At 38.3% G+C, this 133,990-nt stretch overlaps 25 protein-coding genes, 2 long non-coding RNA genes and 3 pseudogenes across 37 annotated transcripts in view; 19 read left to right on the top strand and 11 right to left on the bottom strand.

Moving 5' to 3' along the window:
* Nucleotides 1-1,382, bottom strand: part of LOC126610995 (probable methyltransferase PMT9) — a 3,567-nt gene extending 2,185 nt beyond the window's left edge. The window contains exons 1-3 of the mRNA XM_050279184.1: nt 990-1,382; nt 364-528; nt 97-279 (exon numbers count right to left, since the gene is read on the bottom strand). Coding sequence (XP_050135141.1) covers nt 97-279; nt 364-528; nt 990-1,250 — 609 coding nt within the window. The 5' untranslated portion in view covers nt 1,251-1,382. The remainder of the gene's footprint in view (nt 1-96; nt 280-363; nt 529-989) is intronic.
* Nucleotides 1,383-8,130: 6,748 nt separating this feature from the next.
* Nucleotides 8,131-12,329, top strand: LOC126610739 (E3 ubiquitin-protein ligase RGLG2). 4 transcript variants are annotated; one of them, XM_050278858.1, is made up of 12 exons: nt 8,131-8,504; nt 9,144-9,517; nt 9,632-9,716; nt 9,808-9,948; nt 10,041-10,151; nt 10,242-10,339; nt 10,783-10,862; nt 10,957-11,062; nt 11,171-11,298; nt 11,396-11,618; nt 11,710-11,766; nt 11,852-12,329. In XM_050278858.1, the coding sequence occupies exons 2-12, from the start codon at nt 9,236-9,238 to the stop codon at nt 11,930-11,932; spliced, it is 1,392 nt and encodes a 463-aa protein (XP_050134815.1). In that variant the 5' UTR covers nt 8,131-8,504; nt 9,144-9,235; the 3' UTR covers nt 11,933-12,329. The 4 variants fall into 4 exon arrangements, with proteins under 4 accessions (XP_050134815.1, XP_050134812.1, XP_050134813.1 ...); XM_050278855.1 differs by having other exon boundaries at nt 9,087-9,517; XM_050278856.1 differs by having other exon boundaries at nt 8,131-8,957; nt 9,087-9,517.
* A 1,225-nt stretch (nt 12,330-13,554) lies between these two features.
* LOC126610741 (uncharacterized) lies at nt 13,555-14,589 on the top strand. Its single transcript, XM_050278859.1, has one exon. The coding sequence runs from the start codon at nt 13,899-13,901 to the stop codon at nt 14,340-14,342; it is 444 nt and encodes a 147-aa protein (XP_050134816.1). The 5' UTR covers nt 13,555-13,898; the 3' UTR covers nt 14,343-14,589.
* Nucleotides 14,590-16,253: 1,664 nt separating this feature from the next.
* On the top strand, nt 16,254-19,942 carry LOC126611033 (pentatricopeptide repeat-containing protein At4g35850, mitochondrial-like). The gene is made up of 12 exons (XM_050279207.1): nt 16,254-16,432; nt 16,503-16,804; nt 16,897-16,962; nt 17,221-17,318; nt 17,420-17,537; nt 17,625-17,831; nt 18,282-18,358; nt 18,499-18,592; nt 18,860-18,925; nt 19,032-19,109; nt 19,245-19,346; nt 19,481-19,942. Exons 1-12 carry the CDS (start codon nt 16,408-16,410, stop codon nt 19,577-19,579), a joined length of 1,332 nt encoding a protein of 443 aa, XP_050135164.1. The 5' UTR covers nt 16,254-16,407; the 3' UTR covers nt 19,580-19,942.
* Nucleotides 19,943-20,596: 654 nt separating this feature from the next.
* LOC126611034 (pre-rRNA-processing protein esf2-like) lies at nt 20,597-22,249 on the top strand. Its single transcript, XM_050279209.1, has 6 exons — nt 20,597-20,974; nt 21,075-21,142; nt 21,271-21,360; nt 21,448-21,578; nt 21,739-21,891; nt 22,039-22,249. The coding sequence occupies exons 1-6, from the start codon at nt 20,739-20,741 to the stop codon at nt 22,054-22,056; spliced, it is 696 nt and encodes a 231-aa protein (XP_050135166.1). The 5' UTR covers nt 20,597-20,738; the 3' UTR covers nt 22,057-22,249.
* Nucleotides 22,250-22,481: 232 nt separating this feature from the next.
* Nucleotides 22,482-24,782, bottom strand: LOC126611035 (ras-related protein RABB1b-like). The gene is made up of 6 exons (XM_050279210.1): nt 24,606-24,782; nt 24,346-24,485; nt 23,723-23,805; nt 23,169-23,373; nt 22,984-23,052; nt 22,482-22,769 (listed from the first exon to the last, which is right to left on the bottom strand). The coding sequence occupies exons 1-6, from the start codon at nt 24,649-24,651 to the stop codon at nt 22,680-22,682; spliced, it is 633 nt and encodes a 210-aa protein (XP_050135167.1). The 5' UTR covers nt 24,652-24,782; the 3' UTR covers nt 22,482-22,679.
* Nucleotides 24,783-26,237: 1,455 nt separating this feature from the next.
* Nucleotides 26,238-26,879, bottom strand: LOC126610402 (uncharacterized). Its single transcript, XM_050278457.1, has one exon. It carries the CDS (start codon nt 26,877-26,879, stop codon nt 26,238-26,240), a length of 642 nt encoding a protein of 213 aa, XP_050134414.1.
* Nucleotides 26,880-28,253: 1,374 nt separating this feature from the next.
* LOC126612174 (proteasome subunit beta type-7-B) lies at nt 28,254-31,273 on the bottom strand. Its single transcript, XM_050280510.1, has 9 exons — nt 31,107-31,273; nt 29,990-30,161; nt 29,769-29,910; nt 29,583-29,679; nt 29,414-29,483; nt 29,207-29,311; nt 28,916-29,014; nt 28,726-28,813; nt 28,254-28,520 (listed from the first exon to the last, which is right to left on the bottom strand). Exons 2-9 carry the CDS (start codon nt 30,128-30,130, stop codon nt 28,444-28,446), a joined length of 819 nt encoding a protein of 272 aa, XP_050136467.1. The 5' UTR covers nt 30,131-30,161; nt 31,107-31,273; the 3' UTR covers nt 28,254-28,443.
* Nucleotides 31,274-31,455: 182 nt separating this feature from the next.
* LOC126612155 (28 kDa ribonucleoprotein, chloroplastic-like) lies at nt 31,456-33,322 on the top strand. The gene is made up of 4 exons (XM_050280485.1): nt 31,456-32,025; nt 32,116-32,217; nt 32,528-32,809; nt 33,064-33,322. Exons 1-4 carry the CDS (start codon nt 31,576-31,578, stop codon nt 33,127-33,129), a joined length of 900 nt encoding a protein of 299 aa, XP_050136442.1. The 5' UTR covers nt 31,456-31,575; the 3' UTR covers nt 33,130-33,322.
* Nucleotides 33,323-33,573: 251 nt separating this feature from the next.
* LOC126612156 (uncharacterized) lies at nt 33,574-35,444 on the bottom strand (annotated as a pseudogene).
* A 7,191-nt stretch (nt 35,445-42,635) lies between these two features.
* On the top strand, nt 42,636-45,642 carry LOC126610795 (uncharacterized). Its single transcript, XM_050278925.1, has 5 exons — nt 42,636-43,273; nt 44,064-44,100; nt 44,187-44,423; nt 44,525-44,572; nt 44,977-45,642. The coding sequence occupies exons 1-5, from the start codon at nt 42,972-42,974 to the stop codon at nt 45,457-45,459; spliced, it is 1,107 nt and encodes a 368-aa protein (XP_050134882.1). The 5' UTR covers nt 42,636-42,971; the 3' UTR covers nt 45,460-45,642.
* Nucleotides 45,643-45,799: 157 nt separating this feature from the next.
* On the bottom strand, nt 45,800-48,694 carry LOC126610792 (glycerol-3-phosphate dehydrogenase [NAD(+)]-like). Its single transcript, XM_050278923.1, has 10 exons — nt 48,362-48,694; nt 47,954-48,030; nt 47,794-47,866; nt 47,461-47,678; nt 47,264-47,371; nt 46,924-47,025; nt 46,717-46,837; nt 46,587-46,641; nt 46,454-46,502; nt 45,800-46,289 (listed from the first exon to the last, which is right to left on the bottom strand). Exons 1-10 carry the CDS (start codon nt 48,666-48,668, stop codon nt 46,137-46,139), a joined length of 1,263 nt encoding a protein of 420 aa, XP_050134880.1. The 5' UTR covers nt 48,669-48,694; the 3' UTR covers nt 45,800-46,136.
* On the top strand, nt 48,688-49,657 carry LOC126610401 (uncharacterized; annotated as a pseudogene).
* Nucleotides 49,658-50,305: 648 nt separating this feature from the next.
* On the bottom strand, nt 50,306-53,267 carry LOC126610794 (glycerol-3-phosphate dehydrogenase [NAD(+)]-like). The gene is made up of 10 exons (XM_050278924.1): nt 52,949-53,267; nt 52,550-52,626; nt 52,390-52,462; nt 52,057-52,274; nt 51,860-51,967; nt 51,520-51,621; nt 51,313-51,433; nt 51,183-51,237; nt 51,050-51,098; nt 50,306-50,894 (listed from the first exon to the last, which is right to left on the bottom strand). Exons 1-10 carry the CDS (start codon nt 53,097-53,099, stop codon nt 50,742-50,744), a joined length of 1,107 nt encoding a protein of 368 aa, XP_050134881.1. The 5' UTR covers nt 53,100-53,267; the 3' UTR covers nt 50,306-50,741.
* A 1,655-nt stretch (nt 53,268-54,922) lies between these two features.
* On the top strand, nt 54,923-56,677 carry LOC126610796 (uncharacterized). The gene is made up of 3 exons (XR_007618616.1): nt 54,923-55,128; nt 56,021-56,131; nt 56,386-56,677. It is a non-coding gene; the product is annotated as an uncharacterized LOC126610796 (long non-coding RNA).
* Nucleotides 56,678-58,124: 1,447 nt separating this feature from the next.
* Nucleotides 58,125-58,924, top strand: LOC126611683 (uncharacterized). Its single transcript, XM_050280058.1, has one exon. The coding sequence runs from the start codon at nt 58,316-58,318 to the stop codon at nt 58,694-58,696; it is 381 nt and encodes a 126-aa protein (XP_050136015.1). The 5' UTR covers nt 58,125-58,315; the 3' UTR covers nt 58,697-58,924.
* A 5,328-nt stretch (nt 58,925-64,252) lies between these two features.
* LOC126609935 (uncharacterized) lies at nt 64,253-65,537 on the top strand. The gene has a single exon (XM_050277867.1). The coding sequence runs from the start codon at nt 64,476-64,478 to the stop codon at nt 65,340-65,342; it is 867 nt and encodes a 288-aa protein (XP_050133824.1). The 5' UTR covers nt 64,253-64,475; the 3' UTR covers nt 65,343-65,537.
* Nucleotides 65,538-68,889: 3,352 nt separating this feature from the next.
* Nucleotides 68,890-71,640, top strand: LOC126612420 (zinc finger protein CONSTANS-LIKE 6). 2 transcript variants are annotated; one of them, XR_007619061.1, is made up of 3 exons: nt 68,890-69,950; nt 71,010-71,211; nt 71,313-71,640. XR_007619061.1 is itself a non-coding variant. In XM_050280820.1 (3 exons), the coding sequence occupies exons 1-3, from the start codon at nt 69,075-69,077 to the stop codon at nt 71,334-71,336; spliced, it is 1,077 nt and encodes a 358-aa protein (XP_050136777.1). In that variant the 5' UTR covers nt 68,893-69,074; the 3' UTR covers nt 71,337-71,640. The 2 variants fall into 2 exon arrangements, 1 of the variants encoding a protein (XP_050136777.1); XM_050280820.1 differs by having other exon boundaries at nt 68,893-69,950; nt 71,035-71,211.
* Nucleotides 71,641-72,885: 1,245 nt separating this feature from the next.
* On the top strand, nt 72,886-73,611 carry LOC126609883 (class I heat shock protein-like). The gene has a single exon (XM_050277818.1). The coding sequence runs from the start codon at nt 72,987-72,989 to the stop codon at nt 73,410-73,412; it is 426 nt and encodes a 141-aa protein (XP_050133775.1). The 5' UTR covers nt 72,886-72,986; the 3' UTR covers nt 73,413-73,611.
* Nucleotides 73,612-74,952: 1,341 nt separating this feature from the next.
* On the bottom strand, nt 74,953-76,296 carry LOC126609963 (BAG family molecular chaperone regulator 2-like). The gene is made up of 2 exons (XM_050277889.1): nt 75,901-76,296; nt 74,953-75,658 (listed from the first exon to the last, which is right to left on the bottom strand). Exons 1-2 carry the CDS (start codon nt 76,184-76,186, stop codon nt 75,441-75,443), a joined length of 504 nt encoding a protein of 167 aa, XP_050133846.1. The 5' UTR covers nt 76,187-76,296; the 3' UTR covers nt 74,953-75,440.
* Nucleotides 76,297-85,286: 8,990 nt separating this feature from the next.
* LOC126611369 (protein LOW PHOTOSYNTHETIC EFFICIENCY 1, chloroplastic-like) lies at nt 85,287-95,579 on the top strand. Of its 4 annotated transcripts, none has more exons than XR_007618823.1 (2): nt 85,287-87,815; nt 95,474-95,579. XR_007618823.1 is itself a non-coding variant. In XM_050279602.1 (2 exons), the coding sequence occupies exon 1, from the start codon at nt 85,563-85,565 to the stop codon at nt 87,729-87,731; it is 2,169 nt and encodes a 722-aa protein (XP_050135559.1). In that variant the 5' UTR covers nt 85,287-85,562; the 3' UTR covers nt 87,732-87,733; nt 95,392-95,441. The 4 variants fall into 4 exon arrangements, 2 of the variants coding, with proteins under 2 accessions (XP_050135559.1, XP_050135560.1); XR_007618824.1 differs by lacking the exon at nt 95,474-95,579 and adding an exon at nt 89,114-89,469; XM_050279602.1 differs by lacking the exon at nt 95,474-95,579 and adding an exon at nt 95,392-95,441 and having other exon boundaries at nt 85,287-87,733.
* LOC126611370 (uncharacterized membrane protein At3g27390-like) lies at nt 93,617-102,048 on the top strand. 2 transcript variants are annotated; one of them, XM_050279605.1, is made up of 11 exons: nt 93,617-93,634; nt 98,537-98,712; nt 99,105-99,213; nt 99,374-99,569; nt 99,682-99,818; nt 100,046-100,334; nt 100,655-100,761; nt 100,849-100,987; nt 101,119-101,314; nt 101,423-101,666; nt 101,753-102,048. In XM_050279605.1, the coding sequence occupies exons 2-11, from the start codon at nt 98,619-98,621 to the stop codon at nt 102,012-102,014; spliced, it is 1,773 nt and encodes a 590-aa protein (XP_050135562.1). In that variant the 5' UTR covers nt 93,617-93,634; nt 98,537-98,618; the 3' UTR covers nt 102,015-102,048. The 2 variants fall into 2 exon arrangements, with proteins under 2 accessions (XP_050135562.1, XP_050135561.1); XM_050279604.1 differs by lacking the exon at nt 93,617-93,634 and adding an exon at nt 98,071-98,417.
* Nucleotides 102,049-102,544: 496 nt separating this feature from the next.
* Nucleotides 102,545-103,747, top strand: LOC126612143 (mavicyanin-like). The gene is made up of 2 exons (XM_050280461.1): nt 102,545-103,015; nt 103,313-103,747. Exons 1-2 carry the CDS (start codon nt 102,820-102,822, stop codon nt 103,642-103,644), a joined length of 528 nt encoding a protein of 175 aa, XP_050136418.1. The 5' UTR covers nt 102,545-102,819; the 3' UTR covers nt 103,645-103,747.
* A 267-nt stretch (nt 103,748-104,014) lies between these two features.
* LOC126612372 (uncharacterized) lies at nt 104,015-104,932 on the bottom strand. Its single transcript, XR_007619018.1, has 3 exons — nt 104,792-104,932; nt 104,450-104,632; nt 104,015-104,253 (listed from the first exon to the last, which is right to left on the bottom strand). It is a non-coding gene; the product is annotated as an uncharacterized LOC126612372 (long non-coding RNA).
* A 1,496-nt stretch (nt 104,933-106,428) lies between these two features.
* On the top strand, nt 106,429-108,693 carry LOC126611496 (succinate dehydrogenase [ubiquinone] iron-sulfur subunit 2, mitochondrial-like). The gene is made up of 2 exons (XM_050279792.1): nt 106,429-107,232; nt 108,332-108,693. The coding sequence occupies exons 1-2, from the start codon at nt 106,553-106,555 to the stop codon at nt 108,501-108,503; spliced, it is 852 nt and encodes a 283-aa protein (XP_050135749.1). The 5' UTR covers nt 106,429-106,552; the 3' UTR covers nt 108,504-108,693.
* A 1,796-nt stretch (nt 108,694-110,489) lies between these two features.
* LOC126609643 (uncharacterized) lies at nt 110,490-114,087 on the bottom strand (annotated as a pseudogene).
* A 1,507-nt stretch (nt 114,088-115,594) lies between these two features.
* On the top strand, nt 115,595-118,155 carry LOC126612122 (cystinosin homolog). The gene is made up of 8 exons (XM_050280432.1): nt 115,595-115,827; nt 115,956-116,088; nt 116,723-116,812; nt 116,923-117,047; nt 117,269-117,311; nt 117,425-117,542; nt 117,635-117,684; nt 117,804-118,155. The coding sequence occupies exons 1-8, from the start codon at nt 115,709-115,711 to the stop codon at nt 117,948-117,950; spliced, it is 825 nt and encodes a 274-aa protein (XP_050136389.1). The 5' UTR covers nt 115,595-115,708; the 3' UTR covers nt 117,951-118,155.
* A 1,162-nt stretch (nt 118,156-119,317) lies between these two features.
* Nucleotides 119,318-122,192, top strand: LOC126612121 (cystinosin homolog). The gene is made up of 8 exons (XM_050280431.1): nt 119,318-119,596; nt 119,722-119,854; nt 120,437-120,526; nt 120,659-120,783; nt 121,169-121,211; nt 121,468-121,585; nt 121,678-121,727; nt 121,828-122,192. The coding sequence occupies exons 1-8, from the start codon at nt 119,478-119,480 to the stop codon at nt 121,975-121,977; spliced, it is 828 nt and encodes a 275-aa protein (XP_050136388.1). The 5' UTR covers nt 119,318-119,477; the 3' UTR covers nt 121,978-122,192.
* A 1,020-nt stretch (nt 122,193-123,212) lies between these two features.
* Nucleotides 123,213-123,984, top strand: LOC126611292 (uncharacterized). The gene has a single exon (XM_050279504.1). The coding sequence runs from the start codon at nt 123,256-123,258 to the stop codon at nt 123,850-123,852; it is 597 nt and encodes a 198-aa protein (XP_050135461.1). The 5' UTR covers nt 123,213-123,255; the 3' UTR covers nt 123,853-123,984.
* A 167-nt stretch (nt 123,985-124,151) lies between these two features.
* On the bottom strand, nt 124,152-133,061 carry LOC126611291 (protein WVD2-like 7). Of its 3 annotated transcripts, none has more exons than XM_050279501.1 (9): nt 132,720-133,061; nt 131,982-132,572; nt 131,526-131,900; nt 131,367-131,425; nt 125,890-125,964; nt 125,598-125,700; nt 125,416-125,478; nt 124,872-124,982; nt 124,152-124,780 (listed from the first exon to the last, which is right to left on the bottom strand). In XM_050279501.1, the coding sequence occupies exons 1-9, from the start codon at nt 132,786-132,788 to the stop codon at nt 124,505-124,507; spliced, it is 1,722 nt and encodes a 573-aa protein (XP_050135458.1). In that variant the 5' UTR covers nt 132,789-133,061; the 3' UTR covers nt 124,152-124,504. The 3 variants fall into 3 exon arrangements, with proteins under 3 accessions (XP_050135458.1, XP_050135460.1, XP_050135459.1); XM_050279503.1 differs by having other exon boundaries at nt 125,598-125,673; XM_050279502.1 differs by having other exon boundaries at nt 131,526-131,897.
* Between the last annotated feature and the right edge of the window lie 929 nt (nt 133,062-133,990).

The raw sequence follows: 133,990 nt of genomic DNA, 5'->3' as shown, positions 1-133,990 counted from the left end.
AATCTAAGGTTTCGTTTTTCCTTTCTACTTACTATTCCTTTTATACTATTAGACAAATATAAATAGGAATTGAGAAGTGAGTCAAGGTTTAAGTACCCTGGAAAGAGCAACAATGTACTTATCAGCTCCATCATGGAAATGCGTCCCGCCACCCGGAAAATTGATCTTGTCCCCATTCACAACCATCCAATTCTGATCTGATTTCTCTTGAGCAAGATGGGTGTGGGGAATGTTGGCCTTCCACACTTCATCTCTACTTGCCGGCCATCTTATAGGTATCTGAAATTCTAGAAACGATTTCGTCGGAATCAAAACTATGCGAAGTCAAGCAAAGTAAAACCCACAGAAGCAATGACAACCTACCTTATAACCAAGTGGGGGCGGTATCAAGCAATTATAACGCCGCTCTGGAGGCGGGCAGTGCCGTTCGTAATGCTCCATTAACGTCAAATTCGGCTTTAATCTCAGTTGGTAAATAAGGTTTCTATCCAGACAAGGTATCAACTCCGAAAACCGTAAATCGCATATCTGCAGAAACACGAAAAGCCATCAACATGAGCAAAATGAGCACATTCTACTAATTTTGGAACGAAAAGTTTAACATTTATGAATTAAAAATAAATGCATTCGACAAGATCCAGATAAAACAATCGGTTATACAAAAGGGCAATTTCTTCTTCCCAAATAAAGGGCGACCCCAAGCCAACAAGGCTCACCACTTTGCGAGGATCAAGGAGGAACGTCTATCATCCGCTGCCTTGCTTTTGCCTTACAAAGAGACTGTTTTCACGACTCGAACCGTGACTATTTGGTCACGAATTGGTCACAAAGGAGCAACTTTCCGTTACCCCAAATTAACAAGTAATTCAGTTTTAATTTAATTGCTACAAAGAGTCAACTGGATTGAAATATGCATTAATCTTTGATTAATTAGCAACAATTACACTAATCACCAAAACAAATAAACCATTAATTGCTGCGTTACTTACAGGCAAGCTTTTGGGGACCTCAGAGTTGTGCTCCTGGTCGTCATGCAAATCATCCAAATCGTGATGGAGAACGAACCCGCCGAAAAGCGGGTCGACTCCATCGGACCCAGAAGCCTCCTCGTCGGATCTCCGGGAGCCCGGCCCGAAAGACCACCCGTAGTACAAACAGAGCAAGCCCAGGCACCCAATGAGACCGATCAGAGCGAACTTCAGCAGCTTGTTCGCCGTGGGGAAAGAACTGAGCTCGCTCTTGAGCTTCATCTCCGGACGCTATTCGGGTTCGGGCTCGCCGTCAAGGCCTATGGGTCCGACCCGAGTTTTTCTGGAGAGAGAGAGAGTGAGAGCAGCGGCGTAGACGTAGCGGAGATTCACGCGGCCCTCTTTTCGCGGGAGAGAGAAAGGGATGGAGATGCTAAAGTGCGGTCGAGACTACGTGAGCATCAAGTACATGACTTTGATATACCTAAAGTACCCTTCTATTTGTTTATTTTAAAAAATTAGTATATGTCTGTGAAAATTTTTATTTTTATTTTTTAATTGAAGTTGAGAGGAAGCGAATGAGAGATAACGTAAGGGTGAGGAGGGAGTGAGAGAGGTTTTTTCTTTTTATTTTTAAATTAGAGATGTTAAAATCACGTGAGACTTAAACAAAAAAATACAGCAAAAGTTTGTTATGTAAAATTATGTTATTGTTCTTAACTTTTTTGTTGTGCTGAAAGACTAAATAGTTTTTTTATCTTATTTTGGTTGATAAAGATGGTTATATTAATATGTAGTTTAAATTAGTAATATTGCCTAAACTTTTAAACTTATTTTACTTTGCATTCCCAACTTTTAATTCAATTATGCCCATAAAGTTTGAGTTCGTGATGCTAAAGAAAAAACTGGAGGTATTCAATTTCGTTACTTTGTAATTTGTGATCTTGTTTGATTGTAGTCATAAATAAAGTGCAATTTTCAATTAGTCCAAAAAAAATAAATAAATGTGAAATAAAATCAAAACAAATACCGGCACAAATAAAAAGTTAAGGAACTCATAACTAAATTAAAAATCTAGAATTTCACTGAAGAAAACTTAAAATAATCTAGAAGGCAAATACAGCAAAACCAATAATTCAGGGGTATGTTATAACTTTTCCTGTTTGGATGGGAATCTTTGGGGTTAATAAGGTCATTTGATAGAGGGGAGAATCATGTGTGACTTGGGTGTAATTGAATTTTGGGTTTATAGGGTCCACTGAGGTGAATTGCGGGTGCAGCGAGAGATTTGTCAGCATCTTTGTAATACCGATACATATGTTATATACAATTATATGAGTGGAGATATTTTTAAAAAAATATTCAATTACGTAATAACATGTGTCGTATCACTCTGTATTCTATAAACATTAGAAAATATCTTGTGTGCAGCTGATAAGACGGGCCTGCTTCAGAATTCCATTGGTTTTTTGGGCCATATTTGGAGACGTTGTGTTGTGTGAGGCCCATTCTGTGGCCCCAAAGCCCACAGGAGATTGTTCACAACGTATGTGGATCCTCTGAGGATTATCTTTGTGAGTATCTCGAGGATCCTCCAATCACGTTCATTCATCGTGTATGATGCGGCCAGTTTTTTGTCAATTTTAAATTAAAAAAATTTACAATAATTTATGATCGCACGATGTACGATGAATGTACGAGATTAGAGGATATGGAGTGGATCCTCATTCATCTACGACAATAAACTCGGTTTATACAACAATGTAAAATATACTCTCTTAATTTTAAACTGTCGGATCAATGCAAGTGGTCATCTACCATAATGTTGGATAAGAGTATTGCTCTTGTACCACGGTGTGCGTTCGAACCCTGACGACGTTCAAATCTAACATTTAATTTAACAAAGATCATTTGATAACAAATTTTAAAAAAAATTGGCGGATCAAAGAAATTTTTGAAGAAAATTGTTTCATGTTTTAATGTTTTATTTATTTATTTTTTAACTTAAATTTTATGAGCCACTAGATGTGATTTTGAATGCATTGTTAAAAGATAGATAGTTATCCATAAAAGTCAACTATAATTTTATTCAGTGTTACAAGTTGTGTTATTTATTTATTTATTTTTTTTTTTTTTTTATAAGAACAATTAGTGGTAAACCACATTTATTCATCCCCTCATGTCAGCACCCTATGATGTCTTCTTATAAGTTATTTCCGATCAACATCGATTCTTATACGACAATACAAGTCATTACAATTAAAATTATTAATATTGCAAAAGTCTTTTTCCTGTAAAATAAAATATTATCATAAAAAATAAAAGAAAATGGTTAAAGTCCTTTTAAATGCCTAACACAAAAATATTAAAGTCTTTTTCAATTTGCCCTGGCCGTCCGTCTTTGACAATTCGCCGTGACTGTGTCCGTCCTTGACGCACAAAAATCTGATGGAAGGATTTTCCGTTTGGGTTCCAAAGGAAAAAGACGGTGTTGACGGAATGATACAAATTTAAGAAAATACTTGTGTCCACATCGTGAGTGCGTTTATTTGAAAATATTTGCATTTATTTTATGAAGTTTTAACGAAACACTTCCGGTACTGTTTATTTAAATTAAAAAATCATATTTTTACTTTAAAAAGTCAATATTGGTACCATTCACTTACGCCACCTTTTTTGTCATATTCATTAAAACTCACAGTTTTCAAACTTAAAACTCAAAAATTTTAAATCATTTTCATTACTTTTCCTTTTATTTTAAGGGCTTATGAGAGAGACTTTTATGAAATAGGCTATCGTCACAACTTGGGTTTATAAATACTTGATTATTTAGAGAAAATTATAAACATGATATCGTCTTAATGAACTAGAATTCTTTAGTAACAATGAACTTGTTCCATGTTAGTCTTTCTCGTGACTGGACCACCTTGTCCACCAACTTGCAATTAATGTATGTTTCTCACACAAATTTTGTAATTGCAATCGTTCATTTTATTACCGTATTTCTTAATCATCATTTCCTATTTAATTGCATAAAAATTCAATTAAGTTAGATTTCGTTTATTTTGGTAGCAACTAACATTTACATGATAAGCATGACAAGCGTCCACTTATTTTGTACACACAGATAACTAAATTATATTTATCTGATTTGTTTTTTCGCACATAGAATCTTTAAAGAACGATTAAGAACATAAACAATTTTGATTATAAATTTTGTATATTAAAAATACGTATAGTTCTATCTACTAATCCAGACACCCATGATCAACGTATTCGAAAGGTATAAATGCAGAATTTAGTTGGTTTATATTCTCATTCAATTGAGTCAATTTATTAAAGGGTTTTATCATAAATGGTATTTGAAATTGTACCTTACCATTAAGATGATCTTTGAAATTAAAAATCAATAAATACAGTTTCTAAAAATATGCGTCGCAAATCAATCTAGTCATTCCGTCACAATTATGTTAAAAATTTTGTTTAAGAGCTGATGTGGCACATAAATAGGCCTTACAAGATTTACAAATTTTTATTACAAATGGTTATTGAAATTGACCCACATCATCAAGATAGTCCCTGAAATTCACCCACACCATTAATATGGTCTCTGAAATTGAAAATCAATCAATGTAGTAATTGAAAATACATGTCACAAATCATTATGATCATTCCACCATAATTCTAAAAAAAAAGTTGTTATGTGTTAATGCGTGGTTTAATAATTAATTAAAAAGTTATCTGAATACCTTTTTGTACAATGGAGTATTTTTTTTCTTATAGTACAGCCTGCTCCGAAGAGAGATCCTTTCCATAAATTCTCAAAGGCACAAGATTTAACCAAGGCCTAAGAGGGTGTGTGTGACACACCCCGACCTAAATCATGGCATGATGGCCGTCACGTGAGGGTGACGTAGCCATATGCATAGTGTGGAAACAATAGATATATAAGGGAATTACGAATAAACGAAAACCAAATCAACTAGAGTACTAGCTAAGATAGAGTGCTAGTGCAAGATTGAGTGTGAAATACACCACCAGAGCATAAATATTTTAGATGCGGTCAAACAGGACAAATGCTAATTATACAACACTCAACGGTGATCCTACATTTATGATGTTCTGTCAGAACCACTGTCGAAGTCCTCGTGATCCACTAAAACACTTCTATCTAAAACCTGGAAGGGCGCAAAACAGAAAGTGTGAATGGGCAAAAAAAAAAGTTTTTCAAAATCATTTCATTTCATTTCTCAAAAGTTCTAACCCCTCGCCGTAAAACCTGTATAATTTCCTAGAAAATAATTATTATTATTATAAGCTGTATCATAAATCATACTCAAGATGAAATTCCATAGAAGTATATCATGCCAAAGTATCTCAGTGGAATGCTATAAGTAATCCAAACAAAATATATCAATATCAAATATCGCATCAGCCAAATCCCTCTAACTCAATCTGCACTGCTAAGTATATAGCTCATAACCAATCTTAATCATATCAAATCAAATCATGCACACGAGTCGGAACCACCTAAAGTGTTATGTACGACAAGATTAGGTGTAAAGTAAATATGATCTAGTGCTATGATCACGTAAAGGCTGTACGAATGATCGCGGGTCACCTACAAGTCAGAACCACCTAAAGTGGTATATGACAAGTCTGTGCACCTAACTTGGATCCAAGGTGAGCATATGGTGCAGGAGGTGAACATCACGTGAAGGACTGTGCCCTAACTCTGGGCGGGAGCACTAACACCAAGGTGCAGGTTTATGAGCTCTCAATACATCACATCATATCTCACATAACTGAAGCAACCTCATATCTTTAATTTATGAACTTACCTGTGCATCTGCAACACCAATCATAAATATATGCAACTACCAATGCATAATTAAAATAGGTATATACTTTGTATGGCAATGCAAAACGTAATTTCATTCAAATTTATTTTATGGTAAAAATCAAGTATATAGGTATATACTGAAAACCAAAAGCCCACTCATTGATATGTCGAAGGGTAGTAACCCCCGAACCTCGATTGATGGCGCTCGTCCTCAGGATAGGTCTCACCTATATGCGAAATAACTGACGGCGTCAGAATATTCCGTCAACTTTGACGGAATATTATTCTCATTCTTCCTTGGTTCGTCGGAGTTCGGCGCTGACCACCGCTGCGATCGCCGAAAACACTTTCAAGCCCTAAAATCCACGGAATCTCACCGGAGAACCCTCAATAATCTGGCCAAAATTTGAAACTCATGAACTGGGACTTCTTGACGTCCAAAACACTCCAACTTTATTCCCCGAGTTTCGTGAAGATGTTTTAAGGCTTCCTATAACCTTAAAACTCCATGAAAACTTCAAAATCACGAGTGCATAAACAATACACAAAATCGGGGTTCTTGGGTTCTCGGGTTTTCGAGGGTTTCACGTCCAACCAAAGGTATAGATGAGTGCCTGGACTTACAAGAAACACAAAGATAGCTTCCAAAACCTCGATCCGTGACTAGAAGTGAAGGTTTGAAGGTTGTCTGTACGGTTGTACGGAAATGGAAGGAAATCCGAGAGAGGGAAGAGAGAGAAGGTCAACGGGAGTTTGGATGTGTGAGTGTGAATGTGTGGTCCAGTTTTGGGTCACTAATCACAACCAAAACCAACAACTTTAAGTTCCAAAAAAACTTAGGAACTAACTAAATTAGTTTAAAACCCAAACTCAAGCCACAACACCACTAACGTACTCAACGTCCAAGGGCAAATTAAACATTTCACGCCATCGATAACAATAATTCGGGACGGGCTTTCACAGTGTGGAAATAGTTTTCAACCAACAATGGACGCATCTCGATTATAATCTCATTATCTCGAGGTAGACCTCATTGTTCTTTGCGTCACCAGACCATCAGAGAAGTGCCGAACAAGCTCTACAAAATTAAGGTTGTGAGGATGTTGATTGCCTAAATGTTAACAGTGATGTCCCAGTAGTCGTTGCCAATGGACCAAGCTATCACCAAAGGTGATCTTGATCTAGGTTCAATTCGGTGAAGGGTGTTGAAGTGTGTAAAAATGGATGTATTGAGATTTTTTAGAGAATATAGAGCGAATGAGGTAGAGAAATAGAGCGAATGAGGTAAAGAAATGTAGACTGGGATCGGTCGGAGGTGATTGCAGGATTGAATTTTTGGATTGACAATTTTTTTTATTAACTATTAAATTATTAAGCCTATTTGTAATTTTTTTTAAAATTTAATTAGACTTGTGTGACCCATTTATGTGTCACATAATTATATAACAGAATTTTTGACAGAATCGTGACAGAATAACTATATTGATTTGAGACACTTACTTGTGGGACTACATTGATCAATTTTCAATTTCAGGAACCATTTTAATGTCACGGGTCAATTTCAGGGATCATTTTGATGTCGTGGGCCAATTTCAAGAACCATTTGTGAGAAAAAAAAACTTATGGGGCCCATTTATGTGCCACATCAGCACTTAACATAAATTTTAACAGAATTGTAATATAATGACTACATTGATTTACCACACTTATTTACAAGAACTACATTGATTGATTTTCAATTTCATAGATTATCTTGATGATAAGAGTTAATTTCAGAAATTATTTGTGATAAAATCCTATTTATTAAAGTATGTTAATTGTTGTCACAATCATTCATTTTTTCTAACAAACATACGATATAAAATGATTTCAATTTTGACATGATAGGCAGAACGATACACGTTAATCACAACTGAATAGACAAGACGGCACGCACCAAAACGAAAACATTATCCTTTTTGAGGATGTGAGGTCACAGTCACAGCCACAAACAAAACCACGCAATTCATCATCATCCACATCCTTTCCGTGGACTGTGCGTTTGGTACGCAGACGGGACGGGACGGGACGGAACGGGACGGGACGGGACGGAACGAAGGTGTAATTTTTGAAAAAAACATGGGGTATATTTGTCTTAAAATGGTAAAACATTGTGTTCCACAGACGTGGAACAAACCCGTTCCAGGGGGGGGAGGTGGAACGCAAAAACACCCAAAATCTGTCCCGTGGAACAGCCCGTTCCACCCATTTTTGGCGCACCAAACGCGGGACGGAACGCCTCGTCCCGTTCTGTCCCGTCCCGTCCCACGTACCAAACGCACTCTCAAATCACAGGTTTTTTCAAAAACAGAACCCGAAAAGCTTTCCATTTTCCGTTTTCAAAAAACCGAATCCAAAAACAGTAACGGCCATTATTGCGGTACCCACTTCGGCGAAACTTCCATGTGCCCAGCCCCCGATTTTCCTCTGGTTCCGATTTCTCGAATATTCAAATATTCAAAAGAGAACCCAGAAAAGTAGAGATAAAGCTTCCCACTTTTCTAATCATATTTTATAATCCAATAATTAGATCCACCAACACCCCATTAATCTACTAATTAAACCAACTCAGTCTCTCTCTCTCTCTCTCTCACCACTGCAAGTCTTCCATTGGCGACTGCTCGCCATGTTTCAGAGCCCTCCATCTTCTTCAGGTACGTACGATCGAGATCTCTAAGTGTGTTCGACAATGTCGCTCTGATTCTCCTGAGGACGGTTCGGTATTTCCCTCTTGTTCTTGTATTTTAGATTTAAATTTTGAGAATTTATGAATTTCTGTTTTTGGATTGTGATAAGTGATTGAAGTCGATACGTTTTGATTTGGGGAGTTTTTGGGTTGGTGGGTGAGAAATTAAAAATGTTTCCTTTTTGACATTATTGTGGCTTGCGGTGGAAGCCGACACTAGGCGCCTAATTTCGGCAAACGTAGAAAACTTAGCAGAGTAGGGCTCTTTCGTTTGAGTCGGTTGTGAATTCGATTTTGCACGACCGAGTCGTGTCCAACTTCGTTTCCTGGAGCCTTCCAGAACCCCTTCAGATTTGCAAAACTGGATACGAACTTTCTTAGAGACTTCCCAATCCTTACCTATTCCGCATTCTGTTTCTTGGTATATATATACGCCCGCCGGGATTGATTTCAAAGTTTTCGTTTTCTGGGTTTTGTTTTGGCTGCCTTGTAAGTGCGGATTTTGAATCCAAAGTTTTCGTTTTTCTGGGTTTTTTTGGCTGCTTTGTAGGTGCTGATTGGAGTTCCAAGTTTTTGTTTTCTGGGTTTTGTTGTGGCTGCTTTGTAGGTGTGGATTTCGAGTCGTTTGGTTGATTGCATTGTGAAGGAAGGGAAAGAGGATTCCTTTTAGATTTTGGGGTTTTCTTCCGACTTGAGTTAATGGGTGGGAGAAGTTCAAAAGAGGGGAGCTATAGGCAGAATTCATCTTCTCGTTCGAGCTCCTCATGGGGCGGGTATCCTGGAGGTCAATCAACGTCATATGCTCAACCGCCATATGGTCAAGGAAGTCAGAGTTATCCACCACCACCCCAGGAATCCTATCAATCAGCACAGCCTTACTATGCTCCCGTGTATAGTGCTCCTGCGGCCCCTCGGGCTCAGGAGAAGACGTTTGATAGGAGATATTCCAGAATTGCTGATAATTACCATTCCCTGGAGGAAGTAAGATTGTCGCTGCAGCGGCAGAAACTTCTGCAAGCTTCCCTGTTTTTGGTTGAAGTTTTGTTAATTGCCTACGATTTTTAATTACGTTGACTCAACTGTACTTGTATTCAGGTGACAGAGGCTCTTGCGCGTGCTGGTCTCGAGTCTTCCAATCTTATCGTTGGTATTGATTTCACAAAGAGCAATGAATGGACAGGTTAAGCGCTTTAATATCTAATCTCATATATTAATTTAGTGTAAGTTGTAGTTGTTGATGTGGAAGATACAGAAATTGGTTGTGTAAACAGGTGCGAGGTCATTTAACCGAAAAAGCTTGCATCACATTGGGAATGGGCCAAATCCCTACGAACATGCGATATCCATTATTGGAAAAACCTTGGCTGCTTTTGATGAGGATAATCTCATTCCCTGTTTCGGCTTTGGGGATGGTAAGGTTTTATTCATAATAATGTCGATTTGTTTGTCTAAGATTTTGTTCTTTCAAACATGGAATATTAATCATTACTTTTTCATTTTGCAGCGACAACTCATGATCAAGATGTGTTTAGTTTCTATGATGATAGATATTGCAATGGATTTGAGGAAGTATTGACTCGCTACAAGGAAATTGTTCCCAAGCTACGGCTTGCAGGTTTAACTCTTGCTTCCCAAGTACTTATTTCTTGACGTGGTCATTTATATCATCTAATCAGTCATCTTACATTATTATCATGTTTGGCAGGACCGACTTCATTTGCACCTGTAATTGAACAGGCCATGACCATCGTTGAGGAGAGTGCTGGCCAATACCATGTCCTGTTGATAATTGCAGATGGCCAGGTAACTTGCCTTATTCTTGTTGTACTTAGTGAAGTATGCAATTAGAGGGTCAGACATGCGCCCATGCTATAATCTTGTTTCATCTACACAAAATTCTTTGCCTTTTGGTTTTAGAGTCTGGCACAGTTCAGGAGTGGGCTTCGTATTTTTAGTTTCAAAACACACTAATGGTCACTGCTCTAAATGAATCATGAAAAACTTTATCAGTTAAGAGGTCGGTCAGACATGCGGGTTATGCAATAATAATAGCATCTTCTTTAGATCTGTTACTGGTGGCTGCACTAGCTACTTCTTAGATCATAAGTTGTTTAACGAGCTTTCCTTATCTTGCTCTCCTGTGTCCTGTTTTACGATGGCTTGCAAGTGGAAATATTCTATTGTAATCCCAAGTTTCCCTTCTTTTTTCTTTTTTTTTTTGACGTACTGTGATGGTTTTGTCTTAGGTCACTAGAAGCGTTGATACTGAGAATGGCAGGCTGAGCCCTCAGGAACAGAACACGGTTAATGCCATTGTTGCTGCAAGGTGTGATATTCCCCCAACCCCCCTTCCTCTTTCTCTAAATATATGTTGTTTTTTGACCGGCCCTTATTTATCTTCTACGCTTATTTTATCACAGTAAGCTCCCTCTATCAATTATTCTAGTTGGTGTTGGAGATGGGCCCTGGGACATGATGAAGGAATTTGATGACAATATTCCTGCTCGGGCATTTGATAATTTCCAAGTAAGTTCTCAGCATAATAATACAATTTTGTTTATGTGACTCATGATCCTTTGTTTATGACCATTGGAAAATACTTAATCGGAAGCACATTTGTTTTGTTGTTTGTAGTTTGTGAATTTTACGCAAATTATGTCAAAGAATGTGCCACCGTCAAGAAAGGAGACGGAATTTGCTCTAGCAGCCTTGATGGAAATTCCTGCTCAGTATAAAGCAACAATAGAGCTCAATATATTGGGGTAACAATGCAGTCCTTATTTCTCATCTCTAAACCCTTTTTGAAAACCTGTGTTTACGTAATTTTTTTACTAAATTTCTTCTTCTTGAAATGGACAGTGGTCGGAAGGGCGATATTCCCCAGAGGGTTCCTCTCCCCCCTCCTGTGTATGGAGCGTCATCGTTCAGCAGCTCAAAAACTTCCCGTGCTACCAGTTTCAGTTCGCCATCTTTCACGAAACCTTCCCATACCAGTTACGAGCCAAGTGTTCCTCCTTATTATGGAGACAGCAGTTCCGTTGGTACAGCTCCACCTGCTCCCAGTTCTTCCTATGATAACCAGGTATGCAAACTTCTCAGCAGCCACCTCTAAATACTGTTTTGATGGGTTTGTAGCGCTCTCGTGGGTTAAAATTTTATATGGTGTTGAACAGGTTTGCCCCATTTGCCTTACGAATCCGAAAGACATGGCCTTTGGTTGCGGGCATCAGGTACATTTTTGAACTATAGTTTCAAGATGAGTTGAGACGATCATATTTTTAGTACCGTGTTCTTAGTGTTATGTTTTCGGTGCAGACATGTTGCGAATGCGGACAAGATCTTCAGTCGTGCCCAATATGCCGAAGCGCAATCCAAACCCGGATAAAACTGTATTAACGACGACGTGCTTTCATGCCGGAGTTGGCCGACATTGTGTGTATTTGTTTATTTTTTCAATCACATTCTTTGTAATCCATTGCTTTAGGTGGTCAGGAAGTTACTAGGTTTGGTAATTGGTTGAATCCGGCATATGATGATGATGATCCAGATGTGAGTGAATATTCTGGTGATGTTTTTTTGGTTGTTTGAAAAAGAAGTGAAGTGCTGCCGTCTCTACAGTTTTGTAATTTGACTGCTGCTCTGTAGATGCCGGTCTTGTTTTTTTTTCACGTAGGTGGACTTTCTTGTGGATGGATAGAGATTTTCTATGTGTTGGGAACACGGTTTGATACATTAAGTGTGGTAAAACAATTGATTGGAAACTTGAACAAATGGATTCAACTAATTGCATGTACGGGACTGTGTTTCTAACATACTGCAAAATTTCTCTGGATAAGCAAAAATTCAAATAATTGAGTAAGGCTCGCTGTTAAAGTTTCATGTATCGATCGGAACTAATCAGAGAGAGAGAGAGACTTCGGTAGAGTTGTATAACTAGGAGAGTTCTCACACCTATCGGACTACTGTGGAGTTGAGTAGGATCAAAATACAGTTCACCAAGGGGTAGCACGGTCCGCCAAAATCGACATAGGTTGTTGCTATACTTTTGTGAGAAGTTTTCAAACGGCTTGTTGGGCATCTATACCGAAATTTCTCTTGATTAGGTCCGCGGAATCGGCCTGAATAGTACAAATTGAATCAACTTAGACATGGGTCAAAAGGTATATGACTCAAATTCCGATCTTTGCCCCAATACTCAATGTCTAGTCTAATTCTGTTCAGGTCGATCCACCAAGCGAGGATTTATAATTTTACTCACTCGTGGCTCAAGGATTGTATACAATTGTTTGAGGCAAATTTATTATTATTTTTTTCATAAAAGAAAAAGGAAAAAAAATTTTTGCTGGTAGTTGGTAGTTGACACGTATGACTAAGTTGTGGAAATAAGGGGTTCATGTCTTTGGTATGGTCATTTTCTATCTCCATCGGTGGTGGATTGAAGCTTGAAAGAGAAAGAGTAGATGAGGTGTCACGTTTCTTCAAATCGGTGACACGAGTGTTGTTAAAGTTGGGTTGTCTTTATCTGTATATGATGATGCCTTGTGTTATCGTTGTTACTAATTTACGTGTTACAAACTATAATATAAGTATTAACGTTATAACATGAGTGAACGAAATATCAGTTAGGACATAAATTTGATATGATGTGCACCAGAGTACAATGACGACCATTTCTGAGTCGGTCGGCCCTAATAACGTAATTCCGGGACGAGTCAGTTATTGGGCATTGAATCCTTCCAGACGTGGGGAACGTGTGGTGCTAGGTCGAGGTTGAGTGAACCAACTGGTCGCTTCTCTAGTTGAACTGCTAAGCTTCTTCTCACTGATTACACCTGTGGAATAACCCTAGAAGAAAATTTTGTTGTACTTGACGTGTATTATAATTTGAGTGAATTTACACGCTATACCAATACATGAAAGGGTTGGTATTAGTTATAGCATTAACTTCACCTCACCACCTTAAATGCTTTGCTTGTTTGCTACCAAAAAATAATTGGCCAAAGATCCTCCATGGATTTCACTACCTTGCGGTTAAGGAGCAGGAAATCTGACGGTCCCATTAATTTATTCTGCTACCCATCTTACACAAGCCAAGGCCCCGAATCTCTCTTTCTTTTTATTTAACGGTCCAAATTTCTTGGTTCTTAGGCTCTGAACAATGACGTCGGAAGAGGATGCAAATTCAAAATAACTGACCACTTTGTTTTTTCATTGAATGCATTCTTCGAACCACCTATTTCTTTGTCCATCACATTATTATCCCTAACCCAAAGAAAGAAACCAACTACTCAACACAAACACCATTACCTCATATCCCTCACAATTCCTATCCAAATCCAAACAACATTTGAAGTTTTCTCCAATGACCTCATCTTCTTCTTCCACCAAGCTCCCTGCTTACCAAAGACTCATACATGACGACGATCTCGACGAAGACGAGTTCGATTTCGAAAAGAACCGAGTGGTGGTGAGATCAAGGACAAACAAAGCTACTACTAGTTGGTGCAGGTTCAGATCGTTCAGAAGGGCTCACATTCGGAGGAGATCGTTCAAGCTCAAAGTTCCGAGCCTGAGGAGGTTGCTGTTCTTGAGGAGGAAGGTGAAGGTGGTTTCTGCTCTGTATGCAAAGGTGGTGAGGAGATTTAAAGAAGGGCAGTCACACTTTGGTGATCTTTTTGCTGGAAACTATTTGTTCTTGCAGATCAACCCTTCCTCGTTGAAGGCCCTTCACAACAAGGGCACTCCTACTCATCACTCCCTTCAATTCAACAAACCCTATGCCCTCCCAAGCAACAACATTGCCTAATCCATCCGGTCATACATCAAAGAGTACTTGTTATATTATATTTGTGTTCTTTAAATTAAAATTGGGGCGTAGGTTGGGGCTTGTGCGCTAATCCCTTCAGAATCGATAGTGGCACCACCTGCACTCCATTAGGGTCGGCATTGTTTTTAATATTGATAGGTTTTTTTAGCTTTTTTTTTGTCCCAAATATTGGTTGTTTTTATGCATAACGCTCATAAGCACTTAATAATACAACCAAATTCCAACATATTATGCAAATTTGAGTTATGCTAGTTAATAAAAAGAGTGTGCTCGCTCCTTTAATCCTATTTAAATTTGAATCGTATCCTACTTAATTTAGAATATTGTGTTTATCTGATCACTTGGATTATACATATAAGTTAGTATCAATTGAATTTTTGAGGGTCCTCTAAGGGAAATGACTCTCACCAATTTACGAGAAATTTTTATAGGCGATATAGTTATATTTTTAATATCTTTTTCACTTATATTATAACAAGTCGTGTACTGCCTTGTATTCTTGGTATACCAAAAGATTTCTGCCAATTTACATAAACTAATTATTAATGGTTAAATACAAAGATTATCACACGAAAAATTCATTAAACAAGTGATTATGTAAGTTCCTTTAATATTAGGATAATGTTAGCGATATCAAATTTTTAAATCAAATTTGCAAAATAAATGATGTGTTATTAACAAGAAATAAGCACGTTAATCAATACTTAATTAATAATCAAATCATCAACAACCACATTATTTGGTTTACATAAGTTGATTTAAAATTTTGATCTCCCTAATATTACCCTTAATATTATAGGACAAAATGAAGAAATTTGCAATTGGGACATTGGCACTTCACAATTTGCAATTGGGATTTAATCACAACTAACTCTGTTAAATTTCTCGGTGCACTGTTAAATTTCTTGGCACACTCTTAAATTTCTCGGTAAGATGGGACATTGGCACTTCGCAATTTGCAATTGGGATTTAATCACGGAAAAGGATCCTCGCCGGATACTCTTTGTAAGGATTCGGGGGATGCATCAATTACGGCCGTTCATCATAAATCGTGCGATCAATTTTCGTTAGATACTATTTATATTCAATTTTAAATGATTTCTAATCGCACAATATACGATAAACGATCATGATTGATGAATTCTCTAGATCCCAATAAAAGAATCCGGCTAGGATCCTTTTCCTTTAATCACAACCAACTCTTCGATTAAATGAATCAAAACAATCAAGATTTTATTATGCACATGCACTGTTTGTATACTTTGGAGTTTGTACCAAACACAAATAAATATGAAAGGGATTTGGCAGCAGGGAGTTGCATGTTATGGCCTATAAATAAATATATGCTTACTGCTACCTATGTAGGGCAATGAGTAATGACAATGTTGAAGTTCATCAATCAATTCGTAAATAAACCTATATCTATTAAGAATTGAGATCTTCTCTAGATCTCTGCATCCGTAGTCAGCGGATTAAAAAATCTGAACTATTCAAGAGAAAGAAAGATCTGGCCATTCAATGGCTAGGTTTTGATGAGGCGAGCTAATGAGATGAGCGCATGATTCATACTCTGCACTAAAATTCGAATTCTCTTTTAGGTAGTTTAAGATCTAAACCAATGGTATTTGGTTAGTATCAATTTGATAAAATGATTATCAACGGTTTAGTGTAAATATATCGTTGTATAAAAACGTCATTATTGATGATTTAGGCACTGAACGGAACCAAACCCTAATTGTGTCCAGTCCCAACTACCAAACGGGCTTAATTTGAGCTCCGCATTTGGGCTTCATACATAGACCACGACAACATAAGGAGCTCTAATACACAGGCCCATTTCAATGTAGTCCATAAGAATCCCAAGTCGCAAAAGTCGCATGAAAAACGGTGCGTTTAGCTGTTGAAGCCAGCGAACGAAAGAAACGGCGGAGGCGGAAAGGGAAGAGGGTTTGCGCACTTGGGGGGTTTTAGAAACAGAGTAACTCGTCTCGCTCGCTCACTTACTCACTCACCGAGTCACACAGCGAGTCAGAAACAGCAAACGATGAGACTCCTTCAATCCATTACTGGTACAGTCCATCTCCTCCATAGCCAGAGACCTTAAGATTTGAATGTTAATACTAAATCACGCTGCTGCAGGTCAGTGTCGGCCGGCGCTGCGAGCCCTGGGACGGCGGTACTTCGCGGCGGTGAAGACGGAGGAATACGCGAAGAGGAACTACGCCAACAACTTGTCGGAGTATAACAGCGTCTTCAATTCCCTCACCGCTCAGAGGAAGCATTTCCTGCTGAGGGATGCGTACGAGGATATGATGCTCGACGGCGTCCAGCCCGATCAGGACACCTTCCGGTCGCTCATACTGGGCACCCTCAAAGGGTCGAGCTTGCAGGACGCTTTCTTCTTCGCTGACCAGATGAAATCCATGGGCTTGGCCCCTGATGTATGTCATTTGTTTAAATTTGTATCAGCGTTTTCGTTTCGTTATATCGGAAATGCGAGTGTTTGGATGTTGATTCGATTGGGTTGTCGCAGGTTAATATGTACAACATTCTGATCACACTGTGTGGGAAGTGCAAGCACTCTGATCAAGCGATTCAGGTGCGGCTTTTTACTGCCTACTTATAAGATTACTGCTATATTGAACATCGATGCATAGTATACATTGCATTTTAAGCGGCTTAGATCCAACCCGCTAAATTCTGTTGGATTGTTAACCGATATCTGGTCCTCAAATTGATTTCCTTTTGGTTATTGTATGCCATAAAGTGATGTGCTTTAGGATTTTCGCTGTTTATTAGCCCTTCTGATCATTAACAAGGGAATGTGGGTATGTCTTGATGTGATATATTTTAATAGATTCTGGAAGACATGAAGAACTATGAAGTGTCACCCAAGGTACAGACCTACATGTGTCTGCTCAATGCGTGTGCAGCTACTGGCCGATTAGATCGAGTGTATGCTGCTTCTTTTATGCTCTGGCTTTCCGTGCTTGTTTCGTTGTTCCAATGGTTAATTTTTCCTCCTGCGGTTAATGTGCATTGCGTTGTTGATGCAGGTATGCAATTGTCCGTGACATGACTGCTGCTGGTCTTGGACTAAACAGGTTCTGCTACGCTGGACTTGTAACTGCACTTAGGAACAAGACCCCTTTACCAGATGACTTCGGCACCAAAGTAAATATTTAATCGTTTCCCCTCTGCTTAGTATTCTTTCATTTTGTTTCTGTTCAAAGTTCTCTTATATTCTCCTTTTGCACAAAGATTATAGAGTTTGTTGAGCGGTCAAAAGAGTGGTCATCAGTTGAAGGATCAAGTATGACTGCTGAAAATGTGATGATGGGTGTAACGGAAGAAGAGTTGTATAATATGCCAACAGCTGAATATTCTCATAGGGGTGGGTTTCTGAATAGGCAACTAACAGTGTATCATGCTGCGTTCAATGCTTGCGCAGACCTCCGGAATGTAGAGGTAATATCTCACATCTCGATTATCTCAGCTTAACGCCACCAAAAAAACCATGTGTATTTTGTTTGCTTCTGGTTCTTTTCTTGGTTTATTGATATTGTACTTTCACTCTTTTGTTATCGGGCAATACCCATATCCATGCATGACAATATAACACTCTATGCATGGATGTTGCACTAAATGGTTTTTAAGTTTTATGACAAAGCTTGTTGCCTCTCATGATTCATACTCCCTAGCATTATTTAGTTATCTTCTTTTATCATGTAGCAAATCAAAATATGAAGAATTACCGTATGGTTTGAAACTAGCCTCTTTTATCACTTATTGCAAGTATTTTTGAGTTTACAGATAAAAAATACCATCATAAATTAAGTTACTTAATAAGATTCCCTTCTCTTTTCCCTTTGCCATAAAAGTTTATTCTTATGTCTTCACTTCTGTTAATTATGCTAGGTGATGGAAGCTCTTCGGGAGATGCTAGCAAAGGACGGAAAAGTTCCTGATTTATTTATTGTGTTGCAAATAATGAGGTAAGTAACTTTTTATTACAAAATTTTGATCAGAATGCACTACGTGTTTTAGTAAGATGGCATTGTCTTGCTCGTGCATTAATATAACCTCAATTCATTCTGTGTCCGTTTTGTCTTCACTGCTAATTTTTTTTATTCAGGTGTTATCTACACTCAGGGGACATTGACCGTGGTGTTCAAACTTTTGAAGACTATATGAAGTCAGGAAAGCCTCCTGTAGTAGAACTATATACGGTGCGTTAGGCAACAAACACAATTTTCGTGTCATGACTCATGAAACATCACTTTCTTTCCTCATATATAGACACTGTTCCTTTGATTTTGTGTTGTCTGGCTAGCTTCTGTTTGTTCTTAGTCTTTTCTTATCATAACTTATTGTGTTCTGATGCTTTGTTTTAGCATTTCTGACAAACAAAACTAATATATTGTTCACTTAATGTGTTCTTAGTCTTTTTATCATTCAGATGTATACCCTAATTTACGCAAACTATGTTTCTGTAGACGCTTGTGGAGGGGGCCATGATTGGATATACTCCCAAGGGAATGAAAATTGCCGAAGAAACACTGGTATGGTTGGTCTATTGCACGACTTCTAATTCTTAAATCAAGTTTTTGATATTTCAAATCATGGCTTCAGTCAAAATCATTTTATGATTTTCATGTTCCAATGTAGGTGAATATGAACTCCCGGAGCTTTTTCTTGAGTCCGAAAATGGGGAGTGATCTTCTCCTTGCAGCTGCTGGTGACGAGGTGCGCAACTTAAGAGTTATCTCTAGTTGCTATATTGCTATAAAGAATGACAGAATTCTTCACCTGTTCTGGGTCTCTGTATTTTGCATTAGTTTTGGTTGTCTTGCTATAAATCTTTCGTGTTCTTTTTTGCAGACCGGAGGTTATAGCGTTGCCAACTATATATGGGACCTGATGGATGCACGTAAAATAGTTCCGCAATTTCTTTCCGTAGAAGCATATTACAAGGGCTTAAAAGTGAGTCTCTGGCCTTCTGATTTATTAGTTTGTACATCTCTGACTAACAAAAAATCCTAGTAATTGGACTCAATGCGCCATCTTTGTCGTGTTTTTGACAAATTTTTCCTTCGTTTCTGTTTCTGAAATGGCAGAAACGTGAGATTCCTGAAGATGATCCACGACTGCAACATGTTACGAAGACTTACAATGACCTTCGCGACAGAAGGGGGCCTGGACGACCTATTAGGTAAACAATGACGAAAGTTGCTCCGAGGAGCAGTTGTTTCGTGGACTTTCACTGTTTTAGTGACATTAATGTTGTTTCAAAGGAAACGAGGCATCGTTTTGTCCTGGTATCGAACGCTCAGGGTTACCAAACGCCGGGGTACATCGCGTTTTGAAGTTTAATCGTTAATTTTTTTCTGGATGCTTGAAGGGTGGTGTGAATAATGAAATTTTTTCCTCCTGCAATGTTAAGCTCAATTCTCTTTGAAGTTTTGAAACTACGAATTCGAGCTATTTTTCGGTGTGGCGACCACACTACCAGTAGTGATATGTGTTACAATACACATGCATTTATATGTTAATGTTATCCACACTTTAGCTTTGTAACATATCGGGGGTAAAAAAGCATAGCAATTGGACCTGTAAACGGGTCGGGTTTATCGATTTTGGGTCGGGTTTAATCTGATCCGTCAAGTTAACGGGTCATCCGAACCCGATCCATTAAGCTAACGGGTCATCTGAACCCAACCCGTTAAGCTAGCAGGTCATCCGTTTCACTCGTTAACAATTATTATTATTATTATTATTTTTGCATAGAGTCTATTTTTTGTTGTTAAGACTTTACTGAAATTATTAAAACATCCTCAACTAACGGATGCTAACGGTGTTAACAGGTGCTAACAGATTGATCCAAAGTGACCCGTTATTTAACAAGTTGTTAACGGGTTCACCCGTTAGCGACACGATCCGTTAAGCATCCATCAAAATACTAATATTAACATGACAAGTTCAAAATGTCAGATCTAATAGCAACCATCTTTCGTTCATATTATAATACGTAAATTAGTAAAATTGCGTTATAGTTTCCTTAGAAGCACACGGTTTCACTTTCATCCCTTGAGCTAAGCCCCAACCTTATGTTTTGGGCCCCTTGAGCAAAGCCTGACCTTATCGTTTGGGCCCTTCGGGAAAACAGTAAAAGCCCAATCAAATAAATGAGAAACACAAAACGGTGCGTGTCAAGTGTAAGCTCGTAAAGAAGAAGCCGTCTTAGGAAGATAGAGAGAGAGAGTTACAGTCCCAGAGACCGAGCAGCAGAGCAAGAGCTCCACCGCCGTCGAATCGCCGCACTCTTCTTCGGCGTATTAGGATTTAAGGGAACGGAATTAGGGTGGGAAATTGGGAATGGAAATCGAAAGAAAGAACAAGAGGAAGAAATCGATGAAGGAAGGCGGGGAGGATGAGAAGCAGCGAGGGGTTTGCTACTTGGGTCGGATTCCGCCGCGCATGGATCCGTCGACGCTTCGCCAGATGCTCTCTCAGTACGGAGAGATACAGAGGCTTTATCTTGCACCCCAAGATTCTTCTGGTCACGTTCAAATCAAAGCTGGTAAATTTCAGAGGCAAAATTTTTCAGAAGGGTATGTCTTAAAAAGCATTAAACTGCTTTTCTTCATTCGATTAAAAATCTGATTTTTCAGATGGGTATGTCGTAGAATCGCTAATTATTTGCAAATGCAGGTGGGTTGAATTTTCTGACAAAAGGGTTGCTAAGAGAGTTGCCAATATGTTAAATGGTGAACAGATAGGTAATTATGTGAAAATTACAATCTTTTGTTAGAGGATTAAACTTCTTACAGCTTGTTTTATCGACGCGCGTGTTCCCGTTGTTCTTCTCAGAAACATTTCTACTGTGTGGTTGTTTTGTTATGTTTAGGTGGGAAGAAGAGATCATCTTTCTACTATGATCTTTGGAACATCAAGTATTTGAGTAAATTCAAGTGGGATAATCTTACCGAAGAGATTGGTACGGGCTCTTAACGATTGGGTTTTTGTTTGTCATTGTGCTTCGTTATCGTTACTTGGTTCTTGATTCGGCAATGTTTGATTGCAGCTTACAAGAAAGCCACTCGGGAGCAAAAACTAGCTTTAGAAATTTCTGCTGCTAAGAAGGAGCGTGATTTCTATCTCACTAAAGTTGAGAAGTCCCGTGCTTTGAGTGCCATAGATGAAAGATTGATGAAGGTACTTTTCTTATATCCTAAGCAGAGGGTTCATTTGATGGAAAAAGTAGGAGAGGAATATGTTTATTGCAGCTGTCACCAATTTGTATTGACATTTTACCTTCTCTCTAAGTCTCTATAGCTAGTCCGTTGCACATAATCGGTTTCATCTTCTCTAACAGAGGCAAAGGATCGAAGAAGATTCAGGCGGCAATCCCGATCTCCCTAGTAGCCAGCCGGAACATCAGGTAATTCGCCGGTTCCGACAGAAGAAACCTGTAGCAAATAATGATGCAAAAACCAAACCTCGGCTCTCTAAAGATGTACTGTCATCGGTAAGCATCGTGTTTTTGGTTGACTACCGTATGTTATTTATTGATCCGTCGCTTAATACTTGCTCGTATAATACGTATTTTCTTGGTTGACTACCGTATGTTATCTGTTGGTTGACTACTGTATGTTACTTCGTGATCCGTTTGCAGGTATTTGGCGATTCATAGTGCTCAAAATTTTCATGGATTGGCATACCTCAACTGGAGGAGCTGTAAACTTGTAGGACATCATTTGGAGTCGAATCATATAACGGATCTTTTATGGTTGAATCTTGTTCTCTTTGCATTGTTTCTTGGATTGTAAGGTTTCGATTCGAAACTTTTCGAGTTCTACGTGATTAACACATACGATTTATGTTTCCGCTTGAGCCTTGAGTTGGAAAACTCTCCTCAACATTTCAAACATTTTAGGAGCTAATCCTTTCAAGGTCGAAACGACTAATCAACAAGGCAATTTTAAGGTACAAATACCGGCACTGACATGCCTCCGGCCATTCCGGCGACCTCACATTGCGTTACATCGGGGATCATAACGAAAAATAACCACGCCATCACGTTCGTTTATGGAAATTAGACAGACAAACAAAGAACAGTTACACAACCTTAACCGATGTTTCCAACGTGGGATTACCACTGTTAAGAAATATTTCAACATTTAAAACGGTTGAATCCCTGAAAAGAAGATGAAATCTATCCAAGCACTTAGATCTGTACATTCAATGTTTTCACAATGTAGCAGCAGGACAGTTGGGAGATTCTGTCCAACGAACATAATACAGAGCCGGTTCTAATCAGCTGCAACATCCGCCTCTCTGAGCAACCGTTCCACCCGTGCCTGATGGACCTTGGGGCCGTCCGTATCCAACCTTGATGCCAGATGACTGCAAACATCACAAAAACCTTAATTTTCAAGCTTTAGATGGAAGCTACAAGGTCAAATTTATACGATCGGATGATCCAGTAAGTTAGTTATGGTTAACGAGATCAAAGAAAGCAGACTCATCCCTTTTCAGGATGTAATTAAAAGAAAAATTATGCATTACGTCCCAACTCTTATAAGCTACAATTTCCCACGACAAATGAATGGACAGTTACCTCATTAGATACGTCAAATACGCCTTCCTGAATATTCTGAAGAATCTTTGCAGCAGTCTTTATGAAGGCCTGAAAATATGTTACTTAATCAGCTTAAACATTCTAAATTGTGCATGTCAATCACAAGTAACAAATACAATACACTGAATTAGAGTACTGGTTTGAATTGGTTGAGGGTACATCACCTCCTCGACATTTTGTGCCGTTCTTGCAGATGCCTCCAAGAACAAAAGCCCATTCTCCTTTGCAAATTGCTCTCCTTCCTCTTTGCTGACAGCCCTTCTGTGAGACAGATCACACTTGTTCCCTATGAGCATGATTGTCATATTAGGATTTGCATGCTGCCGGGCATCCTCTAACCAGCTTGCAAGATGATTAAATGTCTCTCTCCTGGGGAGCAAAACATCTATTAACACTCCTGTCTTTAGTTGAGTCATATATACAGAATTGTGGAAAACAAACATATGCATCCGCAGGGGTTCCTATCTTTTCAAAAAATGTCACTTCCAATTGCCTTTGCAACAACTTATAAATATGTACCACACAAAGTTTAGAATAGCTTCTTAATTTGCGCAACAGGAAGACTGATATATTACAAATATTGTACGCACAATGTTAAATAGAAAAAGGACGCAAAGCAAAATATTGGGTACCAAGCTGAAACAACTGTAAGTTCGGTATGTGATTCATATGCATTTCTGACATAAGTTACAAACGCACACAATTTACACCCGCCCACCTGGTTATGTCATAGACCAGAAGTGCTCCAGCTGCTCCTCTGTAGTAAGACCTAGTGATTGATCGGAAAGATTCTTGCCCAGCCTGAAATGCAAAATCAAGGATCCTTGCTTCAGAAGTTAAGCATATTCATAGCACTAGTAAGAAACAGCAACAAATACAACAACAATAACCAAGCCTTATCCCATTAATTGGGTTGGCTGTATGAATCCTAGAACGAACTCAGGTTTTCCGCCAAGTCTGGAATTAAATACATTAAGCGCAACTGCTCGAATACATCTTAGAATACACAACTTCACCCGAGAATTACCAACATAATGCAAACAAGAAAACTAAAGCCGAAAACATCAGTTCTATGGCTACCCAACAAGCCAGAATCAACTAAATTTACTTTTGATGTCCAAAGCAGTAAAAAGATGGAACTTTTTCCATTACACAAACACGAATAACACCGGGTCCATCGAAAATTCAAAATCTTCAACATGTTCTCATGTTACAGGCATATACAACTAAAACTTACAAAATGGCAAATTAACAATTAAGAGTAGTGCAAAATCATAAACCCAATTCTCAATTTTCTCACCAACCAAACAGAAAGCAAGACCGGAAGTAAAAGAAACTCACGGTGTCCCAAATCTGGAGCTTGATAGGACGACCGTCGATGGTGACCATCCGAGCTCCGAACTCGACACCAATGGTGAGATCATGCACCGGCTGGAACCTCTTATCCGTGAATTGCAGCAGCAAGCAAGATTTTCCAACACCTGCACAGTCCAAACCAAAAACCCAAAACCCAATTGTCTTAAAACCTCAATTCTCAAAACAAACAAATTCAAAAAATCAAGAAAAAATCAGAAAGCTAGGGATTGGAGAAATTGGGGGACCTGTGTCGCCGATGATGATGTACTTGAAGAGGTAGTCGTAAGACATGGTTAGAGCGACGTCGTATCGGAGGGAGAACGAGGAAGAAGAACGAGAAGTGGAAGAAATGGCCTCGCTGTCCTTGTATTGCTGGTGTCGCCCGCCTGATTACTGTTTTGTACTCTTCTAAATTATTATTTATTTATTTTTATAATTAACATAACTTAATGAGGGCGTGTAACGTATAAATCACCCACACGCCAACGGAAACCCTTTTTCGTTGGATTTATTATGGTGTATAGGTTTAGGGTGTATAGGTTTAGGATAGTTATTGGAGAAGGAAGACTTTGAAGGCGATCTCGATGAATGCATGATGATTTTCACTTTATGGTTGTTTAATTGTATCCGAAGAAGAGAAAACTAATAACAAATCATCTGCATAGACTTTTCGATTAATTAAATTGCGTGGCTCGTAATATAATCGACTTAAGTCCATGATTAGCTTTTTGGCTTCATATGATGCGATGTCATTGAGTTACCATATTAAACCGGTCCATCATCATCATTATCAATGTCACTATCATATTATGGTAAAATTAAATTATTTGAAAGTGAATGATCACCCATTAACAACATAATAGATTGATTTGCCGGCTCTAATATCCACTAGCGAAAAACCCTCACAATAATTGAATTACCAATGTCTTTATTAGAAAGTAAAATACATTACTTTGGCATTTCTTAAACTTGAAGAAAACAATGAGAATGTGTGAATTAGATTTCAGGTTGGAGGCAAATGGATTGAAGCATCAAAAGTTTAAGTAAAAGAAACATGTGAGGTGTATTAGGCAAGTTCGATACAAATTATTATCCATGTTTATTGTATTTCTTAGCTCAAATTCGACGCTCTTTATTGCAAACACACCGTTGTATTCATTAGAAGACAAAAATACATGCTAATGTTTTGGTCCCAATAGGTAAGAACCATACCATATACTTCGAAATATCCAGCAAGTATTACGTTGAAAATAAGCCTAAGCCAAATACTATATCAACAAAGCAAAAGAAGGTATTGAAATTTCTTTGACAATCCGGCAACCTAACAACAAAACAAATCAACGAGTCAATAAATTAAACACGAACTAAACAATCCTCATGAAGATGAGGGTTGTGGAAGAGTTGGATCATCACTTTCCTTAACTATATCAAACAACATATTTTGGTCGTCGCGTTGATCTCCTATGATTGAAACCAAGCTCTCTGAGGAGGGTCGCAATGGTCCGTAAACTCGAAATTGCTGAAATCCCCGACAGATGCAATGACCTTGCAACGCCTTCAATTGTCCCTATCGTAACCAGTTTAGTCCAAGATTCATCGTCACTGTAGTGTTGTAAAATCCATACATCACAAGTCTTGTCAGGGATGTAACTCTTTGGACGAACAACCACAATCCCGTAACTTTGGAAGGGAAATCAGTCGGAATACTTCATCAACCATGTCAAGATAAAGAATTGCATAACGAAGATCATTGTTGGCGAACCTGGAGTGGCCAACCAGTGAGAATTCCCGTTGACATAGGTGCCACTGCCACTAATCAAAGATCCCAATGGCTAATTGCAGCATACGGAAAAGTACGATCTAATTCTCTCCATGAATTAACGCAAGCTATACACAACCTCCTTACGATTATGATTGAATTCGATCCCTGTTTCTCCATCTGCGTAACTGAGAATTAAAACCAACTTGTATTCATTGGTTTTACGACCAAAACCAAATCCCCGTTGATTGACGCGTTGGCGTTGGGCGTGAGGATGCAAGATGCAGAAGTCTGAAACAACCTTGAATTCTCTGAGTGAAACATTTGCCAGTGCAATAAGATCCAAATCGAATTCGTCATCAGGCCTTATGAAGCAGTAGATTCCATTGCAAGGACCCAAAATTTCATAAAAGACCGAGAGATGACCATTGATGGAGACATGACTATTACGTATACCTTCTTTCTGAAGGAGACAATGCTGATTCACGCTTTTGGAGTGATGGAGGTGTTGGGTGGCGAAATTCGGGTCTTCGATGAGATCATACCAGGGTTCAGAGATTTCACAGGCAGCCTGGAAAGAATGTTCGGCAACACGTCGGAGGGTACATATTTGTACTTTTTGGTCCTTGTTCTGCAGACCAAGCGGCAAATTTAGGAGGATGGCCAGCCATCGGTTGAAGATGGCCTTATGTGTTTCATTGATAAATGTGAATATTACAACTCTTGTACAATAAGGAATCAATAATGTTATTCTTAACATATTTTTATACCACAATTATATACCACCTTAATGGTATCTGATATTGACAGCCACATCATCTAAATTAATTAGCATTTAATTTCAAAATGTTAACCAATAATTAATAAAAAGATTGTTAATTAAATGATGATTGTGATATACTAGGAGTCTCCTTCTTCCTTCCCCTTTCTTTTTCACCCCAATTTTTTATTGACTTCTGTTGATTTCCATGATTATGGTCAATCTTTATAGAACTTACTCATATACCACAATCATCATTAATTTCTATCTTCAGACTCATGCCCCGTCGCCTCAATTCTCATTCCCCTTCAAATATTTCTATCTCCAATCTTCAATGGTACTCCATGGTTGTTCATCTCGTGATTATTTTTTTTTGTTTTCTTTTCAAAATATTTTTTTGTGGTTTAAAAGAAGGATTTCCTTTGATTATTTCATTAAGTAACACCTATTAGCTTTCATGTGAATTAGGAGTTAAAATCAAATTTGTCTATCAAATTAGGGTTCATACCCAATTAAGTTACTAACGCCAGAAGGAGATCTTGAAGTTTGCAATTTTCCTTATTTAAGTGTCTTAATTAATAAGAAAATTGAAATTAAACGATGTAGCTTGTCCAACTCATCTGCCACTTAAGATGGTAAAATAATGTGGTATACATTTTCAAATTTGATTCTTCAAAGTTAAAAGTCTTAATTAAAATATCATTTCTAAACGAATTAAATTTCTTAATTGTTAAGAATTTAATTATTAGAATATAAAATCTTTTTAATTAGTTGAAGAATACCTAGTCGAACTTGGATCCTAGCTCTACAAATTTCGACACAACTTGTTTAGGAATCGTGATTTATTTTTTTATTTTTATTTTTGGTAAACTGGAAATAATATTCCAAGGCAAAAGCAATAAAGTACAAAGAGCTAATACATAAGAGGCTTTCACGCCTCTAACCGACAAACGCCTCTCCAATCACATCAACCAGCCGCAAGCAACTTTTCGAACGCAACCACAAAGGAAAAAACAAATCACAAAGTAGAAGAAGCTCGTGGCAATACCTGAGCAACGCTGCCAACAATGCCAGCAACCAGTGAGAAAGTGGTGGTGTTAGGAACACCTGAGCCGGTGAGAACACCGAAGCTCGACACACTCTCTCGAGGAGCCGCAACAGATCGTGGTAAGCAGTGACTGCAAATCGAAGTGGAGATGGTTGAAGATGACGAACGTCATTGTGGTGTGAGGGACAAGCCAATGGCACTCTCTCTCATACCGGCTTTTTAATCAGTTTGGATAATCAAGAAAACTAGTAAGGTCGTAAAAGGAAATGAAAAATGGAATGAGAAAGTCCAAACGAGAAAATTGCTAGCATTCTTCTCGTCAAAGATAAGCTAAAAGCACAAGAACTTAATAACATCTCAGAGTCTGGAAAATGCCAATAATTCTTCATGAGTTCACAACGAATAAAATAGCGGTTGTTGAATCTGTATAACGAGATCAATCCACATATAACAAGTTGGGATACCCTGGAAATTGAATTACATGAACATTCACATGCTCCTTGTGAAGTGGTGGTTTCATTCTTCCATTGCATCGCCTCCTTCTAACACTACCGCCTTCTCGGTCAACGGAGTGATCTTTGTGAAGAGAACCTCTGTCACAGAAGAAAACACAACAGATTCAAAAAACGTTTCACTCACTTTTTTAATGCACCGTTCATGGAGGCATGAAATTTCTCATATATGATAGAAAAATTGAATGATCAAGTTTATGTTATGCAAGACAAGCATTGTGTAACGCTGAGCGACAATGTGTGGTTGAATGATTAGAAAGCCAAGTGAAAGAAGTGTGTTTCTTACCAGTCTTCTTGGTAAACTTATAGCCTTCTGCACTGACATAGGTACGAGGGGTGGGCACCAAGTGGTTCCTCAGGTATTCCTTGTGTCCCTGAGCCAACGAAAATGTACCAAATAATTTGTATTAATACAAAATTAATACTCTCTGCCCTTTTCCATTGAAAATGGTGAATACTGATGAGAAACAGCAAACCTTAGTTATCACACAAACATCAACGTTGCTTCCACTTCCCAAGTCATTGAAAATTCCAGAGCATATTGCTTCAGTTACAAGCTTTATGCCTTCATCCCTCTGCATCAAAGTAAACACATGAACGAGAAATCCAAATGAGGATGTTACTGACTCGATACTACTAATCATATAATAGAATACTAATTAGGAGTGAACAGTAATTAAGGTTGTCCATTATCTGTATCCACTATCCACAGATTCATAGTACCATTCAAAGAAGTTAAATTTTCAATTCCTATAATGCTAACTTACAGTCATGCCTTCCTTGTATTTAGACTCGAACATGGCCATCGCAGCAAGAGAACCAGAACCCATTGTAGCAAATGGCAGCGTGTCGGTCGATCCATGGGGATATATCTACAATTTGAAGCATTGGTGTTGGCATCAAATCACTATGCAAGGCCCAAAAAATGAAAAATACATTGTCACATCCAAAGTCTGAAGCATGAAGGAACTTACAGTGTGCAGATGGGGTCCAGTGACATCGACCCCCCCAAGCACCAAAGCAGCTGACACATGACCTTGGTAACTGGATAAAAATGATGGGAGTTAGAATTAAACTATGCTTATATTTAAGGAATACATGTTATTCCTGCAATTTCTAAACTGAGAAGTGATAACACTTTACTTGAAAAGGTGTTTCTTGAGCAAGGTCAAGGCTGTAACAACCCGGGATTCGCGACCAGTATGGTAGCGATGCAGTTGCAGCTGTGAGCTCACCATATCTAGAGTTCAATAGAGCAACAAATTAGCTACGACAGAGACTGCCACAAGCATTACCAGAGTAATCATTAATCAACAATCCCGACTTTACCTGTTACAGCCTCTGTATCAGCAGCAGTTCCAGCTCCGCAGCAGTAGATATTGGGTGCCATATAATGGATCTTTTCACAGTTCTTGTCGCAAACAATGGGTCCTTCGGTGGCCCTTGTATCAGCTCCAAGAATGACACCATCCTAAAGAATGAATCAAAAAAATTAACCAATATACGAGTGGCGAAACAATTGCTAATTAAACAGTGGAAAGCATTTGTACCTTAAAAATCAAACCAACAATGGTCGTTCCTGTCTTCCTGTAAGATGGTTGCTGAACTCCCTTCTTTGCAAGCATGTCGTTTCTTCGGCAAAGATCAAAACTGAATCCCCCCTTGGGAACATCTACCGCCACCTGAGACATCTTCTGTTTTCTTTTTTAGTTCCAATTAAACCTGAAAAATCAATATCACATCAAAATTCACTCTAAAACTATCCTACAATTTCGGTTTCTATAATTCTCCTTAATATACATGTATCTACCCATAGAAAATAATAAAGTACTGTTCAAATGTTCCACACCCTAAGGCTAGTCATAAACTATTTCATGGAGAAAAGCATATACGATAGAACACGTAACCAGAACTTAGAATTTAAAACCTGTCAATAAAGCAAATTAGGACTCCGATTCCACAAAATCTGTTGCATTAGGTACAGGAAGATGCACCCCAAAGAGAGGGAGAAAAAAAGGTACAGAAACACATCTTATACAACGTTAGGACAATTTTCAGAATCAAATCCTACCCGCAATTGAAGATAAGATAAGAGAAAATCAGTTAATGTGGTTTGTATTTGTGAACCATAGACCTACAGATTCTTCGATTAGAAGATGCGATTATGAGATAGAGGCTCAGTGAAAGAGGGGTAAAGGAAGACCTAGAAGACTTGGAAACAGATTTTAAGAAAAGACATAGAGTGCTTGTAGCTAACGGAAGACTTGGCACAAAAGGCATTCTACGATTCACACAGCCAACCTAGATAGTGAAATAAGACTTTGTTGTTGTTGGTTGTAAATCCTACCCAAATCCAGAATCAAACCAAAAAACCCTCCTTTCGCCTTTACGATTCACAAACTAATCAAATCATAACACTTTCTCTCGCGCATTTAATCAAACACATTGCAGACAGCAATCCAAACAGAACCCCTAAACGTTTTCAACAAAACCTCCCCTTCAAGCATCACACCCACATCAAAACATACCTCAAAGAATCAGATCTTCCTCGTTTGATTAAATAACACATGAAATTCCAAAAAAAGCTCTAATCTTCTACGCTATGTAGGAAAATAGAAGGGCAAAAAATTTACCAAAAAATAACGATAAATTTGAAACTTTGCTTACTTGATGGCGTTCGGATGCTGAATGCTCGATCCGTAGAGAAGCAATTTGGGGAAGAAAATTGGGGGTTCGAATCCGAAGGGTTTATGTGGGAGAAGAACTGGCACTGTGAAATTGTAAATTGGAACGAAGCGAAAGCGAGAAAGTGAGGTGGGTAGTCTTACAGAAGGGGTACCTGAAAACTTGTCCGACAAGTCGTGATTAGTTTTGGGCCTTTTTCGTGATTCGGCCCAACATTTGATACTCGAACGTAGCCCATTGGGCCTTAATTTTGAAGGAGAATAAACCGACATGTCGTTCGCAAGTGAAAGTAACAGTAAATACCTACCGAAACGTTTCGGTCATACAAGCTTTGATTTCGTCGAGAAAATAAAGCAACTGCCTTCACCTGCAAACCAACCCTTCTCTCATTCCTTATCCCCTCCTCCACCTCTCTCTCTCTCTCTCTCTCTCTCTCTCTCTCTCTCTAGCCATGGCTTCTGCAACCGCCGCTCTCCTGAAGCCACTGTCAATCTCCGAAACCTGCCTCGCCGCCGTGCCACCCGCCCGCTTCGCGCAAAAAAACCAATACCCAGTTCTCTCACTCCTCTCAAAACCCACCAAGCTCGCACAAATCTCCTGCTCCTTCACTCCCTCTCTCTCCTCGTTTCTCTCTCTAAAGCACAAGTCTTTGCCTCTCCTCCGCGTGGCTCAGACCTCCGACTGGGCTCAGGAGGAGGAAGTAAAGGAAGAGGCCGAAAGCGCTGAGGGGGAGGGAGCAGAGGAGAGCTCCGGCGACGGAGTTTTGGCGGTCGGCGAAGAGGAATACTATCCCGAGCCGCCGGAGGAGGCCAAGCTCTATGTGGGTAATTTGCCTTATGATGTTGACAGTGAAAAGCTTGCTAATCTTTTCAATGATGCTGGAGTTGTTGAGATTGCTGAGGTAAATTTCGTGTCTCTTTTTCGCTCTCTGCGATTTCGCGGTTGAAATTTCAGCATTGGAGTTACTGTTTTCTTGTGTTGCAATGACCAGGTGATTTACAATAGGGAAACTGATCAGAGCAGAGGATTTGGGTTTGTGACTATGAGCACTGTCGAAGAAGCTGAGAAGGCTGTGGAGTTGTTCCACCGTTACGTAAGTTGCAAATCTTTGTTTCGGTTTTGTGTATCGAAAAAGGAACTATATCATGTTCAAAATGCTCGATTTAGAGAGTAGAAATGTAGCTAAAGCATGTATGTTGATATATTTGGTTCCGATTACAAAGTGGTATTACATTGATTCAATCGCGGTAATCAAACTTGTTTTCGTGCAAATAAAGCCGAGGAATGAGTTTTGAAATAATTCTGGATGAACTTGTTTTCGTGCAAATCCACTTAGGATAAGGTTTGTTAATTTCACTCTTGGATAAACCGAGTGTGTTGATGTTTCATTTGTTCGTACACAGGACATAGGTGGGAGGGCTTTGACTGTAAACAAGGCTGCGCCTAGAGGGTCGCGCCCTGAAAGGCCTATCCGAACGAATGAACCTTCATTCAGAATCTATGTTGGTAATCTGCCATGGCAAGTGGATGATTCTCGTTTGGAGCAGGTTTTCAGTGAACATGGAAAGGTGGTTAGTGCCAGGGTAGTTTATGACCGCGAATCAGGGCGTTCCCGCGGGTTTGGTTTTGTTTCATTCTCTAGCGAGACAGAAGTGGAAGATGCCATTGCTGCCCTTGATGGACAGGTAATAGACCTGCCCTGTTTAATTGAGTATTGAAATTTCCTGCTTATGCCATTGTAGAGTACGCCATGAAACTGAGAACTACATAGACGTTACGATAACAGGCGATTGATTGGGCATTCCGAGTTTACTCAGACCTAGGAATTCATAAAAGAGATTTAAATGAAGTCACCTTGCAACTAATTGCGTATTTGTTATCATGATGCCTCTCGATTAGTTAACAAAGACCCTGATTTCGTTCTCCATTTGCTGTGCAGAGTTTGGATGGCAGATCAATCCGAGTAAACGTTGCAGAAGAGCGACCAAGGCGTGGTTCGTTTTAAATGTAAGATTGGTGCTTAGTTTTGGGAGAGGATCCTGGCAGCTTGTATTTCTTCTTTGACAAGAAATTTTTTTTAGGGAGTTGATGTTTATACAGATAGGTTATCATTCTGTCTTGTATCTCAAGCATGTCGAAAACATTATGGCCTGTATCGTTCTCACGCTTATCAATCCAATGCAATTCTCGTTCTCATCTGATTACGATTACTGGATATCTTTGCCTGGTACATTTCATAACTTTCTCTGGTCAGTATACAGTAAAATACGTACAACGTACGAGCCCTACCTAAGCTCTGCAGAAAATGAAGCCAATTACAATTGTAAAAACCGAAAAAAGGTCACCAAAACTCTCCGTCTCGCGTTTGTCTTAAGTCTTTGAGGTGCTCCGGCAAGAATGCACTTGTGCGCTTTTAACGGTCAAAATCATCAGATTCGCAGGGCAGGTTATATGTGCAAATGCTGCGTATTTTTACCAAAATTTCGTAGTCCAAGTGATGACTGCTATCTTCATTTAGCGAACGAAAAATTCAGCCCTGATACAGTGAACTTCTTCCACTGGATTCGTACTTGGCGAGCTTTCTAGCTTTCTCGACTGCTTCAACATAATAACACTCTCCAAAGTGTTCTCGTAAACCAGATAACTGTGCATCGCGTTACCTGTCTTTCAAGATCCACACGATTTTCATCGGATGATGTATAAGCTGCATTCCTATGTAGGATCATTTCCACAACGTGGTCAAAGATATTTCGGGGGTAACTTCTGAATCAGCTTTCCAAGCTTGTGTTTCTCACCAAGGGTTATAGGCCTGGAAAACAAGTTGACAGTTGCAGTAAATTCGACGGAATTTGGAATTGCATGTAAACATATAACTTCCCCAACCAATTCTCGTTCTTGTTCACAATTTCAAGGAACAAAATCGGAATTTGGGTTGCGTTGTAAAAGCGCCTGCACGAGGACATCACAGTATCAAGAAGTTTTTTGAGCTGCAGCTCCATGTACCCTAGCTGAAAAACAGACATCACTTCAGTTCAGAAAAGGGAGTTCGATCAGGCTTTGCACTGCTGGAAAGAAGAATTTCAGATAGTTACCGTTGCAGAAAATTCATCAGAATATTTCTTCACTGTCTCCTCGACCTGCCCGCTATGCTCTCTATAAGGGTCTGCAGAGCCTTATAGGGAGCATGAAAATATCGCTAAACGACACTCAAAACACTTGTGAATGTGACACAGTAGAATGAATAGAAAGGCAATAAGGAGAATGTTAGTCACCTTTGGCTCCTCGGCACCAACTACAAACCTAGCTGTTTCTGTTGTGTGGCCTTCAGCGCCGTTCTAAACAACATTAGAAAAGTTTAACCATCAATTCCTACACGACATGGACCAGCGCAAACCCAGTGACTGCAAAGCCTGAGTTTTGCAACACAAATGAACACCAGTATGGAAAATCTGTAATTTGATAACAATGATAACCTCTCTGCTAGACTGAAGAGAACGACGAAAAGATTTCTTTAGTCTCTTAGAGGGAGTATTCCTAGCATCAACATCCGGTGATGCACCTCTAGCGGACGATAGATGCTTTTTGCTCTTCAGCTGTGATTTTAACCGGCTAATACCTACAACAGGTCCTAGCATCTGCATTTACACATACTGTTACAACAAAGTACAGATTCCGTTTTCACAGGCTTGGACTAACATATGCATCAAAGGGCAAACCACATGGAATCAAATCAACAGATGTCGAATTTAGCAATGTATATACCTACGAAATGTGAACATGGAAGAACTAGTTAGATTCTAAAGGAACATTTTATAACATCAGTTCACAGTAAAGCAGGCGCGACACAATTTCATGACGTATTTATTGATTTTTAAAAAGTATCAAAGTACAACCAGAGTCATTTCATACAATTCAAAACCATGAATCTATGGTTGACGGGGAGTAGGCGTTCCAACATAGCTCTTCAACTTCTGGTGAAAGAACCTTCACACCCTGCCTGAGCAACGACTTCAATATTTCCTTTTTGAAATCTGAAAGCCCGGTTCCAACGCTGTTACCAAGTACCAAAAACACCATAACTTTGCTCAATCGTATCTTTCCCTCTAACCTTCACACATCTGCTTCGAGATAGACCCAAGGATTGAGAAGCAAAATGCAGAAAATCTTCTTCCTTCGATAACAGGTCTGTCACTAAACGTGTATAGTAACCCTTTTTAGCTTTTGACATAACAAAACTGCAGCTGCACAACACAAAAACTACGTTTATACAACATGTATCAGAACATTGGTCAGTGAAAGAGCTAATGAAACTGTTTCCCTCTCGTTAGTCAAATGAGGACATATTCTGAAACACACACTTAAAATTCAAAAGACAGACATAGTTCCTTACCAGTTATGCCAAACCAACACTTAATAGGTGGATAAGTTGGGACAATATCGGTGATGTTGGTGGTGGAATTGCGTGGGCCTACAAAGTTTATTATGATATCAGAGCAAACTATTCTTTCAACAAGTCCTAGACTGGATTTAATGGGCTCGAATTTGTCTTCTTAAGTTAAACTTTCGAAAAGTTGCGCTAACTCCAACTTAAGGATATTGAATGACTGGCTCTTCAGAAAAGTTACTTTGGATCTAGTCCTTGAATAATGACGGGCTCACAAAAAGTTGCGTTAACTTTGGTATAATGACTTGACTAAGTTTAAGTGAAATGACATGTGTCAATTGATTAGGTGTGATGAACATACACCTTAGTTTATGGTGGTGAGCAAAAATATTCCATTAGACTTTAGGGTTGTGCTATCCATATACCTAGTTTTACCTCTCATACACCCGTCTCAATTTTCAGTTGTTGAATCAAATAATTAAAGAAAATTAATGTACAAAAATTAATAAAAATATGTTAGAGATAAAATAGGGTGTGATAATAGCACAACCCTTTAAAAATCGTCTCGGAGTTCTTAACGTTAGAAGGGTCAAAAAGCAACTGAAACTGAAAGAGGTTAGTGCTCTATCTGTATGTATCACTGCCATCAACAGCTTTTGACCTCTTGGGTTTTATGTCACGTTGCTATTAGTATTCTCTACTGTGACCGATATGGAGAAATTTTTTACTGTTACAGTTACATTGTTACAAAATTTTACTAATCAACGCATTATAATAAAAGTGAATAGCAATGTTGATATCTATGTGGTTGTGTGACGATTCTCATAAATGTGCGGCTTTTTATCAATATTTTTCGTAAAGGGTGGTGCTATCCACAATCTTTTTTATCTCCTACATACTCTTTGTTAATTGCATCCTTTAATTTTCTTCAATCAATTCAATTCAACTGTCAAAAACTAAAAAAAATATGTAAAAAATAAAAAAGTTGCCTGGATAGCACCGCCCTTTGCAACATACACCAAAAGCAAACAAATGCCAACTGAATAGAGACAGATACCACACCAAATGACAGAAAAAGGCTCGTCCCCAATTCAAACCAAGCCAACAATTGATTGGGTTCCATTGGGCTCAGATTTTTACCCAATTGGGCACCCAAAACATGTCACATGGTCCAAAATATTGGTTCCCAACGAGAAATTTTTCAGTGTGATTAGTACATGGGGTGATACATCATGTGTCACTATACAAATGATGGGATATGTGTGCTAAAAAGTTAATAACTTAAAAAATAGAATTTCCCACCACTCCTATTAAAACACATGGTATACCACTTGTGTTCCATTCACAACTAAAAATTTCTCGTTCCCAATCAGTGCAAAAACTGTCACTAATTCTCAATTTGCATGACTGATTTGGTTTATTGAATATTTTATTCGTGTGGAATAATATAATATATGTTTTCTTTTCTGTGGTCTTCATCTGGAATATATGTTTTCCACAAAACAAGGATATTATCATATAATAATATCTAGTATGGTTAAAGACGATTATGTCTTATTAATATGGTCCATTGGCAAAATGTCTTCCAACTGTTGGGGTCCCACTAAGGAGGCAATCTCCATTATTATTGGATTTATATTTACTCCGAATTTCTGCGTTCGAGCTCTGCTGACAAAGAAATATGGATCATTCCATTTCAATTACACTTGAACGATCATGATTTTTCGGTCTACGGGCTTCAGACATAGAGATTCGAAGTTAATCTCATTCCTTTAGTATTGATTGACTAGTATCAGACCTACTTAAAATTAGGGTGGTGCGAATCACAACCCTTTTTTACTTTTCACACATTTCTTATTTTTTATTGTTGGATCAAATAATGGAAAATAATCAAATAACATAAATTAATAATATTTGTGTGGAAGGTAAAAAGAAGCTTCTGAATATTAACACCCTAAGACTATTGGACCACCTTGCCATATGTTATCTCAAATTTGGAGTAGAATTTGAAATTTCGAATTTATTTATTTTATTATATGTTGTATATAATTATGTATGTATCTCTTTCATCATGTAACTAGTTTGAATATAATTTACTTTCATAAAAGTAGAACAAATTGCTCATGAAAAACAGAGAGTTCATATGGCGAATGCTTTCTGCCCAAGACCATATTATCATAAAAATGTTCTTTGTTTTATGAAATAAACATGCAACTAAGTATTAAATGAGGGGATTGTTACTAGTGAAGGATCAAGGAAATATTATTAGGAGTCAGTTAGAATAGTGCACACGTCAACTTTTTTAGACGAAATAGTATGCAAATTGGTATTTCATCGAGCTTTGATAGGCCTAAGGTCATATTGCACAATTGTCGACAGATGCCAACAACTTCCGAACGAGCATGTTGACTGATATCAATAGCTTTTGAGCGAGCATGCCAAGTGAGTTTATCAACAGATGCTCATAGCAATGCACACAAAGACATGAGGCTCATGACCACCCTGCCTAATGCTCATTGAAGCAATTCATTGAACAAATGGAGTCCAGCTTTTAAGGGCATCTCAAATTTTCAAATGACAGCACCCAACTTTTTTGTGAAGGATTTTTGAGTTTTAGGAGTCAGTTGACCCACCTTTCCACAGGATAGATCCGCTACTATTTCTTACAATGCACCGATATATAAAATGCATTGTTGTTTGAACGAGTAGATTGAGACGATTAACATTCAGATTCCAGATATGAAAAATGGGTATTGATGCATTATAAAATCATGGCCAAAGGATAGTATAGAATTTGATTTATTACTGAAAGGCATCTGCGGAATATCTTCAGCTTAAACGAGACAGGTCTCATCATCCCATCACAACAAGAAGAGAGAGATTTAAAGCCAGTGAGACCCACCCCCACCATATTCCTAAAAACGACATAAACATTCACATTTTATCTGCCATTGGCTTCATTCACTGCCATTTTCCATGCTCTGCTGGTCATCTCTTCGATTATGTATTAGTCGTTAGTTAGTCATTTTCCACATATAATTCTAGTGTTTGTCTTCTTACCTTTGTTCGTTATTTTTAACAAAGCGATATTCTAAATTATGTATTATTAATAGAGTTCTAAACCATGAAGCAAAAGGGACATACGTATAAGGTGAACAAAGCTAGTTAGAAGAATGTTAGCAACCTTTTCATTTGCATGATATTCTCTTAATCGTCTATTTTCTACGTCGTTAAATCTTCCATGCAAAAAATTCAAAATTATTTAATCATCTAACATTTATCAAATGAATAAACGAATTATGTTTCTCATTTAAACATTAAGAAATTTAACATCAAGCAATAATGCAGGATAAAAATGAGTGTCAAAAGGATAGAAATAAGATCCTCTCTGAATCTCTTCCATCCGGATCCTTCATATCCTTCAATATTGTCCGTTAAACCAAAAATCGAACGGGAAAAAAAACTTGCGCCTTCGAAATGAGAAAAGGTTGTGATGACAGCATGCCTTGAATCCTCCGTCTTGATATTCGTGACGATGGTGTTGATGATAGGATGGTTGAGAGGGGCGCAGATGTCGGAAGAGATGACAGCGTCGTTGCGATCGTAGTCTTGATTGATGAAGCATAACCGTGGAGGAGAATTAAAGAAGAAGAAGCATAACCGCAGAGAAGAAAGAAGAAGAGGCAGAACCACCCCAAAGAAAGAAGAAGAAGAAATGTGTTGTGGGAGGATTCGGTCGGAAGAGATCCGGAAAGAATCCTATTCCAAAAAGATAAACAAGAAGATTCGAGTGAAATGTTGCTAATATCCATACTGAATACTGAGCTAACCCCCACATTTGAGGAAAAAAAAAAAAATTGTTATTAGGTTTGACCATGACCATTTAGCATGTGATGTTGTTTTCATCAGGAGAGCTGAAGATCCCTAGCTAACATGACGTGCTGGCACTTCATCATATACGAGACCTTAAAAGGAACAACCTTTTTGTTTTCTGGAACTTAAAATAAAGAAATCAACAAGCAACCAAATAATATACATAAATTTTGTTTGGTTGCATGTGTTTAGTGTTTGAGCTATTATTGAACGGACATGTTATTGTGGTGCTAATCATATATTGTTATTCGAGAAAGTTACGCACGTGATTGATTTGAGATGATATTACATTGATATTATCGATGTAAGTAAGTTTTTTTCTCTCGAGTCTCAACTTTGAGCCACAAGGGTAAGAAAACTTCAATTTTCGCTGCCCTTATTCGCTTTTTATCTGTTCACCAACAATAAGGGTGACCCCAAGCCAACAAGATTCACTGTTTCGCGAAGATCAATGGAAGGAAGAAACATTTACTGTACGCAGTTTTACCCTTACTTTGCAAAGAGATTGTTTTCACGACTTGAACGCATGACCTTTTAGTCACAAATAAGCAACTTTTTCATTGGGCGAGTACTCACCCTCATCTGTTCACCAAGTGTATGAAAAATTTATACTGGCATTTTGTGCAAAAGGACCTGGTTAATGGAATAGTGAATGAAAAAGTAGAATCCCTGCTTGGCTCTTATGGGTGGGACAAAAGGGTGTTGAGTATGAAGTTACACTATCTTGGTAACAATTTTACAATTCCGTTTATGGAGATGGGCAAATGCCACTGCTTGGCTCATACTTTTTCTTTTCTCCAAGATATATGATTTATATATCTTGCGAGTTTGATTATCAAGAAACTTACATCCAACTAAGACGCTAACATGACATCGAGTGATTAATTTATGATACCGTCACTTTTATATCTCAATTCCGGGTCAATTATTCTCGTGGCATCGATATTTTCTCCGGATATCTGTGTCTAGAATTAAAGAATTCGGAAATCTGAGCCCTTGAAGAGAGAGAAAGAGAGATCCACACTCTTAATTTGTGTGAGATGAACTAATGAAATTGACTAATGAGAAACTACATGATTTAAAATGAGAGATCCGAATCTTCGGATCCATCGGCTCCATACACAATCAAGAGAGGATGTCAATTCCTTTCCATTGCATTAGGAGACGCTTTCACAATTTTTGAAGTATTTGTGGATTTGGCAATAAAGGAAAAAGGTAAATGCTATTATTCTACTCAACTGTTTTTTCAATTTCTTTCCTTAATTTCTCTTCAAGTTTCTGAAAGTCCTCGTAAACTCATGACCAAGAACAGAAGGGGTACATCCTTACAAAGTTATAATTTGTCTTCAAAGCAGAACTGGTGGACAATGAAACTATACTGAAATTTTGCAAAAAAGCTCGGACGCAATGGATAATTATTTGTTCTCTACCTAACTCATCACATGTTACACAATAAATAAAATAATCTGATAGAGGAACAGAGACAAATCATCAGTTGCATGTAAAAATCGCCCTAGCTATTCGTTTCGATTCCTAAACAAAGCCCTTTTTTTTTACTTATATTCCCTATTAGGTAGAAAGCTAACTAGAATCCTAAGCATTCTTTGTCAACCTGTGTGTGCTTTGATTTTAATTAGTTCTTATTTTTAGGCATGTTTTGGTTTTTAATATCAACTTTAATCATTCATTCATTCTTTTTTTGGGTTGGAATGGCTTCATGGTGAAAATTGAAACGACAAGCAACTTTATCCACATGGGTGCATGGGGTGGTGAGGTGGCTTTGTGGTCAGTGGTACCAAATTCACCACATTTGGCATCCTACACTTCTCCTTCTGTCAATTTCCCATGGCCCTACAAAATGATGCATTCCCATGTCCCATGGTCCCTCCCTATGACTCTGACCCGAGATAAATTTGTCCACAACAAATATGTCACAATAACGTCATACCAACTTAATAACTCAAGGATATATGTTTTAATTATTTTAATAGGTCGCGTTCTGAACTTGTGATTTAATAACATGTGTTTTAACTTTCTTACGTTGCATTGTAGTGTATCATTAGCATGATGCACTACTGTGCATCCCAAGTGCCTAGATAAGTATTTCGTGTGATTGGTTTGAAAACCCGTCAAACCATCCTACATTAGGGAGGAAAGAAGTCACATCATTTATTCAAAATCATACAACGGAATCCTTGTTGCATAAAAACTCACCGACTCATTTTCATTCTACGAAGAAACTTTGCGTAGGACTGCCCAACTATACTAACTAAAAGTGAGACCTATATTACATGTTGCAAACCATACTATACGAATGACATGATCGAGATGTTCATGTACACGTCTCTCGCCACCCTATCACTCAGTGGCGGAGCTAGGATTTCTTGTGAGGAGGGGCCTCACACAAGTACAGAAGAAGAAAAAATGAATAGTGATTATAAAATTACAAATGCAAAACATCATAATATATATCCAAATAATTAAATAGTCAAAATTAACATATCCATAGATAATATAAATTTCATATTTTGAAACCATTGCGCATGATGTCATCTATACTATTGAAAGAATTATTAAACTCAATAGAGAGAATTACTAAAAATTTGCAAACCCTAAAACTCAAAGTAAGAGGTAGGATATAATAGAACCAAATGTTTTATAGAGGATAATAGAGTTTTTCAAACCTTATTGTTCTTTATTCAATAAATTTGGAATTTGAAATGGTTAAATATATGAAATTCAAGAAGAATAGGGAAATAGCTCTGACAGTGCATAAGTGAAAAACAATTTTTGTTAATTAAAAGTGAATGATGAGTTTAATTTGAATGTTATTGATTTGTGATAAATGACGATTCAAAATATTATACTTAATTTTGGGATGAAATTTGTTAGATTAAAAATAGACAATGATTGGATTTGTTTCATGTGTTGAGAAGGGTTGCAAAGTAAGGTGTAATTATTTTTACAAGTGAGGGTAGGCCTAGGACTACTCTAGTCCTAATATGCCTCCGCCAGTGTCACCCCCAAACCTAAGTAAATTGATCGTGCATGTGGTTTAATATCCTAGTGGATAGGATGTTAGGTTTACACCTCTACATCTCAAATTCAAAATTTTTCTAATTTTAAATTATTGTAATAGTTTCGAACTCTTCTATCCAAAAAAAATCCAAGGAAACTGTAAAACAGTAAAATCTCTCTCCCTCCCTTTCTCTCTCTTCTCCATTCTTTCCTTTTTTTCTGGTCTCACGCTATCCCTAATTCTTGATGCTCCAGCTCTCTCAACTGCGCACACGCAGAGACATACATACATACATTTTAGAGTAGCTCATACAGTATATTGCCATAACGAAAGGAACAAGTTCTCTTCTCTCTCTCTCTCTCTCTCTCTCTCCCTTTTTCTTTCGCCATAAAGAATAAAGTCTAATCTTCCGGAGAAAAGGAAAAAAGAAGGAATGTCGATCCGAACTCACTTCCCTCGCTAACAATTCAGAAAAACCCAAATCAAAATTTACCTTCTTTTTCCCATTACAGAGAGAGAGAGGAGAGAGAGTGTGTGTAAGTGGCCTGTTTAGAGAGAGAGAGAGAGTGATATGGGTGGGGTGACGTCGTCCATGGCGGCCAAGTTCGCCTTTTTCCCACCGAACCCACCTTCGTACAAGCTCATCACAGACGAGCACACCGGGCTCTTGCTTCTCAGTCCCTTCCCTCACCGTGAAAACGTGGAGGTTCTGAAACTCCCGACTCGCCGCGGCACTGAGGTAGTGGCCATCTACATTCGCCACCCTTTGGCCACTTCCACTCTGCTCTACTCCCACGGCAACGCTGCCGATCTGGGCCAGATGTACGAGCTCTTCATCGAATTGAGCATCCACCTGCGCGTCAATCTCATGGGGTACTCTGTTTCTCTCTCCTCCTCTCTCTCTCCAAAGTTTCCCACTTTTTGCTACTCTCACTTTTGGAATCTTGGGTTTTTCCAGATTTTGAGCTTATGTTCTTTGTTCTCAATTACTTGCTAGTGTTGGCATCTGGGTTTTTCTAAATTTAGAGCCTTTGTTAGTTTTTGTTGCTGGATTACTATCCCTGGCATCTGGGGTTTTATTAGTCCACTGATCAGCTGCAACTTTTTTGGTATTTTTGAACGTTTTCTTGTATTAATTTATTGGATTTTACTAGAAAGTGGATATTTAGTAGATATTGGTAGTTCTATTGGATTTCTAGTATAATCCTTCAAGTTTTGATTCAAGTTATAGAAGAAATGCGATGTGGGAGTTGTGCTGTGATATACCTTCTTTTAATTTGAGGAAATCCAAATCAGTTATGATGTCGATGTTCGGTCCTTTGATCTACCTTTCCTGCCATCTATTGAGTGAATTCTCCAGCCCCTTTGCCTGCTTAGACAGTCTAGTTTGAGATGATATAGTAGCGATTGGTCATTCAATGTCCACCAGGATTGCAGTTTTGGTGTAGCTTTGTATAATCGTCATACTATATGATGCTTTTGCATTGCCACTGCGTAAGTTTCATCTGGTGCCATAGGGTCACAGGGTTAACTTAGTTGTTTGGTTCATGTTTGCGATAAAATTGTGTTATCCTCGTTGTTTAGAAATAATTTATCGGTTATCTGTTATCCTTCATTGTAATCAATAATATTCTCAACGTTACTTATCTGTAATGTTTTGCAGGTACGACTATTCGGGCTATGGGCAATCAACTGGAAAGGTCTGTTGGATATTTGAACAGTTTGCGTATTAACTAGTTGTTTGAGCACAGTGCATCATGTAAGTCCCATATTTTCTGTGTTCCAGGCAAGTGAGCAGAATACATATGCAGATATTGAAGCTGCATACAAGTGTCTTGAAGAAAGCTATGGTACCAAGCAGGAAGATATCATTCTCTATGGCCAATCTGTTGGAAGTGGCCCCACGTTGGATCTTGCTGCTCGGCTGCCTCAGTTAAGAGCTGTTGTCCTGCATAGTCCCATACTATCTGGTTTAAGGGTCATGTATCCTGTAAAGCGTACATACTGGTTCGACATTTATAAGGTAAGACAACTCTCTTCAGTTTGTGTATCAAATCTTATGCTTGCTGGCCGAGTTTATGACCTTGGTCTAATTGTATGCTTTATTGTGTTAATGGCGCACAGAATATCGACAAAATTCCACTGGTCCATTGTCCTGTTCTCATCATTCACGTAAGTATGCTACGCTAGATTTTTCTACTTTATAATTGCATCTATGATTACAAGAACCAAACCAGACTCCTTTTGATGCACGATCTGCATACGCATTTGACCGGTTCTTGTCTTGTGTGACCTCTTTTATCGGGCAAAATGTGCATATCAAATAAACTTGTCAGCAGTTTTATTAATGCATTAGAGAACATAAACCCTGCAGTTCTTAACATTTTATTTCTGAGACTTAAATTTTCTTAGCTAAAGAATGGAATTTTAAGAAAGAGAGTATTGCTGCTGATGAATAAGGGTTTTGTTTGATCATCATCTGGCATGCCATGTCGAAAGATTATATATATGATGACTATATGAGATGCCAAATCGGCCTACTCTTCACATTTTTTAGCCGTTGCATCGTCTTGTAGGGGACTGCGGATGAAGTAGTCGATTGCTCTCATGGGAAACAACTCTGGGAACTGTGTAAAGAGAAGTATGAACCACTATGGCTTAAAGGAGGGAACCACTGTGATTTAGAGCTCTATCCTGAGTATATCAGGCATCTCAAGAAGTTCATATCAACCGTTGAGAAGTCTCCTTCCCAGAGATACAGTTCTAGGAGAAGCACGGACCAGTTCGAGCAGCCTCGGAAGAGTACTGATGTTTACGAAGTTTCAAGGAAGAGCACAGATCGAAGGGAGAAACCGAGGAAGAGCACTGATAGGCCTGAAAAACTGAAAAATCAGTTCATCAGTGCTGATAAACTAGAAAAATTAAGAGTATCTTTCGACCATATGGAAAGGTCTCGGAGAAGCGTGGACTGCCATGAGAAGTCCAGAAAAAGTATCGACCACCAAATGGACAGAGCGCGGAAGAGTGTGGATCGGTTGGATAGACTACGAACTGGGTAACTGTTGGAATAAAACCATACGCAAAATTCAAGGCCGGGGTTTGATGTTGTGGGAAAATTATTTGGGTCGTTTGTTTTTTTTTCTTTCTAATTTATGGTATTCTTGCTGTGTAATTTGGGTTTGTGGCAGTTTTATAACTTCTATTTCAAGAAATGAGAAAGGGTTTGGTGTTAAATAACGAAACCGCGATACTCGTTCTCAAATTATGACACCAGAAATGTTGAGAATGAGTCCCACATTGATTGGAAGAGGGACCTTGCATGGGCTTATAAGAGATTGAGCTACTTCACATATTGCCAGTTGGTTTTACGGTGGATCCTCAACTTTCTTCAAGAAATGGTTCGTTCTAACTCTTTATTCTATTACTTGTGTATTCTCTAAAGAAGTTTACAACTTGGTGTTGATTACACGTTGTGCATCAAACATGGGTACAATTTGAAAGAACAAAAAAGATGTAACAGAAACCGAAGAGAAACGTTGGACATCATTTGCTGTCAAGGAAAATAGCTTCTGAGCAGGTTACGTACTTTGTCCCTGCAACCGTATATTGTTGCAAAGTGCTGGCTTCTGTGTGAACCAACATTCCAAAGTTTCGCCTCGTCTTCGCTATTGTGTGAAAGACATCGCTTAAGTAAACTACCGCCTATCCATGATAAGCGGGCAGTGGGAAGAGCCGGCTAGATTTTAGGCGTGCGCTCACTGTGTTCAACTATGGCTGATGGAGGAAGAGTGCCAATGCAGATCTCATGAACTGTTGCAAAAAGTGGGAAGAAATCTAGCCACCCGCGGTGGCTTAGAACCTCGTAAACCTCTTTTGCTGTTGAGACACCCTTCAGAAAAGGAACGAGAACATTTATGAATAGATAGTTTCGGGCTGCATCCTTACAGAACTCATTTTCCATTTTAATTGATCAGGCTGCATATTAATGCAATATAAAAATCCGAGTAATAGCAAAGTTCAGTTGCTATAAAGCCTATTGTTTTAAATGCATACCTGTAATTTTTGACCCTGCAGCATTTCTGCTTCAAGCTCATCGAACGATCTGCAGACAACAAACATAATGGCAATAGTAAGAAACTACCCCAGTTTTTTACAAGGTTGTATGCACCAAATTGCGGAGATTTACCTTTTCCCTCCACTCCTTGCAAAAGCTTCCGCAACTTTCCTGTTTCTTCCTCCCACTGCCAAACACACAGAGGTAAGAAAGAAAGAAAAAACAAAAAAAATGAAAATAAGAGATCGTCATGCTTCCATACGGCATGTCGTGATGAGATCAGCAACACCGCAGCTTTCAAAGAAGGTGGTGTCCTTGACAGATGAAAATAACATCTTGGAAAATGCCTTCATCTCTCTTAGACCGATTCTCATAATTGCAGCCTGGTCATTCAAAATAAGCAGTCAAAATGACATAGAAAAAGCAGATGAGATGTGGGTTCAACTTTTACCAAAATTTTTGAGCTTACCTTTGTGTTATTTCCCATCTCCAACCCATCCACAAAACCTGCTGCTATGGCCACAACATTTTTCAGGGTTCCACATAGTTCTACCCCTTCCACATCTTGGATCTATAAATTTCAAACACGGAAAGGTGTCAATGGAGCATTCCAATATAAATTTGATGTCAATCGCTAAATCAAATTATACACAGGGATAAGTATTTAGCGTAGCTAACGTACTACCAAATTTTTACTAAATGTGTGGGAAACTAAAGTAGTTCCTGTCCGTGCCAAACATTCATGATAGTAAAAGACTAAAAGTACACTATTATGACATTCATTGTAACAATGTATTCGATGTACTCACAGGTGTGACTATGAAGTAGGAAGTACTAAAGAGCTCAACCCATTTCTGTGCAATCTCTTTGTTCTCTCTGTATCCAACCGTGGCTTCGCTAAATTTCTCCACAGCAATCTACACAAACAGATTCTAGTTTCAGCCACACCAGACGTGATATGATCTGGGAAACGAAAGTTGTGGAGTGACGAGTCAAGCTAAATTACCTCATTAGCTATGTTTGCTCCCATCAGAACACAACAATTAATACCCAACTGCTGTGAGATGAGTGTCGAGATCATGCACGGGCCTTCCATCTTGACCTCCATTCCTTTGATGAGGGAAATTGCCTCCACATCCGCTTTTACCTTCCCAACAAGCCTCCCGCATATACCCTCCATAAATTGATGTGGAGTAACAAATACCAACATGTTCGCACCGTTCACTGCAAAACTCCCCCAACTATAAAAAATTTGCTCCAAGCACCCAACAAATTGCACAAATTCAAAACATAGTAACTTTAAAAAGTTGACCAAATATTTTGCTGAGAAATTAAGTACCTGCATTCTCAAGGTCTGGGTCTGCAACAACATTTTTCCCCAGCTTAATGCCGGGCAGGTATTTCACATTTTCCTATCGAAAAACATGATACAAACGTTTACAACAGGATAAATTCATGCACATATAAGAAGAGTGCATTAAAGATCGTTGCTTTTTTACATTGTTGCGGTTGATGGCATCTGTGAGCTTCTCACCACTTGGTAATGTTTCCTCAAACACCCACATTCTCACTTCATCTGAATTCCAATGCAGAAAAAAAAAATACTCAAATTGCAAATGGGTTTTCATTAAAAACTTAAATTACAATTGGGTTTCCAGATTTTTCATTCATTAAACACCGAACAGAATAAAATCCCAGAATCAAACAAGAAAATTCAATTAATTTGGCATTATTTAGGAACAAAACGAACAATATGTTCACTTTCTCAGCAACCAAACATAAAATTAGAGAATAATATAAGGGACATAAACAAAAATTCTGACCGTTGGCTGGCACACATAAAGATTCTGTCTTTGCATGCAGAAAGAAAATGGAAATGCAGAAAACAAACAGGAAACAAATAATACCGTGGAAGGAAGAGAGCCCGAGGGTGTTGGAGGCAATGAGTTTGGCGGCAACACTACCCCAGTTGCCACTGCCGACGACGGTGACTCTGGTTTTGTGAGGAGCTTCAGGGCCAGTAGTGTAATCTTCCTCCTGTTGGAGTTCTGGAGCCATGGATGAAGAGGAGAGAGAGAGGAAAGGAGAGAGAAAGAGAGGAGGGCAAAAGGGCAACGCGTAGATGATAGAGGAAAAGGTATAGGAGGAGCGAGAGAGAAGGAGAGGAGACAGAGAATATAAGAGGGAAGACACCCGTCGGGGCGGATATGCCATACACGTTTCGTCACAAACGATGCCTAAATTGTATTGAACTCCAAGACAAATATGGCGATCTCCTCTATGATCTAATAAATTAAAATTACTACCATATACTACACCTTTTATGTTTTTCATCTCTCTCCTGTCCAATCAAAACATCTTACAAAAAAAAGAGTTTTAATAAAACACTTCCGGTACCGTTCATTTTTAACGAAAAATCACTTTTTTACCTTTAACTGTCATTATTCACTATACCTTTAAAAATGACTTTTCGTTAAAAGAGAAGTTTTTTTAGACTTTTCGTTAGTTTTCCTTACAAAATATATGTTGTCCTGCGTAGTCCCATACTATCTGGTTTAAGAGTCATGTATCCTGTAAAGCGTACATACTGGTAAGAATAAGGGTTTTGTTTGATCATCATCTGGCACGCTATGTCGAAAGATTATATATATGATGACTATATGAGATACCAACTCGGCCTACTCCTCACATTTTTTAGCCATTGCATCATCTTGTAGGGGACTGCGGATGAAGTACTAGTCGATTGCTCCCATGGCAAGCAACTCTGGGAACTGTGTAAAGAGAAGTATGAACCACTATGGCTTAAAGGAGGGAACCACTGTGATTTAGAGCTCTATCCTGAGTATATCAGGCGTCTCAAGAAGTTCATATCAACCGTTGAGAAGTCTCCTTCCCAGAGATACAGTTCTAGGAGAAGCACGGACCAGTTCGAGCAGCCTCGGAAGAGTACTGATGTTTACGAAGTTTCAAGGAAGAGCACAGATCGAAGGGAGAAACCGAGGAAGAGCACTGATAGGCCTGAAAAACTGAAAAATCAGTTCATCAGTGCTGATAAACTAGAAAAATTAAGAGTATCTTTCGACCATATGGAAAGGTCTCGGAGAAGCGTGGACTGCCATGAGAAGTCTAGAAAAAGTATCGACCACCAAATGGACAGAGCGCAGAAGAGTGTGGATCGGTTGGATAGACTACGAACTGAGTAACTGTTGGAATAAAACCATACGCAAAATTCAAAGCCGGGGTTTGGTGTTGTGGGAAGATTATTTGGGTCGTTTGTTTTTTTTTTTCCTTCTAATTTATGGTATTCTTGCTGTGTAATTTGGGTTTGTGGCAGTTGTATAACTTCTATTTCAAGAAATGAGAAAGGGTTTGGTGTTAAATAACGAAACCGCGATGGTCTACTTTCTGAACCAGTTCGAGAAACAAAATCAATTGCAATCGAGACTTCGATCTCTCGTTCTCAAACTGTGACACCGGAAGTGGTTCGTTCTAGCTCTTTATTCTATTACGTGTGTATTCTCTAAAGAAGTTTACAACTCGGTGATGATCACACAATAACTGTTCTAAAAATCCCCGCCTAGGCGCTAGGCGGCTGGTCACCGTCCCGATTAATGCCTAGACCGCCTAGGCATCTGCCTAGCCCGCCTAAACCGCCTAGGCATCTGCCTAGCCCGCCTAGACCGCCTAGGCACCCACCTAGACCACCCAAACCCGCCTAGATACCTGCCTAGGTTGCAACTCACTTAGATAAAAAATAGATAACTTTCCTTTTGCATTTTATTGTTTCCAATAAATTGTAAGAAACTTATTGAACACTTAAATAAACACACATTATATGTTTGCTCCCTATGTTTTCATTATGTTTCAATACTTCATAATATATATATGTCATTCTATTTTCTAGTTTATGACAAAATTATGTATATTTTAAGTATAAACAGACACTTATTTACACGAAATAAAATAGATTTACTTAAATCCGCCTAGTCCGCCTAGGCGCTAGGCCCCATCCCGCCGCCCGACTAGCGCCTAACGCCTTTTAGAACCTCACATCACACATTGTGCATCAAACATGGGTACAATTCGAAAGAACGAAAAAGATGTAACAGAAACTAAAGAGAAACGTTGGACTTCATTTGCTGTCAAGGAAAATAGCTTCTGAGCAGGTTACGTACTTTGCCCTGCAACCGTATTCCAAAGTTTCGCCTCGTCTTCGCTATTGTGTGAAAGACATCACTTAAGTAAACTACCCCCTACCCATGATAAGCGGGCCGTGGGAAGAGCCGGCTAGATTTTAGGCGTGCGCTCACTATGTTCAACTATGGCTGATGGAGGAAGAGTGCCAATGCAGATCTCATGAACTGTTGCAAAAAGTGGGAAGAAATCTAGCCACCCGCGGTGGCTTAAAACCTCGTAAACCTCTTTTGCTGTTGAGACACCCTTCAGAAAAGGAAAGAGAACATTTATGAATAGATGGTTTCAGGCTGCATCTTTACGGAACTCATTTTCCATTTTAATTGGTCAGGCTGCATATTAACGCAATATAAAAATCCGAGTAATAGCAAAGTTCAGTTACTATAATTTTAAATGCAAACCTGTAATTTTTGACCCTGCAGCATTTCTGCTTCAAGCTCATCAAACGATCTGCAGACAACAAACATAAGGGCAATATTAAGAAACTACCCCAGTTTTTTACAAGGTTGTATGCACCAAATTGCGGAGATTTACCTTTTCCCTCCACTCCTTGCAAAAGCTTCCGCAACTTTCCTGTTTCTTCCTCCCACTGCCAAACACACAGAGGTAAGAAAGAAAGAAAAAACAAAAAAAATGAAAATAAGAGATCGTCATGCTTCCATACGGCATGTCGTGATGAGATCAGCAACACCGCAGCTTTCAAAGAAGGTGGTGTCCTTGACAGATGAAAATAACATCTTGGAAAATGCCTTCATCTCTCTTAGACCGATTCTCATAATTGCAGCCTGGTCATTCAAAATAAGCAGTCAAAATGACATAGAAAAAGCAGATGATATGTGGGTTCAACTTTTACCAAAATTTTTGAGCTTACCTTTGTGTTATTTCCCATCTCCAACCCATCCACAAAACCTGCTGCTATGGCCACAACATTTTTCAGGGTTCCACATAGTTCTACCCCTTCCACATCTTGGATCTATAAATTTCAAACACGGAAAGGTGTCAATGGAGCATTCCTTCAATATATATTTGATGTCAATCGCTAAATCAAATTATATCCAGGGATAATTAAGTATTTAGTGTATCTAACGTACTACCAAATTTTTACTAAATTGTGTGGGACATTAAAGTAGTTCCCGTCCGTGCCAAACATTCATGATAGTAAAAGTACACTAGTATGACATTCATTGTAACAATGTATTCGATGTACTCACAGGTGTGACCATGAAGTAGGAAGTATTAAAGAGCTGAACCCATTTCTGTGCAATCTCTTTGTTCTCTCTGTATCCAACTGTGGCTTCACTAAATTTCTCCACAGCAATCTACACAAACAGTCTCTAGTTTCAGCCACACCAGATGTGATATGATCTGGGAAACGAAAGTTGTAGAGTGACGGGTCAAGCTAAATTGCCTCATTAGCTATGTTTGCTCCCATCAGAACACAACAATTAATACCCAACTGCTGTGAGATGAGTGTCGAGATCATGCACGGGCCTTCTATCTTGACCTCCATTTCTTTGATGAGGGAAATTGCCGCCACATCCGCTTTTACCTTCCCAACAAGCCTCCTGCATATACCCTCCATAAATTGATGTGGAGTAACAAACACCAACATGTTCGCAACGTTCACTGCAAAACTCCCCCAATTATAAAAAATTTGCTCTAAGCACCCAACAAATTGCACAAATTCAAAACATAGTAACTTTAAAAAGTTCAGCAAAGATTTTGCTGAGAAATTAAGTACCTGCATTCTCAAGGTCTGGATCTGCAACAACATTTTTCCCCAGCTTAATGCCGGGCAGGTATTTCACATTTTCCTATCGAAAAACAGGATACAAACGTTCACAACAGGATAAATTCATGCACATATAAGAAGAATGCATTAAAGATCATTGCTTTTTTACATTGCTGCGGTTGATGGCATCTGTGAGCTTCTCACCACTTGGTAATGTTTCCTCAAACACCCACATTCTCACTTCATCTGAATTCCAGTGCAGAAAAAAAAACTCAAATTGCAAATGGATTTTCATTAAAAACTCAAATTACAATTGGGTTTTCAGAATTTTAATTCATTAAACACCCAACACAACAAAATCCCAGAATCAAACAAGAAAATTCAATTAATTTGAATTATTTAGGAACAAAACATAAAATTGTCTCAGCAACCAAACATAAAATTAGAAAATAATATAATGGACATAAACAAAAATTCTGACCGTTGGCAATTGGCATACATAAAGATTCTGTCTTTGCATGCAGAAAGAAAATGGAAATGCAGAAAACAAACCGGAAAGAAATAATACCGTGGAAAGAAGAGAGCTTGAGGGTGTTGGAGGCAATGAGTTTGGCGGCAACACTACCCCAGTTGCCACTGCCGACGACGGTGACTCTGGTTTTATGAGCAGCTTCAGGGCCAGTAGTGTAATCTTCCTCCTGTTGGAGTTCTGGAGCCATGGATGAAGAGGAGAGAGAGAGGAAAGGAGAGAGAAAGAGAGGAGGGCAAAAGGGCAACGCGTGGATGATAGAGGAATAGGTATAGGAGGAGCGAGAGAGAAGGAGAGGAGACAGACGATGCCTAAATTGTATTGAACTCCCAGTCAAATATGGCGATCTCCTCTATGATCTAACAAATTAAAATATCTACCATATAATATATCTTTTATGTTTTTCATCTCTCTCCTGTCCAATCAAAACATCTTATAAAATTGTAAAAATATATATTGGTTGTGCTGGGATGAATCCAAGATGTTGGTGCATGGTTCTTGATGTTTTGGTCATGTGATTCTTACCGATAAATTCTGTAATTTTCTCAATTTAATTTAAGAGTTGATTTTCACAATTTTTATAGAGTTTTATTACAAAAAATTTCTGAATTTAACTCACCGTATCAATATGGTTATAAATTCAAAATCAAACGATGTAGTTCTTCAAAATGAGTGTCGCAAATCCTGTAATCATTATGTCATAATTTTTTGTCAAAAATTCTGTTTTGTACAGAAATCTCAAAAGTTTAATTAAATATTTTCATGTAAATTAAAAATATTTAAATAAAAGATTTTTTTTTTTAATTTTTAATAAAGCTCCCCATAGGTTCCCAAGAACTTGGATATAAGACTCATGTCTAGTTCTCATTGGAAAGGAATCCGCGAAATATCTGAAAATTCCAATCCTATTTCTTAATTCTACATTATCCAATTGAAATAAAATTTGGTTTGTTTATATTTAAATAAAGGGTAAATTACACTTTCATACCTCAGGTTTTGGGTCTATTTCAATTCTTTACAACATCTTCAAAACCATTTCACTTTCATACCTTAAGTACTATTTTATTTCAAAATAATACCTCAGTTACAATTTTCATCCATTGATCCGTTAAGTGTTGATGTGGCTGCCACAAATATGTCACGTGTCTACCAAATGTTTGCCACGTGGCAAACAAATAAATTTTTTTTTTTCAAACCTGATTATTTTTTTTTTGAGAAAATTCAAGTTTTAACAAAGGTCCGAGTTAATCAGAGATGCCGAAGCTGGATCCAACGCTGTCAGTGGCGGAAGATGATTGAGTTGCTGAGTCTGTTGTTGTTGACATCGATCGTGTGAAATCCCATTCCCAGAATTTCAATATTCTTTACGTATCTTGTAGTTTAGATTCGTATTTCGCGATTACGTTATCTTTATTAGTTAATTTTAATTCCGTTTATTTTAGGAATATTAATGGATTGGTTATCGAGTTTGAAGTTTCATAATCAATCTTTAGCATTCGTCGACCCTTCGAAGTTACAACTAGTGTTTTCAAATAGATCTCGAAACCACGAACGCATAGGTGAAAGCCGTTTGCGAGTCCAGATTATAACGGTATAATTACGGACATTTGAAGTTGTGATACTATAGATTTTATGAATTATTTATCTCCCACTTTGTGGGTAAGAGGCCAGACCGATATTTGGGTTAAGGGACCAATTAGTTAGAAGAAGGAACGGACCAATCAGATTTTAGAAAAGTTTAGGCAGCAGCCAATCAAAAAAGGAAAGAAAAGAAAAGAGAGATGTTTCCCCTTCCATTTATGTTGACCGTACACCCACGACAACACCTTCGACCCGGTTCTAATTCCGACCATTTCCACCATATTTTCAGGTGATCTTCAACCATCCCACACCTGCCACCTCTTCCATTACGTCCCATCTACCATCTCCACCCAATTTTGAAGGAATTTTAAGTCAAAAAACCGTATAAACTATGTGGGTGCCCGGAGGTTTTTCACGGCGATTCCGCCGTTCCAACGAGTTTCACCACTCACCACCACCCTTAATCAACTTCCCTTGGACCCAGGATCAAGACCCAATCAATTGTAGGGGTGTAGGAACACCAAGGAAGTCGAATCGAAGAATTTGGAGCCTTTCTGGCCAAATTGTACTTGGCCACATGAGGTGAGAGAGTGTGACGCCTTGATTCTCGTGTTAGGGTGCATTAGCGCGGACTCCAGGTGATTGACTTTAATATATGTGATATTGTTATTACCCTGAAAACTCCCATGCTAGTATACTTTGTGTATACAACATGAATTTCTAAAGTTATGTTTTATGCTAAATAATTGTTTTTATAAAGTTTACCATCGATCTATTTTATGAAATGTTATGTGAATTGCTTATTGAAATGTTTATGAAATGTGTTTGAAAATATTATTTTTTTTTTGAAATGTTTGTTAAATTGAGGGTTAATAGGGGACTATGACCCTGCTTGGTTAATCCGAGATAGGGGGTCACTAATGGTCCTGCTTGGTTAATCCGCGATAGGGGACCATATTTCGTTCTTGGTTAATCCGAGATATGTGATCCTTGTATCTTTAGTATGGCCATACACACACTTAGGGCTGATCATGCTTGGTTATGTGATCCTTGTATCTTTAGTATGGCCATACACACACTTAGGGGTGATCATGCTTGGTTAATCCGCCATAGGTGATCATTGCCTAACAAATGCGTAAGAGTCACTCTACTTGGTTAATCCGCGATAAGGGGTCACTACCTACTTGGTTACTGCAAGGATGGTTCTGCTTGGTTAATCCGCCATAAGGGGCCACTTCCTGTTTGGTTACTTATGTAGGCTTCGACCGAACTGTGTCACTCTAACCCTAGTTTTTAGTGTTTTTGTAAACTATCGTTTCGAGAACCTTGAGTTTTGACTTAGAAAAACTGTTGGATGTCTGGGTGACTCATTCGGAGATATCAAAGGTTTGGTATTGATTTCTTATGAATGTTTTATATTCGAGGTTTATAAACTGTGATTGATGGTTGATTTTATTATTGTTATCACATGCATTGTATTATTGTCATTCACACGACCTTCGCAGCTTATCCGGGTTGTTGTTTGCCCAGTGCACCATTCCGATGGTGTAGGCACTGATCTTATAGGTGACAGGTCTGAGTAGCTTCTGAGAGGTACGTGGATGGGGTAGCAGTATAGTTATCAGAGACTTGGAGCGTTAGGTTACCCCTATATCCTTTCTTGTACTTTATCTTTTGGGACTTTCTTTTGAGTACCTCGAACTTGTTCTTAGTCTAGCGAGGGTTGTACTTCTTTTTGGGATGTACATATTGGTAAATATCTTGTGGAGAACTTAGCCACCTTCATATTATTTTGGTTCATCAATTAAAGTATTTCCTGCCGTAACTTATGTCGTATTCAACGAACGTTATTTTCCCTTGTGACGTGTCGACTCTTAATGTATATCGAGATCCAGGTGTGATAGATCACGCTTCCTGATCTCAACTACCTCTTCGTCCACATCATCGTGCTTCGACGTCGACGACTGAAACGTGATGGAGCAGGAAGCAGCGGACGAGATGGGAAATTGCTTAGCGACTGATTGCAGAGGAGTGTCGGTTGGGGTTGAGAACTCGTCGAGGAACTGCTGATGAAGATGGAGAGGATTCGCCAAGGAGCAGATGCGTGAAATCGAAGAAGAGAAGCAAGCGTATTTTTGGTTAGCACCCCCTACTAATAATACCGAGCTTTTGGGTTGTATTAATTGTCCGATGTCAATCATATTAAATTTGATGGATTGTATAATTAAGTGGGTGCTTATTTAGTACGATAGTGTATCAAACAACTACTACCGTATTATTAATCCTATTTGGCACTTAATACGATGTGCCAAACGAGGCCTAAGACATTCATAAGAAAATAGACGAATACGGTACAAAGAAACCCAAAATCCTTAAACAAATTGTCGTATCGTTTTAGGTTTGGTATATTTGGTAGACATGATCTTTGAGAGAAAAACCTAAAAGATAAACTGTACGGATCGTTAAAACACATTAAGAAGTTGGCCCTGCAAAAATTTGTGTGAAAAGTTGTGTAAAAAAATGATGTCATATATCCGTGTTATATATATGTGAGGTGTGATATCCTCATATCTACACATCTTTTTTAATTTCTCACACATTTTTTTAATTTTCAATCTTTGAATTAGATGAATTGAAAAAGATTAAAAGATAAAAAGGGAAGGCGCGGAAATCTGAAAAGTAATGTTAGATTGATGTTCCCAACATGCATTATTATCCATATATCATGTATGTTTATTTTGTTCTTTATGCAGCTTCCTCTGCTCAACACCCAACATTTAAATTTCAGAAAGGAAAGGGGATGTCAATGTGTACCCAGTTCCATCGATCCATGTATGCCCACCACGTGATCGATGATCTTGGATCGATATCGGTCTAGCTAATGAACATAATAACAAAATTATAGAAATTAACTATAATATATTGTTATTTAAAACACAATATTGATCACATTTATGAGCATTCACAGTTATATTTAGGACAACAACGTTGTATATATAACGAAAATTTTCATTATGCTCGAAATACGGGTGGTATATTAGGTGTCATTATATAAGTTGAGAGAAGTTTTAATTTTCAAGTTTTAAATTTTTTTTACACAAGTATCTCACCACTTATATAATAACACGTGGTGTATCATCTTTTGTTCCTAACATACTAAAAATCTCTCCTATATATGCACAAAACCATGCATGCAACTTCGGTTCTTTCATCAATTAAAGGAATAAACACCAAGATCATGGATTTCTTCTCAGTTGGAAATTAAAATTATGAGATTTAATTTATGTCATAGGTCTATATTTTATTTCGCATTTTCTCGCAGAATTAGCATAGTTTGAAACTTGTAATTAATGTCCATGTTGTTGGTTCTAACTTCTTGGTTGGCACATAATCTATCTAAACAACCAAACCCTAATCCAAATGCCAAAGGTTAGAAATAAGAAGAACAAAGATCCTCGTTTTTCCTTCCATTAATAGTTATTTCTATTAATGTAGCAATAATTTTAGAACCATGCATGATCCACTAAACCCGGCCAGCCAAGAGAACCCATAATATCTCTTCTATCTCCTTCCCTCTAACACCAAATTAAACTATAAATATCCTCTCTCTCTCTCTCTGTCTTCGATTAATTTACTCCACAGATAATCCCTACTCTCTCTCCCACTAATCTCATATATATTAAGCTTAATCACCACCCACTTCCACCTCCATAATTTGGTACGTTGGTTTCGCAGTCGTATATATCCATCTCTCGAGAAGTATTGCAAATTAAAGAACGAAACAAAAGGTGACACAAAAGTATTACCAAACAAGAAGAAGCAACGATGGGACGTCAAGTCATTGTTCTTGCCCTAGTATTTGTAGCCATTACTGGTGTTTTAGCACAAGAGCCAATCACGTCACCACCCGCCCCCTCCCCGGCCTCCTCCCCTGACGCCACCACCTCACCATCACCTTCCAGCTCATCAGCTCCTTCTCCCAGTGGTGAAGACGCCAGCACTCCGGCCTCAGCCCCAAGCCCCGCTAACGATGTATCATCCGCTCCTTCTCCCGACAGTGGCGACGCAGCTGCTCCGGGGACCAAGGCCACCGATGAGACGCTTGAGATCGCGGCTGCCCCAGAAGGCGGGGCCGCAGCTGAGGGAACCTCGGACGCTGAGGAGGATTATCCCACTGATGATCTCTCAAGGCTCATAAAAAACTGAGGAGCTTCTAATTATCAAATTAATTGAATTGATTGAGCTTTTATCTTTCATTATAGAGTCTCTCCATACGTAGACTTAATTATGAATAAGTACGAGAAAGATCATCAACCTGTATTTTACATTTTTTTTTCCGTCCTCTCTTGACATGGATTTTTTTATTATTTTTTTGTATCCTTTGTACTAGCTATTTAATTTGATCAGTATATACTAATTTCAAGTTAATCTTTATATTTAGAATACTAAAACTATTGTGTAACTTGAATTTTCACTTGGAAAAACGAATTGCATGGTAAGCTATTTGTTAGCAATAAGAATTAAAGAAGCATACAGCAATTTTATGTGAACATAACTGTTTTGGAATCTGCATGCATGTAAGCCTACGCCTGAGTCCTGACCCTATTTTCCTATCAAGTTTATATGAATTGTTGGAAGTTAATTGGAACATATGTATGATTGTATCAATGTTTATGTTATCAGAACTTGTTTTAGCACGATGCTGGCACACTGCGTGTATGCATGGAGCAACTAATCAATTTATTAATTTCTACGTGGTTAAGTTATTTTCAACGATTAAGATATTGTCATGCCATCTACCACATTTATTATCATTCTTTTAGAGTAAGACTTTTATCACAAATGATCTTTGAAACTGATTTAACTCATCATTTGATCCCTTAATTTCAAAATCGCACTTGAAATTGACTACCCGCACATCAATTTGGTCATTCTTTGTTAGTTCTTCTTTTAGTGTGCTGACATGATACACATATGAGGTCTACAACTCTAATAAAATGGTGCCACGTGCAGTGGCGGAGCCAGAATTCTGAATGAGGAGGGGCCTTTCACAAATATATATATATGACTGTGTGTAAAAAGTTGAATTCATAACATGTTGACATATGCAATTTGTGTAATCCTCACAAAACTGAAAAAATTATCTTAAATTCAATACTAAGAAGAAAAAAATGTAAAAATCCAAACAACCAAGTAAGAGGTAGGTTGTGGAAGGCTAAAGAAAATACAAAGAAGTAGAAAAAGAAGAAAAAGGCGGAGATGTCTGCAAATAAAGAAGGTGGGTTGCTTTAGAAAATTATAGGGTGTATATTACTGTTAGGTGAGAGAATCGAACCAAAAGTGGGGTTGCTTTTTCTATTTAAAATTGCACATCTCTTTTAAAACTCCCCTGCCAAACTTATCGTTTCATTAGACAGTAAAAAAGATTTAAAATCAAAACAGCTTAACGACGTCGTTTGCTGCATCTTCTTCCATGAGGTTCACACCTCAGATGAAGTCAGGATGGACCGGGGACTACCCTAGTCTCTTGGTGGCTCCGCCCCTGGCCACGTGGAGTATACAAACTAATTCCTTCTTTTAAATGATTTAAAGTTGTAAGTTTATAAAATAAAAAAATAAAATAAAAATAAAATATAAGGGAAATTTTCAGAGTGCTCGTACGTGATTGCTATGACTTTGCTCCTGTAGGCGTTGGCTCTGCCATCGCCAGCGAAAGATAGGCGTTGCTATGTTCTGGTGAAGGATCGACGCCACTATCCTGGACAGTTTCGAGGTGATTAGCTGACGGCTTGCGATCACCTGTTGTCATCAACTCTAAGAAATCAGAAGATGGCCGGCCGGCTTCTAGATTATTTGACAATAAGGGGTAATTAAGTTGATGTTCAATTCCATTGCAGTGCAGCCTTGCACAGCTCGAATCATTTCTTTGGTTCTGGGGTAAGGTTGGCGTGAGGAGGTGAAGACCTCCGTTCAACATTTTGATTTTAGCTTTTTCTCTTCTTTTTTTTTTTTTTTTTTTTTTTAGTTTTAAATTATTTTTCCACATGGTACTATTTAAGTGGACTTTGGGCTCAAATTGTGTGCCACGTTAGCATACTAACACAATAACTAATGGAGTTTTTACAGAAAGACTATCATAATATTGCAAACAAATGAAAAACAATAAAGAATATAATTAAGAAAGATTTTCTTCAAAATGTTCTACTATAAAATCAATTGGCAATATGAGAAATAGCTCAACCTCTTATAAGCCCATGCAAGGTCCCCCTCCCATTAATGTGAGACTCATTCTCAACACGTCCCTTCACGTGTGGCAACTTTTCAAGCCTAATACGTGGGCAACACAACGGGGTGACGTGGAGCGCATGTGGCTGTTTGGCTTCACATGTGGGCAACCTGCTCTGATACCATGAAGAAAGTTGAAGTTCCACCATAAAATCAATTGGTAATATGGAGTAGCCAACCTCTTATAAGTCCATGCAAGGTCCCTCATCCCATCAATATGAGACTCATGCTCAACACAGTTTATTTCAACCAATTATCATGATTCATATTCATTAAAACCCCTATTTTTCACTTGACAATGAGACGATCAAAGAAAAACAGAAATTGAATGAATTTGTATTTGGTTCAAATCAAACTTCGTCATATATGAAGGAGTGGGATTCTCTCATCTTCAAAGATTCAAACTTTGTATCACATCTTACAAATCCAATCTTATGTCATTTGCCTCACTAGAACTTGCTTTGAGATCTCTCACGATATTGTATCACATCTTACATTCTCTTAGTGATGAAAGTAAGCATTAGAAATTTACCATCATTGTCATAGAAGCTAGTGCCCTACATTTTTTTTTTCCCTTGTTCGCCCCATTGAGCCTTTACATAAGCCTTTTTTTTTCTCTCCAACCTACATTTTTTGTACCTAGCCTTAGTTACAAATTTATCCTACCCTACTAAGAAGCTAGTAGAGACATTTTTTTAAGGAGAGTTCTAGGTTGTTTAAGTATTGAAGACGCAAATTTTGAAGAAAGCCAAATTACAAACAAAGAGCCAAAGAATAAAAGAGGAAACGAGATCATTGTGAGTGACTCACAAAGTGAGCTGTCAGAATCATAAGAAATTATAAGAAATTAAGTGTGTAGTTTGTACATGAAGAGCAAGAATCATAAATATAAAAAAAATTCAATGTGCAGTTTTATGTCTGTTCTTGTTTCAAATCCAACCACTCCATATACTGCAAAGTTGCCTTGTTCATTGGTGCATTTCTCTGTCAATTTCATTTTCCGCAACTCCTTTAGTTTCTTAAACTTTGTGTTTCCCATATCTTCATTTCTTTAACCAAGTCTCTAAGCCACGTTGCAATCCTTTTGCAAGAACCTACTTAATCTCTTGAGGGTAATTTGTTGATGTGTGTGGAGACGAGATCAATCTGCAGCATATGACAATTTAACATTCATGAAAAATTCTTTTGAATGTAAACACTTAATCCCACACACCTTGACTGACATTTGAGTGTATATTCCTGGTGAGATTAGGGGTTACATTTAAGTTGCCTTGTTTCACTACATTGCATTTACATAGTCTCAAATTTTGGCTCTCTTTCACACATATTATTGTTTCACTACATTGCATTTACATAGTCTCAAATTTTGGCTCTCTTTCACACATATTATGGTTTTTTGTGTATCGCGTGTTTTGTTTATTTTACTTGCTGTCCACCAATTCTTGTGTTTTTAATTTTACTTGCTGTCAAGCATGTCTCTTTCCTTTTTTTTTTTCCTTAATTGTTTTTTTCCTTGTTTTTTTCTTTCTCAACTAATGCGTTTGTGCAGCATCATCAGTATCTATCAATTCATCTTCTTATCCTTATCTCGACTCATCATTCTCAATTGCCGATAATGATGGTTCTTTTGCTGATATTTGGTTGACTGCAGAGCCTTAGCATTTGTCTTTCTTTTATAGTTATCTGTTGGTTTTTTAGTTGTATTGGATTCTGACTTCTGTTTTGTTATGTTTTGTTATATATATATATATTGCTCTTTTCTTGAAAGTTGCACAAACCATTTTTTTTCTGAGTGTCATGGTATCCTCAGTCCGAGCGTCTTCGTGCTTTGAAGTTTGAAGACCAAACTCCTGTTATTCACTTTTCCTCTTCTTGTCCCACTGCCCGTCCTATGAACCGTGCTCATCCATCTTTTGATGTTCTTCATTTTCAAAGAGAGGTTTTCAAACAACTTCTCGACATGAGCAAGAGATTCATTCTTTTAGAGGAATTCATTAAGACTTTTTTCATTGACCTCAGTCATAGGTTTTCTAAATTGGAGCAGTGTATTCAGCGCATACCCAACAATATGCTCGCTTCAGTTATCAATCTTTCATCTTTTGATTAAGATTCTGGATTTAGTTTAGGTTTTGTTATGGCTCGTGATGACTGTGTGAGTTATGATATTCCTGATGGGCCCATCAGAAAGATCATAATCTACATAGTCATCATGAGATATAACAAAACCTAAATTAAGTCAAGAATCTTCATCAAAAGATGAAAGAAAGATTGATAGCTGGAGAGAGCATATTGTTGGGTATGTGCTGAATACACTATTCCAATATAGAAACCCGACAACTGAAATCAATGGAAGAAGTGTTAATGAATTTCTCTAAAAGAGAGAATCTCTTGTTCAGTTCGAGTTGTTTATAGTGGCAGTCGCCACTTTAGATGGTCAGCACGAATCTGTTCCATAATGATGGTATGTAAATATATACTTTCTCAGACCTAGTCAACATTGTTCTTTTGTCATACATTGTGTGTGTTCTTGTCACGTACATTCTCATACTCTCTATTTTATGGCAGCTAACCACAAAGATGGTACATGTTTTAAATTTTTGTTACACATGCCAATGCGTGATTGGTTTGAAATATTGCCACAACGATAATCCCTATTGTAAGTTAATTAGTTTATCTCACCCCAACGCCTATATCAACTAAATGACCAACTAATAGTCTTTAGTTTAGTAGCAGTTGTATTGTTGAAACGAAATTTAACTTACATGAATGCAATGATATATAAATTGTTGATATTTGGAACCCTTATGCTTAGTTGTCTTCGACCCAATAACTAGATAAATTGTTGTTATGCATAGATTGTTATTTCATGATTCCTTAGCCTTATACTTGAAAATTTTGACACTTGACATCTCACATAACCTCTTGATTAATTATAATCAATATCTATTTACTGATATGGAAAGTAAATGAAAGCACAAAAGGAGAAACGAAGAATATATCATAAAGGCCAAAACCAAATCTTACCACAAAGGGAATTAAGTTCCTTGTCATCTTTCTTTCTAAATTTCTAATAATAGTTTGTTCTTACAAAATCATGAGTAGAAATACACGCAAAGTCTGAATGTTTGATGGAAATTCAAGATCCTTGTAATTATCGAACCACAAAAACGTTATTGTTAACACAATTTTCATAGCACAATTGTACTACTTCTCTATTAGAAATGAGATTCACATATATTGGTGGACCCTAGCTCTATTAGAGATGTGGTACAAATGTAACCTTAACCATGATTCGTTAAGCCCGCTCAGCCAAGAAACCACATTACTTTTAAAACACAAGCTAATTAATTAATTAATAGAAGCCATCAGGTCATAACAGAATAAACTAACTCTGGCGTCTTATCCTCCACAGATTTCCTACGCTGTCTCCCTTCCACGCTAAGTCCTATAAATCTCATTCCCTTCCAACCATGTTATGATCCACATACGTCCTTTGGTTGCGCAGTGTTTCTCTATATTTTACAACTATAAATATATATTTAGTGACAAACAACTGCAATAACCATTCATTAATCATCCCAACACAAGAGAAAAATCTACCTTACGCGGCAAGTAAACGAATTAACGCAACAGGTTATAAGCCACATCAAACCCTAATTTTGCTACAAAAACAAAAGGAAGAAGAAGAGCGAGAAGAAAAATGGCACGTCGCGAATTGATTCTCATTGCTCTGATCTTGGTTGCCATTGTCGGAGTTGCGATGGCAGCAGATTCGAGTAGTAGTCCTTCGCCATCGGAATCGCCCAAGAAAGACGACAAAAAAGACTCTGACAGTTCATCTTCATCATCAGATAAGGACAAATCGTCATCAGATAAGGACAATTCATCATCAGATAAGGACAATTCATCTGATGCCCCGTCATCATCATCGGACAAGGACAAGTCATCATCGGACAAGGACAAATCATCATCGGACAAGGACAAGGATAAGTCCTCATCCGCCCCAAGCCCATCAGCACCATCCCCCAAGTCATCCGACGGTGGTAAGTCATCAGACAAGGACAAGTCATCATCTGCTCCGGCTCCAAGCAAGGGCAGTGATAAAGACAGCTCATCTAAGTCACCTAAATCCTCCGCAAGCTCGCCCGACTCCAGCAAGGACAGCGGCAAAGACAAAGGTAAAGACAGTTCATCTCCGTCGCCTAAGTCTTCTTCCTCCAGCTCTCCCAAGTCCTCACCGTCTTCAAGCGCCAAGGACGACAGTAGCAGCAGTCCGGCTTCTTCCCCCAAGTCATCAAAAAACAAGGACAAGGACGACAGTAGCTCTGCTCCATCTTCCGACTCCTCTTCCAGCGCCTCCGCCCCTTCCCCCGATGACTCAGCCTCAGCATCCCCTCCTGCCCCTACTCGTGACACTACTACAGAGGCTCCCTCTGACGTTGTGACTGCGGACACACCCTCTCTCGCTGAGGCTCCCTCTAAAACCGCCGCCCTCCCCACCTTCTTCTCCACTGCCTCCACCGCCGGTGCTCTCGTGCTCGCAGCCGCCTCCTTCTTTGCCTTTTAATCAAGCAAGGTTGAATTAGCTAGTAGTCACCCCATGAGTACTTGCATGCGCATTCATATTATGCCCTAATTAATTCAATGTTGGATCCTACGTGGTCGTATAACTGTTCGTAACGTCGAATGATCCATATTTGTCCTGTTTCATTCGTTCACTTTCCCTTTTTCCAGATAATTAATGAAAGGGCATTTGCATTAAGTATTAGGGCCTCCCTCTATTAATCTTGTTTGCATGGGTTAATTATTGCACGATGAAAAAAGATTTCGAAACCTAGCTGATTTAATAATTTACATTAGAGAATTCATGCATATGCATGCATGGTATAAGGTCTCTAAAGAACAAACGTATATGCTTTTTTATGTGTTGGTGTTCAGGATGATTAAATGTGGATATATATCATAAAGAGATTTTTTAGTGTGACCAGCACACGGGATGGTACACCATGTGTCACTATACAAATGGTGGATATATGTGTTAGAAAGTTAATAACTTCAAAAATAAAATTTTTCACCACTTACATAAAAACACATGATGTATTATATGTGTTCCCGTGACAATGAAAAATTTCTCCATATCATGATCACCAGCTGCAACGCTTGTAGCTCAAGTAATAATTAAAAATATTTATTCATCCACTTAAGGTTATAGGTTATATGATGCTGTTAGTTCTTATGGCTGCCCAACATAACAAATCCATTAATGATCAAGAAGTAACTAATAGAAAGGAAATTAATAGAAATTTAACCTAATCCATGTGCTACTTGGCCAGTGGACTCTTACGTACTTAAATTCGAACTTAAATACAGAGATGAAAACACATTCGCTCTAACTTGTTTACCTCTTTAGAAATATGATTGTTTTGGTTTACATATTTGGGTTGGACCCGTAAGAAATAAAAGTCTAGTTTCGTTAGAAGTGACCCAAAAGAAGAATCCACTTGGTGCCTCGTCTACATTACATCACAAGCCCAAACAAAAATAGCAAAATAAAAAGCAAAAACAAAAGGAAAATACCAAAATGGGAATCCCAATCCCACCGACACTCTGATGATGTGACATACCCGGACCCAAAATAGTAATTTCAAGAATAGGAATTATATGAGCGTTTTGGGTTGTGATGGTGATGCGATATTTGAGAAATTATTTTGTGTGCCGGATATACCAAATGGAATTGTACAAGTGGTTGAAGTTTTTTTTTACTTTCGAACCGATTGTGTTGTTTTATTTGATGGACTAGATCTTATTACCGGCATACTAAAAACTCTATGATAAAATTAAAATTTTTATTTATTATAATATACTAGACAATGTTGTCCACATTAAAAAAAAAATATCCTTCGTGATATTTCTTGTTGTGAAAATTGGGAGCAATCTATACACGTGTGTTAGTGCAAAGACTTTTTTCAGTGAGAGGCCCCACCCACAAAAACAATGCAAAAGCTTTTCCAGAGACCAGAGGCCAGAGGGGCCTGCCAAAGCCCAGATTTTAGCACTATCTTGTGCGAACTTATGGCTGTGGGTCGTTTTTCTTGGCATTCCCTCCACTGTGCCAAACAAGTAAGAGGAAAACATGTGGAAATTCCTACCTCTGCTTGCAACGTTTCTCTACCTTGACTAAAGATTTGAAAATTGTTGGAATCAATTTTTTGCATAACCGTGTATGGAGGAGTTATGTGAGAATGGCTGCCTACGAGCAAGAACAAACAACCGTGAGCAACCTAGGGTATTGGTGTGATACCAGTCAACGACTTTCTTACGATCAAGTGAGGATAAATCTTATAATTGAAGCAGTGTGCAAGAGATCAAAGTGTAAGAAAGCATTATATGCCCTAGGGCTTAGGTGGTTGTGTTTATACTAGTTGGGAGAGAGTTTTTCAAAGAAATAGAATCTGTATTAAACTGGAATAATTCTAGAAGATAACTAGTATAAGATATTGCTTCCTTTTGGAATTTTGATTACTTGTGGAGCAAGCATGGTGGATCTCAGTGAGGTTTGCGAGCCTCGCCTACCATTGTGGAGTCTAACAAGATGTGGTAGCATTCATGGTCTATTTAGGCGACTTAATCTGATTGGAGTCATTGAATCTATGACCGGACTTCTAAGGTACTTGTATCCCAATCCTCCTTACCCTGATCTAGGAAAATTCATTGTCCCACAAAAATATGTGAAATAAGGTCATTTAATTATGCAAAATTGGCCATATTATTGATTGTATCTCTAATACAAGAGAGTCCTATTATTGTATGCTTGACTCATCTGTATTACATAGGCAATCAACAATTTGATCAGTTTTGTATGTCCAAACATAATATTAATCATATCATATCGACACTCCTTCAAAGTTTAATTTGATTGAACAATTTAATCAATAAGCTATTATTGGCACTAAAAAATCATTATGCACTCCACATTTATAAAAACACAACAAAAATTTTAGAAGTGCATCATGATAGTTTTAGAGCGCCAATAGCAACAACCTTTAATCATACTTAGAATTATAGTTTCTTGTTATCTAGTCTAAACCAAAGTCGAATACTAGTTCAAATTAATCAATGGTTGAGACTGAATACAACAAAATTGTATGCGGAACTCATCTTTATTAGAAATTATCAATTATTGCAATTTGTCCCCTAAATAACACTATTATATGGACACTTTTCCAATGATAATTTGAATGATACTTGAATTTTGGCTCCATGTTGATTAGACTTGTGGGCTCTTGAAACTTTAAAGATGATGGATCTTATGAAGGACTTAAATGAAAAATGATCTTTGGAGTTGGAGATGGCACAAAGCACAACTATCCCATGAGTACTAGATTATAGCATTGATCAAAGGCACATGAAAGAGCCTGGCAAGACCACTTCATAGTGCCCCATTATTCAATCCAATATGGTCTCATGGATGACATTTGGTCTCCAACAACAAATCTTGAGTTGGAAATAAATTTTAATGTGAGTGCAAAATTAAAAGCCATTTAATTTTGCTAACTCATGTGTTATATAAGTGTACGACATGAGAAAATTTCAACATATCAGCTTGACCACATCATTCGTACAGCATAAGTTAAACTCAATTAATCAGCTTGACCAAATCATTCGTAAAGCATAAGTTAAACTCAATTAATCAGCTTGACCAGATCATCCGTAAAGCTTAGGTAAAACTCAATTGCAAGATATAAGCTTGTGAGAGGTGGTATACGAACAGAGAGATTCTAAAAAAAAGTCGGTTTGTTAATTACTGATGTGATGAGGTTGACCTACTTTTGTACGAAAGTTTTAATATATTACACTTTTTTTTTTTTTAACACTACGTGACGGTATAACGATCAAACTAAACAATAACTAGTTAAAAACATTAGGGCAAAATTTTACACAACTCGATCCATGAATTATCAAAGTTCAGTCATCATCACATCATCTACAGCAAAGCGAAATCTGGATAACAAAGCACAATCCACCCCTCCACCCAATCACCACATCCCACGTGTCATAAAGCAAATGCGTCAGCATCATCATCTATACGGGACTGATGATCAATATGGCCTTTTCCCAATGAGTCAAAATCTGAGCTCTTCCTCTGCTGCCTCTGCCTCTCCCCAAAATATACTTTCCAATTTCTTTTTCTAACCTTTTCGCGATTAATTAATCGATTTATCAGTGAACAGAGAAAGCAAGAGAGTTGAGAGAGAGAAGGCAAGAGAGTTGAGAGAGAGAGAGAGAGAGAGGGAGGGAGATGTGCAACAAGAAGAGTCCTTCTGGTCACGACGATCATGTGCAGAGGAGCTCAATGATTGATGATATGATCAAGAAAGAAGAAGACGATGAAGAAGAAGACGAACTGATTAAAAATTTAGCAGCTCGGAAATTCAGAACAAAAACCAGAAAACCCAAGTTTTTAAGTCTCCGATCCCAACTCATCTCCGAAGATAACGGACAAAGTTACAGAGCACCCAACAAAGTTACATCAACGAAGGCCAAGACCCACCACCGCCAACGCCGCCGCCGCCGCCCCCAGCTCAACCTTTTTCCGCTGCACCCGGAAAATCGGGTCGAGAATGATTTTGAAGATAAAGGGTACATGCAACAGGACGAGAACGTGGCCTTGCTGTTCGAGTCTGACGGCAGCGCCACTCTCAACGGCCTCCTAACCTCCACCGCCACCACGTCGACAATGTCATCCGATCTGGAGGAAGCAGAGTCCTTTTCCTACTACAGGGGACGGGATGAGTATAGAGAAGAAACAGAGTGTGACATTGTGCGGACGGCGATGAGGAGCAGAGAGAGGGAGACAAGCGTGGAGAAGTGGGTGTGTTTCTCGGAGTTGGTGGAGGAGAAGAGAGAGAAGGACTGCTTGGCTAGCTCGACGACAAGTACTACCGGTACACGAGGCGGAGGTGATGGTCGGGATGTTGGTCATCGACGGTGGAGCTGCGGCGGAAAGGGGCTGTCGTTGGCGTTGAAGCTGGATTATGAGGAGATATTGAATGCTTGGTCCGATAAGGGACCACTGTACATTGATGGAGGAGATTCCCCACAAACTGTACCTGACTTGATGCATCAGCAGGATCATCAGCTTTTTCAGCTCAATGATAACAGCAGTACTCCCGATGTAAGAATTTTTTTGACTTCTTGCCCTTTTTCGTTGATCGGTGCATTCACTTTGTTGAACTTTATGTGTAATTTCACCTTCAAATTAATTCCATTGATTATGTTTGTGAAATATAAATTGTGATTGACTATAGTTTAATAATGCAAATGTCATAATCATAACGGTTTATTTTTTTTTTGGACATGGATCCTATTCGGAACCATGGATCATAATCCTGAGAATCCATCAATTCGGATTATTGAAATTTAATCGATCAGCTAAAGTTATTATAACTTTTAAAGTGTATCACTGTTCATAACCGTTTGATCAAATTTCAATAACTCGGATTGATAGATCCTTAGGATTAAAATGCATGGATCCGAAACGATCCATATCCTATTTTTTTAATCATCAATTAAAAATTGTATATGTGAAATCAATGTTGTCGGTCTCATCTACAACATTATATTTGAATGTTACCATTTGCATTTTGTGCGAATATCTCCCGATCAGGAATTGGTCACGGGAGAAAAATGTATTCATTTGACACTTTTTGTATTTGGATGTTCTTAGTAATGAAACACTCAGTTACTTCTGTTAAAAATAAACATTATATTGTCTTGGTAAGGAATTAAATATTTTTTTGATCAAATTACAAATTAATTAAAGGCCTAACTGTATTAATAGTTCCCATTGTGGTAGTATAGTTGAAAAATAGCCCATATGGTAAAACACAATTCGGATTTATACCCCTGTGGTGATGTCCGTTAGCATTTTGGTTCAAAATTTAAAGTTTTGTTAACTCACTGTTAATTATTAGCACGTGAGCCATACATGTGAGAGTAAAATGTAACTCTCGGTTAATTGTTAGCACGTGAGGCTCACATGTGATGCTAACTTATCTTTTTAGTTACACATGTGAGACTAACTTACTAATAATTACCAAAACCTAACAGACTTTGCCACAGTATCCTAATTGTTTTTACAATATGGGCTATCTTTCGACTACTCTAACACTACGGCACTGATAATCCAATTAAGCCTTAATTAAATATTGAGGTTCCATCTGTTGGGGTGTAGCCTGAAATGCATGGGACTTGTTCAGGGGTCAGGTGGGAACTTAAGGAGAGTCCCGGAAGAGGACGGCAGCTTAAAAATGAAGATGGAGCAAAGACTGGCCAGTGTGTTGAGATACAAGGAAAAGAGGCTTAACCGGCTCTACTCCAAGCGGATCCGATACCAAGTGCGAAAGCTCAATGCCGAACAACGACCCCGTATGAAGGTACTCTTAATCTCTCATCACAACCAAGTGTGTTATATATGTTCTGTAATTAATTCAGATGACTAATTTCGTATTAATCGTTCCATATATCTATGTTGCAGGGTCGATTCGTGAAGAGAAATTGAATTAACGCGCGTTTTGAACGTCTGGTTTCGATCTGACCTGCATAACTTACCAAGAGGATGGAGATAGGCATGGTTTTTGGTGTTTTGAGTTAGATATCCAGTGCATGCGGATGTTTTCGTTTCCCTATTCTTTCCTGCTTTGCTTGTCACTCACGTTACTGGGAAGAGGGAATGATAAGTCGTATGCTTCTTGCGTAAAAATATATGCACAAATCACATACACAAAAAGATGATATATATGAGAATCAATCAGACGTTATTTAACGTGTAAATATTGCTGTTTAATGTAGCTATGTTTGTGAGATGGATAATTTCTCAAATATTCCGTGAACCATGACTACGAGCTCCTTCTTAGCAGGAATTTCGTTGTACTGAAGAAACGATGAGATGATATGGCTCCCGCAAGGGCCATGTATTTACCGTAACCTTCGTGTTCTGAAGCAAAAAAGGGGCGAAATAGTGAACTTCATAACATGGGTTCCTTACCTTAATTGGTGTGGATATTTATAAGAATAAGATGACCAATATATAGTAGTGTAGAATTTTATCAGCTGGAACTGGAAGTGGAAGATCATAAGTTGACAGAAGAAAAGAGTGCACAAAAACTGCGCAACCCGAGCGTTTTCTTGAGTATGTTCATTTGTACTCTCTATCGTCTGTCAACAACAAGAAGATCCTCGATCGTTTAATTTGGAGCTAGCTCGCTCAAATAATTTATATATTCAAGAGGTTGCTGGGCATGTTCCATATACCCTTCCCCCTCCTCTCCTGTTTTTCGGGTTCAATTTGTAACGTTTGATTTAGAGATGAATGGTTTTGATTTAGGATATATATATCTTTGGAGGAAACATGGTGAGGCTGCTATATTGGCACCAGAAAATAGTACTCCTGCAACCCTCTATGTATGTTCCTATGTTTTGAAACAAGTTCGTCATTCACTCACCTAGCAAAATGCATCTCCAATAGTTCAACAATGCCTTTTCCCCACTACTTTGGATCAATCAAGTGCAACTACCAACTACAGCCTTTTAAAGTCACCCCAAACATGGATTCCGTCAAGTGGCTCCTGTAGTATGTTCGTTCCCTTCTTTTAAGTTTGAAATCTTCTACAAACTAAAATAATTTAGAATACTGTCTAATGGTCATATAGTATATGGTTAGTGATATTCATTTTCATTTGTAAGAAGAAAATCTTAGGTTCGAATCTCATGGATCGTGAATTGAAAACCAATTTATTTCTTAGGTCTTACAGTAATTATATCTTTGTATCAAAGAAAAGAGAAAAAATAAAAATAAAAAAGGATGATCGTCTTGTAAAACAAATGTCATCCCCAAAATGTGGGCTTTATCTCCTTTTTCAGCCCAATGATATCGTTAGAGCCCAACATTTAGAAAGTGACGTTCATGCATGTTCTAGTAGCCGATAGAATGTTCAAGTAATTCACCTACTGATTGATCGAACATCGTAGAACATGTTATCTTTAATAAAAATCCGAAGATAACTATATACTAGTAATTAGAAGGTTCAAGACGCATACATCGAACTCCATAACTCCATATATAAATCTCTCCTGCAACCAAATTAATCAGCAACACCAGCAAACTAATCTCTTCCTAATCATCGATCTTAGCCTTTGCTAATCATACAAAATGTCACTCATTTCCCAAGTGTTTGGCGATGAAATATTCGACCCATTTCTCTCCTTGATCAACAAGTGTCCTGTCCTCAACACCCCAACCGACTGGAAGGAAACCCTAGACGCCCATGTGTTTGTTTTCGACCTTCCGGGGCTGAAGAAGGAGGAGGTCAAGGTGGAGGTTACTGATGGAAGAGTGCTCCAGATAAGTGGCGAGAGGAATGAAGAAGAAAAAGATGAGAAGAGTAAGGATCGTAAAGATAGGTTTCACCGTGTCGAACGTTTCCGGGGCAAGTTCCTAAGGAGGTTCCGGCTGCCGGAAAATGCCAAGACAGATGAAGTTAAGGCATCTATGGAGAATGGGGTTCTAAAGGTCACTATTCCCAAGCATGAAGTTCAAAAACCTCCAAAGAAGGTTATTCAGATTGAAGGAAATTAATTAAACGAGAGTTTCACAAATAATCATGTGATAATGTGTGATAATAAAATGTATCATGTGTGGTAAGCGTGATTTTCTTGTTTTCGGTTGAACTTAAATTCAGAGAGAGAAGCCTTACTGTTTTAACAAACTTAGCTACGTCTAAGTCTGCATATCATGTGTGGTTTTTAATAAAATGTGATAGTTTGTGCATGTTTAATTGTTGTTTTTATATCGAATATATATCAAACCTTGGAATCAATTATTTAGGGTATATGTTTCTGGTTGAATTAAAGCGTTGGGACATGGATGGAGCAAACCATAAGGGATTTGTCTAAACAATAATCCCGTCTAAAAGAAAGTAAACAAAAGGTTTAAAATTCAATTACAAGATTTGAACAAGCTTGGTTTAAAAAATCATTGTGCTGTTGCTGCCGGCCACTTGCCAAAAGCCAAAAGCTTTATGAAGTTGTTTCTCTATGCAGTTGTGGCACAAACAGAATGTCTTTCAAGAATTCGGCCTAACGACCGTCACAGTGGCATGGGACCAGTTAGTTGTCCTGCATTTTGCTAATTGAACTTTTAAGTGTACTTTGTACTCGTGCGCTCACTTATTTGATCTGTAATTAAACTCCATTTAATTATGTACTTAAGCATCTGCACGTGGTGTAATATTTTAATGAATAAGGGATTGGTTTTTATCCGAGTTCAAAACTATTTTATTTTTTAAATTATTATAATAATTTCAAATACTTGAAAGATTTGAAAGAAAAATACTTAAATACCATGCTTTTGAGACATTAAACGGAGCTAGCTTTTAGCTCAACCAATAGATAGATAGGATGTCAGCTTTTACTTTTAAGTAATGCTAAGTAGAATAAATTGTCAAACTAAATTATGTATACTAAATAAAAATTAAGCACATTAATCAACACTTAAGTATAATTCAATTATCAACTTTTATATTATTAGTTTACAAAATTTAATGTTTCTAGCGATATCTTTTACTTTTTAGTTGTTATAGTTAAATATCTCAATTTGTGAGGGTAGACTTGCGATAAAAAAACGATACCGACACTTTGGCATTCCAAACTCATATGGGGTTTAATTTTATTGCATAGTAACACATGATAGGTTGAGACGCTACGAGGATATTCTAGTTTTATGCAAATCCTTTCTTAATTGCTTTACAACTATTAAGTTTAACAAATGAACCACGTCATCCATCCAGCTTCTCACAAAGCATAATTCTTACAATATTGAGGTTATACAGGTAACATATCAATTTATCAGACCTAATAATTTCTCTACTTTTAGAAAGAAATGTTAAGGAGATTCTTAAAAATGGGACTTTCTCCAACTCATCTTTTTGGCATGGTGTTTTATAATATTGACACTAGAATTAATTTTAAATTGTGAGGGGACAGAGAATTTGTATATATTCATTTATAGAGAATCGCATTTATCACTTTTAGAAGCATATTTTAGCTTAGCTTTAGCTTTTGTGCCGGCGTGCACGCGTGGGTGAATATACAATGCAATTGAAAGTTGAAACATAGAAGGCATCACAATTTTGAAACCTTTGATCGTCCCTTGGCAAAACCAAATGGACCAATATTCTACATTTTTACAATGAGGAAAAGAAAAAAATGGAATCAACATATCTTTTTTTTATTTTTTATAAACATAGCTGAGTTTATGCCCTCAGTCACTACAAAGCGTACAAAGACATGCATCAGCATTAAACAACTTACAATTTTTAGTTGCAGAAAGCCCCAACCTACACAAAATGATAAATGAAATTAATGTCCCTAGATAATCTAGCTAGCCAGGTCCTCATAGGGAGAAAAACTTCAGAAGGATCATCAATTACGTCAATCATAAGACACTTCTTACAAAAACATGAGACATCTTTACATTTTGGTCCCATTAATTAAGTGTGCAGCTGCCCTCTTTGTCATTTTTCTCCATGAGAGGAAAGCATAGTAAACTTTTTTGGTTAGTAATGAACAGAGATTAATTAAAGATAATCTCATGATTCTCAATTTCTCAAACACGAATCGAACGACAAGTCGTAGGAGTTCCAGTTCCATGAAGAAGCTTCATTTCCTTGATAGCTGGATCTTGGAGTAGAAGCACTTTCTCCTTGTCCCTAACTCCAACCATGTGTAAATATTCCCCATCCTCTCTTTGTTTTCCTTTGTAAAGAAGTCTTTGCTCTCTTGCCTCCATACCATTCACCAGTGACAATATCATCTTTAATTCGCCTGCAGAGAACAAATGAATCAAAGCCAATTAGGACTTGATTATTTGCATTTATGGCTCATATATAGAGAAAAGAACAGTCCTAGCGATGCCATTGTAACAGTATCTCAAGTTAATCACGCACTGATATGTGAGAATTTAAAACATATGATAGTACGTGATTCATTATGACTACCACTACAGACTACAGTGATCTCCCGTTTAGGTAAGTTTCGCTAAAGAATGTGAAAGAAGGCTTAATTACCAAATGTGGAAGTGGCTTCAATGGAGATATCATGGAAATGAGACACAGTTGACACTCGAACCGAGATCATGCCTTCTCCTGCACTGCTTTCGGCCGCCGTCTCCCTCCTCTGAACAAGCATGCCTCCCGGTCGACGCTCCCATTTGATTTCACCATTGCTAATAGTATTGCCTCCTCCAAACTCTTTTTGATCAGCAGCTTTACTCTTGCTTTTACTATTGCTGCTGCTGATGAGCTTGCAGCTGCTAAAGCTTCTGCAAAACCTGTTTGCCCTCAGCTTAATCATCCTTTTCCCTGATTTTTCTACAAGCACTTCTGTTGTGCTATTTCTCTCAACTACTCAAACTGCTCAGGAGAAATGAGAGGAAATGGGGAGTTGAGAGTGTTGGAGTTGGCTGCTTAATATATATAAGTAATAAGGCAAATGTGCATTATATTAACTAGGGCAAAATATAATAACGACATCAATAAAATACAAGCCGCCCGAATAGTGTTGCAAAAAGTAAGACTCGGCGGCCAATGAGAGGGTGCCACAAGGGGGACAATGTTGGCATGGCTTCTCTTTGCTTATTTTATGGAAGGCCAAGTGCACATGGGGGTGGGTGCTTAGGAACACGGTTACTTAATTGGCGGGCCAAATACAAAATCAATTGCTCCATTAATTTGTCTTTCAAGAAATATATATGATCCTTTGATAGTTTAGAAATAATTTTGTGGTATTTGTCGAGAATCTAGACGGTGTGAGGGAGAATTTATGATAAAATAATTGACCAAAAATATTGGAGTTATAGAAATCTGATCATGATTTATAAAAGTGTCACCAATTGTGGTATGAGTATATGAGACCTCATTTTTAAAAATAATGGCTTGTTTAACCTTGTTCTTAGAAGAGTTCTACATATTCAACTTTTGTACAAAAGCGCTTAAAAGCAGAAAAACTTCTTGCGTAAGCACTTTTAGACGGGTCCTGGCTAATTAAGTTCTTGATTTATTCAGAATTCTATATGATCTAGATTAAGAATTAGCATCCGATATACGGTTTGGCACGTTAAAAGAAAAAATAGATATCAAATTAATGTGGCATATGGAATATATGTTCGATTAAATTAATTATGTGTAAAGCTAGCTTCTTTGTCTTCATCCTTAATTTGTGATTTTGTTTGGTTTTTATGTTTAGATCAGTTAGGTTAGGTTGGTGCTTAAGCTTTCTTTTGGGTTTACATTTTCTTATGGGTGGTTGGCTAATCTCTCTAGGGCATCAAATCACATGGGAGAGAGCTTAAACAATACGTATATTCTCTCCTTTCCTTTTCTTTCCACCATGTTTAGATGTGTTGAACTTAGAAACCTTCATCATTCAGAATATATTGCTCAAAAGTGACGGATTCAGGATTTAAACTTTCTGGGACCGTAGAGTTAAAGTACAAGTTTTTTATTTTTTATTTTTTATTTTTATAACAAAGCATGAAGCGTGCAAAGAAATTCAATTTATTTACTAAGAGTACATTTTGTCAAACATTTGGTGAATTTGTTATCGTTAGCCAAATCATGTTCCGCACATGTTAACAAATATCGACTTATGCGGAAGCAATTGATGAACGATATCCAGATAATTTTTCGACGCAACCTGTCAAGATATGACTAGCAAATATTACATGAAAAACTTGGTAGACACCAAAGGGACCTACCAAACATTCAAATGATCCTCGAAAGACCTTTACATGTATATTTTTCAGACTTCGATGGTCCTGTGACCACCTTGGTCCTAATGTACATTCGCCCTGCTACTAAACCTAAATTTTTTTAGTCTTACTAAATTAACGGATAAGTAGCCCTAACAAAACGAAGATTTGCTAATCAATCATTGATAACTTACTTCATTAGCGTGTGAGCCAACTGTTAGTTGCAGTGGTTATGGAGTTGCTAATTAAGCTTATTGTTTTTGTAATTTTCTAATCAACTTTGATAATCATTATGAAGTTTTGTGAGCATTCACGAAAGTGACAAATTGGTGTCCATATTGTTGAGGATAGTGATCCAATGGCTTATAAGATGCCACTTGTCATTAGATAAGGAAGGAAGTTAGATTGGGTAGTTATAAGGAATGTGTAAACATGTAAACTGATATATAACTGTAATCAGTGTGTGTGTGTAATGTTGAATGGAAAAAGATCTTTCTTCCCTCTCTCTCTCTCCCTCTCTGTAAACATTTCCCTCGTCCATCTTCCTTCTATCTTCTTTATCAGAATACAGTAAGGTTTACATGGTATCATCGCCGGAATAGCTTGTCGCTCGGTGATCGATCTTGGTGATACTGCTTCCGCTTCCGCTTTTCATCTTCTTTCTTCCTGATCTCCATTAGTTTCTTCTTGAAAACAATTGATTCTGTTTTTTTTTTTGGGTCTTCATTATGTTCTTTCTCTCTTTCTGCAAGAAACACATTCTTGCACACCAGGTGTTTGTCAAAAGTTTCTTGGTTCTTGTTTGTCGAATTACTTCATAATGGTGACGGCTTCTCAACTACAAATCATTCAGTCCCCGATTACGTCTCTTATCTCCACAGTTTCTACTTCTGTAACGGTTAAGCTGGATGAATCCAATTACTTGACTTGGAATTTCCAGGTTCAATTGATGCTCGAAGGTTATGGCATTATGGGGTTTGTTGATGGTTCAATGCCCTGTCCACCAAGATTTCTCACAGCTACTTCTAGTGAATCAGAGACTAATTCTGGTCCCTCATTCACTCAAGCTGACTCTGAGGCTTACAAGATTTGGAAGATGCATGATCGTGCCTTCATGCAATTGATCACGGCGACTCTTTCACCACCTGCAGTGTCGTGTGTTATTGGCAGTACAAGTGCTCAAGATCTCTGGAATCGACTGAAGGAACAATTTTCGATAGTGACTCGTACTAGTATCTTTCAAATGAAATCTGCACTTCAAAACATTAAAAGGGGTAATGATTCGATCTCTCTATATTTGCAAAGGATCAAAGAGGCTAGAGATTACTTGTCTGCTGCTAGTGTGAAATTTGATGATGAGGATATAGTAATTCTTACTCTAAATGGCTTATCTGCTGAGTTTAATACCATCCGTTCGATTATTAGAGGAAGAGACAATGTAATTTCCCTCAAAGATCTTAGGTCTCAACTTCTTGCTGAGGAAGCCATGCTTGAAAATATATCTGCTACTCCATTTATGTCTGCTATGGTAGCTAGAGATTCTACTGTACAGTCCAGAGAAAAGGGGTTCAACACTGGGACTCATTTCACCTCTGGAGGTGGATCCTCTGATGGTAACTCATCTGGTTATCATCCTTCGAGCTACAGACCTTTCTACAACAAGAATAAAGGAAGGGGGAAATTTCAGTATGGTTCCAATTCTAAGTCTTTCAATGGCAAGCAGTTTTATAACAATTCAACTCGAGGGATCCTTGGTACCTCTCCATCAAGCCAATACTCTTCCTCTAATTCTCAGGTGTCAACATGTCAAATTTGTGGGAAATATGGTCACTTTGCTGATACATGCAGATTTAGGAACACTGATTCTCCAATTCCTGATGGTTGTCAAATCTATGGAAAAAGAAACCACAGTGCTCAGTTCTGTCACTTCAGAAATTCCAATGGTCCAACTTCTCAGTCATCCATGAATGCATATCATGTTAATGCCTCAGCGCCATCTTTGGACCAACAATTGAATCCACAAGTATGGCTCACTGATTCAGGTGCTACCAACCATATGACTGCTGATCTAAGCAATCTGTCTCTAGCTACACCATATCCATCCACAGAAATGATTGAGACTGCCAATGGTGAAGGTTTGAGTGTATCCCATGTGGGCTCTTCTGTTTTGCAAACTTCTGCTCACAAATTAAAGTTGAACTATGTGCTTTGTGTGCCTAAACTTACTCAAAACTTGCTCTCAGTACATAGATTATGTCTTGACAACAATTGTTGGCTAATTTTTTATGCTTTCTGTTTTTGGATTCAGGACAAAGTCACAGGGAGAGTATTGTTCAGAGGCCTATGCAATAATGGATTGTACCCTATTCCTATGCCTACCAGATATGCATCCTCCAAACCAATTTTTCCAGCCGCTGCATTTCTTGGTCATCAAGTCAACTCTAGCTTATGGCATAGTCAACTAGGTCATCCCTCTAATCCCATAACCTCTCTCATTCTTAAAAAGTCCAACATACATGTGGTACCAGATTATTCTCCAATGTTGTGTACTACATGCTTAGAGGGAAAATTTAGCAAATTGCCTTTTATGCCTGTTTTGTCAAAATCCAATAAATCATTTGAGATTGTTCATAGTGATGTGTGGGGCCCTGCCCCTTGTATGTCTATAGAAGGTTTTAAATACTATGTCACCTTCATAGATGAATATACAAGGTACTGTTGGATTTTTCCTATCACTAATAAATCAGCTGTTTGTTCTGTCTTTGCTGCCTTTTATCAGTATGTGTTAAATCATTTCTCTGTTTCCATTAAAACCTTACAAAGTGATGGTGGGGGTGAATACATAGGCAAGCAATTTCAGTCCTTTCTAGTTCAAAATGGAATAACTCATCACATGTCATGTCCTCACACACCTGAACAAAATGGTCTGGCCGAGAGGAAGCACAGACACATTATTGAAACATCCATCACCCTGTTACAACAAGCTAAGTTACCTCCAAGTTTCTGGTCCTTTGCGTGTCAAACCTCAGTCTATCTCATTAATAGAATGCCTACTCAAACACTTCATCATAAATCACCATTTGAAGTCCTATTTGGATATGTCCCTGAAGTTAACCATTTAAGAATTTTTGGCTGCTCATGCTACCCACTATTAAGGCCTTTTAATTCAACCAAGTTGCAACCTAGAACCAGTAAATGTGTCTTTCTTGGTTATGCTTCCAAATACAAAGGTTTCATCTGTTATGACGTGTCCAGAAAGAAAGTCTTTATTTCTCGACATGTCCTCTTTGATGAGAAAGAGTTTCCTTACTCATCTTTGGCTGCTCCACATCCTTTACCAGTGTCTCGATCATCATCTATATCAGCATCAATACCTCTCCCTATCCCTAATCTTCAAAATGTGCTTACATCTCCGATTGTCCATACCCCTAATTCTTCCACATCACACTCTAGTCCTTCTCAGCCTACCTTAATACCACATTCACCACATCCAGACTCTCCACCACTTGTTTTCATATCACCATTCCCTGATCCTCCAGTAGTGCAACACTCGTCACAATCCATTACTGCACTTGAACAATCATCATTTTCCGTTATCCCTGTGACCCCTGATTTCCAACCAGAGCACTTACAAGTGGTACTCCCCATTCCTCCATTAAATTTGCATCCAATGCAAACTCGGTCAAAAAGTGGGATTTCCAAGAAGAAGGCTCTTTTAGCAACAATTCATGAGAATGAGGGGGTCGGTTTATCGACTGTTGAACCTGCCACCTATAAGTCAGCATTAAAGAGTGAAGTTTGGGTCAATGCAATGAAGGAAGAGCTTTCTGCATTACATTCTCAGGGCACATGGACTTTAGTACCTTTACCTCCAACTAAAAACTTAGTTGGATGTAAATGGGTATTCAAGATTAAAAAGAATGCTGATGGAACAATTGGGAGGTATAAGGCTAGGCTAGTTGCTAAAGGTTTTAATCAGGAAGAAGGCGTTGATTATGGGGAAACATTTAGTCCCGTAGTCAAACCAACTACTGTAAGATTTGTGTTGGCCTTGGCAGCTACTTTTGGTTGGACACTAAGACAACTAGATGTGAAGAATGCATTTCTTCATGGCACATTGCAGGAGGAGGTTTATATGTCTCAACCACCTGGATTTCTTGATGTTCACCGTTCAGATTATGTTTGCAGACTCCATAAGTCTCTGTATGGCCTTAAACAAGCCCCGAGGGCTTGGAATGACAGATTCACCAGTTTTCTTCCTACTATTGGCTTTAATGCAACTTATGCAGATTCATCACTTTTTGTGAAGCAAGGTGGTTCCTCAGTTGTGATTCTCTTATTATACGTGGATGATATAATAATCACTGGAAACACTGCATCCGTTATGGTTGATGTCATTGCTGCATTAACCAAGGAATTTGAAATCAAGGATTTAGGTCCTTTACACTACTTTCTGGGGATTCAAATCATTCAACATGCTGATGGCTTATTCCTATCCCAAACAAAGTATGTTACTGATCTTCTTACAAAGACTGAGATGTTAGAATCAAAATCTTGTGCAACACCTTGTTTACCATATAATAGGCTGCTGTTGGATGATGGGAAACCTTTCAACAATCCTGCACTTTACAGGAGTATAGTTGGAGCTTTACAATACCTCACATTTACACGGCCGGACATTGCGTTTGCAGTACATCAGGTGTGTTAGTTCATGCACAAGCCTATGGAATCACACTATGTTGCAGTAAAAAGGATTCTTAGATATCTTAAGGGTACTGTCAAGCTTGGTATTAACTATGTGCCAGGTTCTATGGACTTACATGCTTTCTCAGACGCTGATTGGGCTGGTGATCCCAACGACAGGAGATCAACAACCGGTTTTGTAGTATTCCTTGGTCATAACCCCATCTCTTGGTCCTCTAAGAAGCAGCAAACAGTCTCTAGATCATCTACTGAGGCTGAATACAGGGCCTTATCCACCACTGCAGCTGAACTTGACTGGATTAAACAATTACTTGACTTCCTCCAAATTCAAGTTACTACTCCACCTATTCTTTTCTGTGACAATATGTCAGCAATAGCATTGTCGTGTAATCCAGTTTTGCATCAGCGAACTAAACACATTGAGGTGGACATCCATTTTGTGCGAGAACGAGTTGCTAAAAGGTTGCTGCAGGTTCAATTTGTTACCTCTGGTGATCAGTTTGCTGATATTTTAACTAAGGGATTATCTGCTCCATTGTTTCGAACGCATTGTAACAACCTCAGGTTAGGTTACTCCTCTCCTGAGCTTGCGGGGGGATGTTGAGGATAGTGATCCAATGGCTTATAAGATGCCACTTGTCATTAGATAAGGAAGGAAGTTAGATTGGGTAGTTATAAGGAATGTGTAAACATGTAAACTGATATATAACTGTAATCAGTGTGTGTGTGTAATGTTGAATGGAAAAAGATCTTTCTTCCCTCTCTCTCTCTCCCTCTCTGTAAACATTTCCCTCGTCCATCTTCCTTCTATCTTCTTTATCAGAATACAGTAAGGTTTACACATACTAGCACATGGTGGACGTCGGATAAGAGAAATAAATTTGCATGCATAAGGTTTGACACCCCACATGTTGATCGTGGAAGAAGAAATATATTACATGGAACTCATAGGTTTTGGACTTTAGATCACCATCAAATCATGCAAATATATACCATGAATTTGTAGCATCCTCGTATGGGCTAAAAGGCACCGTTTCAAGTGACCATTTGGTCATGACTTGTATCTTTGCCTTTTCAAATGTCTATTAATTATCAGAAGTCAAACCTCACATAGTTTTACGGCAATCAGTTCACTCTCATATTACAACACGAGTTATGTTTAAACATGTGAATTAGTATTTAGTAACGTCATGCGATAATCATCACTCGTTAAATTTTCACATAGTACAATCTGATGTATTCTTCTTTTTGGTATATGATTTGTTCACTAATCACAATGATGTTTTCTTTTAATTGAGTGATATTTTTAATCTAATATATATAACGAAAACGGAGATTAAAACTTACGTGAAAAAGAAGATAATACTATTTCAGCCAACTTTTGTTGCAATCAGATGTGCAATTTACAATAATATTAAGTTAATTGATACTATTATATGATCGATTTAAAAACAATCATATATTCCTTAAAAGTACACATTTAAATGATAAAGATTTTGAGAGTTTATATACCCTTATTTATGTATGTATATGTGTAAATATATATATATATATATATATAGAGAGAGAGAGAGAGAGAGAGAGAGAGAGAGAGAGAGAGAGAGAGAGAGAGAGAGAGAGAGAGAGAGAGAGAGAGAGAGAGCTGTGAAATTGGGCAAGCTATATATGCATGCTCATGCAAAAATACAAAAAGTGATGTGTAGCACAAGATTGATTCTTTCACGCACCCCATCAGATTTTCTTCTTGTTTGGCATGCCGATGGTAAGATATAGCTAAGAGATTTTATGCGCATCGATCAAGGTGATTTAATTCCAATTATCACATATTATTGTTAACTCATTATGATACTAAATTTAATCATTATTTTTAATGTAGATAATTTCGTTTGTTAGAAAGAATAAGGAAAATCCAATTAGCACACAATTATAGATCAGTTTCTTCCCAGCTTCCTGGCAATTGGCATGGGTTGCTTGCTATTTAATATTATTTATTTTTCCAAACATTATCATACAATCACTGACACCACCCCTTCTTCTTGTTCTTGCATTATTAACATATTTTAACAGTAAAAAAAAAAGGTGTCCTTGTTTTGTTAGGACCATATGCACATTATTAATCCATATTTTATTTTGCTTCCCACGAATAATAACCTCAACTAGTCTTATTTTTTTAATCATTACCGGATGGCCGAGTAGTTAAGATGAATTATAGACCCACATTTCACACGATATATTCCATATTTAATTTTTGAAGATGATGTATCAAATGATAGTGGCAAAATGAGGTTAAAATGTCTTTAAATCTTTTCGACTTCTAAAAAACTAAACTACCATAAAGGAAGCCACCAACTGATCATTTTTTTAAAGCGAAAAAAAAATTTAGTTTTTATTTTTCTTGGTAATCTAGAACCTCATAGAAACCGGACGAGGTGGTCCCCTTTCTATCAGATCAAAAGTATTAAAATAAAATTTTGGGAAGAATATAATTGAAAAGTATATAAAAGAATAGAAGAGAAAAGAAACCATAAGAAAATTGGCATATGGGTTAGGTCTAAAGTTCATGTATATCGTTTATGAAATGATCAATGCACCAACATTTTTGCAGATATTTAACTCTTTGGATAGTTCCTCCTCAAAATACATTGTGGTTGATTTACGGAAATTCGCTTATTATTGAGCCATTCATATTATAAATCATTTGGTAAATACTATTTTTACAAAAAATCAATTTAAAATAAGGTCACTTAGTTAATTAATTATAGTAAATAGATTGACGGTTGGTAATTTTTTTTATCGAATCCGTTTATCTGTTTAATATAGTTTGATATAACTAAACGATCTTATAGTTTAGTGATTTTTACAAATATAATATATACCAAGTATTTTCTAATAGGCCCAATATCATAGAAAGATTAGGCCCAATTTCAATAAATAATATTCCCCAACCCTTTTTCTGTTTTTTTTTTTTTTGACTGATTTTTCTAGCTCACAACTGATTGCATTTCTATTGAATGGCTGTGAGAAAACCACAGCACCACTGCGAAATGAAATCAAACCCACTTCAGAAATTCACTGGCTTTTAATAAGCACTTCCACTAGAAGCTCCAAAAGCATACAAATTTATCTGGCTCTACTTTTCAATCTGGAGTTCAGGTATGTCCCCATCTCTTGCAGTAGCTGGGAATTCTGTAAAAATGCAAAATTTGCTGGAAATTATATAATTTCAGAGGAATTTCAATCCTGGGTTGTTATAGTTTCTTGTGAATATCTGGAAAAATGCAAGCTTTAATCACTTGGGATGTACCCCAGGTGGGATTTGAATTTGGTCCTTCTTGTAAATTTAGAACTAGGAGTAGGAGAAAAAATATTGTTGTTGGTTCTCCTGTTTGTAATGGAGGAAATGCTGATGTTTTACTTGGGAGTGAGGGCTTCAATGGAGGCCGAAAATTTGGTTTCGGATGTGGTTGCTTCTCTGGGCACTCTAGACCTAAACTTGCTCGGTTTTGTGAGCCCAAGAAGGGTTCATTTGGCGGTTCTTTTGTGGTAGCATGGGCATTGGAGGAGCAAGCAATTGGGAATGAGGTTGTTGTGGAGGAATCGACCTCGGAACATAGGTTGTCAGGTGAATGCGAGAGTGAGGGTGGTGTTGGTCATCGAAATGTGGATGGAAGGAATGGCGGTGATGGTAATGATGGTGATGAAGTAGGGGTAGGCGGTCAAGGATGTGATTGGGAACAGAGAAATGAAAAGATTGACGTGCGTGCACTGGCGCTGAGCTTACAGTTTGCGAAAACAGCTGATGATGTTGAAGAGGTTCTTAAGGACAAGGGTGATTTGCCCCTTCAAGTATTCTCATCGATCATTAGGGGTTTCGGAAGAGACAGACTGATGGATTCTGCTTTTGCTACTGTCGAATGGCTTAAGAGGAAGAAGGAAGAAACTAATGGTTTTATTGCCCCAAACTTATTCATATATAACAGTCTTTTGGGTGCAGTGAAGCAATCTGGACAATTCGGAGAAATGGACAGAGTCTTGAATGATATGGCTAGGGAAGGGGTGGCGCCGAATGTTGTAACTTACAACACTAAAATGGCGATTTACATTGATCGAGGACTAAGTACGGAGGCCCTTCATGTTCTTGAGGAGATTCAAGAAAAAGGCATGACTCCATCTCCCGTATCGTATTCCACAGCATTGTTGGCTTATCAAAGAATGCAAGACGGGAATGGAGCTTTAAAGTTCTTTGTTGATTTTAGAGAAAAGTATCGTAAGGGTCATATAGGTAAAGATGCTGATGTAGACTGGGAACAAGAGTTTGTGAAGCTTGAGAACTTTACAAAACGCGTTTGCTACCAAGTGATGCGGCGGTGGCTTGTGAGGGATGATAACTTAACAACCAAAGTGCTAAAACTGCTAACAGAGATGGATATTGCTGAGGTTCCACTTGGAAGGGCGGAGCACGAGCGCCTTTTGTGGGCTTGTACCCGTGAAGAACATTATATTGTAGCTAAAGATTTGTATAGTAGGATAAGAGAAAAGCATTCTGACATAAGTCTAGCCGTGTGTAACCATACAATTTGGTTGATGGGGAAGGCTAAGAAATGGTGGGCAGCTTTGGAGATTTATGAGGATATGTTGGACAAGGGGCCACAACCAAATAACATGTCGTATGAATTGATAGTATCTCACTTTAATGTTCTTCTAAGTGCAGCTAGAAAAAGAGCAATTTGGAAATGGGGTGTCAGGTTGCTCAACAAGATGGAAGAGAAAGGACTTCAACCGAGAAGTAAGGAATGGAATGCAGTTCTTGTTGCCTGTTCCAAAGCGGCTGAAACTTCTGCTGCTATCAAAATTTTCAAGAGAATGGTGGAGCAAGGTCAGAAACCCACAATCCTTTCTTACGGGGCATTGCTTAGTGCCCTTGAGAAGGGAAAGCGATATGATGAGGCCTGTCAGGTGTGGGAACATATGCTTAAGGTTGGTCTGAAACCAAACTTGTACGCCTACACAACTATGGCTTCGATTTTCAGTGGCCATGGAAAACCAAACATGGTAGAAACCATCATCAATGACATGGTTTCAGCAGGTGTTGAGCCAACTGTTGTCACATTCAATGCCATTATCAGTGGGTTTGCAAGAAACGGTTTTAGCAGTGCTGCATACGAATGGTTTGACTGCATGAAAGCTCAGAACATCCCTCCAAACCATGTCACATACGAAATGTTGATTGAGGCTCTCGCAAACGAAGGGAAACCGAGACTTGCATATGAGCTATATTTGAGAGCTCAAACTCAGCGCCTTGCCCTCTCTTCAAAAGCTTATGACACAGTGGTTCAGTCCTCACTGGAATCCGGAGCTAACATTGATGTAAGACTCTTAGGCGAACGGCCACCAGAGAGAAAGGGGAATGTGCAAGGTAGAAATACTTCCAGCCAAGTTTCTTAAAGGTTCAGAAGTTTCACAACTACCAAGAGATGCAAAAACATTTGTAGCGAGGAAATATACGCTGTAAAGACACAAAACAACGAGGTATTCGTTACTACGAAGTATGAAGTTTCTGTTGCTTTTTGTTCATTCGTCTCTGTACACTTCACATGATTGCATTGCAACAAATACACCCAACTCGTAAAAAATTCAGTTCGTTTTCTACTTACAACGCGGGTAAACTTCTTCCTTGAGTCGAAAACTGTAATGCTAGAGAGATGACATGGGTAAACATGGTCTCGCTAGTATTTTGCGTGCAGCAATTAGAGATTTGAATATGGTAATATAGATTAGATGCTAATTAGTCATCATCTTGAAGTGCCAGAAGGAATATATGGTGGAAACCTTTACAACCTTTCTTGTAACCTTTCCAGGAATATGTGGTGGAAGTTAATTAGAAGATTAATATTTGGATTCCATTGTATTTAAAGTAAAAAGAATATAAAAAAGATAATATTTTGTATACAATGCTGGATCATCTGAAACATAGTTGAGATCCTCTCACGACTTCACCGTGCAATCTAAGGATCAGCAAATCTGGACGGTTCAAGAGAAAGAGATTCCGGTCCTTGGTTTGTGGGAGGGTGCCATCAAAATAAGTTAATGGGCCGTCGAATTCAATTTGAATGGTTTGGTTTGCTGATTCATGGATTTTGAACAATGAAATCTGAAAAGGATCTCAACTCATCTACATCATTATCTTAATGAAACATTCCTGGTACTGTTCACTTTTAATTTTAAGGATATTTTTTACCTTGAAAAAAGTCACTTTTGCTACTACTCGCTTACACTTTTATTTTGTCTTTTTTATTAAAACTAAAGTTTTTGAGGACTTTTTGTTAGTTTTCTTTATCTTTTAAGGTATAAGGTAGGAAGGAATCATGTTTGTCCACTAATTTGGTGTATCCCGTTAATATGTATACAAATATATTAGAGAGAATTATCACGAACAAGAGAGAGAAGGTTAAATGATAGAGAGAGATGAATGTATAGTTGTATTAATTTCTTACGCAGGAAGTCATTACACTTAGACTTATATAGGACCCAAATACATGTAACTAACCAACTAAATGCACAATCTGTTGACAAGTGTCATAATCACATAACACTAATATATCCTAACATCCTCCCTCAATCTCATGTTTGGATGAACCAAGCATGAGATTGTTACAATGAGATCTAAACAAAGGAGAACTAAGTCCTTTTGTTAAAATATCTGCAAACTGCTCCTTGGAAGATACAAACTGAACCATGAGAAGTTGTTTGGCAACCTGTTCACGCACAAAATGAACATTTATCTCAATGTGTTTCGTACATTGATGTTGAACATGATTGAAATACAGGGCTATTGCAGACAAATTGTCACAAAATAGAATTGGAGCTGCTAGAAGTTTGATGTGCAGAAACTCAAGAAGTTGTTGTATCCAATCAAGTTCAGCTGAAGTGGAAGACATAGCCCGATATTCAGCTTCTGTATCATGTTAATATGTATACAAATATATCAGAAAGAATTATCAAGAAATAGAGAGAGAAAGTAAGAAGATAGAGAAAGAGAGAGATGAATGTATTGTTGTGTTAATTTCTTACGCAAGAAGTCATTACACTTAAACTTATATAGGAGCCAAATACATGTAACTAAGTGTCATAATCACATAACACTAATACATCCGAACATATCCCACTTCACTATTATGCTGCCTCCTTTCCCTTGGCTTCCTTAAAGCAGAGCCTGACGTTTCTTTTTGGTAAAATGACATCTTGCATTTGATTATGTGATAATGATTCTTATATAATATGTTGATGTATAAAATCAGTGAGGACTTTAGTACAACAGAAAATGTTAAGTTTGTGACCTTCGCTAGATTGCTCCGGTCACTAGTGTGAATAAGTATGTAAATGGATAGGGACATGGAAGCAAACACAAGATGTACGTGGTTCACCCAGATTGGCTACGTCTACGAAGTAGATGAGTTCTCATTAATTGTGAAGGGTTTACACAAGTACATATGTTCAAACTCTCCTTTAGTGAGTACTAGTGAATGATTTAGTACAAATGACATTAGGAAATATTGTGAGAGAATGATATCTATTTATAGAAAAGAGTTTCTAGTTTCATTCTGACATTGACACGTGTCGTGTTGTGATTGGTTTTTTATGTTGACACGTGTCACACTATGATTGGTTTTTGATGTCGTGATTGGCCTCCTGGTTGGAGGGAAACTCTTCTGGGTCCTTGACGGTATAACGTTGACCGGTGCTCAGTAGTTTCGGAATTAGTCAAGTATGGTACAAACATAATTCAAGCGACAAATAATTTTATGTGATGAATTATTTTATTTTATTTTATTTTTCTCGTTGTCAATTTGCTTTAAATTACTATGTCTTTTAACGGACTTTATCCTTATTCTTTATAAGAAATAAGAATTAATCTAACTTGGCAATTAGAACAATGTTCAGTCGCGGATCCAGGATTTGAATTTTAGAAATCTCAGTATTAAATACAAGTTTTTTTTTATAAGAACGGAGTGCAAACTGGGCAAATAATAAAAATCAGTTTATCCACTTAGCAGGCTTGTTGTGAAGATATCAACAGACACAAACATATGTTGAAATAATCTGATGAGTGATATAGAAAGAATTTGTGGAGTGTTGTCGACGTAACATGTCGAGATATGCCTATCATGCATTACATCAAACGTTTAGTAGACACACAAAGGACCCGTACCAATCATTCAATGGATCCTGGAAAGACCTTGACAAATATATTTTCTAGACTCGAGTGGTCCTAAGACCACATTTGTTGGAAATTTGAGTAGTTTGAGTAGAAATTTCCTTGTCCCACATTGGCCATTCCCAAAAGATTTTATCACTTTATAAGGTTTTGTCCTTTAAAGAAAGTGATTGGAGTAATAGGCCTAGAGACTAAAATTGGGCTCACCCTTGGGGTTGGGCTTTGGGGTGTAATAATTAATTATAATTAATATATATTTAATATATATTTAATTGTCAAAAGATGGGTCTTGGGCCTTGGGGCTCTAATAATTAAATTATTTAATTAATTATTTTTCGGATTTACTTAATTATTTTTTAATTAAATTCGAATTTAATTAATTAATTATTTTTTATGAAAAGACTCATCATTTCAGATGAAGTCTGAGAGTTCTTTCTGAACACAGAGCAAAACACCCTTCTGAAGAGATGTCTCCCAACAGTCACACCCCATTCTCATACCTGTTGCAAACATGCATCTATCTGCTATATATTCATACATCTGCATAGCATTTAGAACACAGAAATAATAAACTTCATCTTCTACATTCATAAACCTTCTTACTGAGAGAACCACATTAATATTCGCCATAAGTCTATTTTCCGGTGCTGGAATTTCTGACTTAGATCGTTGAATCCTGGTGGAACAGACGTCCGTAGAACTACAAGCACAGAGTAGGGACGAAATTTCTGTTTCAAGGACATTGCGGTACGCAAGCCTCGATCTTCAAGTTGTCTGTTTTATTATTCATATTCTAGTTTATATTCTGTTAGTTTATATTTCATTTATTATTTATTAGCATATATAAGTTATCACAGATTGTTGACTTATATCCAACAACCTTGTCCCTATTTCCATTCGTTCTTGGCAACATTCTCTCTCTCTTTTTTTTTTTTACTCAAGTTCGAGTCTAATTCCATCTAGTTTAGATAAATTGTTGTAAATTATGGTTCCTATTAGAGTTAGTTATAAACTTCTTTCTTTTTATTGCATTGTTAACAAATGCTACTAAGTGAAGAAATTCTTTGATTCGGTCGGTGAATCACGTCATAGTGACATGTAGGTTTCCAATACGAAATTTGCCTCTTTGTAGTGTGATTAGATGGGTAACATAATCTACCTGGTGGACCAAATAATTTCTTCATTAAGCCAGTTGTTTTTTCCCAGAATCAAGATGTTTGCACCGGACATTGATCATCTCCGGATCCAGTTGTTCTAATCCACTTAGTCAAATCATCCGGACCATTAAATTTAAAAGTTATAATAACTTTAGCTGTTAGATCAAATTTCAATGATCCGGATGATTTGACTAGGTAAATTAAGACAACTGGATCCGGAAAGGACTCATGTCCGTTTGCACCGTTAGAGGAAGTAGTAAGAATTGGACACTTGAGAATTAAGCAATCTGCAGAAAAGTCCATATCATCTAAACTCCTACGTGGGCAACGACAAACGACCTAGACATAACACCTTCCTATGTTGGAACGCAAAAGCAACTGAAATATTGACATACGCATGTTGTCATGTCTTAGCCGTGCGTCTTAATCCTAAGGATTCATCAATTCGGACCATTGAAATTTGATCCGATGACTATAAACAGAGGTTCACTTTAAAAATTAAAATAACTTTAACCGTTTGATCAAATTTCAATGATCCGGATTGATGGATTCCTAGGAGTATGATACATGGATTCAGAGAGGATCCACGTCCATTTTATTGGATGTCGCAACTGAGTCCCAAATTGAAGGGGTCCCCAGTTGGAATGTCGACAAGAGACACTTGGTTATGAGACAGCTCTAATAGGCACTTAACCGTTTTATAAGAGAGTACTGAATTGCAAAGGAAAATTCTTGTAGTGGACACATCTGATCACATGCTTTTGGAGTGTGTGGAGCCTGGTAGATTAGAGGCTGTCTAAAAAAATTGATCAAATCTGTAAAAGTATTGTTTTGATTTTTGATTATTTCAAAATTATTTAAGTCGGAAAATGTTCTCAAATATATTATAAGGCGAACTTGTTAAATCAATTTTTTTATATAACTTTTTATGCACGTTTTTATAGAGTTAATTCATAATGTATTTTAATTATTCGAACTGTTTATATTTTAGAGTGTTATATGTGTGCTAGGAATATAACTCAACAATATGAGCAACTTATCAATATGATATTTGATGTAATGGAGACACGAGACTTGTAGCTTGGTTACAATCTTTCATTTTACACAGTTTTGAATTCGATTCTCCACTTTTCTAGTATCCGCTTGTATTAAATAAGGAAAGAGAAAGAAAAAAAAACAATTTGATAAGACAGTGCTAATTTGTCAATTACTTAAGGTATTGTTTTGATTTTGATTATTTCAAAATTATTTAAGTCGGAAAATGTTCTCAAATATATTATGGGGCAAACCTGTGAAACTTATTTTTTCATATAACTTTTAACACACGTTTTTATAAAATTTATTTTGTAATGTATTTTAACTATTCAAGCTATTTATATTTTAACGCGATATATTTTAGCTAGGAATATAACTCAACAATATGAGCAATTTATCAAGATGATATTGATGTAATGGTGACACGAGACTTGTAGCTCGGTTAAAAACTCTCATTTAACACAGTTTTGAATTCGATTCTCTACATTTCTAGTATCGCTTGTATTAAATAAGGAAAGAGAGAGAGAAAAAAAAAACAATTTGATAAAATAGTGCTAATTTGTCAATTACTTAAGGTAATATCCAACTGAGTTGTCCGAGTTAGTGTGTTGTGTTCATTTTTCTTTGGTGTAATGAGTTATGTTTGTCCCAAATATCCAATACGATACGAAGGGAACCTCAACTTGCTTTGGTTTCAAGTGAACAAAAATCTCGAAAGTAAAATATGGCTAAAGCATCCTCCTCCTCCAGCTCCTCATCCTGATTCCTGGACACCATTCACAATCCTCCCGCCACTTCGAAACGTTTCTCAGCCGCCTTCATATCGTTTCACAAATTACAGACCCCATGTGATTGCTTATTATTTAAAGTTCATATTTTTGAACTCCAACGTTCAAAAATCAAAACTAGAAGGCAGAAGAAGGGTAAATCACAGATTTTGAGTAAGTTTCTGATATGGGTTTTCAACTTTTCACTTTTGGTGAACTGGGTGTTGTTTGGATTAATATTTAACTTAAAACTTCAAGGGAAGAAAAGCTAAAAAAAGCTCAATAAATGAGATTTTGCCCGAAGCCTAACACCAAGCCCAGATACCCATCTTTAGACAATATGATGGCTCCTCATTAAATGCAAATGTTAGGTGCTTACAACGGAAGTGACAATCGATAGAAATCAACCGACTCTTGACCCAAAAGCACTTTTCCGAATGGCAGAACATGTAAAAATGCTGATGACTCACTACCCTTTAATTGCTTTCGGACAAGAGCAGAAATGGTGTAGTCGGGCTAATTCGCCTGTAAATAGGGGAAGAGGGTCCAAAGACAAGAACACTCAACCAATCAAACAAACATACATACAACTTGCCTCTCAATCAAGCAAATATCCAGAAATCTGTGCTTTGTCCAGATTATGCACCCTTTTAACCTTAGACTTCCTTTAGAAAGACATCTTTTGTCTATGTAAAAACTCTGCTATCTTCAAATGTTATAGTATCGATTCTCTTGTGTAAACTCATTTACCACTCATCCATCTTTCAGTACCTAACCCTTTAGAACTAGAACAACAAAGAGATTCCAAGACGTTTAACCTTGCCCAACAAGGTGAAATCTTGCCCACCTCTCTTTGTTTTGTCTTTCAATTAATAGTTATGGTGTTGTAATGTATTCCCTAGTATATATTCAAGTCATTTCCAGTCTTTTGATGATTCAAAGTTCCATCAGTTCTCATATATGTTTCACTTAATGGTTTTATTGTCATAAGAAGATTAAAAGTGAATTAAAATTGATGACTTGATCAGATATGGATTTCCACCCTTTAAGCATACAAGATAAAGAACTAAAAGTCATTGATCTCAAGGCATAAAAAAGAATTTAATGTAGACTTAACCCATCTACGACAATCCTTTAATAACAAAAAGTCAGAATAACTTGGGGCGCAAGTAATCTACTTAAATACACTTGTTCTACATCTGCCATATAGAGATGGCAATGACACGTCTTAACACTTAGTTTTGATTGCGAGCCTCAAGGCCTACACCTAAGGCCCTACAAAAATACCTTTCAGAACTAACTTTGCCCTCTTCTTGCAACATCTCGACAAGCCGGAGCCCGACAATCAATCAAAGTGCCGACAATCAAAGTGCCAACTCTTTGGGAAGCTATGTGCTCGAGCCAGGGACCTTGTTCAGCTAGATTTCCTGCCTGAACAAGTGTGTGGTTTATTGGTGTTTTTTCACTGTTTCTGTCAGTAAGGCTGGATTTTTTTTTCCGCATGCAGGTTGGAATGGGAGTGTGAGATGGGTTTTTGTTGACGTTTGAAGATCTGGTTTTGTTAGGATGACTGAGGAGTAAGGGGGAAGATGGAACCAACTGTTGTCACATACAATGCCATTATCAGTGTGTTTGCAAGAAACGGTTTTAGCAGTGCTGCATACGAATGGTTTGACCGCATGAAAGCTCAGAACATCCCTCCAAATGATGATTGAGGCTCTCGCAAACGAAGGGAAACCGAGACTTGCATATGAGCTATATTTAAGAGCTCAAACTCAGCGCCTTGCCCTCTCCTCAAAAGCTTATGACACAGTGGTTCAGTCCTCACTGGAATCCGGTGCTAACATTGATGTAAGACTCTTAGGCGAACGGCCACCAGAGAGAAAGGGGAATGTGCAAGGTAGAAACACTTCCAGCCAAGTTTCCTAAAGGTTCCGAAGTTTCACAACTCCCAAGTGATGCAAAAACATTTGTAGCAAGGAAGTATACGCTGTACAGACACAAAACAACGAGGTATTCGTTACTACGAAGTATGAAGTTTCTGTTGCTTTTTGTTCATTCGTCTCTGTACACTTCCCATGATTGCATTGCAACAAATACACCCAACTCGTAAAAAATTTAGTTTGTTTTCTACTTACAACGCGGATAAACTTCTTCCTTGTGTCGAAAACTGTAATGGTAGAGAGATGACATTGGTAAACATGGTCTCGCTAGCATTTTGCGTGCAGCAAATTAGAGATTTGAATATGGTAATATAGATTAGATGCTATTAAATCATCATCTTGAAGTGCCAGAAGGAATATATGGTGGAAACCTTTACAACCTTTCCAGGAGTATGTGGTGGAAGTTAATTAGATGATTAATATCTGGATTCCATTGTATTTAAAGTAAAAAGAATATAAAAAAGATAATATTTTGTATACAATGCTGGGTCATCTGAACCAGAGTTGAGATCCTCTCATGACGTCACCGTGTGAGTCTAAGGATCAGCAAATCTGGACCGTTTAAGAGAAAGAGATTTGAATCTTTGATTTGTGGGAGGGGGCCATCAAAATGAGTTAATGGGGCTGTTGATTTCAATTTAAGTGGTCCGATTTGCTGATTCATGGACTTTGAACATTAAAATCTGAAAAGGATCTCAACTCATCTAAATCATATCTTTTAAGGTATAAGATAGGAATCATGTTTGTCCACTAATTTGGTGTATCCCACTTCACTATTACGCTGCCTCCTTTTCTTTGGCATCCTTAAAGCAGAGCCTGACGTTTCATGACATCTTGCATTTGATTATATTTGTGATGAATTATTTTATTTTATTGTTCTCGTTGGCAAATTGCTTTAAATTACCATGTCTTTTAACGGCCTTTATCCTTATTCTTTATAAGAAATAAGAATTAATCTAACTTAGGCAATTTGAACATTGTTCAGTCGCGGATTCAAGATTTAAATTTTAGAGATCTTAGTGTTAAATACAAGTTTTTTTTAGATAGGAACAGAGAGCGAACTACGCAAAAAATAAAAATCAGTCTATCCACTTGGCGGGCTTATTGTGCAGATGTCAACAAACACAAACATATGCCGAAACAATTTGATGATTGATATAGAAAGAATTTGTCGAGTGTTGTCGACGTAACATGTCGAGATATGTTTAACATGCATTACATCAAATGTTTAGTAGGCACACAAAAGACTCGTACCAATCATTCAACGGGTCCTGAAAAGACCTTGACAAATATATTTTCTAGACTCGAGTGGACCACCTTGGTCCCTATTTCCATCTGCTCCTGACAACATTCTCTTTTTTTTTTATTTTTTATTTTTATTCAAGTTCGAGTCTTCCATCTAGTTTAGATAAATTGTTGTAAATTATCGTTCATATTAAAGTCAATTATAAACTTCTTTCTTTTTATTGCATCGTTAACAAATGCTACCAAGTGAAGAAATTCTTTAATTCAGCCTGTGAATCACTTCATAACGTCATAGTGACATGTAGGTTTCCAATACGAAACCCGCCTCTTTGTACGTGTGATTAGATGGGCAACATAATCCACCTGGCCGACCAAAGGTTTGCACCGTCATAGGAAGTGGTAAGAACTGGACGCTTGAGAATTAAGCAATCTGCAGATAAGTCCACATCATTTAAACTCCTAAGTTGGCAACGACCAACGGCCTATAAATATTACCTTCCTAGGTTGGAACGCAAAAGCAACTGAAATATTGACAAATGCGTGTTGTCATGCCTAAAGTCGCTGTCTTCCTTATTTTATCGGATGTCGCAACTGGGGTCCTCAATTGAATGGGATTCTCAGTTGGCGTGTCGACAAGAGATTTTTTAGTGTGATCGAAACACACAGAGTGATATATCACGTGTTACAATATAAATGATATGATATGTGTGTTAAAAAGTTAATAAATTAAAAAATATAATTTTTCACGACTTGTATAAAAACACGTGATGTAATATTAGTATTTCGGTCAGAAAGAAAAATTTCTCGTGGACAAGAGACATTTGGTTATGAGAGAACTCTTATCCGTTTTAAAAGAGAGTACCGAATTGCAAGGAAAATTCTTGTAGTGGACACATCCGAATCTGTTCACATGCTTTTGAGTGTGTGGAGCCTGTAGATTGGAGGCTGTCTTAAAAAATTGATCAAATCTATCAAAGTATTGTTTTGATTTTGATTATTTCAAAATTATTTAAGTCGGAAAATGTTCTCAAATATATTATGGGGCGAACTTGTGAAACCAATTTTTTTATATAACTTTTTACGCACGTTTTTGTAGAGTTTAGTTCGTAATGTATTTTTAACTATTCGAATTGTTTATATTTTAGCGCGATATATTTGTGTTAGGAATAGAAATATAACTCAATAATATGGGCAACTTATCAAGATGATATTGATGTAATGGTGACACGAGACTTGTAACTCGGTTAAAAAGTTTCATTTTACACGGTTTTGAATTTGATTCTCTACTAAGTATCCGTTTGTATTAAATAAGGATAGAGAAAGAAAAAAAAAAGCAATTTGATAAAATAGTGCTAATTTGTCAATTACTTAAGGTGATATCCAACTGAGTTGTCCGAGTTAGTGTGTTGTTTTCAATTTTCTAATTTTTTGGAAACTTGTGTTCATTTTTCTTTGGTGTAATGAGTTATGTTCGTCCCAAATATCCAATACGATACGAAGGGAACCTCAACTTGCTTTGGTTTCAAGTGAACAAAAATCTCGAAGGTAAAATATGGCTAAAGCATCCTCCTCCTTCAGCACCTCATCCTGATTCCTGGACACCATTCACAATCCTCCCGCCACTTCGAAACGTTTCTCAGCCGCCTTCATATCGTTTCACAAATTACAGACCCCATGTGATTGTTTGTTATTTAAAGTTCATATTTTTGAACTCCAACGTTCAAAAATCAAAACTTGAAGCCAGAAGAAGGGTAAATCACAGAGTCTGAGTAAGTTTCTGATATGGGTTTTCAACTTTTCACTTTTGGTGAACTGGGTGTGTGGTTTATTGGTGTTTTTTCACTGTTTCTGTCAGTAAGACTGGTTTTTTTTTTTTTCCCGCCTGCAGGTTGGAATGGGAGTGTGAGATGGGTTTTTGTTGATGTTTGAAGATCTGGTTTTGTGAGGAGGACTGAGGAGTAAGGAGGAAGATGGAACCTCCAAGGGGTGTTTTGGCTACTCTGTGGAACTTCATCTGCTTTCTTCCTTACTTCATTGGCCTTCTGATTCTTGGCAGCATTAAAGGTTACTCAAAAACTGATTGTGTGGTTGTTTTATGGATTAATTTCTGAGTTTTAATGGAAAATTGATAACTTTTTGGAACTTTTATGTTGTTATTTTCCTGAAAGTTTACAACTTGGGTTCTTGATTTTCATTTCCCATTTAGTCGAATCGATGTTTTCTGCTGGTTCCGGGCTTGGCAGTTGTTTGGCTGTTTTGAATCCATTGCATGTAATAAGAACTCTAGGCCTTGTGGATACATTCCGAATGTTGCTTTGAGAAATTTGAATCGGCTTCAATCTTGAAATGGTTTGTTAATGTTGATATTAGGAGTTGATTGATTAGTTAAGAGACATTTGCTTGAAAGAGTGATATAAGGAAGGCATTTTAAACCTAATATCCAAATATTGTTTCAGGTATCGTTTTATGCCTGTTGATATGCCTTATCATGACAGTAGGAAACACCGGTATCATACTCGGTCTTTGGCCAATACACTTTGTCTGGACCTATTATTGCGTTTTGAGGTGCGTCCCTTGGCCTCTATCTTCTAATTTCTATGTTTCATAGTTATCTCTCTCTCTTGAATCTCATTCTCATGTTGTGTTTAAAGCAATAAAACAATAAGAATAACTTCCTCGCGATTCTTCTTTTTATATATCTATATATATAAATTTTTTTTTTCAGATCTAAGAGATTAGGGCCAGTACTGAAGATTGTCATCTGCTTATGTGTACTACCTACCGTCTTGATCTTGTGGCCAGTGGTCGGGATTGTTGGTAGTATTGTGGGTGGAGCAGCATTTGGCTTTTTTTCTCCGATAATGGAAACTTTTCAAGCTGTTGGAGAAGGGAAGACCGATCAATTGTACCACTGCTTTTATGTATGTCTCCAATTTTCATGTTGTCTCATAATTATTTTGTTCTTGTTCCTTGCCGATCGTTCTGTTCTTGTTGCCTCTGTAGCAGAGATTCATCTTTCACAACATTTTTCAGGATGGAACTTGGAGCACTGTCAAAGGGTGCTTCACTATTGTGAGGGATAACAGGGATGTATGTTACTACACTTACTTCTCAATTATGGATGACCTGCAACACGGAGGTCCTCCGGTCACAAAATATTATGAGATTAGGTATGTTGTCTTGTTCTGCCCAAAAACTACTGCTTACTTATTTATGTTTCTATTAGAATATCAATCAGTCAAGTTAGCGATGAAGAAAGAATACGTGATGAGTGTCCTTAACAGTTCAGTTTCATTGATTTTTGCTCTTGTGGTGCAGCCGTTTTGTCTTTTTGTTAGACCTATTCATCATGATCCTTCTTTTCGTCTGACCAGGAAGTTTTTCAACCTTCTTGCAGGCTGCTATATTTTCCTGGGGCTGTTATATTAGCAGTCCTTGGTTTCATGGTTGATATGCCAGTGATCTCATTTATTGCCCTATGCAAATGCCCGTACATGCTCTTCAAGGGGTGGCACCGTTTGTTTCATGACCTTATTGGTCGTGAAGGCCCTTTCTTGGAAACAATATGTGTTCCATTTGCGGGTCTTGCCATCCTACTCTGGCCGTTGGCTGTTGTTGGGGCAGTGTTGGGATCTATGGTGGCTAGTATCTTTCTTGGTGCTTACGCTGGAGTGATTGTTTATCAGGTTATTCATTGCTCATTTTTTTCTCTGACATACTTGGTTGATGTAAGTTGAGTATATTCAGATATTTTTTTTTTTTTGTGGTTAGGACATGAAATATGTTTAGATTGATTGATTGTGTTGTTCATAAGTATAGCTGGAGTCAAACACGTTTGAAACTGGAGAAAATATATCAACATTTCCCCACTTGGAAACACAATAACTATGCATATCAGATAGCAGGATCTTGACACCAATTCAGAAGCGGAGATTTTTCTTATGTCCTTCAGTCCTTGTCACGTAGATTGCAAGTTTTAAGATATTTTATAACCTTTATGTTACAGGAATCCTCAATTTGGTTGGGGCTTTGCTATATCGTTGCATCGCTGGCCATATATGATGAACACAGCAATGACATCCTTGACATGCCAGAAGGATCCTGCTTTCCAAGGTTCTAGTCAGCACTCTATACTCTAAAGTTCTGATATGGGGGTGTCTTGTACTTTGACATTATGTAATAGATTTCTTGTAATGACAGGCCAAAGTACCGAAAGAAGGCTGAATTGCTCCGGACCAACTCTCTCTCACTCTCTGTCTCAAGGCCCGGCTCTTTTAAAAATGCTCCCACCCGCTCAGCTTCATTCACTGGTCCTATCATTGAATTGAAGCCCCTTGAGGTACTCTGTTTGTATTATCTGGATGCGTTTGATGATGCGTGGGCAAAAGTATACAGTTTTGAGTTCTGAAAGAACATCCTATTTAGTTCATGGTTTCGGTGCTCATTGAACAACTTTCTTGGCCTGTGTAGTTCATTGATACCTTATTTAAGGAGTGTAAACACCATGGTCAAATATTGGTTGCTGACGGAACTATTACGCTTCAAGACCTTGAAGACGCCAAGTCCAGTCAAGGCAGCAGAGTCATTAGCATTGGCTTACCTGCATATTGCCTTCTTCAGACACTACTGCGATCCGCAAAAGCCAATTCACCAGGAATATTGTTAAGTAAGTCGAATTCTTTTTTCCCTCGCCAGTTAACTTAACAGACCAAATAAACACTTTATTTGATATACTTACTAACTTACTATTAATTTTTATACGTGATTGATGCAGGTGACAATGTTACCGAGATAACTAACACAAACAGACCAAAAGAAAAGTTTTTTGATTGGTTTTTCAATCCGCTGTCGATCATCAAGGACCAGATAAAAGCAGAAAACCTTTCCGAAGCAGAAGAGGCTTACCTTTGCAAATTAGTTCTGCTGACTGGGGATCCTTTGAGGTTGAAACAATCGAACATTGGCACACCACCGGAATCAGAGCGTAAACAGGCTGAACTTGACGCATTGGCTCGAAGGTACTGATGCATTTTTTCTTGTATAACAGGATCTGATTTTTTCCCATTTCACATTTATGATTTGTCCAACTTATCCTGTCATGCAGACTCCAAGGCATCACTAAATCTATCTCGAGGTTTCCAACTTTCAGGCGCCGATTCGAGAATCTTGTCGACGCCATCTCCGATGATCTTGCACAGAATGGTAACGGTAGCAGCAAATTGAGCAGTGGACCTAGAACAGTTCCGAGGTCAAAGAGCGCCTTTGCCCAGCTCTTCAGCCACAAATCCTTTAGCTTTAGCAACGCAAGCAACCATGGGACTGACCCAGAGTCACGGCTAGTTGTAAGAGACGTGACAATCACATAGTGAATATTGTGTTATAAGTAATTTTGTTTTTAGAGATCTCCTTGTTCATTCCGCAAAGATTTACCTTCTTGTTCATTGTTCATATACCGATAGGAAAGTATTTTCGAGTGTACGTATACATATACAAATGTAGTTTTCAATGTACTGTCATTTGAAAGTGCTTTTAAAATGACTGAAACCGTTTTTAGAGAAAAATGTTTTTGGGTTCCAAAAACAGTTGAAGTGCTTTTTGGAAAAACACATTAGTGGTGTGTTTTCAGGATTTACTTGCGTTTTTACTAAGGTTTGGTTCCATAAACTTTTTCACTAAAAACACTTCAGTTGTTTTAAAAGTACTTTCAGACGAGCAACCAAAACTTCATGTTCGAATTCATCCCTCCTCCATATCTCCTATATTCCACCACCATCATTCTGAATGTGCTAATTGCATTAAAAATTAGGAAAACTAATGGAAAAGGGCTTGAAAACTTTGAGTTTGAATGAAAATGACAAAATAAGGGTAAAGTGAATAGTAACATGATTGACATTTTAGTGTAAAAATATGATTTTTCACTAAAATGAATAATACCAAAAGCTTTTCGTTAAAATTCTCTTAAAAATTTGACCGAGTCAAACCAAGTGCCCGGCTTTCATCCCACGTAAACCTCCCACTAAGTGCTAGTGCAGTAACTAACTCTACCCCTCACTTCTATATTAGCCACCCTTCCCACCTCACACCATCCCACACGTTGCAGCCAGTTTTTGCTCGCATAAACAATTTATCTCCTCGAGTGCTAAAAGAGCTTCTGAAAAAAGCACTTCCCAAATGGCTAACTTCAACTGCAACATGGTTTATCTGTTTTATCTGATGATGATTTTCTTCTGGTTTGGTCATTTCTCGGCCTCCGCGTTCGAGTTCCAGGTTGGTGGAAACAAAGACTGGGTTGTCCCTTCTGCCAACGACACCAAAATCTACAACGACTGGGCCTCCGAAAACCGTTTCCAAGTCGGCGACACCATCCGTAAGTACAAACGTCATTGCGTGCAAAAAAATTCACTCCCACTACGTCAGAGTAGTTTAGAATATCGCTTTTGTTTTGTTCTGTGGGCTTTATGTACACAATGAAACGCAAGTTCAAACTTACTTCTAGTATATTAGAGTAGCTTAGAATATCGTTTTTGCTTTGTTGTTACATTGTTTTGGTTTTGTAGGTTTTAATTAACTTTTAAGTACACAAGAAAACATGAATCTTCCTCCTAATATATTAGAGTAATTGAGAATATTTCCTTGTCACGATTTTTTTTTGTTGGTTTTGCAGGCTTTCACTACAAGAAGGATTCGGTGATGGAGGTGACGGAAGCGGAGTACAAGAAGTGCAACTCGACTCGCCCCAACTTCTTCTCCAACACTGGAAACACCGTTTACACGTTGGACCACTCAGGCTCCTTCTACTTCATCAGTGGAGCCGCTGGACACTGCGAGCGGGGACAGCGCATGATAGTTAAGGTGATGGCGGCGGAGGAGGAGGACTTTCCGTCTGGTGGCGACGCCAAAAGATCTTCCGATGCTGCAGTTTCCTCAGTTGGAGTCTTCAAGCATGTTCTTGTTCCGTTTGTTATGTCATATGCTGTTGCTTCTGTTATGTTCTAGTTTGATTGATTAAGTTTAGGGTTGTTAATTTGTAGTCTTGGATGTTGATTAATTAGGGCTTTTATTTAGGGTTTTGTTTAATGTTAAAACTATGTTAATTTTAGTTAAATTCGTACGCATGTCATCTGTTTTCTTTGATCACTAGCTTTTGTTTAATTTGTGACATAAATTAGGGCGACCACAAGCCAACAAGACTTTTCTCGTTTTGTAAAGATTAGAGGAATGTCTATTGTATGCAGTAATTACCTTGCTTGGCAAAGAGTCAGTTTCTATTGACTCAAATCCGTGATTTTTCGGTCACAAAGGAATAACCTTTCCTTTGGACCAAGCCTCGTCCTCTCATTTTATGATCAAATAGAGGAAATTAAAGTATAAAAAAGAAACATACTTCTCATTCAAATTACTTTGCCACCTTTCTTCCTACAATTTAAATATGTATTAATCTACACAAAAGTATGGGGGACATGGAAAATTAAGTGTTTAAACTTCGAACAAGGATAAATCATCAAAAGCTAGAGATAATTCAATTACAATACTCAAATAATAACATTACTGATTCTCAGAAACACCAAAGCGTGGAGATCTTCACAAACAGCAAAACCATTTTTTCTGCATTCAAATAAGAAGCAACCATTGATACAAAACCCCCGAGAGAGGAACGAATACAAAATACAATTAAAGTAACCAATTTTGTGGCAGACGTAGATTAGACAAGTTGGTTAGAGCAGTTTCCCGCCCTCGGCCCCTCGTAAACTAGAGTATAGTTCAACATATTGAGATTGAATAATGTTGTTAAGTTAATTACCTCTTGGGGATATTGATTGTTTATTGGTTTGGTTGAAGAGGGAGCCGGAGTCCCATTGTCAGCCGGCCCATTGGTCATCTTCTGATCTCTAGCTCTGGTAAATATCATAGTGAACCCTTCAGCTGATGCTGGGTTGTTCACATCCCAGTCTCCAAATTTAGGCAAGGGCCGTCCCATTTCCGGCTGCACAAAACACACACACATGAAAAATTATTAAGTGTCACCGGTGGTATACATTCATGTGTTCGTCCTTCTCAGCAACACGCGTTGCATTGAGACAGACGGAATTGAGGCCAAAACATATAAACTCAGAAATGAAATGCAGATGCATAGGTTACTCACCGAGGCCATTCGCAGGAGGAGCGGAGTGCAAACGCGGAGATTCGGAGGAAGACGAGACTGGAAGAGAAGAAGAATGACGAGAGAGAGGAGGCGTGAGTTGTATGTGATAAGGGAGGAAGAAAAGGAGATCGTAGCTAAAGCTTGAACCAATGCAAATGGATGGCATAAATTGTGACGTGAGTAGTTAGTGGTTAGCATGTAGTTGTTCTGTCCATTTGTTGCAAATTCTTAACAATAAAGTCAAATAACACGCCCCCCTCATACTAACATAATCTTCCCTAACAACGTTGGGAGATTCTCGGCTATGTTCAGGGATATATGTTGCTCTTTTATCTCTCACATCACGTGACTGATAGTTATCTATTCTAAAATTAATATTCCCTCCCACTATTTTTAGCCTTTTAACATTTTCATCCACCTCCCACGCTAATTTTCAGATTGGGTGACTTCATGAAAAAAAAAAAAAAAAACTAATTACAAAATACACCCGTGAGATTCGGAGTCAATTTCAAAAATTAACACAATATTTCTATTTTTTCACTTCGCTACTTGAAGTACTAAAATTTTAAAATTCAAATCGTTCGTGCATTTCAATGAAATCAGATATTTTTTTTGGTCTATACCGTGTCCAATGGGCGAAAAAAAGTTAGAAAAATGAGTGGTTTAAATTGTTAATAGCTTGATACTTTGGGTAGTTAGGTGAAAAACCTGAAAGATTATGTTCCTTTTTGAAAATTATTCCAAACTTCAAGGTGTATATTGTAATTAGATCAGAAAAAATCTCTTTGCGTTTGAAGCATCAAAGTTGGGCCTCAGAGAAGGCAGATGAACAAGAGCTTGGGCCACAAGGCCCAAAACCAGCCACGAGGCGTGGTTCAATCACTTTTTCCACGTGGCAATCATCCATCGGTGGTTACGTGGCGTACACGCGCCTAAAATCAAACGACTGTTATACAATCGAACCACGCTAGCACCCAAAAACAAACGGCTCTTAATCGGACACGTCACCACTGAAACCCCGGGTGGCGCAGCAAATCACAACAGGAGATGTCAATTTTAAACATCAAAATGCTAGTTGATAGCTTACGTGTCAGTTTGACATGTTATACAATATTTTGCTTCATCAGATATGTTAAATAACAATGTCATTTAATAATTTTTTTATCTTTTTGTGGAATGTAATGATTAAGGCAACCAATCAAATTTGACAGTAAAAGACTTTGCCTTCAAATAACATGGGCACCATATAAAAAATTGAAGGCTTGATTGAAGAAAGTTTACTGCTATTTTTTACTGTTGTATAAGTACGTGACAATTTTAACATCTCATTTGGAGGTACTGTCAGTTTGACATGTTATACAATATTTTGCTTCATCAGATATATTAAATAACAATGTCATTTAATAATTTTTTTATCTTTTTGTGGAATGTAATGATTAAGGCAACTAATCAAATTTGACAGTAAAAAACTTTGCCTTCAAATGACTCGGCACCATATAAAAAATTGAAGGCTTGATTGAAGAAAGTTTACTGCTATTTTTTACTGTTGTATACGTACGTGACAATTTTAACATCTCACTCTATTCCTCTTCCTCTGGTTTCATATGCAATTTACAGATAAGCGCTTGTCAAATCGACACATCTCCTTTATAACCCATTTTGGCATTTCCGTCTTTTCCTAAATACGCCTGTCGTCTCCATTATCGTCTCCCACCGTCCCTCTCTCTCCCAAACTCTTTCTCTGAGCTCAGAAACGCAACAATGGCAACGGGGTTGATACGGAGGGCCATAGCTTCGGCGTCGTCTAGATCGACGGCGGCGTCGCTTCGTTATGTGTGTGTTCGGACCATGGCGTCGGAGGCTCAGGCCCAGCAAGTGGACCTCAAGGCCCGGGACAAAACGGACGTCAAGACCTTCTCAATCTACCGGTGGAACCCGGACAACCCGAAGAAGCCGGAGCTCAAGGAGTACGAGATCGACCTCAAGGATTGCGGGCCCATGGTGCTGGACGCCCTCATCAAGATAAAGAACGAGATGGACCCCACCCTCACCTTCCGCCGATCTTGCCGGGAAGGGATCTGCGGCTCCTGCGCCATGAACATCGACGGCTGCAACGGTCTGGCCTGCCTGACGAAGATTGCGCCGTCGGAGGCAGGCGCCACGATGATCACGCCGCTGCCGCACATGTTTGTGATCAAGGACCTGGTGGTGGACATGACGAATTTCTACAACCAGTACAAGAGCATCGAGCCGTGGCTGAAGCGGAAGACCCCGGCGGCGGAGCTGGATGGGAAGGAGATAAGGCAGAGCAAGAAGGATAGGGCGAAGCTGGATGGGATGTACGAGTGCATTCTCTGCGCCTGCTGTAGCACATCCTGCCCTAGCTACTGGTGGAACCCTGAGTCCTATTTGGGCCCAGCCGCCTTGCTCCACGCCAATCGGTACATTCATTTCTCTCGATTGTTCATCTGAATGTCAGAACTTGTTAGGGATTATTGTTTGATAGATTAACTTGGTAATCTCTGTGATTTGTGCAACTAATCCATGCTTAATGTAGGATGAATTGGTACATTAGGTTAATGTTTATGTGTTGGGTTGAACATTGATGGTACATTTTGCTGTTTGGGTACAAAAATTGTGTGATTGTTGTGTGTATCGTTTTGATTGGCAAGTTTAGTTGTGATTAGGGTTATCTGTATTTTGTGTTGAACGCTGGATACAACGACAACAACAAAGCCTTATCCCGCAAAGTGGGGTCGGCCTTATGAATCCTAAATGACCGAGAATAGTAGTTGTTTGTTCTTAACTCATGCTTTCTGGAAGAGTTTTTAGGAGCTAGTTACTTGTAAACTTGATGGAAAGTAACAGAGAGCTGCAGTTTGTGTGCCGGAGCTCAGGGCCTAGGCTGTAGTGGTACTAATGAGATTGGTTTCGAAGGTAATGATACGGGTGCTTGGTGCCATCTTCAAAAGGCATTAACTTGACGAAAAAATTGTTTTCTAAAGAAGTAAAAGAGCAGCAGTTTGATACAATAATCCATGTTTTTCGGATTAGGATGTCTCTCAGAAACTAGAGGGCTGATTATGACCCTCGATTCTCAGCCATCTCGGTTATCTGTATTTCGGTTGAACGCTGAATGACTGAGAATAATGGTTGTTTGTTCGTAACTTATGCTTTCTGGAAGAGTTTTAGGAGCTAGTTACTTGTACGCTTGACAGAAACCAACATAGAGCTGCAGTTTGTGTGCCGGAGCTCATGGCCTAGGTGGTAGTGGTACTAATGAGATTGGTTTCGAAGGCGCTGATAAGGGTGCTGGGTACCATCTTCAAAAGGCATTAACTTGACGAAAAAATTGCTTTCGAAACAAGGAAAAGATTAGTAGTACGATACAATAATCCACGTTTTTCGGGTTAGGATCTCAAAACTTTCTTAATTGTACTCATTCTTCTCTGCATATGCAGTTCCTGAGGTTGTACATTTTCGTTGTATATCCTTAGAGGTGAACGCTACATCTTGAGTCATTTTTGTGGTGTTATGCAGGTGGATAAGTGACAGCCGTGACGAATACACGAAGGAACGACTGGATGCCATAAATGACGAGTTCAAGCTCTACCGGTGCCATACCATATTGAACTGTGCTCGTGCCTGCCCGAAGGGTTTGAACCCCGGAAAGCAGATCCAACATATCAAGCAGCTCCAGCTGAAGCCCTAAGTTTCTGAAAGCAAATGGTGTGTTTTGTTTAACCAGTTATTCTGGGAATTTTTTTAGGATTCATCAGTTCTGTGGTTTGAGCAAATAATTTGTGAACTATTTGTATCTTTTATCCCTTTTATAAAATTGGGAGGAAAGCACGTTGTTCTACGCTGCTTTTGTTTATAAATAAGTACAAAGGTAAATTGCAGATTTAGTTTTCAAATTATTACTTGAATAAAAATTAGGTCTCTAAATTATTTTTTCGGAAAAATCAGTTCTGAAACTAATAAAAATTTGTTTATTACATCCGTAATATTAGATCCGAAGCTATTCCATTCAATTGTTTGTCGATTTAAAGCTCAACTCGTTTTGCGTGACAAAAGCTCGTCACGTTTTTGTGAGCGGAGCTCGCCTTGTTTTGCGTACCATGGTTCGTCTCGTTCTGCATGAGTTGAGTCCGTCTAGTTTTGTGTGGGTCAAGTCCGCCTAACATCAGAGTTTTTTGACAAAAATATACAAATTTTTTATTTTCGCAGAATATTTTTTATGAGCATTAAGTTGTATTTTTTTAAGGAATTTGGAAGCAGTTTTACAGTTTATTGAACAACAAATGTATATTTAGTAGAATATTGAGACGGAAACTAAAAAAAAAGGTGCAAGACATAGTAGTGAGGCCCAGAACATTGTCAAATGGGGTTCGACACTCAAGAATCTCAACGGAAGGTCTCACCTTGATTTTCAAAACTTCACAGTCAGGCAAAGGTGAAAATAAATAGATTGAATGGTGATTTATATACGAATTTGCAAAGCCGACTGAAAACCGTGAGTGTTAATCCACCTTTTTTTTTGTAAAAAAATGCAAACTTTTTATTTTCTTGAAATATTTTTGGTGAGTATTAAGGAAATCTTTATAATGTATTTGGAAGCAGATTTACGATTTATCGAGAAACAAATTTATATTTTGTATAATATTTAAGCCGAGAAGTAAAAAAAAAAAAAGTGAACAAGATAGAGTTGTTAAAATTACCTGTAGGTGAGGCATAAACAAAGACTAGCAAAATTTTGTTTTGTTAAATACTCTCACCCTCTGTTGGTTGACAAAATAGGGTTCTATTAATATGTGATTTATATTTAGATACAAGAAAAACTAACAAAAAAAGGTTCAAATATCTTTAAATTTAGATTTTAAATTGTTGATTACAAGTGTTTAAATACGAATTATAATAGATTTTGCATGGAAAAATATACTTTTGTAGAGCATGAATATGATAGTTTGTTGTAGTGGTAAGAGAAATAAAAGAAAAATTAACAAAAATCATTCAAATTCTTCATTCAACTAGCCTCGATTTGTGCGACATACCCCTCCTCGTTTTCCGTGTGTAAAGCCCGACTCATTTTCTGAGCACCCGGGAGTTTACCTCGTTCTGTGTGTGCAGAACCCACCTTGTCTTGTGTGCCTGAGTTCGTCTCGTTCTGCACTTGAGGTGTCCGCATCGTTTAGCGTTCATGGAACCCGCATTGTTTTGGTGGCACAAAGCCAACCTTGTTTTCTATGCGCGGAGCTCTCCTAGTATTGCGTGCCAGAAGCCCGATCCATTATTTGTAAGCAAAGCCCGCCTTGTTTTGTGTGCCATGGTTCACCTCATTTTGCGTGCATTGAGCCCGTCTAACACCCATATTTTTTACGGTTCAACCGAATTTCGTATCTACAGCATTGATTGAGAGCTTGTATCATTATACTGCTTAGCTTCTATGTTGAACTAGAAGCTTTTCGTTGGTTCGAAAATCTGAATGACAGCTACATAATACTCCTTATCCATGTATAGAACATCGGTAAACGATGAAATTGATAAGTCATAAACCATGTAGCGGTGACTTTCACACTGACAAATTAACAAAGTAAAATGTCATAGCCTTTAACTCGGTTAATCTGTCGATGTGAAAGGCAAATATTGCTGGGTCACATTACAATTGTGATTCCTTAAAAAGGCATAAAACAATACATATCGAGCAAAGATTAAATCCTTTTATTCACACATGTATAGGATGATTCATACAAATATACTTTTAGACATTGTATACTAGAGATTTTCATACTTGTGACTCTTCTCAAAATTGGGTTAGGTTGTCTTCCCTCCTAAACTTCAACAGCTAAACAGCCTATATATATATATATATATATATAGAGAGAGAGAGAGAGAGAGAGAGAGAGAGAGAGAGAGAGAGAGAGAGAGAGAGATACAGTTGCTTGACAGAGAGAGAGAGAGACATACAGCTGCTCGACAGAAAAACTCACCCGAGAAGCTAATCTATCAATCTTGTGTCGAAAACAGAACGATGAAGTTGGTGATGATGGTAGCTGTAGCTGGGTGTTTGGTTTATATGGTCTTTATAGCAGTGAGGACCAACCTTGTTCAAGCAAGCACTCGCCTTTCTTTTCTCGGAAACCCTGTAGACCTCGAGCCATACGAATACGTTACCATAACAGGTGATCTGATCAAACTCTGTTGTCTCTGCAATTTACGCTTCTGTTTCGCTTGACCTAACTTGGGGCTGACGTAGCATGATTTTCTGCAGGATGCAACAATGACTGCGACACAGCCTGTTGTGACTGCGATATCAGCAAACAGCCTCCGCTATGTGTGCTTTGCTGTAGAGAAGATCCTTGATGTCATATCATATGAGACCATCAGTTCTGCATTCTGGCCTTTCGATTCTAACATGAATCCATATTCTAGCACTGATTTGTATTTCTTTCCCATAATTTTGAGGCATTAAAAAAATAGTAATCTACTGTGTTTTTAAGGTATTCCACTTCCATGAAATCAATAAAACGAATTTGAAGGGGTTTGTACAAGAGAAGAAACTGGCTCTTTCACTCCGTATTGTACAAAAGAGCCGAGAGACTTTTTTTTTTATTGCACTGAATTGCAAAGCCCCTTTAACCTCATTTCATCAATCACAGAAGAAAATTCACAAAAAATTGAGCAGCACAGGGAAGAGTTCAAACATCTATAACATCCTAAGCATTCTAAAAACCTCCTCCTAAGAACGCTCTTACGAAGATATGAAAATGTAAGAGAACGGAGAAAAGATGTATGAAGATTAAGTCCTTGACAGACCTAGGAATACAGTAGCTGATGAGATCTGTACCCCGAGATCAGCTGCATCTACATCATGACCGCCTTCAACCAAACCCCACCTGTCTACCTGCAAAATAAGATGAGGCTTTTTAAGACTTCGCAAGAAGTTTGTTATGCCAACGAGCCATAATCCATTATGTCAGCATAAATTTCATAGAAAGAAGTAAATGAATATGAACCTGTATATCTTCTTCAAGTCTGATCAACTCGATTGCTTCTTCAATCTGTAACTTCCCACGAAAAATTCCGATAGCAATTATTAGAGAGTGTGCTGATGATGCAATGGCATCAATTGCTGCCAATTCACAGTCATCTGTTTGTTTCAGTAAGGTCTCTATAGCCCTTGTGAGACCATCCTCCTACTTCCCACCAAAAAGCTGGAGTACATGGCAGGCTTGAAGCCAAATTCTGACTTCACCCAATCAAGCAAAGGATCCATTTTCTCCACTTGTCGGTCTACATAAAATTTGGGGCGCTACGTGTTAGCAACAAATATACAATTATCTTAAAATATAAAATTATTATCTTCAGGGAGTAGCACAAGCTGTTGATGCACAAAACTGGAGGTCTTGGAACAACGTAAATCCGACTGTGAATCTGCAAGAAATGTAAATAACACAAGATGTATTGTGGTTCACCCCAAGGTTTGGACTACGTCCACACTGAATATGTATTTATCTGAGGGAGAGAGAGAGAAGGAGCTCTGTAATGTGGGAGCTTTGAGAGAGGGTGAGAGAGCCTAGGAATTGGCCTCTCAGGATGAGAATGAGACCCCCCTTAATTGTGAGGGTGAGGGGTCCTTTTATAGAATAAGGACTCCTCACTTATTACATATTTGCCCCTTCCTTTATCACACAATTACATTTAAGTCTCTCGAGTATTCGTACAAGATCTAAATACGAGGCCCTAAATATGGTATAAACACAAGCAATTTTACCAAAGGCATACTCAGGATTTTAACGTATAAGAGAATAAGAATGAACGAAATTACACTGATTTCTTTGTTGATAGAATGCAGAAATGAAACTTTATCTAGATAACGATTGATGAAGACCTAGGAAGACTTTGGAAGAGACTCTAAGAAAAGACTTAAGAGTACTTGGATCTAACCAAAGACGTGACACAAAACCGAGTGCAATGGCGTTCTAGGATTCATATAGCCGACCCCACTTAGTGGGAAAAGGCTTTGTTGTTGTTGTATCTAGATAACGGTAGTGCTGCTTAAAGAGAATCAGAATACATATTGAATCAAATCAGCAAACAATAAGACACAAACAAACATCATACCATGGACGATACTAGTGATAGGCGCGACAGAAGACTAAATCTTCATTAAATTTCTTCATCAAATAATCTATAACCTTTGGCCGTGTCAGAGGAACTCTTTCCAGTGCAGTACAAGCATGCTTCATAAGAGGCATTGTAAAGGGCCTAATCCCATCTGTTTCCTAAAATAAATAAAGTTTCATGAGATAAATCACCTCACCATACATAATAACAAGCAGAAGCTTCACACAAGCAGAGAAAAACATGTAATTCCGAAGAAAATCTTTTCGATAGCAGTATAGGGGAACAGAAGCTCAATTCGTAAAGAAACCTACTTTCCTTGCTATCAACTTTGAATTTGGATTGAGCTACTACTAAAATGTAAAACATCCAAATTAGAAAACAAAATTTACACCTAAATTACGAAGCAAACGAAAATTCGATTGGGGAAAACTCATTTGAGTGAAGTTACTATGAACTTATAAGGCCCCAAAAAGTAAAAATGTTGCAATGTTCAGTAAAACCGAATTGAGCTAAGCTCTCAAATTTTAAATTTGAGTGAAACGAAAACCCTATTGATCTAAGGAAAATTGAAATTAGAGCACAAAATCAGCTCACCTGGTATTCCCATTCCGCGGCAATGGCCTTAGCCAGAGCTAAAGTAGGAAGCTTTAGGGGCCTCTTCGATGGCGTTTTGAGCGTCCGGTAATCGAGCATCACAGTCCACCCATTCCCGTCGTCGGCCGGCCTCGTCGTCACTTGATTGTAAAACCTCTTTCCCACGATGGACCCCGTCATGAACGACATCGGCATCGTCACCGACGATGCCGCTTAACGCTTGGAACTCGAACTCGCCGGCGACTTGACGTATATGCTGTCATCTTGGGCATTTCTGTTGCTCTTGTCTTCTTTTCCGTCGGAGGAGAAGGTGAAGAGCGAAGATTGGCCGTCGGATAGGGGCTGCTCGGCGGTGGCGGCGGAGCTGAGGTGGCGAGCTCGAGAAGAGAGAGCTCCGATCAGTTTGGAGTTTCCGATTGATTTCAGGGTTCTGTTGATAAGCAAATTCGCCATGGATTGAAATGAGAGTGATCTTCCAATTTCAGAACTGGATTTGAAAGAGAAATTGTAAGGAAGGTCTCTCAATTCATCAAAATGTACGGTAATAGTCATTTTTGTTAATTTTGTTAGAATTTTGTCAAAATATTAAGTTGGATTTTTTATATGGTTTATTATATTAACATCCCACAAATTGTTGAATAAACCTCACATACTTAATACACCCCACATTTGCTTTTTCACTTAAAAATTATCTTAATGCACCCCACATACTTCTCCATAATACCCCCCACATCCTACATTCTCAATATACATCTTATATTTTATACATACACCCTACATTTCTCAAATCTTATAACACTCATTTTTAATTTTCATGGACTGAATCTAAACATTTGAACGTTTCGTTTGCCGAATGATTTCAAATCATCTGAGAGCCATTGATATTTAATACTATATGAACAAATGCCACTCAATTTCATGCGTGTGGTTGTCTAACATTCAATTGAAATAGATTCCTATAGTTGCTACCCATTTTCTCAAGGGTGGCCGCATAAAATGTTGCCTTTCTTAATCGCTAAACTTTTATCTTGGGGATGAGAAGGTGGGTTTTCCCAGACATATGTTGTCATTCATATATTGAAGAACTAGGTCTCCATCTTTTTTTTTTTTTTTTTTTTTGTCGAAAAGAACTAGGTCTCCATCTTTCTAATACAAATAACATAAAAGAACCAACAAATTTGATGGGGATTGGCACCAAATGATTCCATTAGATCTTCAAAATTACCTTATCTCAATACATGTGGAAGGTATATCGATTTCGTGTTCCATTAATCAAAAATAATTTTTCTCAATCAACATGTATGTAGTTTCATTGGTTAAGGTTTGGTTCAACAATGGAGGGTGAGATGGGTTTTGATAGTTGAAGAAGAGAAATAATACACTAAAGGTGATTTGGGGTGTATTTAGAATTTTTTTTAAACCTAATAAGGTCAAAATTGTCATTACATAGTGAAGTAAATAAGTTATTTAATATTAAATTTTAATGTGGGGTGCATTCAACATTTTGTGGGGTGCTAATATAAAAAACCTTTTATATTCCTTACCTCATCAAAACGTATAGTTATGATTATTTTCGTTAATTTCATCAGAATTTTGTCAAAATAGATTATGTTGGAAGAATCATTTCTACAATTGAGTTAAAGTAGGACCATTACTCCAATTGGATTAAAATTGAGAGACAATTTCTCCAGTTGAATTAAAGTTAAGAGATCAATAGTAATGAATTTTTAGTTAATAAATCATAGCTGCACATTTTAATGAGTTAGGAACCAAAATTAATGAATTTTTAGTTGATTTAAAATTAAGAAATTATTACTACAATTTACTTGGATTTGAAATTAGGGTTTTGTTTTGGGGTTGCGGAAGACAAAACTGAATCGACTTAGAAACTCCAATAGCCCAACTGAATTGACAGGCCCACAAATGCCAATTCTTTCTTGAAAGCCCAACTAAAGTGACAGGCCACATCACCCAAAAAAAAAAAAAAAGCGGGACCAGGTCATCACGTGGGACCCACCTGGGACGGACGGGCGAATTACAGTTGATAAACTGAGTTAAGCTCTTCCATTGCAAATTCTCACTCTCGCTCTCTCCGCTCGTTTTTGATCGGACAAAATTTAAGACTGCTCGGAATCCTCCGGCCGCCGGCCTAGTGGTAAATCGGGAGGTGAGATAGAGAAAGTGGGGGAGGAAGGAATGGCGTCGTGGAATTCGATTCCGCTGGAAGTCGCGTACCAAGTGCTGGGATGGACGGCGTTCGTGAGTTGGTCCTTCAGCTTCTACCCGCAAGTCATCTTGAATTTCCGCCGGAAAAGGTCATTAAATCCCATCTCGATTTTCTCCGGAATTGGATTCCGGTCAAGATTTTGTCTTTATTCGAAATGAGTTTCCAAGTTTTGGTGCGTGGGTTGGAATTTGAATTTTGATTTGGATTTGGATTCAGTGTTGTGGGATTGAGCATCGATTTCGTGGTGCTGAATGTGACGAAGCACTCGTCCTATCTCATCTACAACGCCACTCTTTACTTCAGCTCCGTCGTCCAGAAGCAGTACTTTGAAAAGTACGGCGAAGGACAGGTTTGTTGCGTTTCCCTCCATATCAAAGTTTCCATTTTTCATGTCGAAGTTTACATTGTTTCATCTGGGTAGGCCTTATTTTGTTGATTAGCAATTGTCATAGTGCTTGTTTAGATGTGTTTTTAAAATGAGTGAAAGCGCTTTTGGTGAAAATGTTTTTAGAACCAATCCTTGATAAAAATGCAAGTAAATTCTGGAAAAGCACTTAAATATTTCCTGGAAGAAACATATAACTGATGCTTCTTGCAGAAAGCATTTAAGTGCTTTTGGAATAAAAAAATATTCTCTAAAAGCGCTTTAGTCATTTTAAAAGCACATCCAAACTAGTGCTTAATTAGCTCAGCTTAATTTTTGATACAAGTTACATGAGGAATGAGGTTAGCCTGTTTGGAAAAGCACTTCTACTCATAAGCGTGAAAAGCACAACAAAATTTTAAAGAAAAGTCCAAGCGCTTCTACTGGATAGATGCTTCTCTTGAAAAGCACTACAAGTGTCAAGTGCTTCCATAACTAAGAGGCACTTTTAATAAATGTCACTAAAAACACTTCTAGTTGTAAAGCGCTTTTGACTTTTCCCTAAGCAATCCCAAAGGAACTTACATATTTGGGTTTTGTGTATGATTGCAAATTGCAGATGATACCTGTGGCAGCAAATGATGTTGCTTTCTCTGCCCATGCTGTTTTGTTGACATCAATTACTCTGTTCCAAATTGCTATCTATGAAGTCAGTCAATTATTTTGATTCACATTTGTGTTCTATCCTGATGTTAATCAGTACATAAATTCTTTCGTGGAAATGTTTACGTCTGGCCTTCTGTTGATGTCTTTATGCAGCGCGGAAGCCAGAAGGTATCCAAGATTGCCATAGGAATTGTCCTCGCCGTGTGGTTAGGCGCCACAGTTTGTTTTTTTGTAGCTTTGCCAACCCATTCATGGCTTTGGCTAATTAACATTTTCAGGTAGGAACATCCTCCTTACATTTCTCATCAATGCCTTAAGATGGATTTGAAGTCGGCTCGTTTTCTTACCTCATCCCATTCAACCAATGATTGTTGGAATATATCAAGCTTCAGTTTTCTTTTGCTGCCTTGATGATGAGTAGAAACTTTCGGTTTATATCATAGCGCGATCTGTGCAAAGTTTGCTTCTAATTTCGAATAATAACTTAATACCGCTGCAGCTTGATTCAAGTTTTCATGACGGTCACCAAGTATACTCCCCAGGTCAGTGCTTGCTTCACTTTGATTAAATATTTTGTTCACGTTGTTTGGATTTGAAGTCACGAAACACAGCATGTCAGCATCCCTGTGTTAATACAAAACGTTTCGAAATATAGGCATTCATGAACTTCATGAGGAAGAGCACAGATGGATTAAGCATTGGCTACTTTTCACTTGATTTTTCTGGAGGAGTCACAAATTATGCCCAAATGGCTGTGCAGTCTATAGATCAAGGTCCACCATCGTCTCTTCCTCAACCGAACAATAGTTGCAATTCGATAATACCCTTGTGCTTAACTTCCTTCAAAACTTATTCACTTTTCCAGATTCGTGGGTGAACTTCTACGGAAACATGGGGAAGATGCTGCTATCTATGGTATGAATCGAAACAACGCTCTGAACCTCTTTCGTTAAATGATTCTAGTACATATCAAGCCATTGACACATGACTTTCTTCTGCTTTTGCTTATACATGTTGGTTTGTTACTCTTTCAGATATCTGTGTCGTTTGACATTCTTTTCATGTGTCAACGTTTCCTGCTGTATCCTTCCGCCAAAGCGATGATCCCTCGTAAACTCAGTAAGGAGAGCTCAGAGCCGCTGCTCCAATCGTCCGATCACGCAGTCCATGAAAACGTATAGATCTTCGCCTGGCTTGATGTCAAGATGTACATGATATTAGCACACCAACCGTAAATATTGGACCCCGTTTGTACATTGTTCCGGGCAAAAAAAGGGTTACCTTTTGTGTTTCAGCTGCTTGTTTGTAAAGAAATGAGAGTTAACGAAATTGCGCTGGTACTTGTTTTGTGAAAAATAATGTGCGTGGAAGAAGTGTTACGTAGTCTCTCTAACAGTAGTTCGTATAATATAGTTTTAACTAATGGAATGCAAACTTGAACTTAGATGTAAATAGAAATTCGAACTTGGCTACAGATCTATAACCAAAATGAGGTTGATGATGATGAAATTTGACACCTTATAAGTTAAAAGCAAAAAACTGAAAAATCATGGGGACCGCAGAAAGAGCTCGATGATGATGGGATTTCACTCCTCCTACAGCCAATCTCAGCTCCATATACAATGCACCACTAATTATTTAAGATTGAGTTCTTTCTCAAACCTATCTTTACTTGATACTTGATGTCACGCTCGAGGAAATTTATGTGTACGTTGCTAGGTGGAGGCACATCATCGAGTGGGGCCCACATGGAACGGACTGGCAAATTACAATTGAAATTTGAAAAGTCAAAGCATTTTTACAATTTTAAGCGTTTTTACAGTTGAAACCTAAAACGCCTCCCGTCTTAAAATCAATATGTTTTATTTTGCATTTTGTTAAGGTTATTTGTTGAACATCATATTTTTCTTTATTCTATTTTGGCTTTGATCTTTCATGTCTTACATCACACGCACCGTTTTTTTTAAAGACTAATAAAAAGTCCTTCACAAAACAATTTTTTATTAAAAAATACTTTGACAACTTTTTTTTATTATTAAGAACAATTTTTTGTATTATAAGGACAACAAACGAAATAAGAGACTTACACTTATTTTTCATTTGTGGTACAACAAAAACTTTCTCTAACGTTAGTACTTAAAATATACTTTAACTGAAAATATGCAAACCCAAACTTAACCGTAAATAGAGATTCAAACTTAGCTACACTCGCATCTGTAACTCAACCGTAAAAAATATGAAGGTGAACCGCAATAAGAAACGTACTTGCCCCATTAGCATGTATATAACGGAGCAACCAAGCCATGATACACGTTAAAAACAGAAACTGTAAATCATGGGCACTGCAGAAAGAGCTCAATGAACGTGCCCGCGAAGATGGCCTAATTCACCCCTCCTACAGAAACTTTGGAGAATAAAAAAAAAACACCAATCGTAGCTCCATGAAGTTACGTGTACGTCGCTAGCTCGAGCCACGTCATCGAGCGGGGCCCACATGGAACGGACTGGCGAATTACAGTTGAAATCCGAAAAGTCGAAGCGATTGCATTGCATTGCAACAAAAAAAAAAAAAAAAAAAAAAAAAAAAAAAACCCTTTCTTTCTTCTCACTCTTGCTCTGTCCGCGCGCTTTTGACCGGACTAAATCTAAGGCTGCTCGGAATCCTCCCGCCGCCGGCTAAGTGGGAATCGGGAGGAGAGAGGGAAGGAATGGCGTCGTGGAATTCGATTCCTCTGGAAATCATATACGAAGTGATGGGATGGGCGGCGTTCGTGAGTTGGTCCGTCAGCTTCTATCCGCAAGTCGTTTTGAATTTCCGCCGGAAAAGGTGATTAATTCCCGTCTCTGTTTTTCTCCGGAATTCGACTCCAATCAAGATTATTTATTCGAAATGGGTTTTTTCTTTGTTAATTTTTGGATGGTGGGTTTTGAAAATTTGTGTTTGGATTTCAGTGTGGTGGGTCTGAACTTCGATTTCGTGGTGCTGAATTTGACCAAGCACTCCTCTTACCTCATTTACAACGCCACTCTCTACTTCAGCTCCGCCGTTCAGAAGCAGTACTTCGAAAAGTACGGCGAGAAACAGGTTTGTTCTGTTTTCGCTCTCCCCCAACTAGCTACTTGTTCATATGATTGTTTTTTATATTCCCAGCTGCTGTGTTCTTCGTATCCACTCGCAAAGCTTCGATTTTTCGTGTCGAAATTTACATTTCACAATTGGGTAGGTTGTATTTCGGTCGAATAGCAAAGGGGTTAATTAGCTCAGCTTAAATTTTGACACTTGATGCAAGTTTGTAGATTACACAACGAATGTAATGTATCAGTTTTAGACGAAACTCAATAGACTTGGTTTATTTGGGGTTCTTGGAGATTGGTTGCATATGGTACACTGGATTCTGAGTCCGTAAAGAAATTTACATTTCAGAAAGCTGTCCGGTCCCCTTCGTTGGTTGTGTGTTTTGCTGTATTAGCACGTAAATCTTAATAATTTCATGCCTACTCTAAGTACTGAGAGTAGAAGTTCAACCCACGACTTGCGGCATCTGGAATCTCAAAATTATCAAATTAGTCGGTCCTCTCTGAAAGGAAGGACATATGGGAGAGATTGAATTGAGAGGTCATTTGTGTATACTTGGAAGTACTAATCTTTTTTGTCCTATTATTGCAGATGATACCTGTTGCAGCAAATGATGTTGCTTTCTCTATTCATGCTGTTTTACTGACGGCAATTACCCTGTACCAAATATTAATCTATGAAGTACGTGTCTTGATTTGTTTTCCCTAGTTTTCGTTTAAAATCTGTGTTATAGGTTCGCAATCCTGATGTTAGTCATATAATCATTGTCATGGCAACTTTTGTATGTGACCTTTCGTTGATGGCTTTATGCAGCGCGGAAATCAGAAGGTCTCCAAGATTTCCATTGGAATTGTTGCTGCCGTGTGGTTAGGTGCTGCAGTTTGTGTTTTCTTAGCTTTGCCAAGCCATTCCTGGCTTTGGTTGATCTCCATTTTCAAGTAAGATTCTTTCCATTACGTTTCTGTGCCTCGAATTTCAATGTTGTCAGTTGAAATCATGACATTCGCTTAATATCTCATCAATGCTTTGGGATGCATTTTAAAGTCAGCTTCTTTCTTAATTGGAAATTCTGTTATGTGCATCTCCTCGGGGGACCGTCAATAGTTTCATCTCCTCAGTCCTCATTATGCATAAACGGATAGACCTGACCACCCCCATCCAAATTAGAATGATTTGTAGCAGTGCAGATGTCAAGATCTATTTACTTTCTGTTGCCTCAAAACTTATTCAGTTTATTTTGCTCATACTGGTTTCTTCTATTATGTGATAGTCGTATTTGTGTAAAGTTCTCGTTCTAACTTCAATTCTTTGGTTTTGTTGCAGCTCAATTCAAGTTTTTATGACATGCATAAAATATATTCCCCAGGTTAATATTGACTTCTATACTCTATAGTCCTTATCAAAATTCTCATGTTTCAGTACTCATTTATCAATGGATTGCCCATGCCGTGTCATTGTGAATAGCCTTTATACATTCGATATCACTTCAATTAGAGTATATAGATGTACAGGAAATGAAGAAAAGAAAGGAACTGTTACTGCTGAATGAACCCGTATCTTATTAGTATTTTATCATGAAGAAACAGTAAGCCTGTGTTGATTCAAATACATTTCGTAATTAGGCGGTCATGAACTTTTTGCGGAAGAGTACAGATGGATTCAGCATTGGCAACATTTTACTTGACTTTTCTGGAGGGGTGGCTAATTATGCACAAATGGCCATGCAGTCTATAGATCAAGGTTCATCATCTCTTCCTCAACCAATGATATTTGCAGTTCAATAGCCTCAATCCTTCGTGCTTAATTTGTTTTTAACTTGTGCACGTTTCCAGATTCTTGGGTGAACTTTTATGGAAATATAGGAAAGACTTTGCTGTCTTTGGTATGGACTGATATCTACGTCTTGATTAAGTTGATTTGTGTCTCTTTCTTTAAACGATTTATGCCTCTTTCTTATACGTGGACGGTTTTTGCTCTTTCAGATATCTATATTCTTTGACCTTCTATTCATGGGTCAACATTTCGTGCTGTATCGTGGAAAGAAAGCTCTGATCTCCCCTAAAATCATCAATAAGGAGAGCACAGAACCGCTTGTCAAGTCTTCCGATGACTCAGTTTCAGAAAACGTTTAGAGCTATGAGCTTGGCTTGGCCTGCCTCTCAACATGTATGATATTAGCTTACATCTGGTATGTAAGATTTAGTCAGCCTTCGATTGTCTCTTGTATTTTACTTTGTTTGTCTACAGGGAAATAAAAACAAACATGTATTTGGAGCATCAAAAGCAGCCACAATGTATGAACATTATGCAATTCAATTATATGTTATGTACTGCTAGTTTTACTGTACTGTTATTCTTTCGGGGTAAACTGATAGCCGAAGGCTCGAGAGCTTTCATGAACTCCAAACCCAAGTTATATACTAGATGATGGCGGGCGATGATCATCTCTCTAGCGATTATGTGATGGATTAGCAAAGTAAGATTAAGGTTAGTCGTTAGTGCCACAAGCGTGATTTGTGGTTAATTTGGTTTTTCAGTTTAATTGGTAAAAACCATGCCACTCAAACTTTGAAGAAAAGCACAATCACGAGCTTGTTGCTTCCTGTAGAGTTCGTGAATCGTAGGAGCTATGCGAGTTCTTGGGAAAGGAATTGAGACTAATCCTAAATATTGCAGTTCAAAGTACCTCCCTTTGCCTTGCGGCTCACATCTCATCAAAACTTTTGTACAAGTCATGGATGAACCTTTGTTCTCGTTCATTCATAGTTCATGTATCTTCACCGTATTTAATCACCTGTGTTCATAAAATAAAACGACGAGTTTGGCAAAAACTAGCATTTTTCACGATGAATCATCTACTTGTTCTATGAGTATGAATTACTAAACGATCTCAAGTTTAATTGATCTTCTGTAGTAATACAACGATGCAATTTAGCCAGTGATTATATTCTTACCAACAGTGGTGTCCAGTTTTACCAGCAGTTTTGTTCTATAATGGAGGTGAGAGTGATTTTGAGAGTTGAAAGCGATAGATAATATTGGAATATATACGTTACATGTGATTGATGTGTATGTGAAAACATCATAAGGTTGATATTGTCATTGCATATTACTGTTATAAGTTATTTAATATTAAATTTTAATTTCGGGGTGTATTCAACATTATGTGAGGTGCTAATGAAAATTTTTTTAATGCAATTAATAAATGTTGATTAGGCTTAAAACCACCCTTAAATTCCAAGGTCAAAGCAAATGAGTTGTCAATTTTGTCAATGGCTTGGCCAACACGAAATATCTACCCACCAAACGACACCGTGCTTCCCAAGTTTTCATTTGCACTATATAACCAGAAGCAAAACGTCAACCCCTCCATCATCTTTTTCATTAGCCCACACCCCAATTTGTCAACCATGAAGAGGGAGGGTCGCCAGCATGGGATGGTCCGGACATACCGGATCCTACCGGAACCGTTGAACCCAAGACCGGCAACCCGGCACATCAACAAGTTCGAGTCTCCGCCCACGGCCGGGTTGTTCACCAAGGTGCCAACCAAGCCCACCAACCACTCCAAGTTCACGGGCAAGTGCGGCAAGTCCAAGTGCACCGGGTGTCACATTCACCCGGCTTCCAAGGCCAAGGAAAAGACCAAGGGCAACCAAAAGCTCAAGTCGTCCGACGTCCTTTCCAATCATCGGTTGGTCACTTGGCGGGTCGTGGACGGGCAAACCGGCTTGAATAATCAATTGGGTTTGTCCGCCACGGAGATGTTGGATCATCTCTCTAACGATTATGAGAATGACCATGATGATGGCAATGACGGACATGAAATCCATGGTTATGCAATTGGATATTATGATGATGGAAATGATGATCGGACGGTGGAAAATTATGTTGATGATGTTGATCATCATGGTGATTATGAAGTGATGGGTTTCTTTAACGTGGATTATGTGGTTGATCATCAAATTGAGGAAGATGATGGTTGGTGCTTAGTGCCACAAACGTGATTAGTGGTTTAATTATTGTTTGTTTTCCTTCTAAGGTGGAAGAAGTCAGCATCCTTTCCTTCTTTCCTTCTGCTTTCTCATTGAATCCTTGATGTACAAGTTACTGATAATGATGAAAATTTTATTTCTTAATTTCGACTTCTTCATACAGCAGTTTTATATTTGGTAGAGATAGTCGTCGTATATAATTATCTATGTATTTTTCTCTTCACTCGAAGTTATATACAACCGATTATAAGACTGATTTCATCGAAATTCTGCACAATCTTTCCCGAAGACTCGAAAGAACGCTGCACAAATATCACTCAATCAACAGTTATATTTTCTTGGTTATAATTTTGAATCTCTGCTATCATAATTTTGAATCGATACTAAAAAACTTATGAGATTCGAAGAGCAGAAATTCCAGATGTTTGCTGCTTTCCACAATTTCTACATTTCCTAGAGTTTAAACAGATCGTGTTACAAGTAACAATGGAAAGATCTTACAAATCTTTGTCCACTAATACTAGCTGCAAACTACACTCGTCATACAAGAACGAATTTGCTCACAATCTCTATGCGATTTCTATGACTCAGGCAGACTCATTTTGTTTAGCGGTGTGATCAAGACTATCTGAAAGTTGCTCGAAGCTTTCAGGACTGATACGTCTCACTTCTGCTCCAACAGAAACTTGTTTTCAAGCTTATGTTGTCCAAGCTGAATATTTGGAGATGTATTCTCGCGAGCAGTCTTAAAGGATCGTGAAATGAGAGAACAGGTTGGGGTTCGGTTGTTCCTTCCTGGGGTTCGGTCATTCCTTCCTTGGACATTCTTGGAGCCAATGCTCTTGATTGAAGCTCCACTAGGAGGTAGAGACGTCGAGCTCTCAACTGTGCTTGGAGTGGGCTTTTTCCCTGGGTTCTTTGACTGGAGAGTCACTGGAACCTGCAGGAAGGAAGCGGGGAAAATAACCAAACATTAAACAACTTTTGGCTTTCAATGAGCAGCATTTGAACTGGTGAGGACAAACATTTACCTTATGTATCTCGTTCTTTGGTGATTTTCGTTCTTTATAGAAATCAGGAAGCGGCCTCGCCTTGAAGCAAAGGGTTTGGCGGTACTTTCCAATTTCTGTTTCTTCTTTCTCCTGCATAACCATGGCGATTAAGGTATTAAGCCGAAGTTGTAAACAAACCAGCTCTAGCCCTAAAGTTTTGATAATTTGTACGGACTAAAGCCTGGTTTGGTACTAAGATGATTCTGAAAAAAAAGCTTTGGCAAACATTCAACTTCAGCTTTTTTTCATAGGTGAAAAAAAGCCAAAAACAAGAAGCTGCAAAACCCAGCTTTGAAAAACTGGCTTTTTTTCATATCTATTTTACATAAAAGTTTATCACACTATAATACTGCTTTTTTTTTCAAAAGCACTTTTACAAAAAGTTTACCAACTCTACAGCTTTATTTCACAGCCGTTTATTCTCACAGCCCAGCAGAAAACAGTTTTTTTTCAAAGCACAGCAATACCAAACCAGCCATAAAAATGAGAAAGGATTGAAGAAGCTAGGTAATGAGAGAACAACCTTGAGTTTTCTTTGCACCTGCACCTTTCGTTCCTCATTCGCATTGAACTTTTCTTCGAGCTTCTGTAAGCGGTGAACAAGAACATGACATCGATTAGAACTTTCACCACATATGTAACTCTATCTCATATAAATTAGATATGATTAGAATTCGGGAACATGTATAACAACAAAACCCTTGCCTTCTTTCTACTTGCAGCTCTTTCTTCAGTTCTTAAGGTGATAGAAGCCGATGAAAATGGTGACCTCGCCTTGTTTCTGCAGGCACTCAAAAACTTTGAACAACTGGCCAAATTGGGAGAAGGGAAAATCATAAGAACTCAAAGTCCTAAACGAGCGGCGCTACGTGAGTCCCACACAACCATTAATTCAGATGTTTATGTCCATATGTGAGAATTCTTGTTGCTTTTGCATATTCTTTCATGATGCTACATGTGAATTATACAGGAAAAATGACAAAAGATAGGCACATACTCTGTACGGAGTAAACGCCATTTGGACACAGGAGTTTTGGTTCCACTGGCTGAGGGATCGAGCGGTGTTTTGGCCCTGTGATTCATGAAATATGTTAGGAATGTCGGTACTACAAGATAGAGAATGCACAAAGTAAAGTAGAAAATGGACACCAAAAATTTATGTGGTTCGGCAATTTATGCCTACGTCCACCAAACAAGGATCAATCTTCACTATATGAAAAGATGAGTACAACAAGAGTAGTCTTACCAAGCCAAAGACAAGGCTTGATGGATACAAGAAAGTAGGACACACACTTTCTATCACACTAAACTTCACTCACACAATGTGTAGTGGAACACTCTCACTCTCACTCTTGGAGTGGAACTCTAGCTTTGGACTTGATCCTTTGCTACTCACTACTCTCTTGATTTTTGTTGGTTCACTACAACATCACACCCATATTTATAGGTGAGGGTTTGGCATTCTACTAGTTTCTAGTGTATTCTTCAAACCTCTAGCATAGAAAGATCTAGACTAGCCACAAAAGTGTGGCTTCTAGATCTTTCCATTTGCAACCAAGGAAGCTAGTACTCTCTAGCTTCTTCCATCAACTTAATAACATGCTAGAATTGTCTAGCATGCTCCAGCCATCTCTCTTGCTTACTAGAATAATCTAGAACATTGATCATGGGCTGGACCATATACCAACAATCTCCCCCTCCAGTCCATGAGGGAGGAATTCCGATCATGACTCCAAGTTACCTGGAGTCCATCCCAGCAGCCTTAATGCAGAATTCCAACTTTGATTTTGTGACCACCTTTGTCAACATGTCTGAAGAATTATTATCGGTATGAATCTTCTTCAGCTGTAGCATCTTGTTCTCGATAGCATCTCTAATCCAGTGATAACGAATATCAATGTGCTTGGTGCGTGAATGGTATGCAGTGTTCTTGCTCAAATCCAGAGCACTCTGACTATCACAATAAACGCCATAATCACTTTGCTTCAAACCCAACTCTTGGAGAAACCGCTTCAGCCACAACAACTCCTTGCATGCTTCTGTAGCGGCTATGTATTCAGCCTCGGTTGTAGACAAAGCAACACACTTTTGCAACTTGGATTGCCAAGACACGGCTCCCCTTGCAAAAGTAAACAAGTACCCAGACGTAGATTTTCTACCATCCAGGTCACCTCCCATGTCAGCATCTGTAAATCCTTCCAAGATTGGTTTGGAACCGCCAAAGCACAAGCACATCTTAGAAGTCCCCTTCAAATATCTGAGAATCCACTTAACAGCTTCCCAATGGTCTTTCCCTGGATTAGAGAGAAACCTGCTCACCACACCTACTGCATGAGCAATATCTGGCCGTGTGCACACCATTGCATACATGATACTTCCTACTGCTGAAGAGTAGGGAACAACTGCCATTTTCTCCTTTTCTTCATATGTTTTTGGACACGACTCTTTGCTCAACTTGATATGATTGGCTAAAGGTGAGCTTACCGATTTGGCTGCTTTCATGTTGAACCTTTCAAGCACCCGTTCAACATACTTTTCTTGTGACAGCCACAACTTCTTGGATTTTCTGTCACGAATTATCTCCATGCCCAAAATCTGCTTGGCTGGCCCTAAGTCCTTCATGTCAAAGGACTTAGATAACTCTTCTTTGAGCTTTTTAATCATAAAAGCATCTTGACCGACAATCAACATGTCATCAACATAAAGCAACAAAATGATGAATTTACCTCCAGAAAATTGTTTGATATAGACACAAGAGTCAGCATGAGTTCTCTTGTACCCATTACTCACCATGAATGAGTTGAACTTCTTATTCCACTGTCTCGGAGCCTGCTTAAGACCATATAAGCTTTTCTTGAGCTTGCACACCAAAGTTTCTTTACCCTTGACTTCAAAGCCTTTGGGTTGCTCCATATATATCTCCTCTTCTAAGTTACCGTGGAGAAATGCAGTTTTAACGTCTAACTGCTCGAGCTCAAGATCCATGCTTGCTGCCATACCAAGGATAACTCGAATGGAAGTCATCTTCACCACCGGTGAGAAAATCTCATCAAAGTCAACTCCTTTCTTTTGACCAAAACCTTTGACAACCAAACGAGCCTTGTACCTTGTCATGTTGTCGTCATTTTTCAATTTGAACACCCACTTGTTTTTCAATGCTTTTCTGCCCTTTGGAAGCTCCACCAACTCATAGGTATTATTCTTTAATAAGGAATCCATCTCTGACTCCATTGCCTTCATCCATTTATCACTGTCGTTATGAGCTCTGGCCTCCTCATAAGTTTCGGGCTCTCCATAATTAGTCAACATGATATACTCTGATGAAGAATACTTGGTAGACGGTCTTCGACTTCTGCTGGATCTTCTGACCTGATCTTCATTCTCTTGCGGGGCTAGAGGCTCCCCCTGATTGGATTCTCCTTGAGTCTGCTCTTCTTGACTAGGCTCCCCCTGATCAGCAATCTCATGGTCTGGCACATCTTGATCAGGCTCCTCTTGATCAGCATTTTCTGATTCTGCAGGCACTTCATTGGCAGTTGCTTCAGGGATGTCATCGTGACTTTCTTCATCTGAAGCTAATGGATCAACTCCTCTGACTGCGCCATCTGGTTGTGCCTCTTTACCCGAATCCCCAATTGTTTGATCTTCATAAAAGACCACGTCTCTACTTCGGATAAACTTCTTCTGGTATGGGTCCCATAATCTGTAACCAAAATCTTCACCGCCATAACCAAGAAAGATGCACGGTGTAGCTTTGTAGTCTAACTTCGATCTCTGCTCTTTGGGCACATGCACAAAAGCTTTGCAACCAAACACCTTCAGATGAGAGTAAGACACATCATTACCAGTCCATACTCTCTCTGGAACATCAAGACCTAATGGTACTGATGGAGATCGGTTGATCAAATAGCAGGCTGTCCTTACAGCTTCACCCCAGAACTGCTTAGATAACTTTGCAGTCCTCAACATACACCTGACTTTCTCCATGATGGTTCGGTTCATTCTTTCAGCAACACCGTTATGTTGTGGAGTTCCAGGAACTGTCTTCTCATGACGTATGCCATGTTTTACACAATACTCTCTAAACTGGTGAGATGTGTACTCGCCGCCGTTGTCGCTACGAAGGCACTTGAGAGGTTTCCCAGTTTCCCTCTCCACCATGGCATGGAACTCCTGGAATGTCTGAAACACCTGGTCTTTGGATTTCAACAAATACACCCACACCCTTCGTGAAGCATCATCAATATAAGTAACAAAATATTTATTTCTTCCAAGTGACTCGACTTCCATGGGACCACACACATCTGAATAAACAAGATCTAACAAGTTTCCTTTCTTTGTAGATGGAACAGAAAAACTAACTCTTCTTTGTTTTCCGAATAAACAATGCTCACAAGAGTTTAACGACGTACCTTTGGCAAAGGGAATATGAGACTTCTTTGCCAAAACTTGTAGGCCTTTCTCGCTCATGTGGCCTAGCCTCTTATGCCACAAGTCTAGAGATGAGTCTTCCACAGCATTCAACTCACCTTTCAAAACCTTGGCATTTGACCGGTACAACGTACAACAAAGTCGTGCTCTTGCTACCACCATTAAGCCTTTAGTAAGCTTCAATTTTCCTTCGCCAATATGGTGATAATATCCTTGTCGATCAAGGGTACCGATGGATATCAGATTGAGACGTATATCAGGAATATGTCTCACATCTTTCAACATCAATTGGCAGCCGAGATTAGTTCTTAAGCAGATATCACCAATTCCAAGAATTTTGGAATAGCTTTCATTCCCCATCTTCACTATGCCAAAGTCACCTTCTTTGTATGTACTGAAGAACTCCCGTTTGGACGTAGCATGGAAGGAAGCTCCATTATCAAAGATCCATTCAATGTCTCTGTCAGAGTTGCCCATATGCAGACATTCACCAACAGACAATATTTCTGGTACATCACCACATATGACAGCGGTGGTATTGCCAGTATCATCTTTCTTCTGATTGTTTCCTTCCCTTTGCTCTCTCTTCCAAACTCGACAATTTTTCTTCATATGGCCTTCTTTGCCACAATGGTGGCATGCACCCCTGAACCTTGACTTGGATCGGCTAGGACTCCTGCCATGACCTCTAGGCCCTCTACTCTTGCTTCTTCCGCGGTTCTCTGTGACAAATACTTGGCTGCTATCTGTGCCAGAAGTCTTTCTCCTTGTTTCTTCATTGAGCATGCTATTTTTAACATTATCAAGAGTAAGAACACCATTAGAAGCAGAGTTACTTATACTCACCACAAAGGTCTCCCAACTGTCTGGCAAGGATCCAAGTAACAAGAGCGCTTGTAGCTCGTCCTCGATCGTCATTTTCATAGTAGCCAACTGGTTGATGATATTCTGGAAATTGTTCAAGTGTTCTGCTACACTTAAACCATCCTTGTACTTCACATTGATGAGCTCTTTGATCAAGAAGGCTTTCTTGGTTGGGGTCTTCTTCTCGAACAAGGACTCAAGCTTCGTCCAAAAATCGCGAGCATTGGTTTCATTAGACACATGGTGAAAAACACTATCATCCACCCATTGTCTAATTGTGCCAATAGCCTTGCGATTCATCTTCTTCCACTCGGCATCGGACATGCTCTCGGGCTTAGCGGCATCTCCTTCAATTGGCTCATGCAAATCCTTGCAATAGAGAATGTCCTCCATCCTTGGCTTCCATGTTACCCAATTGGAGTTGGTGAGTTTGATCATAGTGCCACTTCCTTCCATCTCGTAGTACGAGCCAACCGGGCTCTGATACCACTTGTTAGGAATGTCGGTACTACAAGATAGAGAATGCACAAAGTAAAGTAGAAAATGGACACCAAAAATTTATGTGGTTCGGCAATTTATGCCTACGTCCACCAAACAAGGATCAATCTTCACTATATGAAAAGATGAGTACAACAAGAGTAGTCTTACCAAGCCAAAGACAAGGCTTGATGGATACAAGAAAGTAGGACACACACTTTCTATCACACTAAACTTCACTCACACAATGTGTAGTGGAACACTCTCACTCTCACTCTTGGAGTGGAACTCTAGCTTTGGACTTGATCCTTTGCTACTCACTACTCTCTTGATTTTTGTTGGTTCACTACAACATCACACCCATATTTATAGGTGAGGGTTTGGCATTCTACTAGTTTCTAGTGTATTCTTCAAACCTCTAGCATAGAAAGATCTAGACTAGCCACAAAAGTGTGGCTTCTAGATCTTTCCATTTGCAACCAAGGAAGCTAGTACTCTCTAGCTTCTTCCATCAACTTAATAACATGCTAGAATTGTCTAGCATGCTCCAGCCATCTCTCTTGCTTACTAGAATAATCTAGAACATTGATCATGGGCTGGACCATATACCAACAAAATACACAAGCAGAAACAGGATCAGACATGAATCATATATCGATTAAGAAAAGGAACGCTTGCTGTTTTTCATACGATCAGAGTTACCTTCTCTTTTCTGAACACGGGGTGGTTGTAGAACGTTTGTGCACCTCATTCCTAGATACCTGCACATCCAAAGACAAATTCTTTAGCGGATAGCGAGTTTGGCGAAGTTTTGCATTCGTCGGTCAATTTGGTAAAATATTCAAAGAAATTGAGAGGCACCGTAGTTGGAGTCTTCAGAGGAGTCAGGCAATCTTTTGATGTCTTGGAAGAACTAGCACCAACTCTTGAGTTTTCAATCTTCCTCATGACGGTCGAAGTCAGTCTAGAAAGCTCCCTGATGGGCGTAAATTTGACCGACTTGTGAAGTGATTTCGGAGTTGATTTCTTCTTGTCGTCCAGTTCTGCACCCGGATATTTACGCAATGGAGTGATAATGTCATCCCTTCGGGAACAACTAGGAGCTGTGGATTTGGCTGGAGAAGATGGGGCTTTCGGTGCTTTATGATATGCTAATGATGATTTGGAGGAACTAAATAGTCTGGTTTTTTTCGTTTTCGCTGGTGTCAAAGCTTCTTGATTCGATCTGTGACTCTGCTGAAGCAACAATACAAGTTTTCAGCAACCTCCATAGGTCAATGAGTGTGAAATTTATCGGTTATAGATCAAGATTTTTACCTTTAACAGAGGCCTTTCGATCTGGGGTGCGCCGGTGAGCTCCATGCCGTTTACCTCCTTGTCTTTATCAGCACATTGGCTCGAAAGTTCTACCTCAACCGAATTCTCCCCCGAAACTTGGTCTTCATGATCTACAGGGTGCACCTTACGGCTTTCAAATTTCTCCATTTCAGTGTTAGCATTATGGTCATTGGTATATTTACCAAAAGATTCTTCTCCTCGATTTGGCTCGTAGACCTCCTCTTCCACTTTCTCTTCCTTCTGCTCGTCGACGAACACTTCAGAGGTTGAAATCCTCGTCTTTAGATCCCGGCTTTCAGATTTGGGTTCGGGTGCATTTTCTGATGCAGCGGCAGCAGCAACATTAGCATTTGCTTGTTCAAGCAAGGCGGCTGCTCTTTGAGCAGCGATTTTCTTGTAATGTGCTTCAAAGAAAGCCTTTTTCTGCGCAACTGAACCGGGGCGGGCGTACCTCTCGGCCTCCTCCACATACCGGTTGTGCGAAAATGTGGACCATTTCTCCCAAGCCAATGACTCCGACACGAACCTACCGAACGACACTGACTGCCCAAGAGCATGAATCGGGTTCCCCTGCAACAACACAGAGTTCCCAACTTTTTAACACCCAATTCTCAAAAACCGAAATCCATAAACTACCCAGCAAGTAAAAAGTGTTCTGCACATAGAAATTCAACCTTAAAAATCACAAAAAATAGAGACACAAACCGAAGAACTGACCTCGTGTGCGTCGTTGGGGATGCCGGCAGCATAGGAGAACGGCTGCATCAGACACGTCGATTCTCCCATAATTCCGGTACGAATTCGACGATGTCGGCCCAAAGATCCAAACTTTGAGTCAAAAAAACAAAACCCTTATGTGTTTGCTGAATCAAACGTCGGATTTACGATTCGCATAAATCGTCAGGTCCGTCGTCGTCCTCGTCGATTTCGAAATTTGAAATTTGAAATGAAAAGTGTCGTGGAAAAGTTGGGAGGGACCCCGGCAGGGCCGCAGAGAGTATGAGAGATTGAGATGAGACTTCGGATTATTGCTGCCAAAGCCAGAGTGACAAGTGGACGTCCGACTTTCCGCTCCAAATCTTTATATAATTCAAATGCTTTACACTTTTTCTTGTTTGTAGGACCCGCGTGTTCAAAGCAACGGTATTCCTCCAACGTTCTAATTTTTTGGCTAATTTGAATTTCAGGTCCCCCTCTCTTCAACTCTAGTGTATACTAGACGCTAGGTACTATTAGACTATTAGTCCAATCTTTGGAGTTAAGTTCTATAATTTTCTTTTTATTCTCCCCTCATTTCATTCCAACTCTTGTTCTAAAATTGGATTAAGTGTTAGAACTCAAAACCCAGCCAAGAAACCGGCTTGGGCTAAATATCATGGTCTACTGTGCGCGTAGACGCATTATGAAAAAAAAACAAAAAACCCGCTGGTTAACGCACTAAGACCATCTCCAACCCTGACCTAAAACCTAAAAATATTTATCCCAGAAAATTTAGATTTTAGCCTAGAAATAGCTTTTCTGCTCTAACATTTTTGGCCTAAAAATTTAGCCCCAGATTATTAAAGAATGAATTTAGGCTATTCTTTAAATTAACTTTTAAAAAAAATTATGTAGACTATCATAAATTAATTTTATGAACATTTTAACCTAAAAATATTTAAATTCCGATAAATTTTGAAAAATCACTAACGACACATTTTAACCTAGTGGATTAACCAACGACCCATTTAAATCCAGCCGTTGGATCGAAAAAAAGTAGTCGTTGGGCTACATAAATGGCTGACACTCGGGGGGACAACCCTATGTAGGTGGGCTCGGCTGGCAGGGATGCCTAGTGGGTGCAGCGCGTGGGCGACTGGGTTTTGGGGTGTGGGCTTCACAGCCCCTATTTCAGTCTCACATGTGGGGTCCACTCCAATTTGTGGTCTAAACTTGGACTGATATTTGGCCCCAGGATGAGTTTTAGGCCATGGGTTGGGTTGGGTTTT

The sequence above is a fragment of the Malus sylvestris genome, chromosome 17, assembly GCF_916048215.2.
Source record: "Malus sylvestris chromosome 17, drMalSylv7.2, whole genome shotgun sequence".
In the NCBI taxonomy this organism is placed as follows: domain Eukaryota; kingdom Viridiplantae; phylum Streptophyta; class Magnoliopsida; order Rosales; family Rosaceae; genus Malus; species Malus sylvestris.
The sequence above is the reverse complement of the archived record's forward strand: the minus strand, read 5'-3'. Positions and strand labels throughout refer to the sequence as shown.

Bases quoted from the DNA above. Each gene is read 5' to 3' on its own strand.
- LOC126612122 (XM_050280432.1), top strand. From the start codon at position 115,709: ATGGCGTCGTGGAATTCGATTCCGCTGGAAGTCGCGTACCAAGTGCTG. The intron at 116,813-116,922 runs GTCAGTCAATTA...GTCTTTATGCAG, and splicing joins TCCAAATTGCTATCTATGAA to CGCGGAAGCCAGAAGGTATC. The intron at 117,048-117,268 runs GTAGGAACATCC...ATACCGCTGCAG, and splicing joins TGGCTAATTAACATTTTCAG to CTTGATTCAAGTTTTCATGA.
- LOC126611683 (XM_050280058.1), top strand. From the start codon at position 58,316: ATGGGACGTCAAGTCATTGTTCTTGCCCTAGTATTTGTAGCCATTACT.
- LOC126611369 (XM_050279602.1), top strand. From the start codon at position 85,563: ATGCAAGCTTTAATCACTTGGGATGTACCCCAGGTGGGATTTGAATTT.
- LOC126610741 (XM_050278859.1), top strand. From the start codon at position 13,899: ATGACCTCATCTTCTTCTTCCACCAAGCTCCCTGCTTACCAAAGACTC.
- LOC126612121 (XM_050280431.1), top strand. From the start codon at position 119,478: ATGGCGTCGTGGAATTCGATTCCTCTGGAAATCATATACGAAGTGATG. The intron at 120,527-120,658 runs GTACGTGTCTTG...GGCTTTATGCAG, and splicing joins ACCAAATATTAATCTATGAA to CGCGGAAATCAGAAGGTCTC. The intron at 121,728-121,827 runs GTATGGACTGAT...TTGCTCTTTCAG, and splicing joins GAAAGACTTTGCTGTCTTTG to ATATCTATATTCTTTGACCT.
- LOC126612155 (XM_050280485.1), top strand. From the start codon at position 31,576: ATGGCTTCTGCAACCGCCGCTCTCCTGAAGCCACTGTCAATCTCCGAA. The intron at 32,026-32,115 runs GTAAATTTCGTG...TGCAATGACCAG, and splicing joins GAGTTGTTGAGATTGCTGAG to GTGATTTACAATAGGGAAAC. The intron at 32,218-32,527 runs GTAAGTTGCAAA...GTTCGTACACAG, and splicing joins TGGAGTTGTTCCACCGTTAC to GACATAGGTGGGAGGGCTTT.
- LOC126611291 (XM_050279501.1), bottom strand. From the start codon at position 132,788: ATGGGAGAATCGACGTGTCTGATGCAGCCGTTCTCCTATGCTGCCGGC. The intron at 131,901-131,981 runs GTAAAAATCTTG...TTGTTGCTTCAG, and splicing joins TCGAAAGGCCTCTGTTAAAG to CAGAGTCACAGATCGAATCA. The intron at 125,479-125,597 runs GCAAGGGTTTTG...CACCGCTTACAG, and splicing joins GAGCTGCAAGTAGAAAGAAG to AAGCTCGAAGAAAAGTTCAA.
- LOC126612143 (XM_050280461.1), top strand. From the start codon at position 102,820: ATGGCTAACTTCAACTGCAACATGGTTTATCTGTTTTATCTGATGATG. The intron at 103,016-103,312 runs GTAAGTACAAAC...TTGGTTTTGCAG, and splicing joins CCAAGTCGGCGACACCATCC to GCTTTCACTACAAGAAGGAT.
- LOC126610739 (XM_050278858.1), top strand. From the start codon at position 9,236: ATGGGTGGGAGAAGTTCAAAAGAGGGGAGCTATAGGCAGAATTCATCT. The intron at 9,949-10,040 runs GTAAGGTTTTAT...TTCATTTTGCAG, and splicing joins CTGTTTCGGCTTTGGGGATG to CGACAACTCATGATCAAGAT. The intron at 11,619-11,709 runs GTATGCAAACTT...GGTGTTGAACAG, and splicing joins GTTCTTCCTATGATAACCAG to GTTTGCCCCATTTGCCTTAC.
- LOC126610795 (XM_050278925.1), top strand. From the start codon at position 42,972: ATGGGTGGGGTGACGTCGTCCATGGCGGCCAAGTTCGCCTTTTTCCCA. The intron at 43,274-44,063 runs GTACTCTGTTTC...AATGTTTTGCAG, and splicing joins CTGCGCGTCAATCTCATGGG to GTACGACTATTCGGGCTATG. The intron at 44,424-44,524 runs GTAAGACAACTC...AATGGCGCACAG, and splicing joins ACTGGTTCGACATTTATAAG to AATATCGACAAAATTCCACT.
- LOC126611035 (XM_050279210.1), bottom strand. From the start codon at position 24,651: ATGTCTTACGACTACCTCTTCAAGTACATCATCATCGGCGACACAG. The intron at 23,806-24,345 runs GTGAGTTTCTTT...TTTGCATTTCAG, and splicing joins AGCTCCAGATTTGGGACACC to GCTGGGCAAGAATCTTTCCG. The intron at 23,374-23,722 runs GTGGGCGGGTGT...TTTGCTCCCCAG, and splicing joins CTGGTCTATGACATAACCAG to GAGAGAGACATTTAATCATC.
- LOC126612420 (XM_050280820.1), top strand. From the start codon at position 69,075: ATGTGCAACAAGAAGAGTCCTTCTGGTCACGACGATCATGTGCAGAGG. The intron at 69,951-71,034 runs GTAAGAATTTTT...GGACTTGTTCAG, and splicing joins ATAACAGCAGTACTCCCGAT to GGGTCAGGTGGGAACTTAAG. The intron at 71,212-71,312 runs GTACTCTTAATC...TCTATGTTGCAG, and splicing joins AACAACGACCCCGTATGAAG to GGTCGATTCGTGAAGAGAAA.
- LOC126611033 (XM_050279207.1), top strand. From the start codon at position 16,408: ATGAGACTCCTTCAATCCATTACTG. The intron at 16,805-16,896 runs GTATGTCATTTG...GGGTTGTCGCAG, and splicing joins CCATGGGCTTGGCCCCTGAT to GTTAATATGTACAACATTCT. The intron at 19,110-19,244 runs GTGCGCAACTTA...TCTTTTTTGCAG, and splicing joins TTGCAGCTGCTGGTGACGAG to ACCGGAGGTTATAGCGTTGC.
- LOC126611292 (XM_050279504.1), top strand. From the start codon at position 123,256: ATGAAGAGGGAGGGTCGCCAGCATGGGATGGTCCGGACATACCGGATC.
- LOC126610794 (XM_050278924.1), bottom strand. From the start codon at position 53,099: ATGGCTCCAGAACTCCAACAGGAGGAAGATTACACTACTGGCCCTGAA. The intron at 52,463-52,549 runs GTAAAAAAGCAA...GTTTTTCGATAG, and splicing joins ATGCCATCAACCGCAGCAAT to GAAAATGTGAAATACCTGCC. The intron at 51,434-51,519 runs GTAAGCTCAAAA...TTGAATGACCAG, and splicing joins AGATGGGAAATAACACAAAG to GCTGCAATTATGAGAATCGG.
- LOC126609883 (XM_050277818.1), top strand. From the start codon at position 72,987: ATGTCACTCATTTCCCAAGTGTTTGGCGATGAAATATTCGACCCATTT.
- LOC126609963 (XM_050277889.1), bottom strand. From the start codon at position 76,186: ATGATTAAGCTGAGGGCAAACAGGTTTTGCAGAAGCTTTAGCAGCTGC. The intron at 75,659-75,900 runs GTAATTAAGCCT...TGTTCTCTGCAG, and splicing joins TGAAGCCACTTCCACATTTG to GCGAATTAAAGATGATATTG.
- LOC126611370 (XM_050279605.1), top strand. From the start codon at position 98,619: ATGGAACCTCCAAGGGGTGTTTTGGCTACTCTGTGGAACTTCATCTGC. The intron at 99,570-99,681 runs GTATGTCTCCAA...AACATTTTTCAG, and splicing joins AATTGTACCACTGCTTTTAT to GATGGAACTTGGAGCACTGT. The intron at 100,988-101,118 runs GTACTCTGTTTG...TGGCCTGTGTAG, and splicing joins TTGAATTGAAGCCCCTTGAG to TTCATTGATACCTTATTTAA.
- LOC126611034 (XM_050279209.1), top strand. From the start codon at position 20,739: ATGGAAATCGAAAGAAAGAACAAGAGGAAGAAATCGATGAAGGAAGGC. The intron at 21,361-21,447 runs GTACGGGCTCTT...GTTTGATTGCAG, and splicing joins TAATCTTACCGAAGAGATTG to CTTACAAGAAAGCCACTCGG. The intron at 21,579-21,738 runs GTACTTTTCTTA...CTTCTCTAACAG, and splicing joins TAGATGAAAGATTGATGAAG to AGGCAAAGGATCGAAGAAGA.
- LOC126610402 (XM_050278457.1), bottom strand. From the start codon at position 26,879: ATGTTAAGAATAACATTATTGATTCCTTATTGTACAAGAGTTGTAATA.
- LOC126610792 (XM_050278923.1), bottom strand. From the start codon at position 48,668: ATGGCATATCCGCCCCGACGGGTGTCTTCCCTCTTATATTCTCTGTCT. The intron at 46,642-46,716 runs GTATGGAAGCAT...TGTGTTTGGCAG, and splicing joins TGATCTCATCACGACATGCC to TGGGAGGAAGAAACAGGAAA. The intron at 46,503-46,586 runs GTAAATCTCCGC...TGTTGTCTGCAG, and splicing joins GCAAGGAGTGGAGGGAAAAG to ATCGTTCGATGAGCTTGAAG.
- LOC126611496 (XM_050279792.1), top strand. From the start codon at position 106,553: ATGGCAACGGGGTTGATACGGAGGGCCATAGCTTCGGCGTCGTCTAGA. The intron at 107,233-108,331 runs GTACATTCATTT...GGTGTTATGCAG, and splicing joins GCCTTGCTCCACGCCAATCG to GTGGATAAGTGACAGCCGTG.
- LOC126609935 (XM_050277867.1), top strand. From the start codon at position 64,476: ATGGCACGTCGCGAATTGATTCTCATTGCTCTGATCTTGGTTGCCATT.
- LOC126612174 (XM_050280510.1), bottom strand. From the start codon at position 30,130: ATGTCTCAGGTGGCGGTAGATGTTCCCAAGGGGGGATTCAGTTTTGAT. The intron at 28,814-28,915 runs GTTTGCTGTTTC...TCGTTGGCTCAG, and splicing joins ATGTTTGTGTGATAACTAAG to GGACACAAGGAATACCTGAG. The intron at 28,521-28,725 runs GTAAGAAACACA...CTTCTGTGACAG, and splicing joins TAAGTTTACCAAGAAGACTG to AGGTTCTCTTCACAAAGATC.